This window comes from Oreochromis aureus, linkage group 7 (assembly GCF_013358895.1).
Source record: "Oreochromis aureus strain Israel breed Guangdong linkage group 7, ZZ_aureus, whole genome shotgun sequence".
In the NCBI taxonomy this organism is placed as follows: domain Eukaryota; kingdom Metazoa; phylum Chordata; class Actinopteri; order Cichliformes; family Cichlidae; genus Oreochromis; species Oreochromis aureus.
This window is the reverse complement of record NC_052948.1, coordinates 2,767,855-2,910,354: the sequence shown is the minus strand read 5'-3', so window position 1 is coordinate 2,910,354 and position 142,500 is coordinate 2,767,855. Positions and strand designations below refer to the sequence as shown.

Genomic DNA, 142,500 nt, shown 5'->3' with positions numbered 1-142,500 from the left:
AGATCTCTGCAACTCTGAGGGCATTTCTCTTCATGACAGGTCTCAGGTCAGGCATGTAGGGCTTGTGGGCCCTCTCGATGTGGGCGATCTTGGAACATGGAACAACTTCAATGCTGCCTCCACATGTCCATACCTACATGAAAAAAGTGCATTGTAAAATTTAGATAATTGATCACTCATGACAGTGCAAGGGTAACAAAGGCATTTTAAATCACCTGTGGTGATTTAAAATGCTATAATAAAATCCAGCAGGTCCAGCTCCACAACTATTCTTTAAAATCATTGTTATGAAAGAGAACTTTATAACTCAATGTGGTCTTTACTCACACGAATTCCCAGCTCAACATTTTCTCCACCATACACTTTCATTCCTTCATCAAGGCCTCCAATTTCCCCCAGAAACTTTCTATCAGCAACCATGATCCCCATGACAGATGGACTCCTAAAGTCAAAGAAGAGAACTCTTTTTACAATTACTGTATATTATTACTATAATTAAAAATAAATTGTAATATCATAATAATAGAGATAATAATGCTGTTATGTTGGTTAAACAGTGATTTCACTTGAACTTACTTGCCAGGCAGAGAACCATCATTAAGTTTGTAATACTCGGGTGTAAAACTCTCATACATGCACCACAGAGCCCAGTCGAAGGCGTGTGCAGAAGCAAAATATTTAGTAACCTTGAGATCATCAAAGCTGATTTTATCAAACACCGGGGAAACCACCACAGTTCTGTCAGCTTTAATCTGTGTCAGCAGAGGTTCAGCCCTGTATGAAGGAGGGGAAAAAAGATGAATGGTGGTTCAAAAAATGTTACATAATAAGTGGAAGTCACACCCAGCTGTCGCATTTAATGTTCACTGCACTTGATCTTGATCTTTTTTATATTTCTAATGCTACACCAACCATTCACCTTTTAACTAATGCACAGGGTTAGGATACGATGACACTGCTGTTTTAAAATTAAGTCTTTGACTAAAAGATTGTCTAAGCAGCATCTGTGTCATCACCACCAGCACCATTACACACGTTGATTACTGTCTCAGTAAATCTGCTCAATGGTTGTTGTGTAGTTATACAGAGATCACTGGGCAGTGGGTTACTGGGAAGTTGCAACTGTGTGTAAAATTTGTGTGTTTTTAAAAAGGTAAACATATTAATCTCAGCAAGTTTATTCTGAAACTGTGACACCAGCCAGCTATGGCCTCAAATCAGTGGAACGAACAAGTTCAATTCAATTCATTTCAATTTTATTTATATAGCGCCAAATCACAACAACAGTCGCCTCAAGGCGCTCTTTATTGTCAGTGAATGAAAACATGTATTTTTGCCATGTTCCTACCACATCTCATGGACTTCGATGTGTGCGTCCAGGATGGCCACCACGTCAGCAGTAGCAGCCCTCCACCCAGATGCTCTGGCATAAGCGAGACCTCTCTGCTCGCTGTGCCTCACTCTCACAATACGGAGATTAGGGTTCTCCTGCTCAAGCGACTTCACATACATGTCAAGGTCACCCTTCAGATTTTCTGAATTGAAAAAAAAAAAACTTTAAATAATTATTTGGAGAAGTTTTTTTGTTTGGTCTTTCCCTGCGTTTTCGGCTGGATCAGTCATACTGTCGTCAGCAATTTAACCCTCTGACTTGTAACAAACAGGCGACATATTCAGGGTGTAAACTGTCTCTTGCTGCATAACAGTTGGGAAAGGCTTCAAGCAAGCAAGAAAACTGGTTTGATGACAAACATGCATGACATGTTTGTCATCAAACCAGTGCACTTCTCTGCAGGAGGAGTGCATTTGCAAAACCACTGTTTTAAAGGTTAAGTGATCAGAGTGGTCAACTATAATGTAATTCAGTGCTTTGTAATGATCTATTTGTAAATGTCTTGTGATTGACTAGAAGTGTTTTGTTCATCTGTAGGTAATCTGTACTTTTTCTAAATATTCTTAATTATTTAAACATCTTCCAGTACCCATCTCTGTTTGCACACTACAACCTGGGTTTGTCATTTGTATCTGTACTTTAATCTTAATAACTGTACAGTACTCTGTTTTTGTAACTATTGTTCATGATGTAAATATTTTTTCTGTTCTGTGTCCTGTTCTCTTTGTATATGCGTTTTTTTGCTGCTGTTGTTTGTTTGTATATGCATTGTTTTTCTTTTCTTGCTGCTGTTACAACCAAATTTCCCCTTGTGGGACAATTAAAGGACTATTCTATTCTATCGAACAGTGGCAGTTGTCTATCTAATCTTCACTTAGGTTTTAATGATTAGCTTGAATTGGTAGACATAAAGAGGAAAGGAATGTGAGAGGCATGTTCATAAGACAACAGGTACATTATCAGTCTGCACTCATTGGCAGTAATTTGCATGGCCTATAATTAGAGTTGTTTGTTAAAATAACCAACTTACCATTAGAACTATTGTCATCCACCATTATTATCTCCTTCAGCAGGTTTTTAGGAGTGCGGTCGATGATGCTGCGCAGGGCTCTTTTGAGAACAGACAGGGCTTCATCCAGGTAGATGAGCACCACACTGAGACTTGGCAGGTCCTTGGGGTAACTCTTTTTCAAACACCTATTTATTAAAATGAATGATATGAAATATCACTCTATTTGATCAGAAATATGAAATATTTTAGCAAGAAAAGAACTGGATGGAGTTAATTGTCTGTGTTTTTTTTCTTTTCATGTTCATGAGAGGTAATGAAAGATTAAAATTATAAAAAGTTGTACCGAGGATCTCTGGTATCTGGGAGAGGTCGATCCAGAGGGAGGCGATCGCTCAGAAAAACATTGTACCCATACTTCTCATACAGGCTCTGAGCCTCTCTTTGGTCATCTTCAGAGAGATTTTCTCCCCATTTCTTAAACAAGTATGAGTTAGGGAAGAGTTTTTCAGACTTTTTCATTGGGGCTGCCTCATTTTGGGGTTGGATATTTGCATCACCTTCCTTCTGCTTCTCTGCTTGCTTTTGGACCTCTGCTGATTTTCTGTGTCTGTCGCTGTCTGCTTCTAACATCTTCTGCATGGCATCCTGCTTTTTCTCAAAACGTCTGAGTGCATCGTCTTCAGCAGAAAACAACATGAGCAAAAACATGATCAAGGAAATGGAACAGTTAATTCCTACAAAACAGAACAAACACACTGCACAAGATAATGTTAAAATTACAGCATAAAACACATTTATAGTAAGGTACAAACACCTGTGTTATAATTTGACCTCATCTGTCATTAATAACAAAAGCTCAGTTAAAAGCCATTTATCTTTTTTTATAACCCCACATACTCTTGTTCCATGACTGTCTTTTGTATTTTTTTCCCTTCTTTTTAATTATAAATATTCTTACAACTTGATTACAGCTCTATTTACTACTGGATCTCTCCTTATTTGTGGTGCAAATACTAAGGGTACCATGAAATCATAATTAATATTAATATGTGACTGAACTCACTTAGATTGCTGATGCTTGCCTCCAGGTTGGAAAAACTCCTGATCATACGCGGTGTGTCCAAATCTTTATCGGTATCCACACCAGGTTGGTATCCGTTCTTCAGAAACATGCCCAAAAAGAAGAGGCCCACTATGGTCCCCAGTAAAAAGAATGTCCGCTTTTTCCACGTTCCCCTCATAGTGACACACTGACCTCCTAGTCAGATAATAAAACTTCAGATACACTCAGCAACTGAACTGACGAGATCGAGCAGTTTGTACCGACTGTGGTGAACAATAACTGGTTTGTCCTCACTACCCTCATAGTGATAACTCATAGAATAGAATGAGATTATAACACCTCAGAGAACCTCATGGCAAGCTCAGCTACTGACCTGACGGGATCGACTAGTTTGTACCTACTTTGCATAGTATAAAACGGTTGGGTTAACTCTACATGGGCAGAGTCTTTGGCATCCCTGTCCGCCCATTCGAGGCACAGGTGATCCTGCTGTGCACTGATGTCACAGCTACTTTAATAAAACACTTGAAGTTCGATGTCACACCCAAAATAAGCTCACCATAGTTTCATGACACGTGAATCTTGCTTCATTAAAAATAGTTCTAAAATAATTCTTCCTGCAACTGCAGCACAGTCTATGATGCGGTGAACCTATACTCAGATTAAAAACAAACATTAGCCACTTTCATAAGTTCTTTTTATTTACAAGTATTCCAGTATTTTAAGAAAAATGTAAATATATCAGATCACTAAACGCTCAACTGATAACAAACATAAGATCTATAAAAATTACATTTCAAAGACCCACTAGCCCCAAAAGGATAAATGTCAATCATAAATGTTGCATCAGTAATAGCTGTTGAAATACTGGAAACTCAAGTTCTTCAAACTTGTACCAGACAGAGCAAATGTGTAATTAAACTAAAGAAAAATAAAAAAAAATATTGTCTTATGATCTCCATTGGTTATCATATGTTACCTTATATATGTAATCAAAGTAGTTGAATTATGATACTGCTGTAGATCATATTATACCCCTTAATATAGAGTGTGTGATCAGTATGTAGTTTTAGTTTGCATTATACTTCTGACTTAAAAGAGTGTGAAAATCATTAGATCTATTGGATTGACCTGCATTATTCGACACTGTTGAATGTGTTACACTGTTTCTTGACATTGCATACTGCTGAATCATGAAGAGAATGTTGGGTGCAGAGGGCCTTGTACTGATAATGGGAGAAACAGACTACATTCTATACCCCCACCTTTACAGAGAGCAGAAAGACAGGGAGCCGAGGTCATAACTTAGGCGCCGTAAGAGAGAAAGAATGTGAATGTTTAGGCTTTTACGACTAGGTGGGGGCTACTAGAGGCTATAAAAGGCTGAGTAACCCGTCACCATTTTGAGACTTGCTGTGACCCTCTGCAGGCAGGTCTCCCCATCATGATGGTTCTTATGCTCTTAAGTGTTGAATTATATGGAAATAAAATATTGTTGATTGAGCATTTATACACCGAGTATTGTCCTTCCTTCAGCCCAAAGATTAAAAGAACTGGGAGATTTTAACAACTGCAAAATTAAAGATCACTCTCTGGAGGCCCCATGTGTATGGACATGTGCAGGTATATATGTATGTATATGTATACATATGTATATTTAGTGTGTACATGTGTGTGTGTACGTGTGTACATGTCTATACATAGGAATAGTAGTGGTACAATAGTTATGTTAAGCTATATAGTTTATGTCTTGCATATTTCCACAACCATATCCATAATCACATACTGTGCTACTGTTGTATATAGTGTATTATCTTACTTTTTTTCATTGGTTGTACTTATTTGTATTCTTGTATTTCCTTCTGATATCTGTACCTGAGCTGAGGTAACGTAAAAAATTCCCCGTCGTGGGATCAATGAATTCTTGTCTTATCTTATTCATTTGTCTTGCATTTGTACCTTTGTGATGCTTCTTAATCTCAACCAGTGTGTTGAGAATTTGCATAATTAAGATTAAGAAACTGACCTCCCAGCCCATTGTTCCTTCAGTGGGCTGGTTTCAGTCATTATGCAAATGTACTGTTTATAAGGTTTGGGGAAACCTGCAGTCAGCTGAGACTGAAGAAGTCACTTGGATGAGTTACGAAACGTTTCTCCCACAAAACGCTACGTCCAGATGAACAGATTCAACTTTTGGAGATGTGTGGACAAAATAATTCTCTTCAAGCCAGTTTGATGGAGCTGATGTTTCAGCTGTTGTCCATGGTGAAACTGCACATACACAAATACATGTGCTTAGAATTGGACATTCTGTGTGTGATCTAAAAGCACCAGCCGCAGTGGAAACAGTCTGGAGTTGAACAGAGAGATTTAAAAATGGTTGACTTTTGTTGGTGTTTTTTTTTTTCCTTGATTTTATTTGAACTTTCCTGATTCTGAACAAAGAAAAAGATGTGAAACAATTCATAGATTGTGACTGAAGAAGAATCTAAAGAAATATTTTCCTTAAATGTTGATGTTAAAAACACAAAAACATCATGTGATCTTCAATTTACTGGCTGCTGTTTGGGTAACTTGTAACTTCTGTTGTCTCGTTACTTGATGTCTGACCATCTTAGTTGTAGATTAGAAATGCTGAGCTGCTAATACATTTATGTTAAACTTATCCTGTATCATAGTTCACGTACAGGAGGTGTATGCAACAAAGGTATGCACTGACATTTCACATGACTCTTCTCACACACCCTACATAATCTGTCATCAGTTGACATCCTGCAGGACAGCCATTCCCAAAGTCAAGAATGCTGCTGCCCACAGATCCTCCAAATAAAAGTAAAACAAATGTTTATAAAGAGCAGGTGTATTCAGGCATCGGTTTGTCACAGTTTATTTGTGGTGAAGTCACATCTGAAACACATCTGAGAATGTTATTACCCCATCCACACCACAGTGCATGTTAAGCCATCTGAGTTCACCCAACATAAGGAAAAAGAAATGAGCAGTTCTATTACATAGGGTAGTGAAAGAAAACTGAATGAATTTTGCTAATGAACTTAATCAGCCTTCACTGCATGTACAACGGTTGTTTGACACACCCCTGGCAGTGTCACCAAAAATCCTGTAAATTCAAGAGTTAATATACAACTTGTTGCTATCTATCCCAACATGTGTGATGTGACTGGGCTCTGTCTCCTGGCGAGGGACTGGACACTGTTCCAGTCTGGAGTTTCCCACAGTGATAAAATGCATGGGTGGGTATCCTTGTATCCCCTCGACTTGCTGCCTGAACTTGATGATCAATCAGAAGCGACTGAAGAAGATGAGTGAAGAAACGTTTCTCTCACTGAAAGCACTACATCCAAATGAAAAGAATCGACCTTCTGGGATTACCTTACCTAGATGATGAATCTTGCTTCTAGTACAACCCTTTAATTAAAATAAATAAATGAATGAATGAATTCTGTAACTGCAGCACAGTCTATGCTGGGGTGAAGCTATGCTGAGCTCAAAGTTAAACATTAGCAACTTCTATAAGTTAATTTTATTTCCAAGTATTCCAGCATTTGAAGAAAAATGTAAACACATTAGTTTCAATGATGGGAATTGTGCCAACCCAACTGAAACAAAGGCCCGAACATGGGTCTATTTTTTTCTTGACAGAAAAAAGCCCTGAGAGAGCAAGAGTACAAACCAGAGAATAAGCCAGGCACTAATAACACCATAAGCAATTCAATAAACTGAGGTATTACACACAAATCTTAATCAGGTGTATTTCAACATACTAACCCCAACCACCAGACATTACAAAGGTGAAGATGTATTTTGTTTTAAGATTCATTCATTATTAAAGCTGAACCTTGCAAAGCTTCAGATGACCACAAAAGCAAAAGCTGTTTAAACAGTAGCAAAAAAATGTAATTCAGGCAAACAGTCATCAAGTTTCCATTTGTAGGGAAAATGTTTGTATCACAGTTTTTCATTATGGTGTACTACATTCCAGAGAACTTTATACCACAAAATAGTAAGCCCTCTGTTCCCTTTTAGGCATGCATCCTGATGTTTTCTCTCCAGGTGTTGCAATGATAATGTGTTGAACTACTGGAAACTCAAGTTCTTCAAACTTTTAACAGACAGAGAAAATGTCTAATTAAACTTAAAAATAATATTTTATGGTTTCAAATGTAGCTGAAACTTAATAACTAAAGCAAAACTTTATAACCTTAATTTCCAAGCATGAGTTTTACTGGGACAGAAAGTGTGAAGATGGATTTGCTGTACAGTGTGTACTAACATTAAAAATGTTGGAAGCAAAAGTAAATGTATTGTCTTCAATAGAGCATCCAGGTGTAATTTATCCACGGCCCTATGAGCAGAGCTCAAACACACTTTAAAAGGGTTTGATTATGTGTTTACTTTGCCATCTTTGACCTGTACATTCCTGTATTAGAAGTTTTTGGTTTATAATTTCCAGGCATCTCTTTGTTTGTCTGTTCTTCAGTTCATTGCCCTGGAAAAGAAAGCAAAGTGTTTAAAAATTCTGCCAGTTTGTTTAGTTATAAGACAAACAGTGCTCATTCAATCTGTTCTGAGATCGAGCAAACAATGATTTTGTTCCACAAAACCTGGATTAAAACAACTTTGCTTTGTAGTACCTGAGTGAAGTCCCAGTATATCCCCATTCCTTTCTGCACAGCCTCTTTACAGCTGTACAGGCCAGGCTCAGTTTCATTTGTGCCTATGTCAGCTAAACATCGGTTGTCGTCGTACGTATGTGACTTGATGCTGCCAATGTAGAGCTCACCCGTTCCACGATAATATGTGTACTTAGAAAGAAAGAAGGTGAGAGAGAGACACAGAGGTCAAATGAGATTAGCATGTTAAAAAGACTAACAAATGACAACAGGGTTGCCGAGTACTGGATACAACAAAGACATTCATCATAACTGAGGTCATAAGTGCTGAATGTTGTACCTCGGACACCTCAGGATGTTACACTAGAACTTCATATCAGTTTCATCTGGATCATGAATTGATCCAAATGAATTGTTGTAATAAATAAATATCTTGCATGCTATAGTTGTCATGCTCTGTTAGTCCTCGCAGGTTGAGCTGCTTTTTTGTTATGTTTTTGTCATGTTCCCCTTCTTCCCTCTATATGTGTGTTTGTGTGTGTATGGCCTGGTGTGCTGGTTTACAGGCAATGTCAGGCCTGAGACATTCCACTGAAGCGCTAAAGCCAGTCACGCCTGTCGTCATTCAAGATTCATCTGCTGCTACTGACGATCCTTGTCAGCAGCTCGCTACTCAGCAGAGCGGCTGGACTTCAGTCTACGCTTCAGTTAATGTCATGTCAGGTTTTGCCAGGAACAAGGAGAGGAGAGGTTTGGCAGGAGCTGAGCACGGCTGTAAATATTGTGTTTGGATTTCACCTCGAAGCACGAAATAAAAAGGGAACACTGCATGGGAGTCAGGAGTTTGCAATGGAGGGAATCGCATTTTAAGACCCGTCTGCAGGTCAGTGTTTATTTTTCACTGTAAACAGGAAGTCTTTCAATTGGGTGCCTGAAACCTGACAATAGTGACACCCTGAGCTGATGCACCACCATCAGACTTGGAGGCTGTAAAGCCAGTTTGACACAGTCGATGTTTGCTTTGAGATCCATGGTGAAACTGTAGATCCACAAATGCTTGTGCTTAGAAAGAGACATCCTGGGTGTGATCTGCAAATACCAGCTGCACTGGAAACAATCCTAAGCTTAACAAAGAGACAAGCTTTGAGATGAAAATACTCAAATGTAACTCTTTAAAGCTTGAACCATGAAATAATTGCCAGAAAATTGTTTGTTTGTTTGTTTTTACTTTACGACTGCACTGCAGTGCAACAATCATGATTCTTAAGATGATTATAAAGTGCTTCACGTACTTGAGGTCCATAGTAATAGCAGTGGAAAGCAATCGGTGTGTGGCCTGGTACTGGACCTTGGTCTATGCACATCTCAGCATCAAGGTTCTTCATCTGTCATCGGGAGAACATTATGACGGATGCAGGCAAATCATTAAAACACAAAGGTTCCCACACATCCTGCAAGATTTCTCTTTACCACACATACTAAGCAACAGAGAAAAGTAAACTTACTCCTCCATATGCGAGTAGGTCGTCCCAGGGATCCAGCTTAGGATAAACATTATCCAGGTACCATTTGAAAGGTTTACAGTTCAGCCTTTCTCTGAGTTTCTTCCTCTCTGAAATGTCACCTATGTCAATTCCATGATTCTGCAAAAAACAATCAACTTAAAGTTTCATTTGACTGAGGAAGAAACCAAAGAGAGGTTTACCTTGAATATCAATGCTAAAAAAGCTAAGAGCACTCAAAGCCTCATGAAACTATTAATTAACCAATGATTTTTGCGTCATGTACATATCTCTTAAGAGAAAACATAATTTGCTGTTTGTGTCAGTGCCTCAAAACACCTCAAATGGCAATCTCCAAGCCAAGTTAACGTTGTGTTTAAGGAACTTTGTGTTTCTGTGGACAAAATAATTCTCTTCAAGCCAGTTTGATGGAGCTGATGTTTCAGCTGTGGTCCATGGTGAAACCGCACATACACAAATACATGTGCTTAGAATTGGACATTCTGTGTGTGATCTAAAAATACCAGCCGCAGTGGAAACAGTCTGGAGTTGAACAGAGAGATTTAAAAATGGTTGACTTTTGTTGGTGTTTTTTTTTCCTTGATTTTATTTGAACTTTCCTGATTCTGAACAAAGAAAAAGATGTGAATCGATTCATAGATTGTGACTGAGGAAGAATCTAAAGAAATATTTTCCTTAAATGTTGATGTTAAAAACACAAAGTGCATTCTAAGCCTAATATCTCCTCATGACTTTGTGACTCTGTGAACAGGAGAATGAAATATCCTTTAGAGAAAACATAATTTGCTGTTTGTGTCTGTGCCTCAAAACACCTCAAATGGCAAACTCCAAGCCAAGTTAACGTTGTGCTTATATTCATCCATCCAGATCTCTGCAACTCTGAGGGCATTTCTCTTCATGGGAGAACTCAGGTCAAGCATGTAGGGCTTGTGGGCCCTTGCGATGTGGGCGATCTTGGAACATGGAACAACTTCAATACTGCCTCCACATGTCCATACCTACATGGAAGTACACCTTAATGATCAGTGATTATTCGTTTGCATTACATTATGCAATTCATTTACTTGCTACCTGCACCTTTAGTTTCTATGTTATAGTTGTTTACAGTCATTTTAAATGACCTGTGGATTAGGACACCTGTGGTGATTATAACAAAATCCAGGAGGACCATCTGCACAAATATTTTATATAATCCGATGGCAAACACAACATTCATGTTTGCTTTACTATGAAAGAGAAATTTGTAACTCTATGTGGTCTTTACTCACACGAATTCCCAGCTCAACATTTTCTCCACCATACACTTTCATTCCTTCATCAAGGACTCCAATTTCCCCAGAAACTTTCTATCAGCAACCATGATCCCCATGACAGATGGACTCCTAAAGTCAAAGAAGAGAACTCTTTGTTAACTATTGTACATTGATATTAGATCATAATGATAGAGTTAATATGGCTGTTATGTTGGTTAAACACTGATTTCACTTGAACTTACTTGCCAGGCAGTGAACCGTCATTAAGTTTGTAATACTCAGGTGTAAAACTCTCATACATGCACCACAGAGCCCAGTCGAGGCGTGTGCATTTGGATGATATGTAGTAACACCTTGAGATCATTGAAGTTGACTCTATCAAACACCGGGAAACCACCACAGTTCTGTCAGCTTTAATCTGTGTCAGCAGAGGTTCAGCCCTGTATGAAGGAGGGGAAAAGAAAAGGTGGAAAAGTTAGTCAACTAATATGTAAATTTCATTAACTGCTGAGATGTCTGGGTCAATACTCTTCAATCACGCTATGCAGTATGACTATGAGAGCCGGTATAAGCTGGAATTATGAGGTCACACCCTTCTTGAGTGCAATGGAAGCACACACCCAGCTGTTGCATCTAATGTTGAATGCACTTGATGTCTTTTACAATTTAAATGCTACACCCACCTATTCACCTTTTAACTCGTGCAAAAGCTTGGAACAGTCTGTCACTTTGTTGTTTTAGAACTAAGACTTTGACATAAAAGATTGTCTAAGGAGCATCTTCATTATTACCACCAACACAGTGCCAACAAGTTGTTTATTGTCCCAGTAAAGCTGATCTGTGGCTTGTAGATCAGACAGTAGTTGAAATCACTGGACAGTTGCCACTTTTAGACATGTAAAGTGTGTGTATGTCAGAAAGAAAAACGTATTACTCTCAGCAAATCTGTCGTGAAACTGTGACACATCTATGGCCTCAAATCACTGATGGTAGTTTAAATTTGGTAAACTTGTAACTAATGTCATGAAGACAGCATTTATATGTCCTATAACACAATGTGGTAATGTCATTATAGAAGAAAACATAAAATATAACACCTAAACCAGTGAAATGAAAAATGAATTTTTGCCATGTTCCTACCACATCTGATTGACTTCAATGTGTGCGTCCAAGATGGCCACCACGTCAGCAGTAGCAGCCCTCCACCCGGATACTCTGGCAGAAGAAAGACCCCTTTGCTCGCTGTGCCTCACTCTCACAATACGGAGATTAGGGTTCTCCTGCTCAAGCGACTTCACATACATGTCAAGGTCACCCTTCAGATTTTCTGAATGGAAAAAAAAGTTATGGTTTTCTCTGCATGAAGAGTGGGTAAGACAGAGATACCAGTTTTTTACAGATATGGATTCAAAACATCCAAACAAGAATACCCTTCCCAAACATGTGACATGATGATCTTCACTCAGCTTTTGATGATTTATTTAAATTGGCAGGCATGAACAGAAAATGAAAATGAGATGCGTACACATAACACAACAGGTACCTTAGAAACCTGTACTGACTTGCAATAATCTGCATGACTAATAAGTTGAGACTGAGATACGAGGTGTTTTTTTTCTTTATAAAATAAACAACTTACCGTTAGAACTATTGTCATCCACCATTATTATCTCCTTCAGCAGGTTTTTAGGAGTGCGGTCGATGATGCTGCGCAGGGCTCTTTTGATAACAGACAGGGCTTCATCCAGGTAGATGAGCACTACTCCGAGACTTGGCAGGTCCTTGGGGTAACTCTTTTTCAAACATCTATTTATTAAAATGAATAATATGAAATACCACTGTATTTGATCAGAAATATGAAATATTTTAGCAAGAACCGGATGGAGTTAATTGTCTGCATTTTTTTTCTTTGCATGTTCAAAAGGGAAAATGAAAAATGAAATTTGTACCGAGGATCTCTGGTATCTGGAAGAGGTCGATCCAGAGGGAGGCGATCGCTCAGAAAAACATTGTACCCATACTTCTCATACAGGCTCTGAGCCTCTCTTTGGTCATCTTCAGAGAGATCTCCTCCCCACTGAGCGAACAAGTATGACTTTGGGAACAGTTTCTTAGGCTTTTTCATTTTTGTTGCTTCTGTTTGGGGTTGATTATTATGTGTGCCTATGCCAAGAGGCACACATATTACTATTCGTCGGATTTATTATTCTTATTATTATTATTATGTGTGCCTATGCCAAGAGGCACACATATTACTATTCGTCGGATTTATTATTCTTATTGTGTGGATGCTTTTTGCATCCACACTATTGAGTTCCTGTTTCTCTTTATTCTTTATACTTTATTCTTCAAGTTGCTTTTTTTCTTACGTTTTTTGGACTTTAACTACTTCCACAATTTTTGTGCTATTTTCGCCATTCAAATTTTAAAATATTCTGCTATTTCAGGAGATGGGTGCTATGACTTTTGGTATTTTATGCCATTATACTTTTTAAAATATTAAGCTTTTTATGCAATTTTTTGTCCCATTGAAATGAATGGAAATCTTCAGAAATTCTTCTAAATTTTGCTTGTTTTTGAAACTTAACTACTTTTTCCTACTTTCACGTAGAACAACCATTCAAACTTTAAAATGTCCTCAAATTATTGGGCTATTCTGGTCTAAATCAGCTTTTTCAAATCTTTTACCGTTTTATTTTTTATCCCTCTTAAAGTTTTGAGTTGCAAAATTGTGATTTTTCAGAAAATACATGCGTTGTTATGGTTGCTATGCACTTGGCTTTCAGTGTGCCACTGTAGGTTTCGTAGTCTTCTCTTCATGTCCGAACAACTTCTTGCTACTTGCTCAATTTTCACTCAACTTCCACAAATTATACATCAAAACGTAGGTATTTTTGCTGGCTTTCAGAAAATGTCACCATCATTGTTGTGAGATTCATAGAATTTTGGCAAATCTCCTCAGACCAACACAAAGTCTGAAAACTCTCCATAGAAAGTCAATGGAGAGTTTGTTCAAAATCACCGCTTGATTTCTGTAATGAGAGGCATATTCGAATCGTCATATCTCCTTAACGAAGTGAAGTTAAAACATGAGGCTTGTCCCAGTATATCTTCAGACACTCCTGACGCTCACAATTCAAGAATTTTTTTCTCACCTATTACCGTTCTGAGATGAGTTACACTTGTTTGAGGGTAGGAAATCCGTCCTTCGCTCAGATTTCTTCAGATTTCAAACTCTGGAAATGAGGCACTTTTTTCTCTCGTCATATCTTTTTTTTGGATTTCCACAGAGACCTGAAAATTTCCATGACTGTTCACCAAAGCCTGCTGTCTCTTACGGTGAAAGAATGATATCGATACTCCAAATAGATTTAGAGTTAGAAAGCGTTGTTTGAGGGCAGGTCAAGGCAGTTTTTGCTTCGCCTCTACTCAGTTATGGTGCATTACAAGTCAAATATCTTTAATAATTCATATTTTAATGATAAATTGTCAACATTTGAAGATTCCCCATCTCTCTTCTGAACAAAACGGTGTAAGAATGACCGTTCTAGCCCCTACGGTTAGGAAATTATGGCCATTTGTTTGAGAGGAATCCTCACTATGAAAAATACACTGCAGAAATCCTGTCTCTCTCTGTGCTGAGTGTGTGTAAAAACGGCTGCACCTGTTTTGGCGGGAAAAAGTACACAGCCTCTCTGATTGGTGGATTCAAATTCAGCAGCTCCCAGGCTGCTTGACTGACCTAGACAGTTGCTCCTTTCTCCCTGTGTGTGTGTGTGTGTGTGTGTGTGTGTGTGTGACAGAGAGAGAGAGAGAGAGGGAGAGAGAGCCTTTTTATGGGAGCATCTTATTGTATGATTTAAATTCAATATATTTAGACTGGTTGACTGAATTTGATCCTGTGTGTCTCTCTGTGCATGTGCGTTTCCATGTGTCCATATTTGTGATTGTGTGACTGTTATACTTCTTTTTGCTGAGTTTTTTTTCCATTTAACAAGTACATTTGAAGGATCCTCAGCATGTTCAGCATTTTTTCAACTATCCATTTTGCTCTTCCAATTTTTCTGTTTAAGTTATTACTATTGTGCTGAATCATACTATTTCTGCTATTTTATAAGATTTGTGCTAAATATAGTATTTCTGATTAATTATAGTTTTTCTACCAAATCATAGTACAGTATTTTTGCTTTTTATAGGATTTTTATAGGATATTTATATTGCTTAATATAGTATTTCTGCTTTTTATAGGATTTGTGCTTAATATAGTATTTTTGCTTTTTATAGGATTTGTGCTTGATACAGTATTTCTGCTAAATGTAGTATTTATGCTTAATCATACTATTACTATATATTTCTGCCAGGTCGGCAGGCAGCCAATCCTCTGAGGACTGAGACATTCAAATTTACATATCAGGGCCTGCATGGCTTCCCAGCCAGCCAATTATATCTGAGGTCTGCCGTTTCTTCTCTCGTCATATCTCAGCGACGGATGTACAAAGAGCAATGAAAATCGCAGTCAAAGTACACCAAAGTCCGCTGATTCACCCAGTACAAGAATTATGCTTCTAGTCCACCTAGTTTTTGAGTTACACAACGTTTTGTAACTCCAAAAAACGGCGCTCTTTGCCTCTCACTGCGATCTAATTCTGACTGCTCATCACCCTGTTTTCCAGGTGCTCGTTCTCTTTCCCAGTGGCACAGTTTGTAATGACACAGGTCTGCAACCCAAAGGTTGTGGGTTCAATTCCACCTTGGTCAACATGTTTTTTTACCTACAATTTACTATACTATCACAGACCACTAATTCATATTGATCATTTATTACAATTCTGCAAACTTTTATGATTTTAGCAGCTTTTCCAAATCATGGTTTTTGTGCCAAATCATAATATTTGTGTTATGTTATAGTATTACTACTAAGTGGAGGAAATTCTGTCATGTTACAGTATATGTGCTGATTACAGTATTTCTGTATAATAGAATTTTGGCAAATCTCCTCAGACCAACACAAAGTCGCAAAACTCTCCATAGAAAGTAGAGATGGCACGATACCACTTTTTTATGTCCGATACCGATACCGATATCATAAATTTGGATATCTGCCGATACCGATATGAATCCGATATAGTGTTTTTAATCAATAAAACTGTTTTTTAATATCTTGCTGCATTTTGTATAAGTTCATACTCAAGTTTAAATAAACAACAACACTAAAGCTATTCTGTTATACCTGTATGTAAAAAATACACTGCACCCAAAATATTTCATAGTTCAGCAACACCGATCAATCTAATAAACTTAAACCTACTCCATCCTCCCTATTCTGGTATTTTAAAGAGTACTTAGCAGAAATATTAAGCAACCTAACCAACAGGGTTGCAAACTCCCAGCAAAAAAAAATAGGGAACCACCCCCCACCCTCCACCTCATGATGCTTAATCGACGTAATCAACTTTAATTTGATGCAGGGTGAAAAAAAAATGCACAGAAATAAATTATTTTTCAAGAATAATTAAATAGATTCAACATCTTTCTTCTACAGAATTGCAGAATTCACAGATGGTACTTTCCCAAAGGAAAAAGTACTATAGCTTACTAGGGTATATTAGACTTAACAGTTACTATATACAGTAATGGACTTCTATATATTTTACATCAGATTAAAACTTTGGGTGTAATATTCAGATAATTATTTATTAAAAGCTAGACATTTTAAATGAGAATAAGAAAGAAAAGTATGTCTTTGTGCCCCTTTTCCCTGCTCATGCCCTATCGGCCCCCTGGCTAAACTTTGCTAGATCCGCCCCTGCACAGTTACCAGCCGTCAGCTACGTGAAAATGATCCTGGTGTAGAAAGTAATATTAAATAAATTCTAACAACAGCTTATCAAGCTTAAACGTGCTGCTGTTGTTCCGCCGCTGGTTTCCTCTTTCTGGTGCAAAGTGGGCCAAAAACAAAGAAGAGAGACGGACTCGCGACAGAAAAGCCGATCAGCTGATCATTAAGCAGTTTCACGATTGAAGTAGCAGCAGGAAGGTGAGGGAGAGAGAGAGGCAGTCGCTCCATATATCGGTTGTTAAGCTTAACGTGGGAATGCTTTACAAACATTCAGAGATGAACTTACACACTTGCTTTACTTCTCTCTGGGATAACTTCTTCGGAGATGAAATGCTGGGTTGCTAGCAAGGCTACAAATACACACAGCCGCTCTATCATGTGACGCATACTGCTCCGACTGCTACGGTTATGAGCCGAGTTACGCCATGTCGCAAGTTTTGTGAGGTGTTTTTTTGATATTTAATGGATCGGATTATATTTTTTATTTCTCGCCGATATCCGATCCAGTAATTTAGGTCAGTATCGGACCGATACCGATACGTAATATCGGATCGGTCCATCTCTAATAGAAAGTCAATGGAGAGCTTGTTCAAAATCACCGCTTGATTTCTGTAATGAGAGGCATATTCGAATCATCATATCTCCTTAACGAAGCAAAGTTAAGACATAAGGCTTGTCCCAGTATATCTTCAGACACTCCTGACGCTCACAATTCAAGAATTTTTTTCTCACCTATTACCGTTCTGAAATGAGTTAGACTTGTTTGAGGGTAGGAAATTCATCCTTCGCTCAGATTTCTTCAGATTTCAAACTCTGGAAATGAACCACTTTTTTCTCTCGTCATGTCTTTTTAATGGATTTCCACAGAGACCTGAAAATTTCCATGATTGTTCACCAAAGCCTGCTGTCTCTTACGGTGAAAGAATGATATTGATACTCCAAATACATTTAGAGTTAGAAAGTGTTGTTTGAGGGCAAGTCAAGGCAGTTTTTGCTTTGCTCTACTCAGTTATGGTGCATTAGAAGTCAAATATCTTTAATAATTCATATTTTAATGATAAATTGTCAACACTTGAAGATTCCCCCATCTCTTCTGAACAAAACAGTGTAAGAATGACTGTTCTAGCCCCTACGGTTAGGAAATTATGGTCATTTGTTTGAGGGGAGTTGTCATTATGAGAAATAGACTGCAAAAATCCTGTGTCTCTCTGTGCTGCGTGCACCTGTTTTGGTGGGAAAAAGTGCACAGGCTCTCTGATTGGTGGATTCAAATTCAGCAGCTCCCAGGCTGCTTGACTGAGCTAGAAACTTACTTCTCTCTCCCTGTGTGTGTGTGTGTGTGTGATAGAGAGAGTGAGAGAGAGAGAGAGAGAGAGAGAAAGCCTTTTTATGGGATGATCTCATTGTAAGATTCAAATTCAATATATTTAGACTGGTTGACTGAATTGGATCTTGTGTGTGTGTCTCTCTGTGCATGGTTGTTTCCATATGTGTCCATATTTGTGATTGTGTGGCTGTTATATATTTTTTTGCCGATTTTTTTTCGTTTCACAATTACATTTGAGGGACCCTTAGCATGTTCAGGATTTTTTCAGCTGTCCATTTTGCTTTTCCAATTTTTCTATTTAAGTTATTACTATTGTGCTAAGTCATAGCATTTCTGCTGCTTTTCAGTATTTATTTTTATTTCAGTAATCATACTATTTCTGCCATTTTATAGGATTTGTACTTAATATAGTATTTCTGCTTAATTATAGTATTTCTGCCACTTTATAAGATTTGTGCTAAATATAGTTTTTCTGCTAAAAAAATAGTATTTCTGCCAAATATAGTATTTTTGATTAATTATAGTTTTTCTACCAAATCATAGTAAAGTTTTACTGCTTTTTATATGGCTTCTAAGTAGGGTGCAACGGATCAAAATTTCACGGTTCGGATCGGATCACGGTTTTAAGTCACGGATCGGATAAATTTTCGGATCAGCAAAAATAGAAAAAAAGACAAAAATTCTACTCGCCATTTATTTATTTAAGTATTTTTGCCTATTAAAAACATTCAACTGAAGACTCATTCCACGCACTTATATAAAAACAAATTAAGGTGCAATATGGACATTATGGACCATGCTGGGCAGCCTCTGCATCCTCTGCACACGGCCATAAACAACCAGAGGTCTGTTCAGTGACAGGTTGCTTCTCCCAAAGTCAAGGACCAGCAGACTTAAAAGTCCTTTGTCCCACAAACTGTTTAACTCCTCGCTGGAGGGGAAACGGGGGGACAGAGGAGGGGGAACAAGTAGCTGTAGTGCCTTTTCACTGTGCAATAGTTTTTGTTAATATCCAGCGGTGTAATAGACTTACAATACTTAAAATGTGGCGCCCTTTGTATTCTTATTCCTATTTATTCTATTTATCCCTTTTGTATTCTCTGTATTTATAAATGTGTATATATGGTATATTTCTGCTCACATTCTGCAACTTCTGTCGGTGCTGTGCTACTGGAAACTGAATTTCAGTTTGAACCCACCCGAGGATAAATAAAGTTTCATCTAATCTAATGTAATCTATAGGGCAGTGCAGGGCTTTGTAGCTACCACTCCGCTGTGATATAACGAGGGGTCACGGTCACGTGGCTTTCCGTTGCCCTGGAGCTCCACCCATTTGTAGTTAGAGCAACAGAAGATGCCTGGGACAGTTCAGCCATAACTTTAAACTCCTCCTGCTCATACATGCTTGGAACGATCTTGTCACTGAAGTGGACGCGCAGCGAGATATCATAAGCGTGGCTCAAGCACGTTCATCACAGTTTAAACCCTTGTTTTGCACAACGGAGTACGGCCTCCGTCTGCAGCTAAACACCCCATTAGCTTTAGTAATAGCTTTAGCCCGGTCGGACTGGGCAGCAAAGGGCTGCTTAAGTGCCGCAAACTCCTCTGCTCCGCTACTCCGATCTTGTGTGTGTGTGTGTGTGTGTGTGTGTGTTTCCATATGTGTCCATATTTGTGATTGTGTGGCTGTTATATATTTTTTGCTGATTTTTTTCATTTAACAAGTATATTTGAAGGACCCTTAGCATGTTCAGCATTTTTTCAGGTGTCCATTTTGCTTTTCCAATTTTTCTGTTTAAGTTATTACTATTGTGCTAAATCATAGCATTTCTGCTGTTATATAAGATTTTTGCTAAATATAGTATTTCTGATTAATTATAGTTTTTCTACCAAATCATAGTACAGTATTTTTGCTTTTTATAGGATTTTTATAGGATATTTATATTGCTTAATATAGTATTTCTGCTTATTATAGGATTTGTGCTTAATATAGTATTTCTGCTAAATGTAGTATTTATGCTTAATCATAGTATTTCTATATATTTCTGCCAGGTCCCCAGGCAGCCAATCCTCTGTGAGGACTGAGGCATTCAAATTTACATATCAGGGCCTGCACGGCTTCTCAGCCAGCCAATCATATCTTAGGGATGCGACATTCAAATTTACAAATCAGGGCCTGGACGGCTTCCCAGCCAGCCAATCATATCTTAGGGATGCGACATTGAAATTTACAAATCAGGGCCTGGACGGCTTCCCAGCCAGCCAATCATATATGTGGGCTGAGGCATTCAAATTTGCATATTAGGGGCCTTCGTGGCTTCTAAGCCAACAAGTCATCGATGTCATACATCTCTAAAAATTCATATTTTAATGATAGATTGTCAACACTTGGCGATTCCCCCATCTCTTCTGAACAAAACGTTGTAAGAATGACTGTTCTGGCCAATACAGTTAGGGAATTATGGTCATTTGTTTGAGGGGAATCCTCACTATGAGAAATAGACTGCAAAAATCCTGTCTCTGTGCTGCGTGTGTGCACCTGGTTTGGCGGGAAAAAGTACACAGCCTCTGTGGATTCAAATTTAGCAGCTCCCAGGCTGCTTGACTGGCTGTGCTTCTCTCTCCGTGTGTGTGTGTGTGTGTGTGTGTGTGTGTGTGCATGAGAGAGAGAGAGAGAGAAAGAGAGACCCTCTTTAGGGTAGCATCTCATTGTTGGAAAAAAAATATAATATATTCAGACTGGTTGACTGGCATAGACCCTCCGTGTGTCTCTCTCTCTGTGCATTTGTGTATACATATTTGATTTTGTGTGTATCTGTTGGCTGTTCCGTCTTGTTTTTTAAATGTATTTTTATTTCTTTATTTTTTTTCACAGGTGAACAACAATTAGTTTTGAGGAACTTCACCATGTTCCGTTTTTTTCAGCTTGTCATCTTACTTTTCCAGTATTTTCACTTAAGTTATTACTATTCTGCTCAATCATAGTATTTGTTCTAAATCATTGTTATTATGCTATATTGTAGTATTTCTGCTAAATCATACTATTTCTACTATATTATATTTTTCTTTCTAAATATAGCACTTCTGCTACATAATTGTATTTCTGCTGTTATAATATTTGTGCTAGACCAGAGTATTTGTGCTAAAACATAGTATTGATTTAAAATTACAATATTCATAGTTCATCACAGTGTCTCTGGTAAATCACAGTATTTCTACTCTGTTGTACTATTTTTCTAAATCATAGTGTTTCTGTAATGCTTAAGTATTTTTGGCTAAATATATTCTTTTTGTTATCTTATACTATTTCTCCTAAATTCTTGTATTTTTGAGAAGATATCATGTTTCTGGTAAGTTACAATATTTCTGCTAAGTTCTGCTATGCTATTGTATTTCTGCCAAGTATTATGTTTCCTCTAAGATATTGCAGTTCTGCTAAGTTATTCCATTTTAGCAAAGTTCCTTTGCTTCTGCAAAGTTTTTACAATTTCTGCAACTTTTCAGCTTTTTCAGCTAGTTTTTGCATACAGCTTCAGCTTTAAAGCATCCACACTGCATTTTCGCAGGAAATGCAAATTTTTCTAGTTATTATGTGTGCCTATGCCAAGAGGCACACATATTACTATTCGTCGGATTTATTATTATGTGCCTATGCCAAGAGGCACACATATTACTATTCGTCGGATTTATTATGTGTGCCTATGCCAAGAGGCACACATATTACTATTCGTCGGTTTATTATGTGTGCCTATGCCAAGAGGCACACATATTACTATTCGTCGGATTTATTATTCTTATTATGTGTGCCTATGCCAAGAGGCACACATATTACTATTCGTCGGATTTATTATTATGTGTGCCTATGCCAAGAGGCACACATATTACTATTCGTCGGATTTATTATTCTTCTTCTTCTTATTATTATTATTATTCTCCATCTTCCGCCTAAATTTCGCACGTATCACGCCCGCAGTTTTGAGAAAAGCTTCATATATGTTACCTCATTTTGTGCGGCGGATCTGGAATGGTGTGCTATGACTTTTGGTGTTTATGAATTTTATAGTTTTTAAATATTAATATTTTAGTGAAAATTTTCCAGCGCTCCTCTGCCGAACAGTTTTGACATTAGGGTTACATATGTTAGATCATTTTGTGCGGCTGGAGCTGGACTATTATGTCATGACTTTTGGTGTTTATGACTTTTATAGGTTTTAAATATTAATATTTTAGTGCAAATTTAGGCCAATTCATCTTTTGGCGCCAAATAAACAGACTTCATTTGTGGTGTGTTGGCGCCATCTTTTGGTCCCATTGAAACAAATTTCAAACTTCATTTGTGGTGTGTTGGCTCTCTCTAGTGGTATGCCGGGAGTGGTACAGCCTGTCGACCCTTATTTGGATACCGTAATGATGACAATATCAATGGCGCGCACAGCCTCGCTGCTTTCAGGAACCATTGGAGGTTTTAAGGTTGCGCGAACCATTGAATAGTTACGGTAAACACAATGGCTTCTATGCTTGGTGGAAAACTCCATATCCCACAATTCATAGCACACCTCTGCCGAGTTAAACAATGGCGGCCACCACTTCGTTTTATATGTCTTTTATTAGTGTTTCTAGGTCACAAAATCAACTTTTAAGATATTTTCAGGCGAGAATGTAGGTGTTTAAACTTCAAATATCTGCTTGTTTTATCATATTAGCGACAGTGCTCTGACGATCTCGGTCCTGCCTGACAGCTAGCCGGCTACCTAGCTAGCTGCCGCGCTTGGCTGCAAATGCACAGCGAGGGACTTTCTCTCCTTTCACCTCCCGGTCTCTCGCAAATGCTCGCACAGAATCGGAGTTACAGCTGGATGTGGAAAAAATAACTGAGTTGTTTGGTGGTGCTATAATGCGGAGCTACAACAGTGGGCAGCTATCCACGGTGTGTATGACAGAAAGGACATGCCGCGACCGCCGATCGACCGGTGTTTGCTAACGCGGAGGTCAATCGTGGATCAGGGAAAGCGAAGGCAGGAGCGTGAGGTGAACTGAATTTCAGGTAAGTTTATGACCTGCACTCTATTTGGGTCAGATATAAACCGAGTTTAGGTGTAGTTTGTTTTCATTGTGCTGACTTTTTACAATCGTACTGCGTGCTAGCTAGCACGACGGGAGTTTGTATACAGCTGTGTCTGCGGCGCTAAGTTACTGACGTTGGACTTTATTTTATTCATAAGGGTTCGTTCGTAGAGTTGCCGTACAAACGGAATCGTGCCACATTCAGAGAAAATATTACGATTTATTCTGTCGTTCTGAAGCCTCCCTGTCATTCTCTGCCTGTTGCAACTTCAATCATGAAACTGATCAATGATCGACTTTTTCGCTCTTGTTTGTTTATCGCCTAAACAACAGCTGCACGTTTAAAAGCTTGATCAGCTGTTGTTAGAATTCATTTGCTTCTAATTTCTAGTATCAGCTGATGTCGATGTGGAAAAATAACTGAGTTGTTTGGTGGTGGAGCTACAACAGAGGGCAGCTATCCACCGGTGTGTGACAGAAAGGACATGCCGACGAGCGAGACATAAAAGGCGGTGAGGCTACCGCCCGATCGACGGTGTTTGCTAACGCGGAGGTCAATCGTGGATCAGGGAAAGCGAAGGCAGGGCGTGAGGTGAACTGAATTTCAGGTAAGAAGTTATGACCTGCACTCTATTTGGGTCAGATATAAACCGAGTTTAGGTGTAGTTTATTTTCGTTGTGCTGACTTTTCAGTCACTTACAATAACTCGTACTGCGTGCTAGCTAGCACGACAGAGTTTGTATACAGCTGTGTGCGCGGCTAAGTTACCGATGTTGAACTTTATGAGAGCCTCCCTGTCATTCTCTCGCCTGTTGAAACTTCAGTCATGAAACTGATCAATGATCGGCTTTTCTCTCTTGTTTGTTTATCGCGCTAAACAACAGCAGCATGTTTAAGCTTGATCAGCTGTTGTTAGAATTCATTTGCTTTTAATTTCTAGTATCAGCTGATGTTTGCTGCAGCCACAGCTGTAAAACGGCAGATGTCCTTACTGAATCATCAGAGCTGAACTGCTGATGGAGAAACAGGTTTACCCTTAGGTGACATGAATGAGTTGAAGGAAGTTATGAACCGTTTCTGAGAGACAAATACAGGGAGTGCAGAATTATTAGGCAAGTTGTATTTTGAGGAATAATTTTATTATTGAACAACAACCATGTTCTCAATGAACCCAAAAACTCATTAATATCAAAGCTGAATGTTTTTGGAAGTAGTTTTTAGTTTGAGCTATTTTAGGGGGGATATCTGTGTGTGCAGGTGACTATTACTGTGCATAATTATTAGGCAACTTAACAAAAAACATATACCCATTTTAATTATTTATTTTACCAGTGAAACCAATATAACATCTCCACATTCACAAATATACATTTCTGACATTCAAAAACAAAACAAAAACAAATCAGCCACCAATATAGCCACCTTTCTTTGCAAGGACACTCAAAAGTCTGCCATCCATGGATTCTGTCAGTGTTTTGATCTGTTCACCATCAACATTGCGTGCAGCAGCAACCACAGCCTCCCAGACACTGTTCAGAGGGTGTACTGTTTTCCCTCCTTGTAAATCTCACATTTGATGATGGACCACAGGTTCTCAATGGGGTTCAGATCAGGTGAACAAGGAGGCCATGTCATTAGTTTTTCTTCTTTTATACCCTTTCTTGCCAGCCACGCTGTGGAGTACTTGGACGCGTGTGATGGAGCATTGTCCTGCATGAAAATCATGTTTTCTTGAAGGATGCAGACTTCTTCCTGTACCACTGCTTGAAGAAGGTGTCTTCCAGAAACTGGCAGCAGGACTGGGAGTTGAGCTTGACTCCATCCTCAACCCGAAAAGGCCCCACAAGCTCATCTTTGATGATACCAGCCCAAACCAGTACTCCACCTCCACCTTGCTGGCGTCTGAGTCGGACTGGAGCTCTCTGCCCTTTACCAATCCAGCCACGGGCCCATCCATCTGGCCCATCAAGACTCACTCTCATTTCATCAGTCCATAAAACCTTAGAAAAATCAGTCTTGAGATATTTCTTGGCCCAGTCTTGACGTTTCAGCTTGTGTGTCTTGTTCAGTGGTGGTCGTCTTTCAGCCTTTCTTACCTTGGCCATGTCTCTGAGTATTGCACACCTTGTGCTTTTGGGCACTCAGTGATGTTGCAGCTCTGAAATATGGCCAAACTGGTGGCAAGTGGCATCTTGGCAGCTGCACGCTTGACTTTTCTCAGTTCATGGGCAGTTATTTTGCGCCTTGGTTTTCCACACGCTTCTTGCGACCCTGTTGACTATTTTGAATGAAGCGCTTGATTGTTCGATGATCACGCTTCAGAAGCTTTGCAATTTTAAGACTGCTGCATCCCTCTGCAAGATATCTCACTATTTTTGACTTTTCTGAGCCTGTCAAGTCCTTCTTTTGACCCATTTTGCCAAAGGAAAGGAAGTTGCCTAATAATTATGCACACCTGATATAGGGCTTTGGAGTTGACGTCACTGGAGGTGGGCCACGCCCCTTTCCGCCATGACAGTAGGCTAGACACAGGATACAGCTTCAGCTATGGTTCGTGCGTGTTGTGTTATCAGTTGCAACGTTTGATCACACGATCGTGAAAACAAAGCTGGATAATGGGCTCTCTTTTCATCGTTTTTTTCAACCTGGAGGCAACGTGAGGGATCCCATGTATCCGATATTACTAAACAAAGACGTCAGGCTTGCATTGCAGCGGTGAGACGAGCGGATCGAGTTCTGTGCAATCCCCAGCTTTTTGTTGGTTTGGTCTCCGCATCTTCTTTCGGTGAGTTCTAAATTAATTCATATCACTATTAAAATGCTTTTAGTGTTATTTTCAATGTGCTGAGGTCATAGATAATGAGATAAAACATCCTAATGTGTGATGCTGCAGAACCACGTCATGTCATCATGTCGACTGAGTAGCTTATGATTTAGCATTATTGCAGGCAAACCAGCATATGAAATGGATGTAACAAATCCAGACTGGGCACCAACACTGCTCATGGGCCTCTAAAAACATACTAAATTGCTCTCATTGTACACTAATCCGCACATAACTTCCAGATGAATCACACACCTGTCATGTGCACTAATTTTATCTTACAGGCTTTTATTATGCAGCTGCAGAGTCTGAAGGTTCTTATTAATAATAATAAGCATAATTTTTAAACTGGTTTGCTGTGTATGCGCTGACTCCACAGACAAAGGGCTGTATCGCGACCGATTGCGCCCAGACGCCAAGAGACGGTACTTTCAAAAATTGTGTGCATCGGTAATGTGGACCCGTATGAAATAAGGAAGCGGAGTGGAAACCCAGACGACCTACCGCCTTTGTCCTATCCCGATCTTTGCATACCTTGTCTGTGGAGTCAGCGCATACACAGCAAACCAGTTTAAAATTATAAATCCTGAGGCCCACATCCAATTCACAAACGGCTGGGTGCAAGATTTGTCCATCTTTATGCCTCACGCTTTCGACAACTGTACGTTGTCGTTAAGACAAAAGGTAAGTCGGTTTGAACATGATAACTTTCTAAACAACTTCCTTGTTACAGTTTTTGATTTGCACGTACAGCCAAACCATCTATATTAGCCTTGGTTCATTACAGACCTTTTATTAAAAGTGGTTTTGTGTGTTTCAGGTACTGCACTCACAACGACTGAATGAAACTGCACTGTGACCTCGTTGTGTGGACACAGAGAGACCTTCTGTCATACGCATCTTCCTGATGTGGATTTCTGGGAACCACGTTTAAAGCAAGCACAAGACTTCTTTCTTAAAGTGTGTCTTCCTGAACTTGTTGGAAATACTTCTCCAAACAACGTGCTGCTCTAAATAGCCTGTAATGTTTCATTTTGTGGTTCAAGATTGATGCCAGCTGTGTGTTGCCATGTAAATAGTTTGCATTTCATTTCTATGTACTTGCTAAGTACATGTGAACAGATCAAGAATAAAAAAAAAAAAAAATGTATACTATTCTTTTCTGTTTTATTGAAACTACTTCACACAAAGTACAATTATTTGTACTTTGTGTTTTACCTTTTAGGTGACATGAATGAGTTGAAGGGAAGTTATGAACTGTTTCTGACAGACAAATAAACACCAAGCTCCTGTTTTTGTGTAGCTGACAGCTGGTAACTGTACAGGGGCGGATCTAGCAAAGCTTTTGCCAGGGGGCCAGGTAGGGCATTAACAGGGAAAGGTGGACACAAAGTTATACTTTGATTTCTTACTCTCATATAAAATACTTAGCTTTTATTAAATAGTTATCTGAATCTTACAACCAAAGTTTGTATAATAATACACAAGATTGGCTGTAGACCATTGTTCATCATTTAGAACACTGTGTAAAATAACAAAAACAAAAAGTGAATGCGAAAGTGCATAAATATTTATTTTACGTGTTTGATGTGTGTGGCAGGCGTGGTCTGCAGTGCCGCTGCAGGGAGGTGGACCCACCTGAGCGGCACCTACAATCATGCCTCTCGGGCGTTGTCTGTGCTCTCTCGGCTGTTTTTTTGGTGTGTGTCGGGCTGTGAGTTGAAAAGCTACAGCCGGCTGTTTGGGTAAACCAACCATGTGTGAAAAGTGGTCCATAACGTAATGCTTCAAAGCATATTCATGCAAACATTGTCGGATCTGCCGTGGTACAATGGGACTTCTGCTCATGAACCTGTGTGCAGCGTCTGCAAATCGGCGCTGTCTGAAGTCACTTCATCTTTACCCAAAACTGTAAGCTGTTATCTGTGAGCGTGAGCGGTGTTTGTTTTTACCATAGTTCATGGTGGAGAATGGCTGCTCTTCTGAGTTTTGCTCTCTGTAGCTGTATGAATGGCAAACTACAGTGATTAGCAGCGGCATAGGCACACTTAAAATTTCTTCTGAAATTTTCGCTTTCTAGTTGGATTTATTTTCTTTCTGCTTCTCTGGTTGCTTTTGGACCTCTGTAGATTTTCTTTGTTTTTCTCTGTCCTCTTCGAACATTTTCTGCATGGCATCCTGCTTTTTCTCAAAACTTCTGAGTATGTTTTCTTTAGTACAAAAGAACGTAACCAAAAACATGATCAAGGAACGGGAATAGATTAATCTCTTTAGATACATGCATTCATTTTCTCATATCTCCTACAGTGGTTTACATGCATATAGAAGGATAAAAAGAAAAGCATAAATAAAAACACACTCCATAATAAAGCACACACTTGTGTTATAAGTTGATCTCATTTGTCAATAATAAACTGCAAAATAAGCCATTCATTATTTTTTCATAGCCACACGAAGGGTTCTTTCATAAATGTCTTTTTTAAATTAATTAATTAATTTTACTAATAAATAAATACATTATTGATTTAATTTCATATCTTCAACACGTGCAGGTAATACTACCTTTCAACTTAATAGATATTTCACTTAATTTTATTACTATATTATCTTTATTTGTGATATAAAGCATATGGGTAACTTTTCATAATAATAATAATAACTAGAAAGCGAAAATTTCAGAAGAAATTTTATGTGTGCCTATGCCGCTGCTAATCACTGTAGTTGCCATTCATACGGCTACAGAGAGCAAAACTCAGAAGAGCAGCCATTCTCCACCATGAACTATGGTAAAAACAAACACCGCTCACGCTTCACAGATGACAGCTTACAGTTTTGTGTAAAGATGAAGTTACTTTGTACAGCGCCGATTTGCAGGCGCTGTGCACACAGGTTCATGAGCAGAAGTCCCATTGTACCACGGCAGACCCGACAATGTTTGCATGAACACGCTTTGAAGCATTACATTATGGACCACTTTTCACACATGCATTCACTTTTTGTTTTTGTTATTTTACACAGTGTTCTGAATTATGAACAATGGTCTACAGCCAATCTTGTGTATTATTATACAAACTTTGGTTGTGAGATTCAGATAACTATTTAATAAAAGCTAAATATTTTATATGAGAGTAAGAAAGAAAAGTATATCTTTGTGTCCACCTTTCTCTGTTAATGCCCTAGCTGCCCCCCCGGCAAAAGCTTTGCTAGATCCGCCCCTGCACAGTTACCAGCTGTCAGCTACACAAAAACAACTCATAACTTCCCTTCAACTCATTCATGTCACCTAAAGTGTAAACCTGTTTCTCCATCACCAGTTCAGCTCTGATGATTCAGTAAGGACATCTCCTGATTTCATCTTCATGCTCCAGCAAACATCAGCTGATACTAGAAATTAAAATCAAAAATTCTAACAACAGCTGATCAAGCTTAAACGTGCTGCTGTTGTTTAGCGCGATAAATAAGAGCGAACAGCCGATCATTGATCAGTTTCATGATTGACGTTTCAACACGCGAGAGAATGACAGGGGAGGCTTCTTAACGACAGAATAAATCATAATGTTTTCTCTGAATGTGGGGCGATTCCGTTTGTACAGCACGGCAACTCTATGAACTAACCCTAATGAATAAAATAAAGTCCAACGTCAGTAACTTAGTGCGCACACAGCTGTATATAAACTCCCGTGGCAGTACGATTGTAAAAGGTCAACGAAAATAAATTACACCTAAACTCGGTTTATATCTGACCCAAATAGAGTGCAGTTCATAACTTCTTACCTGAAATTCAGTTCACCTCACGCTCCTGCCTTCGGTTTCCAGCATCATCAGCCCATATAAACGAAAAATAAGTCCAGCTAAAACACATACTGTAGGCGGCGACCGGGTGCTGACACGAGTTTCACCCGCCTCAATATAAGCCAAGCCTGGGTGCTTTTTCACGAAGGGTCGCTAGCGGCACTAGCTAACTATGCTAGCGGCGCTAACTAGCTAGTCGGCTATCAGCAACACATAAGAGAACTGCTGCTAAATAAACTACACCTAAACTCGGTTTATATCTGACCCAAATAGAGTGCAGGTCATAACTTCTTACCTGAAATTCAGTTCACCTCACGCTCCTGCCTTCGCTTTCCCTGATCCACGATTGACCTCCGCGTTAGCAAACACCGGTCGATCGGCGGTCGCGGCATGTCCTTTCTGTCATACACGGTGGATAGCTGCCCACTGTTGTAGCTCCGCATTATAGCACCACCAAACAACTCAGTTATTTTTTCCACATCCAGCTGTAACTCCGATTCTGTGCGAGCATTTGCGAGAGACCGGGGAGGTGAAAGGAGAGAGTCCCCTCGCTGTGCATTTGCAGCCAAGTGCGGCAGCTAGCTAGGTAGCCGGCTAGCTGTCAGGCAGGACCGAGGTCGTCAGAGCACTGTCGCTAATATGATAAAACAAGCAGATATTTGAAGTTTACACACCTACATTCTCGCCTGAAAATATCTTAAAAGTTGATTTTGTGACCTAGAAACACTAATAAAAGACATATAAAACGAAGTGGTGGCCGCCATTGTTTAACTCGGCAGAGGTGTGCTATGAATTGTGGGATATGGAGTTTTCCACCAAGCATAAAGCCATTGTGTTTACGGTAACTATTCAATGGTTCGCGCAACCTTAAAACCTCAATGGTTCCTGAAAGCAGCGAGGCTGTGCGCGCCATTGATATTGTCATCATTACGGTATCCAAATAAGGGTAGACAGGCTGTACCACTCCCGGCATACCACTAGAGAGAGCCAACACACCACAAATGAAGTTTGAAATTTGTTTCAATGGGACCAAAAGATGGCGCCCACACCACAAATGAAGTCTGTTTATTTGGCGCCAAAAGATGAATTGGCCTAAATTTGCACTAAAATCTAAATATTTCAAAAACTATAAAAAGTCATAAACACCAAAAGTCACACCATACTAGCCCAGCTCCAGCCGCACAAAATGATGTAACATATGTAACCCTATTTTCAAAACTGTTTGGCAGAGGAGCGCGGGAAAATTTTCACTAAAATATTAATATTTAAAAAACTATAATAGTCATAAACACCAAAAGTCATAGCACACCATTCCAGATCCAGCCGCACAAAATGAGGTAACATATATGAAGCTTGTCTGAAAACTGCGGGGCGAGATTAAGCTGCAAAATTTCAGGCGGAAACTGAAGAATAACTAGAAAATTTGCATTTCCTGCGAAAATGCTGTGTGGATGCTATACGCTGAAGCTGTCTGCTGAAAAGCTGAAAAAGCTGAAAAGTTGCAAAAAGTTGTATGGTGGTGAAAAAAAACATGTCGGCCTGAGCAGGATTTGAACCTGGCCCTCCTGGTCTCAAGGCAGCTACTCATCTAACTGAGCTAAACTCATTCTCTCAAAAAACAGGAGGAGAGACCGACAATTCTGCTAAAATGAGCAGAAGCTGCTGAGAATTGTGCTGAGAAGAGGTGAAAAGGCTGAAAATTTTGCAGAAAACAGGTAAATCAGCAGAATTTCTGCAGAAAAGAGGTAAAGAAGCAATAAGTTGCGCTGAAAAGAGATGAATCAGCAGAATTTCTGCTCAAAGGTGGCTATTCATTTCCCTGAGCCAAAGTCACTCTTACAAAGAAGAGGTGGAGAGACGGACAATTCTGCTGAAATGAGCAGAAGCTGATAAGAGGTGAAAAGGCTGAAAATTTTGCAGAAAAGAGGTGAATCAGCAGAATTTCTGCAGAAAAGAGGCAAAGAAGCAGAAACTTGCGCTGAAAAGAGATGAATCAGCAGAGTTTCTGCTCAAAAGAGTTGTCTTTTTTCTGAATACAGCCAAAAAGCTAGAATTTGTGCTGAAAAGGGTGGAAAAAATGAAAATTTTGCTGAAAAGGGGTGAAGAAGCTGAAGAAGCTAAAGTATACTAAATCAAAGTATTTGTGCCAAAACATAGTGTTTCTGCCATATTGTGGTACTACTACATTACAACATGAATACGGATTACAGATGAAAGAAACTGGCAACAGATTCCTCCACTACAAACCAGTCTGATACCACTTCTTTGCAGTGTTCACGTTTACTAAGGCACTACCCAAAAGGCGCCACAAGAGGGCACTCCAACACAAGAGATGAGGTGAATGAGCAGAATTTCTGCAGAAAAGAGGCAGAACAAAAGAAAAACTGAAAACAGGTTTTGCCATGACCGGGATTTGAACTTGGTCCTTCTGGTCTCAAGGTAGCTGCTCATCTCACTGAACCAAACTCATTCTCACAAAAACAAGAGATGGAGCAACTGACAATTTTGCTAAATGAGCAGAAGCTGCTGAGAACTGTGCTGAGAAGAAGTGAAAAGGCTGAAAATTTTGTAGAAAAGAGGTGAATCAACAGAATTTCTGCAGAAAAGAGGTAAAGAAGCAATAAGTTGCGCCTAAAGAGATGAATCAGCAGAATTTCTGCTCAAAAGAGTTTTTTTCTGAAAACAGCTGAGATTTGTGCTGATAAGAGGTGAAAAGGCTGAACATTTTGCAGAAAAGAGGTGAATCAGCAGAATTTCTGCAGAAAAGAGGTAAAGAAGCAATAAGTTGCGCTGAAAGAGATGAATCAGCAGAGTTTCTGCTGAAAAGAGTTTTGTTTTTCTGAAAACAGCCAAAAAAGCTGGAATTTGTGCTGAAAAGGGGTGAAAAAAATGAAAATTTTGCCTACAGGGGTGAAGAAGCTAAAGTATACCAAATCAAAGTATTTGTGCCAAAACATAGTGTTTCTGCCATATTGTGGTACTACTACATTACAACATGAATACGGATTAAAGATGAAAGAAACTGGCAACAAATTCCTCCACTACAAACCAGTCTGATACCACTTCTTTGCAGTGTTCACGTTTACGAAGGCACTACCCAAAAGGCGCCACAAGAGGGCACTCCAACACAAGAGATGACCTATGTACACTGATGCACTTAGTAACAGTCAGCCTCCTTGAATTGGCAGAAATACTGTGATTTAGTAGTAATACTATAACATAACAGATATACTGCCAGGCTCAAAGCAGCTACTCATCTCACTGACCCAAACACATTCTCACAGAGAAGAGGTGGACAGACTGACAATTCTGCTGAAATTAGCAGAAGCTGCTGAGAATTGTGCTGATAAGAGGTGAAAGGGCTGAAAATTTTGCAGAAAAGAGGTGAATCAGCAGAATTTCTGCAGAAAAAAGGCAAAGGAGCAGAAACTTGCGCTGAAAAGAGATGAATCAGCAGAGTTTCTGAAAAGAAAAATTTTTTCTGAAAACAGCCCAAATAAATGGAATTTGTGCTGAAAAGGGGTGAAAAAAATGAAAATTTTGCTGAAAAGGGTGAAGAAGCTAAAGTATACCAAATCAAAGTATTTGTGCCAAAACATAGTGTTTCTGCCATATGGTGTTATTTGTGCCACAAAAGTTACTACATTAAAACATGAATACGGATTAAAGATGAAAGAAACTGGCAACAAATTCCTCCACTACAAAGCAGTCTGATACCACTTCTTTGCAGTGTTCACGTTTACTAAGGCACTACCAAAAGGCGCCACAAGAGGCACTCCAACACAAGAGATGAGGTGAATGAGCAGAATTTCTGCTGAAAAGAGGCACATGGTTCTGTATGTAGAAAAAGAAACACTGTTGAACCATGTGTGAAATAAATAAAGAAATGAAATGAAAGAACAACCTGGTTCTGCTCAAATTCACCAATCAGAGGTACTGCCTCAGTCTGCTTCATCAGGCCGTGTACTTGTTTCTGCCATGGAGCGTTAACAAGAATCTGAGGTCCATATTAGAAAAGCTGCTAAAATCATAAAACTTTGCAGAATTGTAATAAATTAGCAATATAAATTACAGGTCTGTGATAGTGTATAAATTTGTAGTGAAAAAAAAAAACCTGGACCAAGGTGGGATTGAACCCACGACCTTTGAGCTGCAGAGCCGTGTCATTACTGATTGCGCCACCTGGAAAGGGGGCGGCGGTCTGAAAGACAGATACTTGGGCAGTCAGAAAATAGATCGCGGTGAGAGGCGAAAAACGCCGTTTTGGAGTTACAAAACGTCGTGTAACTCAAAAACTAGGAGGGCTAGAAGCATAATTCTTGTACTGGGTGAATCAGCGGACTTTGGTGTATTTTGACTGCGATTTTCATAGCTCGTTCTACCTCCGTCGCGGAGATATGACGAGAGAAGAAACGGCTTCATTTCCAGAGTTTGAAGACTGAGAAAAGGACAGATTTCCACCCTCAAACAAACGTAATTCATTGCTCAACGGTAAGATAATTGTAAAAACTGCTTCCACTGTGAGTGTCAGCAGTGTCTGAAGATATATTGGCACAAGCCTCATGTCCTAACTTTGCTTTGTTAAAGAGATATGGCGATTTGAAAATGCCTCCCGTTTCAAATTTCAGCTCTGAATTTCAAAACCTCCCATAGACTTTGAATGGGGAGTATTGAGACCTTGTGTCACTCCGAGGCAAATTGCGAAAAAACGGTAAATCTCACAATAAACATAGTGACATTGTCTGAAAGCCAGCAAAAATACCTACGTTTTGATGTATAATTTGTGGGGTTGAGTGGAAATTGAGTGAGTAGCAAGAAGTTGTTTAGACATGAAGAGAAAATTCAGAACGGACCAGCACTCACTCTGACTTAATTGCATAGCAACCATAGCAACGCATGTATTTTCTGAAAAATCACAATTTTGCAACTGAAAACTTAAAGAGAGATAAGATTAAAACGGTAGAAGATCTGAAAAAGCTGAATCAGACAGGAATAGCCCAATAATCTGAGAACATTTTAAAGTTTGAATGGAGTTTCTAGGTGAAAGTATGACAAAGTAGTTAAGTTTCAAAGACAAGCAAGTTTTAGCAGAATTGTGGAAGTTTCCCATTCATTTCAATGGGACAAATTAAAGGAAAAAAGTGTAATATTTTAAAAAGTATAACAGTAATAAACACCAAAAGTCATAGCCATCATTAGCAGAAAGAGCAGAACAGTATAGAGTTTGAACTGAGAAAATCGGCTGAAAACTGAGAAAGTAGTTAAGTGCCAAAAGTGTACGGAAGCAACTAGGGAATAATAAAGAATAAAGAGAAACAGGAACTCAATAGTGTGGAAGCCCTTTTAGGGCATCCACACAATAATAACTAGAAAAATTTGCATTTCCTCTGCGAAAATGCTGTGTGGATGCCTATAACGCTGAAGTTGGCTGCTGAAAAAGCTGAAAATTTGCAAAAGTTATATGGCGGTTGCAAAAACTGGAAATTCTGCAGAAAACAGGTGAAGAAGCAGAATTTTTTGCTGAAAAGTGGTGAAAAGCCAAAATTCTACTGAAAGGGGTAAAGACGGAGAAATCTTTGCTGAAAAGTAGTGGAAAAAAAATGTTACCCTGAGCAGGATTCGAAACTGGCCCTTCTGGTCTAGAGGCAGCTATTCATCTCACTGAGCCAGACTCATTCTGACCAAGAATAGGTGGAGAGACTGCCAATGAGAAAGGGACAATTTTGCTAAATGAGCAGAAGCTGCTGAGAATTGTGCTGAGAAGAAGTGAAAAGGCAGAAAATTTTGCAGAAAAGAGGTGAATCAGCAGAATTTCTGCAGAAAAGAGGTAAAGAAGCAATAAGTTGCGCTGAAAAGAGATGAATCAGCAGAATTTCTGCTCAAAAGAGTTTTTTTCTGAAAACAGCTGAGATTTGTGCTGATAAGAGGTGAAAAGGCTGAAAACTTTGCAGAAGAGGTGAATAAGCAGAATTTGGGCTGAAAAGAGGTGAAAATTCTGAAATTTCTGCTGAAAAGAGTTTTTTTTGCTGAAAACAGCTGAAAAAGCTGGGATTTGTGCTGAAAAGTGGTGAAAAAACTGAAAATTTTGCTGAAAAGGGGTGGAAAAGCTGAAATTTGTGTTGAAAAGAGTTAAAAAAGTTTAACTGTTAACTGAAAGAAATGTTGCCATAAGCGGGATTTGAACCCGGGCCTCCCAGTCTGAGAACGGCTGCTCATCTCACTGAGCTAAAACACGGCTCAACCGGGCAAGGAAAACTAGTGAGGCCACTGATAATGTGCAAAATGGGCAAAAAATATTGCAAAAAAAAATTCAATATCTCAAAAAGTATAGAAGTTATGAGCACCAAAAGTCATAGCAAACATTAGCAGAAAGAGCAGAATTTTTTAAAGTTTGAACTGAGAAAATCGGCTGAAAACTGAGGCAGTAGTTAAGCGGCAAAAAACGTACGGAAGCAACTTGAAGAATAACTAGAAAAAGTTTGCATTTCCTGCGAAAATGCTGTGTGGATGCCTTAACGCTGAAGCTGTCTGCTGAAAAGCTGAAAAAGATGAAAAGTTGCAAAAAGTTGTATGGTGGTGAAAAAAAAGTTTTGCGCTGAGCAGGATTCGAACCTGGCCCTCCTGGACTCAAGGCAGCTACTCATCTCACTGAGCTAAACTCCTTCTCTCAAAAAAGAGGAGGAGAGACTGACAATTCTGCTAAAATGAGCAGAAGCTGCTCATTTTTTGTGCTGAGAAGAGGCGAAAAGGCTGAAAATTTGGCAGAAAAGAGATAAATCAGCAGAATTTCTGCTGAAAAGAGGTAAAGAAGCAGAAAGTTACACTGAAAAGAGATGAATCAGCAAAAGGTGTGTCTGTGAAGGTTCTCAGTCATCCAATGAATGAATCAGCAAAATTTCTGCTGAAAAGTGTTTTTTCTCAAAACAGCTGAGATTTGTGCTAATAAGAGGTGAAAAGGCTGAAAATTTTGCAGAAGAGGTGAATAAGCAGAATTTTCAGCAGAATTCTGCTGAAAAGATGTTTTTGCTGAAAATAGCTGAAAAAGCTGGGATTTGTGCTGAAAAAAAAATGTTGCCATGAGCAGGATTCGAACCTGGCCCTCCTGGTCTAAGGGCGGCTACTTAGCTCACTGAGCCAAACTCACTCTTGCAAAGAATAGGTGGAGAGACTCACAATTCTGCTGAAATGAGCAGAAGCTGCTCAAACTTCTGCAGAAAAGAGGTGAATCAGCAGAATTTCTGCTGAAAAGAGGTAAAGAAGCAGAAAGTTGCCCTGAAAAGACATGAATCAGCAGAATTTCTGCTCAAAAGAGGTTTTTTCTGAAAACACCTGAGATTTGTGCTGATAAGAGGTGAAAAGGCTGAAAATTTTGCAGAAGAGGTGAATAAGCAGAATTTTCAGCAGAATTCTGCTGAAAAGATGTTTTTGCTGAAAATAGCTGAAAAAGCTGGGATTTGTGCTGAAAAAAAAAATGTTGCCGTGAGCAGGATTCGAACCTAGCCCTCCAGGTCTCAAGGCAGCCACTCATCTCACTGAGCTAAACTCACTCTGACAAAGAAGAGGTGGAGAGACAGACAATTCTGCTGAAATGAGCAGAAGCTGCTGAGAATTGTGCTGAGAAGAGGAGAAAAGGCTGAAAATTTTGCAGAAAAGAGGTGAATCAGCAGAATTTCTGCTGAAAAGAGGTAAAGAAGCAGAAAGTTGCGCTGAAAAGACATGAATCAGCAGAATTTTTTGCTCAAAAGTGTTTTTTCTGAAAACAGCTGAGATTTGTGCTAATATGAGGTGAAAAGGCTGAAAATTTTGCAGAAGAGGTGAATAAGCAGAATTTGGCCTTAAAAGAGGTGAAAATTCTGCTGAAAAGAGTTCAATCAGCAGAATTTCTGCTGAAAAGAGTTCTGCAGAACTCTTTTCAGAATTCTGCTGAAAAGAGTTTTTTGCTGAAAACAGCAGAAGAAGCTGGGATTTGTGCTGAAAAGTGGTGAAAAAACTGAAAATTTTGCTGAAAAGGGGTGAAAAAGCTGAAATTGAGTTAAAAAAGTTTAATTGTTAACTGACAGAAATGTTGCCATAAGCGGGATTTGAACCCGGGTCTCCCAGTCTGAGAACGGCTGCTTATCTCACTGAGCTAAAACACGGCTCAACCGGGCAAGGAAAACTAGTGAGGCCACTGATAATTTGCAAAATGGGCAAAAAAATATTGCAAAAAAAATTCAATATCTCAAAAGTATAGAAGTTATGAGCACCAAAAGTCATAGCAAACATTAGCAGAAAGAGCAGAATTTTTAAAGTTTGAACTGAGAAAATCGGCTGAAAACTGAGGCAGTAGTTAAGCGGCAAAAAAAAGCGTCTGGAAGCAACTTGAAGAATAATAAAGAATAAAGAGAAACAGGAACTCAATAGTGTGGAAGCCCTTTAGGGCATCCACACAATAAAGAACTAGAAAAATTTGCATTTCCTGCGAAAATGCTGTGTGGATGCCGTAACGCTGAAGCTGTCTGCTGAAAATAGCTGAAAAAGATGAAAAGTTGCAAAAAGTGTATGGCGGTATAGAAACTGAAAAATCTGCTGAAAACAGTTGAAGAAGCAGAAATTTTTGCTGAATGTGCTGAAAAGCCAAAAGTTCTACTGAAAAGGGATAAAGAAGCTGAAATTTGTACTGAAAAGAGGTAAAAAAGAAAAAGGTATTGAAAAGAAATTTTCTCATGAGCAGGAAGTGAACTTGGCCTTCTTGGTCTCAAGGCGGCTACGCAACTCACTAAGACAAACTCATTCTCGAAAACAAAGGGATGGAGGGACTCACAGTTGTGCTAAAATGAGCAGAAGATGCTGAGAATCGCACTGATAAGAGGTGAAAAGAATTAAAATTCTGCTTAAGAGAGGTGAATCAGCAGAATTTATGCTGAAAAGAGGTAAAGTTGCAGAACGTTGTGCTGAAAAGAGGTGAATCAGCAGAATTTATGCTGAAAAGAATTTTTTTTCTGAAAACAGCAAAAAAAGCTGGAATTTGTGCTGAAAAGGGGTGAAAAAACTGAAAATTTTGCTGAAAAGGGGTGACGAATCATAACAATCAAAATATTTTAACCAATTGATATTATTTCTGCCAAATCACAGTATTTCTGGTAAATCACAGTGTTTGTGCCAAATCACAGTATTTGTGACAAATCATAGTATTTAGCTAAATCTGTGCTAAAACATAGTATTTCTGCTAAAACGTAGTATTTATACTAAATAATATTTTTTCTGCAAATCAGAACATTTGTGCTGAAACATAGAAAATTCTGCCAAATCATAGTATTTGAGCCAAATCATACAATTTGTGCTAAAACATTATTTATGATTTAACAGAAACACTGGGACTTGGTAGAAATACTATGATTTACATGAAATACTTTGACTTAGCAGAAATACTATAATCAAGCAAAAAGTACTACATTGAGCAAAATTACTAGGATTTGGCAGATACTATGATTTAGCAGAGATAATATGATTTGGCAGAAATACTTAACTTTGGAACAAATACTATAATTGATTAGAAGTACTATAAGATATCAGAAATACGATGTTTTTGCAGAAACGCTAATCTCACTCAAATACTATGAAATAGCAGCAATATTATAATTTGGCAGAAATGTTACGTTTTAGCACAAATACTATGACAAAGCAGAAATACTATGACTTAGTAGTAATACTATAACATAACTGTTATACTTCGATTTTGCAGACATACTATGATTTGGCACAAATGCTATGATTTAGCAGAAATACTATGATTGAGTACAAATACTGTGATTTGGCAATAATACTGCTTTTTAGCACAACTACTGAGATTTGACTGAAATACTATGATTTAGCAAAATGCTATTACTTTGCAAAAATACGATGCTTTGTCACAAATACCATGATTTGGTTCGAATACTATGATGTGAAACAAATACTATGATTTGGCAAAAAAATACTATGATTTCGTTACAAATACTATGATTTACCAGAAACTTGACTAAAAGGTACTATTTCTGCTTTTTAGTAGAAATACTGTAATTTAACAAAAATATTACTATTTAGCAGAAGTACTTTGATTTTGCAGAAATACTATGCCTTAGTAGTACTACTATAACATACCAGATATCGATGGTTGTGGAAACATTCTATGTTTTTAAGCAAATACTATAATATGGCAGAAATACTATGTTTTAGCACAAATACTATGATTTGGTATAAATACTATGATTTGGCAGATATACTATATTCAGCACATATACTTCAACATAACAGAAATTCTACGACTTAGTAGTAATACTATAACATAACAGAAATATTATGATTTGGCACAAGTACTATGATTTAGTACAAATACTACGAATTGGCAGAAATACTGTGACTTAGTAGTAATACTATAACATAAAAGATATAATATGATTATGCAGACATTCTATGTTTTTGCACAAATACCACAATATAGCAGAAATACTATGTATTAGCACAAATACTATGATTTGGTATAAATCCTATGATTTGGCACATATACTATGTTCAGCAGATACACTATAACATAACAGAAATTCTACGACTCAGTAATAATACTATAACATAACAGAAATATTAATTGGGCACAAATACTATAATTTGGCACAAATACCATCATTTGGCAAAAATACCATCATTTGGCACAAATACGATGATATGGCAGAAATACTATGATTGGGTACAAATACTATGATTTGTCAGAAATAGTGCGTTTTACCACAACTTCTGAGATTTGACTGAAATACTATGATTTAGAAGAAATACTATGACTCCATACAAATCGATGCCTTGGCACAAATACTATGATTTGGCACAAGTACTATGATTTAGTACAAATACTATGATTGGGCAGAAATACTATGTTGCAGTACAAATACTATGATTTGGTAGAAATACTATGCCTTAGTAGTAATACTATAACATAACAGATATACTGTGATTTTGCAGACATAGTATGTTTTTGCACAAATATTATGATTTCGCTCAAATACTATGAAATTGCAGTAATACTATGATTTTGAAGGAATACTGTGATTTGGTAGAAATACTATGCCTTAGTAGTAATACTATAACATAACAGATATACTATGATTTTGCAGACATTCTATGTTTTGCACAAATACTACGATTGGGCAGAAATACTATGTTTCAGTACAAATACTATGATTTGGCGGAAATACTATGATTTAGTACAAATACTATGATTTACCAGAAATACTATGTTTCTGCAAAATACTATGATTTTGCAGACATACTATATTTTGCACATATCACATCATTTTGCTCGAATACTATGAAATTGAAATAAAACCATGTTTTTGCAGCAATACTGTTTCTGCAAAAATACCATGATTGGGTACAAATACTATGTTTGGCAATAATACTGCGTTTTAGCGCAACTACTGAGATTTGACTGAAATACTATGATTTAGAAGACATACTATGACTTCGTACAAATACGATGCTTTCGTACAAATACTATGTTTTGGTTAGAATACTATGATTTGCAACAAATGCTATGATTTGACACAAGTACTATGATTTAGTACAAATACTACGAATTGCCAGAAATACTGTGACTTAGTAGTAATACTATAACATAATAAATATAATATGATTTTGCAGACATTCTATGTTTTGCACAAATACCACAATATAGCAGAAATACTATGTTTTAGCACAAATACTATGATTTGGCACATATACTATATTCAGCAGATATACTATAACATAACAGAAATTCTATGACTCAGTAATAATACTATAACATATCAGAAATATTAATTGGGCACAAATATTAAAATTTGTCACTAATACCATGATTTGGCAAAAACACCATGATTTGGTAAAAATACCATGATTGGGCACAAATACAATGATATGGCAGAAATACTATGATTGGGTACAAATACTATGATTTGTCAGAAATACTGCGTTTACCACAACTTCTGAGATTTGACTGAAATAATTTGAATTAGAAGAAATACTATGACTCCATACAAATACGATGCCTTGGCACAAATACTATGATTTGGCACAAGTACTATGATTTAGTACAAATACTACGAATGGTCAGAAATACTATGTTTTAGTACAAATACTATGATTTGGCAGGAATACTATGATTTAGCAGAAATACTATGTTTTAACATAAATACTATCTTTTGGCGTAAATTTCTGCTAAAAGATACTATTTCTGCTTTTTAGCAGAAATACTGTAATTTTGCATAAATACCATGATTTGGTATAAAAACTATGATTTGGCAGATATACTGTAATCAGTACATACACTATAATATGACAGAAATTCCTCCACTTAGTAGTAATACTATAACATAACATAAATGTTATGATTTGGCACAAAAACCATGATTTGGCAAAAATACTATGATTTAGCAGAAATACCATGATTGAGCAGAAGTACTAAGATGTAGTAGAAGTACTTTGATTTAACAGAAATACTATTATGGAGGAGTAATACTTTAACATGGGAGAAATATTGATACAGACACACAAACATACACATACACAGAGCCTAAAGGGAACAGTGGCTGTTAAGAGTCTGGGCTTGGTATATCTAGGTCAGTTAAATTAGCTGCACCTGATGTAATCAGCCCTTACACACACAGACACAGAGAGAGGTAAAGTTTTCTGCAGTGTATTTCTCACATTCAGGATTCCCCTCGAACAAATGGCCATAATTTCCTAACCGTAGGGGCTAGAACGCTCATTCTGACACGGTTTTGTTCAGAAGAGATGGAGGAATCTGCAGGTCTTCATAATTCAGAGATAAAATATAAATTATTGAAGATATATGACTTGTAATACACTGTAACTGAGTAGAGGCAAAGCAAAACTGCCTTGACTTGCCCTCAAACAACGTTTTGTAACTCTAAATCTATATGGAGCATCAAAATCATTCTTGCACCGTAAGAAACAGCAGGCTTTGGTGAACAGTCATGGGAATTTTCAGGTCTCTGTGGAAATCCATCAAAAAGATATGGCGAGAGAAAAAATTGCCTCATTTCCAGAGTTTGAAATCTGAAGAGATCGGAGCAAGGCACGAATTTCCTACCCTCAAACAAATGTAATTCATGGCCAAACGGTAATAGGTGAGAAAAAATTTTTGAATTGTTAGCATCAGGGGTGTCTGAAGATATATTGGCACAAGCGTCATGTCTCAACTTTGTTTCGTTAAGGAGATATGACGATTCAAAATGCCTCTCATTAGAGAATTCCAGTGCTGAGTTTGAACAAACTCTCCATTGACTCTCTATGGAGAGTTTTCAGACTTTGTGTTGGTCTGAGGAGATTTGCCAAAATTCTGTAACGCCCACAACAATGATAGTGACATTTTCTGAAAGCCAGCAAAAATACCTACATTTTGATGTATAATTTGTGGGGGTTGAGTGGAAATTGAGCGAGTTGCAAGAAGTTGTTCAGACATGAAGAGAAAATTCTGAACAGAGCAGCCCTCACTCTGAGTTAATTGCATAGCAACCATAGCAACACATGTATTTTCTGAAAATCACAATTTTGCAACTGAAAACTTAAAGAGGTATAAAATTAAAACGGTAGAAGATCTGAAAAAGCTGAATCACTCAGGAATAGCCCAATAATCTGAGAACATTTTAAAGTTTGAATGGAGTTTCTAGGTGAAAGTATGAGGACGTAGTTAAGTTTCAAAAACAAGCAAGTTTTAGCAGAACTGTGGAAGTTTCCCATTAATTTCAATAGGACAAATTAAAGGAAAAAAGTGTAATATTTTAATAAGTATAACAGTAATAAACACCAAAAGTCATAGCAGGAATTAGCAGAAAGAGCAGAACAGTTTAGAGTTTGAACGGAGAAAATCGGGCTGAAAACTGAGGCAGTAGTTAAGTGCCAAAAAACGTCTGGGAAGCAACTAGTAAATAGTGGAATAAAGAATAAAGAGAAACAGGAACTCAATAGTGTGGAAGCCCTTTTAGGGCATCCACACAATAAAGAGAAACAGGAACTCAATAGTGTGGAAGCCCTTTAGGGCATCCACACAAAAACTGCTTCCACTGTGAGTGTCAGCAGTGTCTGAAGATATATTGGCACAAGCCTCATGTCCTAACTTTGCTTTGTTAAAGAGATATGGCGATTTTAAAATGCCTCCCGTTACAGAATTTCAGCTCTGAATTTCAAAACCTCCCATAGACTTTGAATGGGGAGTATTGAGACCTTGTGTCACTCCGAGGCAAATTATGAAAAAACGGTAAACCTCACAATAAAGATAGTGACATTGTCTGAAAGCCAGCAAAAATGCCTACGTTTTGATGTATAATTTGTGGGGATTGAGTGGAAATTGAGTGAGCAGCAAGAAGTTGTTTAGACATGAAGAGAAAATTCAGAACGGACCAGCACTCACTCTGAGTTAATTGCACAGAATTGTGGAAGTTCCCCATTCATTTCAATGGGACAAATTAAAGGAAAAAAAGTGTAATATTTTAAAAAGTATAACAGTAATAAACACCAAAAGTCATAGCAGGAATTAGCAGAAAGAGCAGAACAGTTTAGAGTTTGAATGGAGAAAATCGGCTGAAAACTGAAAAAGTAGTTAAGCGGCAAAGAACGGAGCAACTTGAAGAATAAAGTATAAAGAATAAAGAGAAACAGGAACTCAATAGTGTGGAAGCCCTTTAGGGCATCCACACAATAACTAGAAAGGGAAAATTTCAGAAGAAATTTTATGTGTGCCTATGCCGCTGGTAATCAGTGTAGTTTGCCATTCTTACAGCTACAGAGAGCAAAACTCAGCAGAGCAGCCATTCTCCACCATGAACTATGGTAAAAACAAACACCGCTCACGCCTCACAGATGACAGCTTACAGTTTTGGGTAAAGATGAAGTTACTTCGTACAGCGCCGATTTGCAGACGCTGTGCACACAGGTTCATGAGCAGAAGTCCCATTGTACCACAGCAGATCCGACAATGTTTGCATGAACACGCTTTGAAGCATTACGTTATGGACCACTTTTCACACATGGTTGGTGTACCCAAACAGCCGGCTGTAGCTTTTCAACTCACAGCCCGACACACACCCAAAAAACAGCCGAGACAGCACAGACTACGCCCGAGAGGCGTGATTGCAGGTGCCGCTCAGGTGGGTCCACCTCCCCTGCAGCGGCACTGCAGACCACGCCCCGCCACACACATCAAACACGTAAAATAAATATTTATGCACTTTTGCATTCACTTTTTGTTTTTGTTATTTTTACACAGTGTTCTGAATGATGAACAATGGTCTACAGCCAATCTTGTGTATTATTATACAAACTTTGGTTGTAAGATTCAGATAACTATTTAATAAAAGCTAAATATTTTATATGAGAGTAAGAAAGAAAAGTATATCTTTGTGTCCACCTTTCTCTGTTAATGCCCTACCTGGCCCCTGGCAAAAGCTTTGCTAGATCTGCCCCTGCACAGTTACCAGCTGTCAGCTACACAAAAAAAGGAGCTTGGTGTATATTTGTCTGTCAGAAACAGTTCATAACTTCCTTCAACTCATTCATGTCACCTAAGGGTAAACCTGTTTCTCCATCACCAGTTCAGCTCTGATGATTCAGTAAGGACATCTGGTTTGGAACAGCCTTTTTACAGCTGTGGCTGCAGCAAACATCAGCTGATACTAGAAATTAAAAGCAAATGAATTCTAACAACAGCTGATCAAGCTTAAACATGCTGCTGTTGTTTAGCGCGATAAACAAACAAGAGAGAAAAGCGATCATTGATCAGTTTCATGACTGAAGTTTCAACAGGCGAGAGAATGACAGGGAGGCTGTCATAAAGTTCAACATCGGTAACATCGGTAACTTAGCGTGCACACAGCTGTATAGAAACTCCCTCGTGCTAGCTAGCATGCAGTACAAGTTATTGTAAGTGATTGAAAAAGTCAGCACAACGAAAATAAACTACACCTAAACTCGGTTTATATCTGACCCAAATAGAGTGCAGGTCATAACTTCTTACCTGAAATTCAGTTCACCTCACGCTCCTGCCTTCGCTTTCCCTGATCCACGATTGACCTCCGCCTTAGCAAACACCGGTCGATCGGCGGTAGCCTCACCGCCTTTTATGTCTCGTTCATGGCATGTCCTTTCTGTCACACACGGGTGGATAGCTGCCCTCTGTTGTAGCTCCACCACCAAACAACTCAGTTATTTTTTCCACATCGACATCAGCTGATACTAGAAATTAGAAGCAAATGAATTCTAACAACAGCTGATCAAGCTTAAACGTGCAGCTGTTGTTTAGGCGATAAACAAACAAGAGCGAAAAGCCGATCATTGATCAGTTTCATGATTGAAGTTGCAACAGGCAGAGAATGACAGGGGAGGCTTCATAACGACAGAATAAATCGTAATATTTTCTCTGAATGTGGCACGATTCCGTTTGTGCGGCAACTCTGAACGAACCCTTATGAATAAAATAAAGTCCAACGTCAGTAACTTAGCGTGCACACAGCTGTATACAAACTCCGTTGTGCTAGCTAGCACGCAGTACGATTGTAAAAAGTCAGCACAATGAAAACAAACTACACCTAAACTCGGTTTATATCTGACCCAAATAGAGTGCAGTTCATAACTTCTTACCTGAAATTCAGTTCACCTCAAGCTCCTGCCTTTGGTTTCCAGCATCATCGGCCCATATAAATGAAAAATAAGTCCAGCTAAAACACATACTGTCGGCGACGACGGGTGCTGACACGAGTTTCACCCGCCTCAATATAAGCCAAGCCTGGGTGCTTTCTCACGAAGGGTCGCTAGCAGCGCTAGCTAACTATGCTAAGCGGCGCTAGCTAGCTAGCCGACTATCAGCAACACATAAGAGAACTGCTGCTAAATAAACTACACCTAAACTCGGTTTATATCTGACCCAAATAGAGTGCAGGTCATAACTTCTTACCTGAAATTCAGTTCACCTCACGCTCCTGCCTTCGCTTTCCCTGATCCACGATTGACCTCCGCGTTAGCAAACACCGGTCGATCTGCGGTCGCGGCATGTCCTTTCTGTCATACACCGGTGGATAGCTGCCCACTGTTGTAGCTCCGCATTATAGCACCACCAAACAACTCAGTTATTTTTTCCACATCCAGCTGTAACTCCGATTCTGTGCGAGCATTTGCGAGAGACCGGGAGGTGAAAGGAGAGAGAGTCCCTCGCTGTGCATTTGCAGCCAAGTGCGGCAGCTAGCTAGGTAGCCGGCTAGCTGTCAGGCAGGACCGAGGTCGTCAGAGCACTGTCGCTAATATGATAAAACAAGCAGATATTTGAAGTTTACACACCTACATTCTCGCCTGAAAATATCTTAAAAGTTGATTTTGTGACCTAGAAACACTAATAAAAGACATATAAAACGAAGTGGTGGCCCATTGTTTAACTTCGGCAGAGGTGTGCTATGAATTGTGGGATATGGAGTTTTCCACCAAGCATAGAAGCCATTGTGTTTACGGTAACTATTCAATGGTTCGCGCAACCTTAAAACCTCAATGGTTCCTGAAAGCAGCGAGGCTGTGCGCGCCATTGATATTGTCATCATTACGGTATCCAAATAAGGGTCGACAGGCTGTACCACTCGACATACCACTAGAGAGAGCCAACACACCACAAATGAAGTTTGAAATTTGTTTCAATGGGACCAAAAGATGGCGCCAACACACCACAAATGAAGTCTGTTTATTTGGCGCCAAAAGATGAATTGGCCTAAATTTGCACTAAAATATTAATATTTAAAAACTATAAAAGTCATAAACACCAAAAGTCATGACATAATAGTCCAGCTCCAGCCGCACAAAAATGATCTAACATATGTAACCCTAATGTCAAAACTGTTCGGCAGAGGAGCGGCTGGAAAATTTTCACTAAAATATTAATATTTAAAAACTATAAAATTCATAAACACCAAAAGTCATAGCACACCATTCCAGATCCGGCCGCACAAAATGAGGTAACATATATGAAGAATAATAATAATAATAATAATAAATCCGAGGAATAGTAATATGTGTGCCTCCTGGCATAGGCACACATAATAATAAATCCGACGAATAGTAATATGTGTGCCTCTTGGCATAGGCACACATAATAATAAGAATAATAAATCCGAGGAATAGTAATATGTGTGCCTCTTGGCATAGGCACACATAATAATAAGAATAATAAATCCGAGGAATAGTAATATGTGTGCCTCCTGGCATAGGCACACATAATAATAAATCCGACGAATAGTAATATGTGTGCCTCTTGGCATAGGCACACATAATAAGAATAATAAATCCGACGAATAGTAATATGTGTGCCTCTTGGCATAGGCACACATAATAATAATAATGATAATAATCGAAAAGAGAATCTTAAATCTGACTGAACTCACTTAGATCGCTGATGCTTTCCTCCAGGTCGGACGAGGTCTTCATACGCGGTGTGTCCATCTCTTTATCAGTCTCCACGCTATGTTGGTGTCCATTCTTCAGAGAGATGCCGAAGTACAGCATGACCCCCATAGCTCCCACTAAGAACAATAACCGCTTCATCCACGACTCCCTCATTCTGACAACACACCGACCTTCAAGCCAGATAATCTCACGTGAGAGGACACACCGAAGCACACTCTCACACACACGGTAAGCTCATCTACTGACTCGACGGGATCAGCTAGCTGATAAGTCCTGATGTAAATGCCGCTCACTGCGGCAGGTATGCCCGATGTGACGTAATAACAGCACCTGCAACAAGCAGCGCGAATCTAAGCGACAATAAAAGAGATCCCGTGTTTTTAGGAATTCTTTTCTGGCTCAACAAATATCGATGTGTGTTAAAAAACGTGGTCCAGCCTAAGCTGTATAAACAAAATTTAATTGATTTGAACGGAATTGAAAAACAACTGTCATCTCCCCACTGAATAGCCAACCAGTATATTAGCCTTTAATCCAGAAGTCCCTCACTTTTCTTCGGGACTAAAACGGAGTCATTCACAGTATTATAACAGAAAGTGGCTTGAAGGAGAAGGAGTCAGCACAGAGACTACAAACCCATTTTCATCAATGGAGCTCCAGTGGAGAGGGTGCAGTCCTTCAAATATCTTGGTGTCCACATCTCCTCAGACCTGACATGGGCTGCCCACATTCAGGTCCAGACCAAGAAGGCTAGGCAGCGCCTGTACCACCTACGACAACTAAGGAAGTTCAGGGTCTCTCCAAAGATCCTCAGGATCTTCTATACAGGCGCTGTGGAGAGCATCCTCACACAGAACATGACAGCGTGGTTCGGGAACAGCTGTGTGAAGGACCAAAAAGCTCTCCAGAGAGTGATCCGTACAGCAGAACGCTGCTGCAGGATTGCTCTCCCCACTTCAGGACACCTACACCAGGAGATGTCGGACTAGAGCAACGCAGATACTGAAGGACCCGTCCCATCCTGGCAACAAACTGTTCCAACTTCTACAATCTGGTAGAAGGTTCCGCATCATCCGGCAAGGACAGAGAGACTCAAGAAGAGCTTCTATCCTCAAGCCATCCGGACCCTAAACCAACCCCCCACACACACACACACACACACACACACACACACACACACACACCATCTCACATCATCTATAACTGACTGAGACTCTCCTCCAGACACTCAATTCCTTTAACTTCCTTTAACTTTAAACATGTTTATATTGTCCATTCTGTAAAATAGTCAGATGTCTATTCATATTAATGTACAGAATTCACCTGCTGCTGCTTCTCTACTGCACATTCACCCAATGTATATACTATATATATATATATATTCATAATGTTATTCCTCTACCCCCCCATGTTTTTGCACATGTCGAGGAGCGTGTCAGGATACATTTCACTGTGTGTTATACTTGTATAACTATGCATGTGACAAATAAAGAACCTTGAACCTTGAACCTTGAACCTTGAATATTCCATTAAACTGGATGCTGTGTTCTGTTACTCCTGTAGAAAACGTCATTCTTTTCAGTCCAAATATCCGTTTTGTGAAGGCAAGTAGAGAATTCAACATAAGATCATAAGATCTAAGATCTCTTAAACTAATTAATCTGCTTAATCTAGTAGAAAGACAGAGATCAGTGTACAGAGAAAAGGGAGGAAGACGAATGCAGATGGAGAAAAAGTAGATACTATATTTCTACCTCATTGATTTTTATTGAAAATTCACTGCTCATACATAGAATAATTCATAATAATTATCACTTGTTCAAATTCACGGTTTAAAAGGGCATTAGGGGCTGTTGTGTCATGCTTAGTTCATTAGAAGACGTCACATCAGCCCGGGTGTATGTTAAAGCTACAACAAAGCTAGATATGGAGCAGTTTACGCATGGAAGCTGTTGACTGTTATGTTACTGATGTGATAAAAGGGTGGGGACAAAACTGAGCTACAGAGGTTGAATTTCAGTGCCTTGGATCACCTGGTCGGCGAGATTTTAATGAGCTTTAATAAGCACAGAGGGAGAGATCCCTTTGGATGTAACAACAATAAAGCCCATCATGAACTGATATCGACGTGTTGGTGCCGCTCCTGCATCATAACAATGTTTGTCTAGGATCAACATCAGCCTGTAGGCGCACACGCTCAGAGCAAATCAGTGTATAGAAATGCCACTTGTTTTGCACATTTCCAACTGCCGACCTCTGTATATTTTATTTTTATTTAATCTTTTATATATACACACACACACACACACACACACACACTCTTATATTTGTACATATATTTTTTGTTATAATCCTCAGATTTACCCATTCTTATATTTTCCTAGTGCTTACAATACATGTTATTGTATTGTATTTTGCACACCTTTGTTGCTTGTGAAGCTTGTACACAAGAATTTCAGTCGCATGTGCTGTACCAGTGTACCTGCACATGTGATGTGACAATAAAAGTGATTTGATTTGAATCAGGATAATTTGCATCGGTAGGTGACACTGCACTAGAAGAAGTGTAAGTCAGTAGTGAAGAGGCAGTGTATGGCCCGAGCGCCGAAAAGAACTGATTAACCCGTTCTCACTCCCGAGGCGTAACATCCCGACGTTTTGTCACGTCCCGCAGCGTTCCTGAGGAACGCGAAAGGTGACCTTCCACGTTGTTATGGTATGCGGCGGGTTCCAGCCCTGTATTGCAGCCCTAAACCTAACCTTATCCCTAAACCTAACCATGACCTTATTCCTAACCTTAACCAGCACTTTAATGACATGAAATAGTGTTTTCCCAAGCGATTTTAAGGGAAAAAACGAAGATGTGTAGATTGAGTCCAGACGGTTCTCATGTGTCCGCAGTTTTCCGATGTCCTCACGTAGGAACGTGTTGGGTGCCCGGAAACGTAATATGTTGACGATTTGTCAACTAGCGTAAAATGTTAGGCTTTGGGAGTGAGAACGTGTTCGATTAACCTGCTGTTTTTCTGTTCTGTGAAAAATAAATATGTAGCACGGAGATGAGTTGGCCCATCATTTTAGTCAGTCAACACCGTCACTTCTTTCTCAAGAGAGGAACCTTCAGTCAAATGAAATGGGGGGGCTAGTATTTTCATGTCTTTATCTTAATTATAGTGCAGGCAAGCAACTGCAAAAAGAACTTGGACAAAGCCACTGACCACATACCAGCGTCTGTTACCAGGGCATGCTATACGCTGTATATATGAATTCCAAAGATCCACAAAATTCCCACTCATATTGATTGTTAGCAGTACAAACTCAGCCACCTACAAGATTTCCAAGCACCTCACCGCCATTCAAGCTGCCCTTGTGGAGAACACATTCCATCACATCAAAAACTCCACTGACTTCACCAACATGGCCGATAAACTTACCCTGGATACAGATGAAACCATAGTATCCTTTGATGTGGTTTCACTCTTCATCACACCTCAGCGCATACAAAAAGCACATATCAATACACCATAGAAACACAAGACAAGCAACAGGGGCAGGTAAAGGGTAATAGAGAGCCGGTGTAGACAGCGCATCCGGTCCTGCAGCATGTCTGCGCTGGTCCAGTCGACCGCCATCTTCTCCGGGAGGGGACAAGCATCGAAGGCGTTTGGAAAGGGAGGGGGAATGAGTGTGTATCAGTATATGTGTATGTGTGTGTATGTGTTCAGAGTTCAGCTGAGAAAGTGTCCTTCACCCTGCCAGGCTAAGTAAACAGTCTTCCAGCCAACCCAGGTGGCCTTGTGTAGGATAGGAAGAACAGTCTAAGCACAGTCCGTTATCAGGGTATTGTTGTTCATCTCCAGCCTTGAGACCGCAGCTGGCGCTGAAGGGATAGCCGCATAAAGTGATGGTGGTTTTTACTTTAGTGCGAACAACTCATATGAATTTCAAAAAGCTGTTCTAACAGTCCGACACTGGTCTCTCAATCTCCCGTTGGAGAGCCGTGAGCTTCTCCATGATGTTATCAAACGTACGCTCTCTGATGTTGTCATTCTTGTGCTCAAAGAGCCGATTCTGAGAACTCATGACCGCAGTGAGCTTCTCCAAGATGTGATCCAATTTGCGCTCAGAGGTCTTATTCTGAGTATTCACAGCAGCTGTAAGCTTCTCCAAGATCTTATCTGTGCTGCACTCAATGAGCCCATTTTGAGAACTCACGCCTCGTCCCATCGTTTCAATCCCAGCGGGCGGCCTTGTGGGGGTTTGAACAGCCAGTTCCGCTTTCTTAATTCTTTGTAAGCCAGGGCCAAGCCAGCTCCGATCAGCAAGAACCCTGTTATCATGGTTCCGAATAGGTAGATATCTTCAGCGTCTTCGATCGACAGTCCCGCCAGGCACACGACCCTCCGGTTATGCCACCTGTCCATCGTGTATCCGGCAGGGAAAGTACCTCCAGGACACTCAGGCTCACCCGAGCCCAGACTTCTCGTTGAGAAAAGGGTGTCAATTGCATTCAGGGACCAGTTAATCAAATCCATAATTCCTCTTTTAGGTTTTAGAGAACAGACTGTGAGAGAGTGTTCCAGGGAAAAAGTGCAAAAAAACCCCCCCACGAGACTAGACAAGGACACAAGAGGCTAAGCAGGGAAGCTAAGGGAGAGGAGGAGGAGGAGAGGAGAAAAGTGCGACCGCCTTCGTCAAGAGCAAGAAAATATTTATTGAGGAGAATGGAAACCTCAACAATGAAGTTTACTGGAAGCTCACACATCAGTACCTCCTCTTTGACTCCCACCACTCTCTGGAACACAAACTTGGAGTAATCAGGACCCAACAACACCGGGCAAAAAACTTTTCCTCTAAGCCAGAAGGGGAAGAAAAAGGAACACACACACTTCTCTTGATCCCCTAAGACTTAAGTGTATATTTATTTCCTTACTCCTTTTATATTTATTCACAGTGTTGGGAAGGTTACTTTTAAAATGCATTCCATTACAGAATACTGAATACATGCCCCAAAATGTATTCTGTAACGTATTCCGTTACGTTACTCAATGAGAGTAACGTATTCTGAATACTTTGGATTACTTAATATATTATCGTGCTGTTTACAACTACGTGAATGTACTATTGTATACTACTGCTGTGATTTATTACTGATACTGAAGGTCCGCGGCTCCGAACCGTAGTAAAGGGACCTCTGGCTAATACGGTGGGTTCCGGGCTGGTAGCCGAAAACTAGCTTTACTTTGTTGTCTGTGTCAACTTTGCTTGCCAGAGACAGAGAGAGGCGTTGAAAGACTGCTCCAACGGAACTTATTTACACGAACACAGTGTACAGTTCAGTCTTAATAGCTCACTTACAAATGGGCTCGTCAGGCACTCTTCTTGGCTGTAGTGGTTATTATTATATTTACATGCTTCCAGCTCCCGTTTTTGCTCCGTGATAGCTCAGACTTTTCCTTTCTCTCCCTCCCTCGCTCACAGACACATAACGTGTATGGCAGTCCATTCTCCCTGCAGCACGGACTACACTGCCCATGATGCTACATTCTTTAGGGCCATGCCTGTAGCATTCTGCCTTTTAGCTTAGCACAACAACAACAACAAAAAAGCGTTCTCTCACCCAGGAAACACAGAGAGAGAGCGCGCGTCACCCTGTAACCATGGCAACCGTAACGCTGCCGCCTGGAACAACATTAGGTAGCTGTCAAACAAACCCAAACAGTCCTGACCCGCGACAATATGAAACAGGGAAGTACCGCCGTGTAATCCATTTATTTCAACAAAGTAACTGTATTCTGAATACCACCTTTTTAAACGGTAACTGTAACGGAATACAGTTACTCATATTTTGTATTCTGAATACGTAACGGCGGTACATATATTCCGTTACTCCCCAACACTGTTTATTCATTAGCTTTTTTGCACTGATGTTACTGGAGCCTTGTTGTCTATTCTCTCTGTATGCTGCTGCTGTTTTTAGTTTCTTTGAGCACTGCACAGTTGGACCTTGGGGGTAAAATTGCTGAGATGGCCTCCAGACCTGCAAACTACCAAAACTTTTTTTTGGTATTTAGTTTTTCCACACATTTCTTCTGTATCTTGCTTATTTTATACCAAATAAATATTGATACGTCTTAGCAGTGGCGGTCCTAGCCTATTTGGCGCCCTGGTGAACACTCCTCTGCCCCCACACACACACACACACACACACACGTATGAAGACAGAGAAAATATAGTATGCAAACGGCTACTAAACAGACATCATAATTCATATTAATATTAGATTATTGTATATATTGTTTGGAGTTTAGTCTGTTACTGTAACTATTTTTACCATTTCTTCTTGGAGGAGCTTTAACCCACATAATTAAGAAAGTATTCTGAAAGTTTTAGGATACATGACCTGCCATTATCCAATGACACATCTGCTTACCTGTATCTTTTGCTCGTTTCTCCTTGTAGGAGGCATAATTAAATGTATTGAATTTTAATGATCACTGGGTTTTCATTTGTTTGGTTGCTATGGTGATGTTTAACTGGAGTCACGTGGGTGCTAGCGGTGACATTAAGAGTCAGTCTGTCTTTCACTGGTTTAATTTTGACAGAGAGGAGGGCTGGGTAGCTGTATTTTTTGTTGACCGCAGCACAACGAGTTTCCCCTTGTTGCATTAGAGCCTGTGATGTTTTAAGAGTTTGAGTCGCGAGCCGATCACATTGCTCTGTAAACTTTTCAAGCACTTTAATAAACAAGCAAGAAATTCCACCTCTGGCATTATTGCGTAAAGTTGACAGCACGTCAGGCAAATAGGCAGGCTCAGTCCCCAGCCTCTAGAGATTGTGGAAGTCGCTACACTCCTCCTCTTCTTTTCTCTTTTTTTAAACTTTAAAAACGGGTCGTGTGTGAGACTTTGAATCAACAAAATATAAAATATACATTTTAAATTGTTATTGATCCCTTTACCCCGAGTCCAAAAGTGTATATTTATTTTTTTACTCTTAAATATTTATTGTTTGTTTACTTGCACTGCTGTAACTGGAGCCTCGTCGTCTCGTCTCTCTATATACTGGACTGTATGTAGCGGAGATGACAATAAAGTTTACTTTGACTTCAGCAGCGAGCAGGCGCACCGAGGGCTCTCGCGCTCACTTTTCTTGTATCGATTGATTGATTATGCTTTATTCATCCCGAGGGAAAACTGCGGTCAAGTGATCCCTCACTTGCGAAGTCACAGTCAAGCTAGCCGCCCCGTCAGCCGCACCTAAAATGTGGTTGCACTACTCTTACGCATATTACGGTATGGATGCCGACTGGCTTAGAAACGCAGTCTTTTGTGTCCTGACACTATTTAACTTCACTCCGTTTTGGTTCATCTCCACTTTTCCCCCTGTGATCCACAGTCAAGATTACTGTACGAATCAGATAAAATTAACAATAAAATTTGCCCAATATACAGTACTGTACTTTTAATATCTTCATCTTTGACCTCAGATTACAGGAAAACTGTAAGAGGTGCCGCAGATATCTCACTGGATTCTGACTCTGGGTGACCCCCACTCTTCACCCTGTGATCCACAGACAAATTTACTGTACAGTTTTTGAGAAAATTAATAGTGAAATTTTTGCTTGACTGTACTCTATATATTCCCAACTTTGACCTTGAATTACAGGAAAACTGTAAGAGGTGCCGCAGATATCTCACTGGATTCTGACTCTAGGCCATCTCCACTCTTCACCCTGTGATCCACAGACAAATTTACTGTACGGTTTTTGAGAAAATTGATATTAAATTTTGCTCTATTTACTCTACTGTACTATATAGATTCCCAACTTTGACCTCAGATTACAGGAAAACTGTAAGAGGTGCCGCAGATATCTCACTGGATTCTGAATCTAGGCCATCTCCACTCTTCACCCTGTGATCCACAGACAAATTTACTGTATGGTTTTTGAGAAAATTGATATTAAATTTTGCTCTATTTACTCTACTGTACTATATAGATTCCCAACTTTGACCTCAGATTACAGGAAAACTGTAAGAGGTGCCGCAGATATTTCACTGGATTCTGACTCTAGGCCTTCTCCACTCTTCACCCTGTGATCCACAGACAAATTTACTGTACGGTTTTTGAGAAAATTGATATTAAATTTTGCTCTATTTACTCTACTGTACTATATAGATTCCCAACTTTGACCTCAGATTACAGGAAAACTATACGAGGTGCCGCAGATATCTCACTGGATTCTGAATCTAGGCCATCTCCACTCTTCACCCTGTGATCCACAGACAAATTTACTGTATGGTTTTTGAGAAAATTAATAGTGAAATTTTTACATTTTGCTTGACTGTACTATACAGATTCCCAAATTTGACCTCAGATTACAGGAAAACTGTAAGAGGTGCCGCAGATATCTCACTGGATTCTGACTCTAGGCCTTCTCCACTCTTCACCCTGTGATCCACAAACAAATTTACTGTACGGTTTTTGAGAAAATTGATATTAAACTTTGCTCTATATACTCTACTGTACTCTACATATTCCCAACTTTGACCTCAGATTACAGGAAAACTGTAAGAGGTGCCGCAGATATCTCACTGGATTCTGACTCTAGGCCTTCTCCACTCTTCACCCTGTGATCCACAGACAAATTTACTGTACGGTTTTTGAGAAATTTAAATCCTAATCCATTACTGAACAAAATGAGATCCCTGCAGTATTTGCTAACTTCAAGAAATTTCTTTCCACACATAATTTAAATTTTTAAAACCGTAGTTCACACACCACCTCAAGTAGCAACTTTAGTTTTAGACATTATTTATTAAGTGCTTAATCACAACAATATTCACCTTAAGGCACTTTACATAATAAGGTAAACCTTACAATAATACATTCAGAGAAAAACCCAACAATCATACGACCCCCTATGAGCAGCACTTTGGCGACAGTGGGAAGGAAAAACTCCCTTTTAACAGGAAGAAACCTCCGACAGAACCAGGCTCAGGGAGGGGCGGCCATCTGCCTCGACCGGTCAGGGTGAGAAATTACATTTCTGAGATTACTGATTTCTCATATTACTACTACACAGTTTAGATATATTGTTATTCATTATCTGTCATCACACAAACCAACCCAAAAAATCAAAAAGGAAATACTTAAAGTAAGTGCACAAAGCAAGAATGTTATACACATTGTGTTTTACACATGTGTTCCTCAAAACACCAATAACAACTATAACCAGATTATTAAAGTAGCTTTCACTACATGTGGAATTAGGTTACACAAAGAACACACTTCCACTCTGTCTTCTGAGCACTGCTGAGCTGTTCATTTGTCATGTCCAGGAATTCAGAATGGAACCAGCGGTTGCAGTTATCACACTGGATCTGTAAACAAAAAATATATGAACTTTTATAAACACATTAATGAAATAATTCTATGTTTTAATCAATTACAATCCTAAAGACACAGACTCAAATACTTTGTTGTAGATAACAAAACTATTTTAAAAAATACTATACCCAGTCAGTGATGGAGGGTCCTGGATTAGGTGGTTTCGCCGTTGCACACATTGCACAGTTGTTGTCACTGTCAAATACTAAAACATACCATATTTATTTTTATATATATATATATATATATATATATAAAAATATATATGTTCATCAGTTTGACACAAAGAAATATGTCCTTTTGAAGAAGATATTACACACGGAGGCCTCAAGCATTGTCTGTGCAAATGTCCTTCGTGCCTGGGCCATCTCTTTTTGTCGTCAAAAATGTCATTTCGGGTTTATTTGGGAATGCTTCCATTACTTCTTTGGCCATCTGAAATCAAAACAAAACTAAAATTTAATTGAAAACATCTGCAAATGTTACACTTCCTGTTTACACAATTTAACCTTTTCAGATTATTTTAACTTCCCCACCCCCAACCACATCTTCTTATCTAATTTTACAGAAAAATATTATTGCGTTAATGTGGTACCATACCATGATGACCATTACCCCGCAGCTAGAACCATCACGTTGAAATGGATGTGTCAGTACTCCTCCTCGAAGTCTCACATTCACCCAGTCTGTTTTGTTGTAGCATGTCCTCCTCATTTTGAAGTATTCACTTTGTGAACAAAACGTACATCACATTTATATACAAATGAAAGATAATAGTGACACAGAAAAAGAACATTCTCTACTTTTTCATTAATCACATAGACACATATAATACTTATTAATGTGTTTTAATGATGTGTCAGAAAGCCCTGTGCTCTAGATGATGTTGCATGAAGTATTAAAATTCATAACATGTTCTTTTAAATCTACAAATGTTAACTGTCTCAAATGTCTCACTGCTTAAACACTATCAGTGTTTTCTTTATTATTTAAAATTACATATGTGTGTAATTTTGAAGTATTTTTTAAAATTCTTTAAAGAACTGATAACCACAGATTTTATTAAACTTCCATCTTCAACTATATCTTTACCTTTAGAAAAATACCTCCTAAGTCCTCCTGTCACTTTTCTAATATTTTATGTTATTATATACATGTAATAACGCATAATTACCGAAATCTTTTGGCTGCACGGTCAGACTCTTCCTGCTCCAAAGAGTTTCTCGAAGGATCGACCAAATACAGACAGCTGTCATCTGCATTTATGTACTGCGATAGATATATAAATTTTAAAAGTACATAAATTATGAAGAATGTGTTATTGAGACAAACTTTTTCCCCAGAAATGCTGCTTGTACTAACCAGAAACTTCCAGTGTACATTTCCAATGTTCACAAAGGATAAAATGGCTGTGTAGTTGTCAAAGTTTACCTGTGACATATTAGAAATTAATTACAAATTTGCAAAAATACTTTTTCCATTTATTTCAAGACATTAATAAAATTTAAAAAAAAAAAAATTCTCGAATATATTTAAAAAATTTACCTTGAACAAGCTTTGTCTCCTGATTAGTTCTCTCTCTCCATAGAGGATCACACCGCTCGTGTAGTGGTTCATAATGTAGATATTATTTCCCAGATTTAGCTGAATGGCCCAGTGGTGCAGGAGACTTTCAATGACCTGAGGAGTATAATAAATAACATTTTATTACTTTGTAAACATGATAAAGTTTTGGAATATAAAGGTTAATAAATAGTTTTTTACTTACGTATACTCAGTATTAAGTCATGAGGATATGCCTGGAATGTTGATCTAAAGCAGTACTTACTGAATGTGTAGGGAAAAACCAATGTTCTGCCCCAGCTTTAACGTTAACCTTATGCAGTCCTTTTTATTTATTTATTTTTATGTTTTGTTTTTAAAAAAAACTGGATTACATACCTCTCCAACAAGCCAGCTGTGTGGTCTAAGTGTCAGGAACTCACTGTGACATATGACAAAGTTGTTACCTCTAATCTGAGATGGGACCACCGAAACAACAACTTCCGTTTCCTGTTGTTTCCACAGATATGCGACCTGTGTTTCAACAAGACAATAGTAACTAAATTCAAATAATTATTCTTAAGAGAACATTCATTGCAATCGATTACAACGGTTTTAAATATAATTTTTTAAAGTATTTTATGTACCTGATGCAACAACACGAAAACATCTCCAAATTTGAGAGAGACTTTAATGTAATTTATTTGAGATTTTAAACTACATTAAGAAATCAAAAATTGAGTCAGTTACTGTTGTTTTTGTAATATTAAGGCCAGTAACATGTAAAAGTTACATTTATTGTTGGACTGACATTTGTCATTTTTCTGTGGTCTGTACTTTTCATTCATCAACACATACATATAATATATACATATAATAAAATGTAATATAGAATTACAAAAAAAATGTACAAACAAACTCAGTTTTCCAAACACATAACATAGTTATTGAATTGTTTGTGAATGAGTTTGTTTGTGAAACATCACCTGTGATTAGGGATGGGTATCGTTTAGGTTTTATCCGATACTGGTGCCAAACCGGTACTTTTGAAACGGTGCCGGTGCTTAACCGGTGCTTAAAGAATGGAGAACACAAAATTGGTCCAAAAACCTCTCATGTTCAGCTGTTTTTTTGTAAAAAGATAACAATGTTAGCCTTTTCTGCAGCTATAGGGCATATATGGTCTCACTCTTGGCTGGAAGCAGTGCTTAAACAATGGAAAAAACACAAACTTTGTCCAAAAACCTCTCATGTTTAACTGTTTTCCACTTTTTCTTTGGTCATTTTAGCCTTTTTGGCCAGGGTGAAGGGAGTATCTGCCATCAAACAAGAAGACAGCCGCATGTAACTACCACGGTGTTTGCTAGTTCACCTTACGTGCATTAATGTAATAATGTGGTTAGCCTACTCAACGTTAATTACACACGAACAACATGAAGCTACTCACGCAGAGAAGAACGGCTGCTGCTGCCATCATCATCCGTCATCATTTCTGCTACACTGGCAGGGCTAGGGGCCAGGACTCTACTCTTCGGGTTCTTGGGGGATGTTGCTAACTCCGGGTCCGATAACAGGCACCACACCCGCAGTAGATGTGCTCGGTGTGAGGTCTCGCAGCAAGCTATCAAACACGGCGCATTTCTCGGCTTTAAAAAAAAAAGGCTATGCGTAGCCAGATGTTTCATCAGATTTGAGGAGTTACCTCCTTTGACAGTATCACAGTATCAGTTTAAAGCACTTGTTGCAGGCTGCTGAGTTTGCATCTTTTGCTGTGAAGTACAGCCAGACTTTTGATCGCTTTGCCTTGGGCATTTTTAATCTGTAGCTCTGCTCTAAAAGAACGTATGTACCTGGGCCCGCCTACTATCCTCGGAAACGTAAAATGATTGGCTAGAATTGGCTCAGGAAAAAAAAAGCACCGAAATAAAGCACCGAAATGTGCGCTGCTTTTCGGTCTGGTTACTACCGTTTATGTCAGAACCGGTACCATCATGGCACCGGACACCGGTACCCATCCCTACCTGTGATGCAGTGTCCTTTGTCAGACCGGTTGATTTTCTCACAAGGTGCTCTGTCCTTTCCAGTGTAGATGGAGAATCCCCTGGCCCCTTGATTTGTGGGTTGAATTTAAACAAAAATATTATTTACTGCTGTGATCATTTTAAGTTATTTTTTATCAAGGAAAACATTGCATTACCTTTTGCATGAATTACACGTTATTAATGCTAATATATTTCACATAATACTCACTAAGTGTGGTCATAACAAATGATCATAACAAATGAAGAAGAACAACATAACTTGAATGTATTTAATGACTGCTACTTTTTGTGGCCTAATTTTTATTACACAATTTGAAAAGGGTTATTCTATGCATCACAGATGCTGTAATTCATAAATTTCACTTGTTATTTCATAATAATTTTTTATTCATGCTTATTGTTATAATTGTTTTTCTAACACTAAAGATGACAATTGTATTTTAAAAATGGGTGTACTCACTGTCCTCCTGACATCAGAGAGTGGCTCCAAAAGGATCTCTTTGAAGGCCCTTTCCATTTCCTTCACGGTTGGATCATCGTTGTTTACCAGGTGTATTTCAAATGGAGGACTTGTGGGGTTCTTATGTTCGATGTATTTTTTGATTGTGGTGACTACAACATCAGCACAGATTGAGACTGGAAAGTTGAATATTCCAGAGCTCACTGCTGGAATGGCAACAGAGGAAAATTTGTGCTCTTCTGCACATGTCATGATGTTCAAAATACCTTTAGATAAAATTTTCTTTGCATGGGATATCATGTGCAATGTTGGTTCATTCTGCAGACACGGGCCTACCAAATGAATCAGCTTCATGCACGGTAGTTTGCCTGCTGTGGTCACTGCAAGTTGTCCAGCCTTTAACTTGCCATTTTTAGCAATGAAGAGATCACTTTCTGTTTGGATAGTATGTCCTCCAGTAGCAGACAGTGCCCCTGCAAGTCCACCCACGTGAGAGAGACTTTCATTTGCTGCATTAACGATTGCATCCACTTTGAAGGCACATAAATCTCCTTTCCATACTGTGACCGACACTTTATTAGCCATGTATGTTGCTTTTTTTTGGCAAACGGCTATTTGTTCCTGGCTCTCATCCTACAAAGATAGACACATTTTAATTTTCAGAGTCATTTATGACAATAACACACAAAACATAAATGTAGACATTAAAAAAAATTCTAAAAATACCTGGTTTTGAGGAGCATCATATTGTTTGTGCTGTTCCTGTTTAAAGGTTTGAACAGTGGTCTTCCCTTTTACCTGTTAACAGATAACATTTTTGAATGACTTTATATAATAGAATATAATATACAATAGAATATGGTCATGAATGAGACAAACTTGTTCTGAATTGAGATGTATGTAATGAGTGAGCATCTGTCCTGCTGTTGGTGTACCATACAGGAACTGATATGACTGTATACGAGTACCTAGTCCCCTTAAAGGACTCTGTCCAACATTATGTCCCAAGTAAACAGAGGAACTATGAGATAAAAACATCGTCAGTATGTGATGCCCGGGCCAGCTGTACAGGGAACATGCTAGTGTACGATTGCAAACTTGCCTGCCTGCAGTCAGGGCACGTCAGCTGAGCTTAATACAGTAGGTCTCCAAAAGACAATGATCAACCTTGAAAGCTTGTTTAATTCATATGCCCTTGGCCTACAACTGCTGAAAACAAAGCTTTACATGGTGTGACCATCAAAAAGCAAAGAACCTGAGCTTACTCCTGCACTTATGTCACCTATGGACCTGCATTTTTTGTCATTAAAGTGGTGGTTCACTAAGGCCCATGCCCTGGTGCAATACAACCTCAAAACACATTAAAGATTTCAGGTAATCAGTTGGATTCAAGTTTGATAAAACATTGAAACATGGAGACGGATGTTATTTTATAATTCATGCTTTGTAAATAGTCAAAGCAGACACTTTACCACAGAGGACAAAAGGAGTATGGCAATCGAGAGGACATCACAAGGTTTAATTATTGAAAACAATGGGAACATGATGACTTACCTCAGTTTTCTTCTTCTTCAGTGGAATTTCTGTCACTAACGGTGACACGTACACACCTTTTCGTTTAATGCGTTTGTCTTTCCATTTCTCCATTTCCACGCGAAAAGACTGTTGATTACACATACATACTTTTAATGCTTACTTATTTTATCATCTGTTAATTCTACAGTCATAGCCAAATGTTTTCACTTTTTCTTAGTTTCTTGTTCTATTTGTATAAAACATCATTTTCATTATTAGGAAGTTATTCATACCTTTTGTCTTGATTTTTTCATGTCTGCATATTCAAGCAGGAGGGCATCGTGCATTTTTTGATAAATTTCCACAAAGTCATCAAGCCTTGTCAGTCTCCTTCTCTGGATACGGATTTTTTTCAAATCCCACTGGCTTTTCTCCATGATTCCTTGGGTTCTGTTGTCTTGTGTAAAATTCTTAAATGCAATAGTACAGTTTTTAAGTCAATATCTATGTATTTGAAATTTCTATACAATTTATGCTTCTTTTTCACTTATTCTTCTCCCTATGATACCTGGTTCTTGGATTGCTGAATGTCACTATAGAGTTTACTGAGCTGCTGGTAAGCAGGACCAGTACCATGACGTCCAAGATCCCCTAAGGAGAATAGAAGTAAATGAAAACAAACTTAAAATATATAATTCAACATTTAGCACATTTACATTAATAAAAAACTGACAATTTAAGATAGTAATAAAACAAATAAAAAAATGTACCGAGCATCATTGATGACCACAAAGTTGCATGTGGTAGAAGGTGATTTACCAGACCGGCAATAAATTTGGGTGCATAAAAGATGTTTCTTTCGCCCTCACAGTCCAGTGTTGCATTGTCAACAATTGCCTGGAAATGGGTCTTCAAGGGGGCATTCTTAACATCAGTCTGTAAAACAGATATATATCTGTATTCATCAAGTTCTCAAACCAAAGAAAAAATAATTATATAAAATGTTATTGTGGTTTAAAATATATATTCTTTAAATAATGTAAATTCATTTATTCATTTGTGACAGACACAAGTAAAAAAGTTCTTAATATGGTTAAAAATAAATCTTAGCTAACCTTGTAATCTTCAGCATTCACAGTCTTTTCATCAAAATCCAGGGTCCCCCGTTTTTTCATAAGGATTTTCAAATTGTTGTAGTGTTTTCTTACATTCCTTCCACTGCAAGGACTGCAAAACAGTATTGCTGCACTATGGACAACATCATCCATGTCTTTTAAGTTATCAGAGCATGCAAGGAGCCCAAACACATGCAGTCCAAGCCGGTAGTTCTCTGGAATACTGGGAAAATGAACGAATGAAATCTCTGTTAGTAGGACATTACAAATCTTGTATTCTTTTTTAATTATTAAAATAAATGTACTCACTGTTTTTTACAAAGGTCCTTGGCATTTTTAATGACATGGCTCAAACATCGATGAAGAATGGGAATGTTGAATTCCTGTGCTGAATGCTGGCCAGTGAGTAAGACATAGTACTTCTGCAGCAGATCCTCTAGACTTGTTCTGCAGAATGTCATGGAAATGGATCGGAGGAGTACCAGGGATCCATCACACATGAACATTACAGGCCTTTTGTAGGCCCGATTACCAAATGCTCTTACAAGATCAGTCTGAAAGGCCTGCAAGAAGTACTGTAAGTCAAGAAATAGAGTTTGTTCTCATAACACAACCAATTGTTATCTTAATGAAAAATCACATGTTGTCTAAACTTTCGTCTTAGTTTAGTTGACTGAGATTTGTTAGTCAGTTCAACTCCTTTAATTGTCATTTTTACTTGGGAAAACCCTTTCAGCTAAATTAAAATAATCTATTGTTTAAACTCTTGTCCTAGTTCAGTTGACTTGGGTTTTTAGTTAATTCAAATACTTTAGTAGTTCTTTTAACTTGGGAATCTATTTTAGCTTAACTAACATAATCTGTTAGCTAAGTTGATTTAAGTTTATTAATTACCTGAGCTCCTTAAGGTAGCTGAGTGAACTTGTAAATCAGTTTCATTTTAATTATCAGAGTTGATTGACTGGATGTAAAGAAAATGTGTATTAAACATCTTAAGTTTTGTTTTTTAGCTTTCTAACATCCATTTCAGCAAAACTACCTGTTAGGTTTATCTTAGATCTCAGGTTTAAATATCTACATTCCTTTAAATTAATTTTCTGTTGTTTACAGAAAAAAAAATAAAACCCACAGATTCCATTAAAGTGTATCTGATCATTTCATACAGAAAGTTTGTTTTAAGAACATGACAAGACAATTACTAATGAGCACCCAACATTCACCATTTATTGTGCCATCTTAGTCATCTGAGAAACAGAAAAATCAGTGACGTAGCTCATCAGGCTCACAATCCATCAAAACTCAAAGGTTGCTCCTGTGAAACAATAAATTTGAACTTGGTCTTGAGCCCAGTTTGGGTGAAGATTAAATTCTGACCAATACTCTAGGAGCAGTAGTGATTCTTGTGAAGTAACAACATAAAGTCTGCATTAATGTAATGTATCAACGGGACACTTGCTATTTTAGAAAAGTTATTCTTTACATTTGCAAAATTTTTAAACTTCATTGTGCTCAGTCACACCTGTTAGCATAAAACTTGAAATATTAAAATAGTACAAAACATTTGATAAGTGACAGTAAAGATCAGTTTATAACAACTAAGACATCAAACTCTTGTATTTGTCTTCGTTTACAATTGCAACAAATTCCACAGAACCAATATCTCTGAAAATGAGTGCATGCTTCTGAAACATTTGATAATATGAATATTTCAGAAACATCAGTTTGAGTCTGCTCAATTGCAAAACAAAGGAAAAACTACTGACTTGCATGAGATAAGCATCTGCAAAGTCCACCATTATATTGTTGTTCACATAAGTTTCTTAAACCATGAACAAATGAGTAATTGTCTAATCTGGAATGTAAAGTGTAGTCATTTAGTGACATACAAAAGTGAGAATGAGAACTTGCAAGAGTAAAAAACAAACAGTAAAATAAAACTGTCCTTAACACTAAGGCAATTGTATGCTGTGAGCATACAATTACAGTTCTGCATGGCTTTCTGCAAGAGTCTGTTTCTTACACTGTAAAAAGAAAATAGGTGAACCAACTTAATTGAATTATTTCAATTGGTAACACCTAATTCAATTAAGTTGGTTCTTTTTTCAGTGTAGACCATGCACTAGTGAGACGCACTGCCTTCCACCAATGTTCATTAGGACGTTCTGAATGACTTCAAAGATGTCCTTAAGTTCCTTTGGATAGTCTATGTTGAGGGCAAAAAGAAGGCCCATCAGCATGGAAATGGCACTTGAGACATCCCTTAGATTAGACAGGATTACTGCCGCCTCAAGGACAACCAACACATCGATGATGTCTTCTTCTTTCACCATCACAATGCCAACTTTCATCCTCTTAGAAAACGTGTCTTCAGTACCTGTCGGCTATAAAAGGGTTCAAAGACAAAAAAAAAAAAAAAAAAAAAATACACAATTACAATTACACAATATCCCTTGTGCTTAAGAATTCATGTCTTTCCAAAGAAGAGCCATACTGATGCTTTGGATGATGGTGATTGGCTTTGGGTAACACTTATTAGCTGTTAAAGTTTTTCAGAATGAGATATGCACCCCATGTTACAAATCCATTTCTTGCTTTAAACAAAGATCATGTTCATAAATAACTGAGCATGTCTTCAATTGCAGAATTCAAACAAAATTTTCAATTTAAATGGTAAATGGCCTGTATTTGTATAGCGCTTTACTAGTCCCCTAAGGACTCCAAAGTGCTTTACACATTCAGTCATTCACACACATGGGTGGATGACTGAATCGTGACTCAAGAGTTGACAGTTCGTCTTATAATTGGAAGGTTGTCGGTTCGAGCCCCGGCTCCGACAGTTTCAGTCGTTGTGTCCTTGGGCAAGACACTTCACCCGTTGCCTACTGGTGGTGGTCAGAGGGCCCGGTGGTGCCAGTGTCCGCACCCTCGCCTCTGTCAGTGCGCCCAGGGCGGCTGTGGCTACAATGTAGCTTGCCATCACCAGTGTGTGAATTTAAATCTACTTATGCTAAATATTGGCTGTGCTCTAAACCAAATCTGGCTGAGAATACATGAAATGTGCAAACTGCAGCTACACTACAGGATCAGATTGTGGCTCCATAGACAATGCTTCTTTAATCAGTTTAGTGATTAAAGTTTATTTTTCCCCTATATTAACAGCATGAAAAAGAGCATATAGACATGGCTGAACAGGCTGCATAATTGGCACTGAATATCAACATCCACCTTTACCCAGCTGCCCAATGACTCTGGGCCAGTAACCTTTAATTGCTTACCCAGTCTACACAGTCTCTTTTCCAGGGTCCAGGACATTTCACCAAAGTATTGCCCCCACAGCTGTAGCAGCCACTGCAGCCCCTTAAATATCCTAATATCTCTGCCATTACAATATACAATGTGAGAAATCAAACGTAAAGCTGAAGTGAACAGTACAGCAGCGAAATGTCAAAGACCCTGGTGAAAACATGAATAAACACAAGACACTAATAATATCAATGCTAGCTTGCCAGTTAGTTTCTCTGAAACCCAGACCAACTCCAGTGTCAAAGATCTTGTAATAATACATTTGGTGAGGAAAAAGTACATGTTATCATGTGGCATCTATTGTTTCATAGATGCCACATGTTTCATTTAAAATCCACTGTGGTGCTGTCATTATTAAATTTACTAAAAGAAACAATGCTAACCTTCACAGTCTTGAAAGTGTGTGAGGGATCTTCCTTTAGAAAATGAGGTCCTCTGTCCTCTTCCTTTGTGTAGGGCTCTGGTCAAAGAAGTCAAAAACAAAACCAAAACATTTTTTTAAACAGTGTTTATAAAGCATGTAGACAGCTCCAAATTCACAGCTTTTTGATACATAATTCCATCAATATATGATTATCATTGGAGATTTTGAATCAGGCTTATCAGGACATTCAAGTAGAATATGATATCCAACCTACCACCAATATACACAGATTCTGTAAAAGTTACCACACTAAATGTCCAGTTGTGAAATATGATGACAGACTTTACTTATCAGCTTTCTTTCAATGAGTTCATCAGTTGAACTGGATAACCTAAAACTTAAACAAAGGATTAGATTTCGCAGTTGAACACTTACATCATCACCGAAGCATCTTATGAGCCTGGTTAGCCCTCCTATGCCGCTCTTGATTTTGTACAGCTCCACGAACCTCTCCATAATGGTCAAGCACAGCAAAAGGAACCCTTTCAGGTCAACAGATGTAAGACGGGCAAATTCTGCTTCAACCTGAGCAATAGAAGAAGAGGGTGGAGAGTACAGGCAGAATAAAAAAAAAGATTCTTTGAGACCCGAATTTAAGCAAACCGTCATCTGAGGCCCATTAGAGAAAACACAAACACACAAAAGCAAACAAACAAAAGATGCACTTTACCTGCCGCTTCAGCAAACAAGGAAGTTCAGAGAACAATAAGCTCTGTCTCGAAATCTTTTAAAGTAGAATGATTGTGAAAATGACTTATGTGATGTAAAACTTTAGTAAACGCATGCGATTAAAAGAACACTGAGTAAAAGGACAAGTAACAATTTCCTTATTCCTCAGATGTTTACCTTGATGAGCAATACTGTTTTAGTCCAACTGCCTCATTAAAGTTACACAACAGGCTTTTTACATTAAAGCCAGCAAGTCCATTACATACTCCCTTTTTAGATCTGAAATACTGTGCACATTCTGTGTATATGTAGTGGACAGCAATTTACTTAGTTTATGCCACCTGCATGTGATCATCAATAGTGCCATATTACTTCTTAAGAAGTACCCTGACACTACAATCTTTATATCATTTGTTCTACAGAGCTATTAAGTTACAATATAATCTGTGGTGTTTCCAGTATGACAAAATGCACAAATTGTAACTTACCATTTGACTCCACTGACAAAAATAAATCCCCAGCATCAAGTTTGGCTTCACAGACCTAAAATAAGTAAAATGAAAATATATGTTATAATTATATTGTTTTCGCCATTTATTCATGTTTGCTAATTTTCTGACATATAAACAATGTTAGTTTTGTTACAATACAGAGAATGCAGTTTAATTAAAAGGTAAATTATGCAAAAAAAAAAAAAAAAACCTTCTGCAGTATACCATGCCAAAATCAGTGTCTCTGATGCCAATTATTTTATCACTACAGCTCTTTTAGTATGGAAACTCACACAATCTAGTCATACTGATCACAAGAGTTCGAAAATAAGTCAAAATAGTGAGCTGTTGTTAAGCATAAAGCATTTCAGGATAACAAATAACTGCACAATAGAATTAAAGCAAAAAATAAACACACTGGAGGACTATCTGATAAAAACTAATATAATGCTGGTTTGTAGACCATATTTTGTCTCAGTCCTCAGTGCACTCTTGCAGCTTAGCATGCAGCAGTTAATAACAACTTAAGTGATTACATAGGAGTAAACAGATGACAACAAGCATCGAGTCCTGCCAAAAGTTCTTTTTGAACCCAGCCAGTTATTGGAAATATTGCCAAAATGAACTTCCACCAAAATACAACAGCCTGTGAACTTGAAAGAAATTTACAAGCACAGAGACAATATGAAATAAGCTTTATTAATTAGCTGAGTTAGCTTGCTAATATCGCAACAGTGGTTGAGTGCACAACCTTAAAGCTAGCGGCACAATACTTGTGATTTGGTCAGTGCCACATTAAACCCATAAAAAGGCCATGTGTCAGTTTATTAGGTCAAGTTTGGTCATGACACACAAGCTGGACCTTGTTGGCTAAAGTTACATTAGCTAAAGCAAACATTTCGGTAAAAGAGAAAACACACACATCATGCCATAAATTCAAAACATGTTCCAGCTTTTGTAGCTCTCTTTCCTTATAGTTATAACCAATGTTACTCACCTTGAAAGCATATTCCAAAGAAGACGATTAGAAAACGTCCAAGTAAAGTGAGCATGTCATTAACCGCCAATTCCCCATGATGCACCTCGGTAGCAGTCACGTGAGGCAGTTTTGAATCCTGCTGTGCTCAACTTACCCACATTGTCAAGTTCACATAAGTTGCTGATTTAGCTGGACATGAGTTTTCAAGTTAGCTTTTTTTTGGTGTAATTGGGACGTTTTTAACTTGTAATTCTATGTTATAACAACAACTTCAGTCATCTATCGTCAAACTGATATAGAATAATATGTTGAAATAACAAACATCTAGAATTACATTTTACAGTGTAGCTAAGCTGTCATCCCTGTTGGACAACATCTCCCACTGCATGCAGGAGACTCTGACAGCACTGAGCAGCTCCTTCAGTGGCAGGCTGCAATACCCACAATGTGGGCCGGAGAAATTCTGCAGGTCTTTCCTTCCATCTGCTGTCAGACTCCACAACAACGACTTTGCAGACGCACATCCACACACATGCAATACCACTAAGTGTAATTTTTCTGACAAAACATAATATTTTATTCTATTTTATATATATTTATTATATTTTATAGTATATTATTCTTTTTATCTTATTCCATTCCATTGTTTTTCTTCATTCTTGCTACTTGTAACTTTGCACTGTCCACTTTCTGCTGTGACCCAACAAATTTCCCATGTGTGGGACTAATAAATGTTTATCCTCTTATCTCTTATCTTAACGTGGCAGTGTTACCTTGAAAAGCCTTTTCCCCCCAACAAGATGTTATTTTGGCTAAAATAATCAAATATGAAAAAATATGATATAGATTTATATAGTGAACATTTTAAATAGAATGAAAAATTTAGGGATAAAAAAGCCAACCACCAACAGGAAGCATCTCTACTGCAAAAATGGGAGAGATGGTTTGCCAGGTACAAAAAAAGCTGAAGAAAGACATTCCTCCATTTATGCATGTAACTGGTAGTGTAAGGTAATTTTCATTATAATTTTATACATATTGTTCATTGCCCCTTGGGGATAAATAAAGTCTTCTGATTCTGATTCTGATGAAGTAGTTTATAATATAGGCTTTACATACTGAGGCTGTGGGATCAATTTACACTCCTTATTGTCCATATAGAAATAAACTTTAATGGATATCTATTCTTGTGTTCAGGTCTGTCAATAGAAAATTGTACTGGTAGTCAGTATAAGCTTTTAATGATATAAGTTTGCATATGATAGAATACTGTATGTTGACCTTTTGATGACTTAGACAGTTGTCCACTACAAGACTGTTTTATTAATTCTTTCTCACAGCGATAATAGCTGAACAAGCAGGAAGAGGAGAGCTGGACACTTTTATCTGCGCTCTCTAACAAGAAGAGGGGCCGCGTCCTTCTTCTGAATCTCACAATACACACGCCTGTGTAACATGTTCTGATAAAAAGAGGAACGGAATGTTCCAGTAAGATAGCCACATACTGTTGTATAGTCATTTTTCTGAGAAGAGCGAAAATACGCCGCCCTGTTGTGTGGGCACCAGTGACTATAAATGCACGAATAAAGAGGTACACTGTGTGACTGTCACTTGAGACTTCACCCGTGTACATGTGATTCATTACGCTGTCTCATTGTGTTTCTGTTTATATTTGCAGTTTGCCATTTGGGGTTTTTCCCTTAACAAGGTCCATATTTATATCCTCGGACTCTGTTAGAGTAGTCTTCCAAGTTTTGTGCCATTTCAACCATCTGTGTCCTTCTGAACAGACTTTAAACCTCAAGCTGTTTGTTTACAGTGACTATTTGAACAAACTCCCCCTGCTGGTCAAAAGCTTTATTGTCATTTAACAGTTTGTGACGGCCACTTGACTCCCTCGCAACAGTGTCGGCATTGAAATAGTCTATGCCAGGAAAATAAATAAAAGCACAGCAATCTGATTTTTTTTTGTGTGTCATTCATTCATCTAATCTGTTTCTGATTAATGTGTAGTTATGTAATAGAAGTCTAACAGTGCCAAAATAACTTGTCAGTATGATTTCAGTCAGTGCTTGAATAAATCTAATAGGACATGAGATTCTTATGTTAAAAACTGTTGCAGTGTTTTCAAAAGATGGGGCTGTGATTCTGTGTATGAATGTTGTGCTGACTTTTCATTCTTTATTAAGAAATATTTTTTTTTTCAGGCAGTTTCTCTTTATGGAAATAACCTGTGTAGCTTTGGCAAAAACCCCTTAAACCCTTTCACATGAGGAGGCAGGTGTGCACAAGTATTCTAAAGCCAGCCTGTATAGATTTGGATATATGTCTAGTGAGCAGTAGTTATTTTGATGAAATGTTAATGTTATGTTAATATGGAGCAAAAGGCACCAGCCAGTTTGAGTGCTGTTAGTGTGTCACTGGCCGTACACTTTCATGCATTATTTGAAAAAAGCTCTAAGTAATTTGATTGAAAACGCTCTGGAAAGTGAGAGATCTGTAAGTAGTTAGTATGTAAGTATAATTTATTTATATGATTGAAAATCCTATGTCACCTTATTCTGAAGTTATCAAATTCAGAATCAAGGAACTGAAATGATCAAGGATCTGACCTCACAGCCCATTGTTCATTCAGTGGGCTAGTTCCAGTCATTATGCAAAGGTACTGTTTATATGGTTGGGGAAATGTGCGTCACTTGGATCAGTGACGAAACGTTTCTCCCACTGAAAAGATGACGTCAGATGAACAGTTGGGATTTACTTACCTGGATGATTGAGCATGCATCAAGATACATTCAGAAGATTTTTAGAAAACTCAACCTCTCACCTTGATCTTAAGACTGAGGTCACTGAGATTCCAACTCCTTCAAGACTTTCAGTAGATGCATTTTTGAAGTTTGTTCTCGAGTTATCGCATTTACAAACTTTGTTCTATCTATTTCTTCCCTATTAGTGTTGTAGTTTTTCCTCTTGAAACATAAAATTTACCTGTTTTTGTTGCGTTGGCTGTGAGTACTGCTCAATTTCTTAGTTGCATTTATATTGAGATCCACTGCTTTTAGTCCCCTGTTATCTGGATTGATAATAAATCTTGTCAGGTGTAAGTACTGTCGCTAAAACACTCCACCTTAATCATGGTCATACTTTTTATAGTTTAATACTAGTGCTGTCAGCATTAATCTTGTTCAAATGACGTTAACGCCATAACCACATTAACGAGGTAAATCTCCGTTAGCGAGTTAGCGCAGATCGCTGCGTGCGTGGGGCTGCACGGCATCAAAGCGTTAGCTCGGTTAGCTCGTCTAGCTTGTCTAGCTCGCTTAGCTCTTTAACACGTTAGTGCCGTGCAGCTCCATGCACAGTTGTTGTATTAAATACAACAAAGGTTGTATTTAATATAACAACCAAAACATGAGCACGGTAAAGCAATGTCTATGAAAATGAAAAATGGGTGAATATCTGTCAAGGTCTGCACAGGCAGATCATGTGGAGTGGAGAGAGAGTGGACCCAAATGCAGACTCTGGAGATGGAATGGAACTGAAACTGAAAGTGAGCCTTTATTTCAATTCAATTCAATTCAATTTTATTTTATTTATATAGCGTCAAATCACAACAAAAGTCGCCTCAAGGTGCTTTATATTGTACAGTATACCCTATAATAATAAATACAGAGAAAAACCCAACAATCATATTTGTCGCTGAACAAAACATAAACTAAAAGCAAAGGGAGACAAAGACTAAACTAACAAAACCAAAACTGGGTAGCAACTAAACACAAGTACATAAAACATAAAGACCAGAAACCTGGAACATGAAAAACATGAGACTTGAAAACACAAAAGGCGATGAGCAGACAAACCAGCAACAGTCAAAGGAAGACAGAGGGCTATATACACAGAGGGGTAACAAGCTCGAAACACATGGGGAACACAACCGGGAGAGATAAAACATAACGAGATGGGAACAAGGAAATCTGAACACACAGGATGCAAGACTGTTAAAATAAAACAGGAAACATGAGACACAATAAGACACAGATTGGCACAGAGACAGAAACCTAAAGGCTAGAAACTATAAACATAACATAAGCAGAAAACTATAAAGAGAACTAAAACCATGAATAACAATAAATCAGAGAATATTAATTTAAACCAGAATTTACACGTATTCGTATCCTCGAAAAGCTGGCCATATAAGACAGAAATAAACTGATTAAATACAACAACCAAAACATGAGCACGGTAATGCAACGTCATGTCAGACAGGGAATGCTGTGTTTAATGATAATATTCACCAAGAAATCTACACATGAAACACATTAGGGGATAATTCTTTATTTGTGTACAGAATAGAGTTAAAGACAAAGCATTGAAAGGAGATTTCTCATCGGCTGCCTTAATGTCTTGGCCGGCTTCGTCTCATCCAGTTCTGCTTCCAGGTAACAGAAGCAGCAGAGGGGACACAAAATCTCAATAGCCTTTTGCTCTACACTGGAAGCAGTGATGCCGAGATCCTCCAGACCCAGGAGTCCCGGGTACTTCATGTCTGTTGTGTGAAACTAGAAAATGGGAGCACATTAAAGGATTTTCTTATCGATTATCTTGAAAAAGCTCCTTGGTACAATGCTGAGGGGGGAATTCACAGCAGCTTTTAGGCTATACTAGGTATTTGACGATATCAGGCCAACTGAGTAAATTGTCATTTATAACAATTCACACAAGTTTTGACAACTAGTACATCAACACAACATGAGTCATTCCACGAGAATGGTTAAAATTGGACTTGGATGTTTTCACATTTTTTACCAAAATGTATTATTTATATGTATATCCCACATCATTAAGGATATATTTAACTATCAGAAAAATGCATTTTCCCATCTCAGGCATTAGTTTTTTTTTATTATTGATCATATTTTTAAGATGTAGTGACTGTAATTCTTCAACCCTGTTATGGACACTTTGGAGGCTCTCTGAATATTATCATAAAATGTATTTCTAAAGAAATCAATATGTTTGCATTAGTTAGATGTCACCCATACTAATTCAATAATTTTACATAGAAAAATGACATAAAATCACACATTTTTACTCTCTTAAATCCTGAAATGTATTAATGAGTGAAAGCAATCTTGTCATTTTTCATCAAAAATTTAGTTTAACTAAGAATTATAATCTAAATCAATGATCATATGATAGCGCTCAATATTTTAGACAGAAATCAGCAAAGATTAAATTATTTTTTTCAACATTTTAAGAAAATTATCTATAAAAATGTAGGTGTGACGGGGTTGAGACTAGCATAACAGGGTTGAAGATGGTAACAGGGTTGAAGAGACAAATACAGCTTTACATATAAACAGTTGTTTACTCTTAAATTCAATGTATAGGGCTTTCCATTAGCATTATATCTCACCATGTAACCACAGGAAGGACACCAGATACAAATTGCAGTAGAATTAAGTTTTATTAATCTCAAGTAAAAACAACCACAACAGCATATTAACAACTAACAAACATTGTAAAGTGAATTGCTCAAATGTAACATAATGCGTGTGTGTGTGTGTTTGTGTATGTGAGAGTGTGTGTGTGTGTGTGTGTGTCTATGCATAAGAGAGCCTCATGAGGTGTGCTAAAAGTCACCTCATCCTTGCTCCGATAACGTACAATTGAACTTGATGAACTGGTTGAAGTAATAACAATAATAATCAGTTAACGATTTCAATGTGTCTGTCTGTATCAGTGCCTGTGTCTGTGTCAGAGTGTTTTTGCATGTGTGTGCTTGCATAGGTTTGTGTGTCTGTATATATGCATGAATCTGCTGGTTGTTTCATGAATTCATCTTGTGAGTCGGTTCCACACCTCTTTCAAGACTTCCACATGGCGCCTTGTCACAGCCTGTGGGGGTGGAATGAGTTCAAGGACATCATCAAACAGGTACCAGAGGATATCATCCTGATGCGGCCAGAAGAATCGGTTTGACCCAACACGATGCATGCATTTGACCTGGACTTGTGTTGTTTGTATGTTTAGAATGATGCCTGGATACAAATCATCATCATATCTGAGAATACACCATTTACCAATCAGCTCTGGACTTTCCCACTGGATTTCTTTTTCTGGATTTCCCCCACTGCCTGTCTGTGATACAGATTTCGTCTGGCCAAAAGTGAAACACTGGGTGTTGAAGCACTTGCAGTTTAAACTGCTTCCGTGTTGTGCACATGCAGCTTACATCACGAACCATCAGTTCTCTTGGAGCTACAGTAACGACCTGGTGAATTCTCATGGTTCCAGGAACAGCTGGTATCTGCTTCGGCATTTTCTCCATAGCTTCCTCAACATCTTCACGTTTCACAAAGAACAGTTTCACACTTGTGTTTGTTTCAGACAAGGCCCTGAATAACTCTTCTGCATCTGGGATGTCATGTCCCTTTGCTACCATCATGTCAGCTGCTCTTTTTAAGGCTCCCCGACACCATCTGGTGCTCCTTTTCCATGACTAGCCTCGAAAACTTCCAAGAACCAGCCTTGAATCCTCTTCTGTCCAGTTCTGTAGTGAAAAGGTAGAAGTTTCCTCGTTGTTTGTATTATGTACAGGGTCCGTCGCTTAAAAAGTGCAGCACAGACACTTCTGGATGTTGGCCTTGAAGGTAATCTAACACAGGATTTAGGTGCTGCCATATTGCTGGAGGGCCTTTATGTCTACTGGGGGAGATGGTGCTAAAGCACACAGGCTCTGAGAGTCCACCAACATACAACACACCAGTATGAAGGGTGGCTTGCTGATGTGAAGCCCCAAAGTGGACCGCCTGAACTTGAGAACTGTATTTACAACTGTAGTTTTCTGAGAAGTCAACATGTATCAAAGCCTCCTCCCCTGACATGTTGTTCTTCAGCTCACGGCAGAAGGCATACTGCTGCTTGATATTAAAGTGATGCATTTTAAATTTCTTTACAAAGCTCTGGAAGAGCTCAATGAGGTCCTCTTGTGTGCCCTCCACAGGTTTTTTGACTGTCACCTTGACAGTTGCCTTTTCTCCCTTTTTGTCTATCTCCTTCTCCTCTGTTACCCACTGGGTAAATGATGTGGTTGCGGTGCTGTTGTATGCACTTGTGATGTGGACGGTTTTGTCCTTGCAATGGACACACTCTCCATACATGCAACTCTTGCTGGATGAGTTGCAGCAAACCTTCTATCAACTCTTCAATGTTGGCAGTCTCAATGAGTTTCAAATGACGGAGCTTCACTGCCAGAAAGCTGAGATTTTCATGCAACTTACACATGCATGTGTCACGTTCAGAGAGTGTTGGATTCACAACCCAAAAGGGCGAAGATGACAGAAAAGGGAATAGGATATCATCTGGTCTGGGTTTTCTGCCAAAAATCTTCTGTGGATATTTTCCATTGTGTCCATCAGGAACCTCTTCTGCATTTTTAATTTGTTCTTTGTGAGTGTTTGTTTGGTTCCTGTGGTCATTCTACTCACATCATCCATGAGATAGAATGCCTTGATTCTTTTTTTGAAGTCTTCAGTGAACCTGCTGGTCCTCTTTCTTTCAAAATGAAGACTGTCATGATGTCTAAAATTCTTGTTTGAAAATCCGAGGGAGTCACTTGCAAACTTTTGCAACCTGTATTTTTTATAATTCTCCTGTCGCGACTTTGGCAATCAGCTGCCTTTCTCTGTCCTTGGTGGCTTTTTTGTATTTATTCCTAATATCTTCAATGAGTGATTCATGGAAAAGTAAGGTTTTTTTTATTTGGGGGTTAACGGGGCAATGTGAAGTGAGTCGTGTTATTTTCGACTGTGGGGAATCCGAAAATTTCTTTGAACGTTGGCACCTTTTTTGTATTTTTCTTTGCTTTTTCTTTCTTTTCAAGTTTTTCCTGGAGTTCCGCTATTTGCCTCTTGAGCTTATTTTTTTCTGTTCTGTACTTTTTCCGAGCCACCAGACGTTGCCTATAAAATAAAGCAATAAAAGTTGATTTGGGTTTGGAAAATTATGCATTTTTCCTCCTGCCCTCCCTGTTTCTAAAATGACATTGTGAAAGTGACATAAAATGACATTTTCACTATAACACTGTTAACTACCCATTGCCCTAACCTTGAAGATCTTGGCTGTGAAGGCTGCTCTGGGTGATCTCCCTGATCGGGACTCTGTGGAGGAGTGCTCAAGTTCTTGAGCACTTCTTTCCTCTCCTTGCTCCTATGGTAAGCTGCTCTCCACATTTTTCTTTTCTTACGCTGTTCTCTTTTACTCAGTTCATTAATTGCTTTCTTCTTCCCTGCCTCTACATTCTTTCTCCATCTCTCACGCTCAGTCTGCAGATATCTCTCCCTTCTTTCAGGATCAGCTTTAAGGCGTTCACGATACTTCCTTTGCCTTTCTGCTGCTGTTGTTGGTGCCATCTTACTTGCATCCTTAACATGGAACATAAATCACATTCAGCATGCATGCAGTATAAGAATGTTGACTAAATATAATAATAATTAATTTAAATAATTGGATAACTTAACAACCAAAGTATTAAAATCTCAACCCCATCACAATCTCACAACCCCATACAATCAAAAACATAACAGGGTTGAGTGTGACGGGGTTGAGATTTTTGCACAAACTGGCCGCTGCTTAATGTAGTGAATACCAGACAGAGAGCACATGGCATCCATGAAATTCAAAATCACCATATATTCATGAACTAACAAAAAACTTTTTCATAAGTAATAGTTTTCTATCTTTTTTTCATGTTACGGTGTTGAGTCATTGAGGTTGACGACCACAATATCACAAGATAAATGACTAAAATAAAGGAAAAGATGGGAGCAACTTGCCTGTCTCTGTGGTCCTGTTGTCCAAAAGACTTCAGTGATGTCACTTCCTGATGTATATGGAATTCTGGATCACACCATTGTATTTATGGGGGTGGGATCATTTGTGTAACGGGGTTGAGGGGTTAGTCAGGTACAGGAATAATTGTGATTTTAATGAATAATTAACAATTAAATTTGAAAAAAAGAAATATTAACAACAAAAGAGCACAAATAGATGTTTAGGTTGATATCAAAATTTATTGACTTTTTAAAAAGTTTTATTTGGTATTTTCAAAGTAAACTTTCATCAAGGCCATGAGGGACATGACAAAACAGGTGGTGTCAAATGAAAAAACTGTATTATTTACCATAAAAGATAAAAATTAGTTCAATTTTTTACACTGTATTAAAGGGTACATTTTAATATATATGTAAAGCTGTTTAAATTGAAAGTTTGGTGACCCAATAGATGAAATACACCATAAGAGGTGAGAGGGACTCAAATTGTGCCATTTTCGTGGAATGACTCACATACACACGAAGCATATACGTGGGACAGGTTTCCTTCATTTCCACAATCTTCCACAATTCTTCTAGGCTCGACTACAAATCCTTGAATAATCAAGCTCTATCATATTATGATATATAAATATCATATTATCCTAAAATTTTGTCAGACTCCTAGCTTACTTGTGATTAGAATTTTTTTAAATAAAATTGAAACTTTCTACTTTCAAAACGTTGCTTTTTGATAATGCTTACAGTTGCAGCTACATCAGGTGAGCCTTAACCATCCCTTAGTTATACTGCTAAGCACTTCCCATGATGCACTGAGCATTTCTTCTTCACTCACCTCACTTCACACCCTAAATGTTTAAATACCATACCATATTTAGGGTGTTTACTCATTAGGGTAGGGCACAAAAGGTTTGTGTGTCACTGCATAAATGTACTCTAGGTGCCCCCCTCCATTCTGTAATGTGTATTGTGCACACCCACAGCAACAAAGGCAGAACACAAATATGTTGCAACAGACAGACTTGTCTGTCATTTGTACACACATCGCATTCATGATGCGATAACTCATGATGATTCAAAATGACAAGCTAACAACCTCATTCATCTTTCTTCAGTATGCCTTTCATTATAACACTGCTTGTAAATAATTTATGAATAATTAGATCATTTTTACCATTATTAGTTTTTAAACTTCCGGCTTCCCCCGTGTGCGGCAGCCTGTTACAGCACCTCTGCTCATTCTCAGTTTCTTTCTTTCTTATCTTTTTCTTCTCGTAATTTTTTATAACTAACGTATTAGTAATTAGTCTCTGCAACCATGTTCTACCGTTTTGTGCTAGTTCTGGTCGTTTTTCTTAGTTTTTTAATACTTTTTTCACCCGTGTCTGGGGATCCAGAGCAGGGATCCTCTGTTTACAGTAAGGATCAGCTGTTAGCGCTGCGTCCCACAGCGGTGATGCCGGCGGACAGACCCGACATTCCCAGCGAGCTGAGGAGGAAAAGACGGGGGTGTCGTGCTGGGAAGGAGCGCCGTCGCCCGAGAAGGAGACGTTATCGACCATCTCTTCCTTCTGTAATTATTGGAAATGTACGATCTTTGCCCAATAAGATGGATGAGCTCACGTCGCTAACCTGGTCACAGAGGGAGTCCCGGTGTTCTGACAAAACGTCCTACCTATCAAGCTGTCCTACTTGTTGTTACTGCGCATGCGCACAATTCAAAACGGCCATATTTCCGGTTTAAATAGTACACGCCTATTATTTCATCCTACCCCGATCTTGTGCCGATCTCGTTGCTTTTGTGCCGATCTCGTTGCTTCGAAAAAAGGTTTGTATTAAAAGTTTTACTTCTTTATTACAGATGATAATTGTTTACCTTAAGCTGCTCAATCGAAGTCATATTCCAAGTGTTTATTTGGTGCTTTTAAAATTTATTTTAGTCCTCCTGCAGTTACTGGACACCACTCGCCATTGTTATGTTGAATAAACGCTCCGTTGTTATGTCGAAGAAAGTACTTTTGCACCACATACTTGTTAATTGTGTGATAACGTTGTGTAGTCGTTTTATTTACTGTATGGATTCCGAAGCCATGTTGAAATTGTCCGATTTTCTCCTTAGTTATGGAGAACAAATACGAGGAACTGCTCATGTTTCTGTCTGTTGGGTCCTACCCATCTGAATACGATAAGTCCCAGAGGCAAACCCTTAGGAGATACGCCGCAAAATTCAGGCTGAAGGGTCAGTATTGTAATGTAAATAACTAAATGTAATTATTGGTTAAATACATGTTATAATTATTTTACATTTTTAAATATAGGCGGAGTGCTCTTGTTTGGAAACAGGAGAGTGATAAAAAAAAGAAGAAGCCATGGGACTATTTCAAGAGTTTCATTCAAGTCCCATTGGTGGACACACTGGTGTACTCAAGACTCGAACTGCAATGTGTTCCAGATTTTACTGGTATGGAATGTCGGTTGACATTGTTAATTGGGTATGTATTTTTAAAGTTGTCATTCATATATAGTATGTTAATAGTGCACCAATAGAATGCATAGTTATCCTGAAGACCCGTACCAGATTGATGTACAGTAATTAACACTGTATCGCCACTTGATCAAGTATTTTTATAGAACATTAGCAATTTTGTTGTTTAATTAATTGCGATTGTTGGATAATATAAAGATCATTCAATATGTTTAAGGTCCTGGCTTGTGACCAGTGTCAAAAAATGGGAAAACCATTGGCTGCTGTGCAACCACTGCAGTGTATAAAGGTAAATATCAGTAGCATTTTAGTAGAAAATAGTAATGTTATCATGTACATTATATATTAATGTGATTCTTTTATCACTGACAGGTGTCACATGTCTGGGAGCTAATCGGAATAGATCTAACTGGACCTCTTCCAAAAACGTCTAGTGGCTTCCAGTACATTATGACTGCAACAGACTATTTTTCAAAATGGGTTGAGGCTTTTCCATTAAAAAGCAAAAGTGCTGCTGAGGTAGCTCATCAGTTGTGCTCAATCGAAGTCATATTCCAAGTGTTTATTTGGTGCTTTTAAAATTTATTTTAGTCCTCCTGCAGTTACTGGACACCACTCGCCATTGTTATGTTGAATAAAGACATGGCTGCCCAAAACGAATTTTATCCGACCAAGGAAGAGAATTTGTTAACGAGGTAAGTGTTAGGTTTACTTTTCCATACCTCTTTAGGTAAATACTTGGCCACAGTGTGCCAAGTAGCTGCCAGGCCAAAGGTTTTGTGTGATTGTTTTTAAAAAACAATTTTCTTTTTTCTTTGAAGCTCAACTCAAGACTTTGCAGCTTAATGAAAATAGATAGAAGTGTCACAGCAGCGTATCACCTTCAGACAAATGGCCTCGACGAAAAGACAAATGACAACATAAAAAGGTATGTTTTATTTGTATGTAAGATTTCATTTGCTTTTAAGACACTGTCACTATTGTGGTTTTTTTATGTCCACATGTAGAGCCCTGAGAAAATTAGTCAACAGTCAACAGAATGACTGGGATGTGTATCTGGATGCTACACTGTTTTCTTTGAGGTCCAAGGTCCACACCACAACCAAATACACACCATTCCGTTTAATGTATGGGAGAGAAGCTACGTATCCTTCTGAAGTTCCTGTCGAAGTCCCAGTAAGTGTTATTAAGGAATTTTATTTATGCAACAACTATGATAATGCATAAATTAAATGTAATCTTAATTGGAAATTGTGCATATTGATATTGGCTGCAGCTTTAATCTTCTCTGCTTAACTTATATATGCAAGATACATTTAAAAGATAAAGTAAGTGACTAGTTACTTCTTTATGTTTGTATCTTTTTGCATTTTGCAGTCTTCAACTCATATTGGATGTAAAGAAACATGCAACATGCACTGAGCTTGTGGAAGTCTGGAAATGGATCTGCCTGTCAGTAATTTTCTCTTTTGCCCACCCGCTGCACCTTTCCTATTTCTCTGCGTGAAAATGCATGTTTATTGTGTTGACTTTTTTCCTGTTGTGGCCCGTTGGCCTTTACCCGGCTTTTCCACTAAAAATCTCATGCATGCCTGAGCTAACTTATCATATTTTTCTTTCAGTAAAGAGGCTATGGGCTGCAAAGGATACTGGGCGCTTGGAATCAGTTGTTGGACCATACAAGTTATTTGATTCCTCTTTTCGAACACTGCAGGGGTCACGGTGGCTTTCTGATGAGGTAAGATAACTTATCATTACTGACTCTGATTTTGAAGTGCTGCTCCTTCTGAAGCATTTGCAGTGCAGAGACCATTAATAGTTTAAACTGTGCGGGTAGGTGGGGGTTTATATAGCAAAACTCTGATAAGGTTTCACCCATTCACTTCCATAGAAAAGATTGTTATCAACCACAACACAGATGTTGTGACATCTGTGACATCATAATACCCAGTTCCAGTATATGCAGAAAGAACCTTTATCAGCAATTATATTTCTTTCCAAGTTTTTGTGTGTACAGCACTCAAGCAGTTACTTCAAAAATTGTTGCTGCTGGTGTATAAACTCTGATTTTTCAAAACAGGTCATTGATGCATACCTGCACCGTGTTATTGAGAGACGAAAGGTAAGTAAGAAATGTCCTTTGCCCAGTTATTTTGAAATACAAAAAAATGTATTTACTGTTCTGTAACATTTTTGTATACTTATACAGAATGCTGTACACCTGCTCTGTTCAGTAGTTGCAAGCTCGTTGTTTTCTGGGCAGTTCAGATGCCTCACCAAGGTAAGTTGAAAGTTCAGAAGTGGTCCAAAAGTTGAGTCATTTCTATTTCTGAGGACAGAGTTCGGTTCCTTTAAACAAGACTATATTTGAAAACACCCTGAGACGCATGGTACCTAAGTAAATCGAAATTACTCTGCACTTCCAATCCCACAGATGAAGTTCCCAGTTGAAGACATGTGGCTGTGCCCTGTGAACTTTGGTACACACTGGATTCTTGTGGTATGTGTTCATTTAGTTATTAATTTGCGTAATTTGTTGTGAAGCAGTTTCTTGCTCAAAGTGTTATTCTTAAATAGGTTTTCAGTGGCAAAACTATTGTAATTTTTAATTTATTAACTTTTTCTTTAGATTGTCAACATTTCTGCACAGAAAATACTGCTCATAGACCCCATGGGGAATGAAGGTGTTTATGACAGGAAAATTCTGCGCAACTGGAGGTATGTATGATACTGAGGTATTATTCTTGTATGTTTTATGTTCAGGTATTAAACATAAAACATTTCTTGTTTCATTACAAACATTTTTGTTCAACTAGGAATTTTCTGAGGATGAGAGGGCATGAAGACACCATGGAGTGGCAGTTACACACTATGCAACACAACAAGCAACAGGATTCCAGCAGTTGCGGAGTTTTGCTGTTAAAGGTAACCCTTATTCAAATGATTCCATTTATTGTTAGCTACAATTAGGACTTTACATTATAATAATAATGAGAAATCTCACAGTTTGCAGAACAGTACCTTGCTTTTGGAGAGGTCAGTGAGGTGTTAACCACTACAGAAGCAGTTGTGCTGGAGCGAATGCAGATAGCTTGCACCCTACTTGAACATCGAGGTAAGTCCAGTAAAGTCCTTATCACATTAGAGTGTGTACTTCCAATTTAAATAGTGCTTTTCAAACAGCACAGTACCAAATAGTGCTTTTCAAACATTTTCAGATAAGACCCTTCTTAAAGTCTAATTAAAAAAAAAATTCAGGGGACTAATTTGCCATGAAGTATTTGTGGAAAAAATGTACTATTATTTTTTTTTTTAATTAATCAATAAATAATGTTTGATTAAAACCTAACCATGAATGTGTTTCAGGGAACGCTGAGGACTACTGCATTGTTTGCTCTATGTTAGATGCTGATGCTGACCGCAGCATGATTGAAATGGTAAAACAAAACAAAAGAAACACATAAGTCTTAGTATCATTACTTGCTAATCATGTTTAAAATGTTGACTAATAGTATTCACCAAACATAATATGAGCTATTTATTTTTCCTTTCCAGGTGCAGTGTGAATCTTGCCAAAGATGGGCACATTTTGCATGTGCAAAATATAAAGAGAACAACCAAGAATATAAATGCAAAAAATGTAAGGAAAACACATAACAACTTCAAATAAAAACAGCTGTCTTTTCCTCCATGTCTCTTTGTATTCTTTGTCAACATTAGATGATTGTGTGCTGGAGGCACGTTTTGATAGTGTGATTTGGCCATCTGAACATCCTACCTAAATAAATCCAAGCAGGAAGCATGTTTTGATAGTGTGATTTGGCCACCTAAACGTCCTACCTAAATAAATCCAAGCAGGAAGCATGTTTTGATAGTGTGATTTGGCCATCTGAACATCCTACCTACCTAAATAAATCCAAGCAGGAAGCATGTTCTGAACGTCCTAGCGAAATAAATCCAAGTTTTTAAGTGATTTGGCCATCTGAACATCCTACCTAAATAAATCCAAGCAGGAAGCATGTTTTGATAGTGTGATTTGGCCATCTGAACATCCTACCTAAATAAATCCAAGCAGGAAGCATGTTTTAATAGTGTGATTTGGCCACCTAAACGTCCTACCTAAATAAATCCAAGCAGGAAGCATGTTTTGATAGTGTGATTTGGCCACCTAAACGTCCTACCTAAATAAATCCAAGCAGGAAGCATGTTTTGATAGAGTGATTTGGCCATCTGAACATCCTACCTAAATAAATCCAAGCAGGAAGCATGTTTTGATAGTGTGATTTGGCCATCTGAACATCCTACCTACCTAAATAAATCCAAGCAGGAAGCATGTTCTGAACGTCCTAGCGAAATAAATCCAAGTTTTTAAGTGTGATTTGGCCATCTGAACGTCCTACCTATAGATATGTACGATGGAGCCATTAACCACGTAAGGTAGCATATTCTGATAAGGTAGCACAGATTGATAGACAAGACCATAAATTTACGCTACGGTAGCGCTACGGTAGGATGTTTTGACAAGGTAGGACGTTTTGTCAGAACACCGGCAATGTAGCATCATGATGCTAACGGAGTCGTGGCTAACACCGCTAACTCCGGACAGGAGCGTGACACTACCGGGATTCCAGCTGCTGCGAGCGGACAGGACGAGAGACAGCGGTAAGAGGAAAGGAGGGGGACTGACAGTGTTTGTGAATGACAGATGGTGTAACCCCGGGCACATCACTGTGAAAGAACAACTCTGCAGCAGAGACATTGAGCTGTTAGCCGTTAGCATGCGTCCGTACTACCTGCCCCGGGAATTCTCGCATGTTATCGCGATAACAGCGTATGTCCCCCCCTCGGCCAACGCGGATGCAGCCTGTGACACTCTCCACTCAGTGGTCAGCAGACTGCAAACACAATCTCCGAGAGCCCTCCTCATAATATCAGGGGACTTCAATCATGCCTCACTGGACTCCACACTGCCCACCTTCACCTAGTATGTGACCTGCCCAACCAGAGACAATAAAACACTGGACTTACTGTATGCCAATGCTGAAGAGGCATACAGCTCATCACCTCTCCTCCCTGGGCAGATCTGATCATAACCTGGTGCACCTTGTCCCTGTGTATGAGCCCTTAGTGCGCAGGGAGCCACCAGCCACCCGCACAGTGCAGAGATGGTCGGAGGAGAGCGAGGAGGCTCTTAAGGATTGTTTTGAGTCCACTGTGTGGGAGGTGATCTGTGACGACCACGGAGAGGACATCGACAGCCTTACTGCATGCATTACTGACTATATTAATTTCTGTGTGGATAACACCGTACCTACCAGGACTGTACGGTGTTTCTCCAACAACAAACCTTGGATTACCACAGAAATTAAAGCTGTCCTCAGGCAGAAGAGGAGGGCCTTCAAATTCAAAGACAAAGAGGAGTTGAAAAGGGTGCAGAGAGAGTTGAGGAGATTGATAAGGAATGGGAAGGACAGCTACAGGCAGAAGATGGAGAACCAGCTTCAGCAAAACAACGTTGGTGAAGTCTGGAGAGGCCTCAGAACCATCTCAGGCCACAAACATCAGAACTCTCTGCCTGGGAGGGATGTGAGGTGGGCAAATGAACTGAATCATTTCTTCAACAGATTTGATTCAGCCATTAGGCAGTCTCCAACATCGGCTGCAGACTCACCCACCCCCACTGCTGCTGTTCCACCTCTGACACCTCAGACACTTCACACCTCCTCTATTCACCCTGCTCACTCCTCCCACCCCCAACAACAGCATCCAATACACAATCAACACAAGGCTCCTGCCTGTCTCTCTCAACCACCCAGGTTAGGAGGGAACTGAGGAGGATTAAAGCCAAGAAGGCAGCGGGTCCAGATGGCATCAGCTCGAGGGTCGTCAGGTCCTGCGCGGACCAACTGTGTGGGGTGATGGAGCACCTCTTCAACCTGAGCCTGAGGCTGGGAAGAGTCCCACAGCTCTGGAAAACCTCCTGTGTTGTACCAGTGCCAAAGACTTCACGCCCAAGGACCTCAACAGCTACAGGCCGGTGGCTCTGACATCACACCTGATGAAGACCCTGGAGCGGTTGGTCCTGGCTCAGCTTCGCGCCTTGTGAGCTCATCACTGGACCCACTTCAGTTTGCCTACCAACCTGGCATTGGAGCGGATGATGCCGTCATTCACCTCCTACATCGCTCCCTCGCTCACCTGGAGACCGCTGGGAGCACTGTGAGAATCATGTTCTTTGATTTCTCCAGTGCCTTCAACACTATTCTTCCCTTGGTTCTGAAGGACAAGCTGGAGAACTCAGGAGTGGACCATCACCTCACTACCTGGATTTTGGACTACCTCACCGACCGACCACAGTATGTGAGGACTCAGGGCTGTGTGTCGGACAGGGTCGCCTGCAGCACGGGGGCCCCACAGGGAACGGTTCTGGCTCCGTTCCTCTTCACCATCTACACTGCAGACTTCTCCCACAACTCCACCCAGTGCTTCCTGCAGAAGTTCTCTGATGACTCTGCAATAGTCGGCCTCATCACTGATGTGGACGACAAGGAGTACAGAGGACTGACTCAGGACTTTGTGGACTGGTGCCAGCTGAACTACCTCCAGATCAATGCCAGTAAAACCAAGGAGCTGGTGGTAGACTTCCGCAGGCACAAGCATCCTCCACTGCAACCACTGAACATCCAAGGTATGGACATCGAGGCTGTGGACAGCTACAGGTACCTTGGTATTCATCTGAACTGCAAACTGGACTGGACTCATAACTCAGACGCCCTCTACAGGAAAGGGCAGAGCAGGCTGTACCTGCTGCGGAGACTCAGGTCGTTTGGAGTAGAGGGCCCACTCCTGAAGACCTTCTATGACTCTGTGGTGGCCTCAGCCATCTTTTATGGTGTGGTCTGCTGGGCGGCAGCATCTCTGCCGGGACAGGAAGAGACTGAACAGGCTGATCCGCAGGGCCAGCTCTGTTCTAGGATGCCCTCTGGACCCAGTGGATGTGGTGAGTGACAGGAGAATGGTGGCTAAGCTGTCATCCCTGTTGGACAACATCTCCCACCCCATGCATGAGACTGTGACAGCACTGAGCAGCTCCTTCAGTGGGAGACTGCGACACCCACGGTGTGGGACGGAGAGATTTCGCAGGTCTTTCCTCCCCACTGCTGTCAGACTCCACAACAAAGACTTTAACTGATCAAACACACACATCCACACATGTGCAATAATACTAATGTGCAATAATCTTTTCTGGCATCGTTGTATTTTTTACTCAGTTGTATAAAGCATTTGTATTCTATTTTTATCTTATTGTATATTTTATTCTATTTTATTCTACTGTATATAGTATTTTATTTTATTCTATTCTGTACAGTTGTGTACTGTATTTATTCTTATTTTATTTTATTCTAATTTTTGCTTCATAACTTTTGCACTGTCCACTTCCTGCTGTGACAAAACAAATTTCCCACGTGTGGGACTAATAAAGGTTATCTTATCTTATCTTATTATCTTAAACTGAATTTAACATCACCTACAACACTGATTAGATGCAAACTGTTTTTTGTTCCCCTGTATTTATACATGTGTAATGACCATAGTTGACTCCTAATCCTAACACATCATATTACATTATAAATCTGTTTTATGTCTTTTTAGGCCACTGTTTAGGCACTTTTAATCCCTCATGTTTTCATATGTTGGTGTATCGCCTCTGGCAATTATCATGGTCCACTAAAAACTAAATGAATAAAAAAGAGACTGAAGAAACACTCTTCAACTATGTTATGATTATTAATGTTGCACAATCTGTCCACCAGAGGGCAGGAGGCCTGTTGGCAACACGTTTCCAGAAAGTTACAAGCAACAACTATCTTCTCTGAACAATCAGGAAGGGTCTAAATGAGTAATCCATAACTTCCTGGGAAAATTTAAAAACAGGATTGTTTATTAAATTCATTTTTTTTAATTATCTTAATAAGGCCTAATTAAATTAAAAGAAACACACACAGAGACTTTCACGTCTCTCAATTTATTCATCTCTTACTCTCAATCACACACATACATCAGATATTCAAAGCCTGGATATTTTGGTTTCAGATTTCTTTTTATTTCAGATGATCTTTTGTTTTTATATTTTGTTTATAATGTTTTCAGTTTTGTTGCAGATTGCATAACAAATATAGATTTGGAAATTGTTTTACACATCCATACAAATCACATTTGGGCTCCCTGGTGGTCACATGGCTCCATAAAATAACTGGCAAAAATGCAAGAATACTGGCCTACAATGGGAAAATGGTTGAATCTGGTGTAATACAGTAAAAATGTCAAATATCACTTCTTTTCTTCAAAATGAAATGCTGACATTAAATACACGGTTTTATACTGCAGTGGCAGAGAGATTAAAAATGTGATTTCTGTGAAAGTGAATAAGGCATTTTTGTCCACAAAGATGTCGAGAAGGAGTAATAGGGACTGAACAAAAAATAATAAAGTAATCAGATAAATTTGGTTGCTGATTTTTGACATGTCGACGACCACCAATGCCCCATCCCCATATGATATATTATATGGAAAATATTTAGTTTTTTGTGAGTTTTTCAATAAATACTTAATAATCCAAATGTTGAAACTGGCATTTAAGGGGTTAAAATCCAGAAAATAATTTAATATTTGATCATTTTGAAAAGGGCTCACGTTGAGTAAGTGATTTATGAAAAAAGGAGGAAAAAAATATTACTGTATGAGGATTTTATGGCAAATTTTGTGCGTGTACATTTTTGTACACAAAGGTGTTGAAAGGGTTCAAAATGGATGAACAGAGTAGATGACATGTAAGAGTAAAAGATACAAAATTTCAAAAATTTGACTTAAAAGAAGACTTCCTGCAAAAATGCATGTCACAAGCTATAACACAGCCAAAATGATCGCCAAATTATTTTTTTTTTTTTTAAAGTAAAAAAATGCCCAAGAAGGGCATATAGATTCTTAGGAGCTTGGAAAGAAAAGCGTCTGGACTTCTTTAAGTTGCTTGAAGATGTTTCACCTCTCATCCGAGAAGCTTCTTCCTCAGACTACAATGACCTGGATGACTGAGAACCTTCACAGACATATAGGTTCTTATTCCTACAAAACAAAACAAACGCTCGGCACTACAAAGTGCTCGACACTACAGCATAAAAGACATTAATAGAAATGGACAAACACCTATGTTATAATTTGACCTCATTAACAAACCGTAAAAGTCCAGTTAAAAGCCATTCATCTTCATATCATAAGTACACAAACTGTTTTTCCATGACTTTTTTTGGTGTCACGTTTTCAAGACCTTTACGGCCTCTCAACTTATTTCCGATTTCAGTTCATCCATAATACCCTCATAGTGATAACTCACAGAATGTCTAACGAGATGATAACACCTTAGAAGTCACACACGGGTTGGTCAGCTGCTGACCTGACGGGATTGACGATTTTGTACTGATTATACATTACAGGCGCACGTGATGGTGTGCATTCATGTTATACAGCTCTTTTAACAAAACACCCGAAGTTCAATGTAACAGGAACAGGTGACACGTAGTGTGCAACAAAGGCAAGCACTGACATCTCACATCGCTCTTCTCACACACCCTACTACACGATCTGTTTGCTGCAGGACAGCAGCAAAGTCAAGTCAATTGTTAATCGTGTGGGTAACATGTAACTTCTGTTGTCCCATAAATTCATGTCTGAGCATCTTTCAGTTCAATTCGATTCGATTCAGTTCAATTCAATTTTATTGAATTGAACAAATCACAAAAACAGTCGCCTCAAGGCCTTATATTGTAAGGTAGACCCTATACATACAGAGATGAACCCAACAATCATATGACCGCCTATGAGCAAGCATTTTGGCGACAGTGGGAAGGAAAAACTCCCTTTTAACAGGAAGAAACCTCCGGCAGAACCAGGCTCAGGGAGGGGCGGGGCCATCTGCAGCGACTGGCTGGGGTGAGAGAAGGAAGACAGGATAAAGACATGCTGTGGAAGAGAGCCAGAGATTAATAACAAGCTGCAGATTAGAAATGCAGAGCTAACCATAGCTGTCTAATACATTTATGTTAAACTCATTCACTATCATAGTTCACAGACAGGAGGCGTATGCAACACAGGTATGCACTGACATTTCACATGACTCTTCTGACACACTCTACATGATCTGTCATGAGTTGACATCCTGCAGGACAGCCATTCCCAACAATGCTGCAGGCCACACGTCTTCAGAATAAAAGTCAAAGAAAGGTTTATTAAAGGGCTGAAGGATTCAGGCATTGGTTTGTCACAGTTTATTTGGGGTAAAGTCACATCAGAAATACATGTGAGAATGTTATTACCCCATCCATAGTGCATGATAAGCTACCTGAGGTCACCCAACTTTAATAATTTGTAAAAACCTACCTACTTACCTACCCACCCACGCTAACCTGGCAAGATGAAGAGTCTCAAGACCCGACATGTGTGATGTGATCTCTCATCTTTAACACAGCTTGGGCTCTGTCTCCTGGAGATGGACTGGACTCTGTTCCAGTCTGAAGTTGGCCAAGGCGATAAAATGCATGGCTGGGTATCCTTGTATCCCCACGACTTGCTGCCTTGATCAGTCTGAAGTGACTGAAGAAGATGAGTGACGAAACATTTCTTGCACTAAAATCATTACGTTCAGATGAACAGAATTAACCTTCTGGGATTTAACCTGGATGATTGAGGATACATCAAGATAAGATCACCATAGTTTCATGACCAATGAATCCTGCTTCTAATGCAACACATAAAAAAAATAAAAATAATTGTTTCTGCAACTGCAGCACACTCTATAATGTGTTGAACCTATACTGAGTTTAAAAACAAACATTAGCCTTTTCTTAAGTTCCTTTTATTTCCAAGTATTCCAGTATTTGAAAACAATGTAAACATATCAGTTTTAATCCTCAGATCAATAATCTGATAACAGACATAAGATCTATAAAAATTACATTTCAAAGACCCACTAGCCCCAAAAGGATAAATGTCTAAAGAAAAAAAAAAAAAAATATTGTCTTATGATCTCCATTGTAAATGAAATTTAATAAGTAAAACAACATTTTAAAACTGCAATTTCCAAGCATGAGTTTTACTATGATTTGTACTGGGACAGAATATGTGAAGATGTACTTATGGAAAACAGATTTGTTGTACAGTGTGCGGCTGCATGAGGTATGGTTTTATATGGAAAGGCAATGTCATTCATGCCACTTCTAGTAAGGGCATAGATAACTGGAAACATCATCCGAAGATTTCACAACTGTGTCAGTCTCAAAGTTTACTGTTCTATTATAGAGTAAAAAACTTCAGTACAAAATCAAATGACATTTTTTGGATTTTTCTTTAAAGTAACAACTTTGAAAATATTTTAAACAAATTACACCTGGATGCCCTCTTGTCCACAAGAGGGCATCCAGGTGTAATTTATCCACTGCTGTATGAGCAGAGCTCAAACACACTTTAAAAGGGTTTGATTATGTGTTGAATTGTCCATCTTTGACCTGTACATTCCTGTATTATAAGTTTCTGGTTTATAATTTCCAGGCATCTCTTTGTTTGTCTGTTCTTCAGTTCGTTGCCCTGGTAAAGAAAACAAAGTGTTAAATATATTGCCTGTTTTTTTTAGCTATGAGTCACACTAAAGTCATTCAACCTCTTCTGAGACGTAGTAAACCATAATTGTGTTTCACATATCATGACTTTTAAAAACCTGGCTTAAAAAAAAACTTCATTATGTAGTACCTGAGTGAAGTCCCAGTATATCCCCATGCCTTTCTGAATAGCCTCCTTACAGTTGTACAGGCCAGGCTCAGTTTCTTCTGTGCCTGTGTCAGCTAAACATCGGTTGTCATTGTACTCATGTGACTTGATGCCGCCAATGTAGAGCTCACCCGTTCCACGATAATATGTGAACTTAAAAGATAAAAGAGACAAAGGTCAAAATGTGATTAGGATGTAAAAAAGTCAAACAAATGACACAGACAACGGGGTTTCAGACCACATAAGCATCTGTACCTTTGTCTGTTAACATGCATAATAAATAGAATTTGGCTCTTTCCCTATTCAACTTTGGACTGCTTCTATGAAAACTGCTTTTGTTTTCATTTGAACTTTACGAACGCACCTCTTACAATCATGATTCTTGACAAACATGTAGCTACTTCACTTACTTGAGAAACATGATGATTATCAACATGATTATAAGGTGCTTCACTTACCTGAGGTCCATAGTAGTAGCAATTGTAGGCAATCGGTGTGTGACCTGGTACTGGACCTTGGTCTAGGCACATGTCAGCATCAAGGTTCTTCATCTGTCATCAGGAGAACATTATGATAGATACAAGCAAATCATGGAAACAGATTCCCACACATCCCGCAGGACTCGACTGTTCCACACATACTAAGCAACAGAGAAAAGTAAACTCACTCCTCCATATCCGAGTAGGTCGTCCCAGGGGTCCAGCTTTGGATACACATTATCCAGGTACCATTTGAAAGGTTTACAGTTCAGCCTTTCTCTGAGTTTCTTCCTCTCTGAAATGTCACCTATGTCAATTCCATGATTCTGCAGGAACAAAGAAGAAGATGTGAATAGATTCAGAGATTGTGACTGAGGAAGAATCTAAAGAAAGATTTTCTTTAAACGTCGATGTTAAAAACACAAAGAGCACACAAAGCCTAATATCTCCTCATGACTCTGTGAACAGGAGAATGAAATATCCCTTAGAGAAAAAATAATTTGTTGTTTGTGTCAGTGCTTCAAAACACCTCAAATGGGATGTTCCAAGCCAAGTTAACATTGTGCTTGTATTCATCCATCCAGATCTCTGCAACTCTGAGGGCATTTCTCTTCATGGGAGAACTCAGGTCAGGCATGTAGGGCTTGTGGGCCCTCTCGATGTGGGCGATCTTGGAACATGGAACAACTTCAATGCTGCCTCCACATGTCCATACCTACATGAACAACGTCAAATTAAAAATTATATGACTGATCACTCATAACTGTGCAAGGTTAAAAAGCGAGCATTTTAAATGACCTATTCACTTTAACAAAATCCAGCAGGTCCAGCTCCACAACTATTCTTTAAAATCATTGTTATGAAAGAGAACTTCATGACTCTATGTGGTCTTTACTCACACGAATTCCCAGCTCAACATTTTCTCCACCATACACTTTCATTCCTTCATCAAGGCCTCCAATTTCCCCCAGAAACTTTCTATCAGCAACCATGATCCCCATGACAGATGGACTCCTAAAGTCAAAGAAGACAAATGTATTTCACAACTACTTCATATTGTTGTTACAGAAAAATAAATCTGATCTAGCACTGATTTCACTTGAACTTACTTGCCAGGCAGTGAACCGTCATTAAGTTTGTAATACTCGGGTGTAAAACTCTCATACATGCACCACAGAGCCCAGTCGAAGGCGTGTGCAGAAGCAAAATATTTAGTAACCTTGAGATCATCAAAGCTGATTTTATCAAACACCGGGGAAACCACCACAGTTCTGTCAGCTTTAATCTGTGTCAGCAGAGGTTCAGCCCTGTATGAAGGAGGGGAAAAAAAGAAATGGTGGTTCAAAAAATGTTACATATAATAAGTGGAAGTCACACCCTTAAAGACTTCAGTGGAAGCACACACCCAGCGGTTGCTCACAATTAGTAATCAGTGCACTTGATGTCTTTTATCATTCAAATGCAACACCCACCTTTTCACCTTTTATTTAATGCACAGGGTTGGGATACGTTGACACTGCTGTTTTAAAATTAAGTCTTTGACTAAAAGATTGTCTAAGCAGCATCTGTGTCATCACCACCAGCACCATTACACAAGTTGATTACTGTCTCAGTAAATCTGCTCAATGGTTGTTGTGTAGTTATACAGAGATCACTGGGCAGTGGGTTACTGGGAAGTTGCAACTGTGTGTAAAGCTTGTGTGTGTTTATGAAGGTAAACATATTAATCTCAGCAAGTTTATTCTGAAACTGTGACACCAGCCAGCTATGGCCTCAAATCAGTGGAACGAACAAATGAATGAAAACATGTACTTTTGCCATGTTCCTACCACATCTCATGGACTTCGATGTGTGCGTCCAGGATGGCCACCACGTCAGCAGCAGCAGCCCTCCACCCGGATACTCTGGCATAAGCGAGACCTCTCTGCTCGCTGTGCCTCACTCTCACAATACGGAGATTAGGGTTCTCCTGCTCAAGCAACTTCACATACATGTCAAGGTCACCCTTCAGATTTTCTGAATTGTAGAAAGAAAAAGATCCTTTGCAGAATTTCTTGTTTGTGTTTTTCTTTTGTTTTGTTTTTTGCTTTTCCCTGGGTTTTTGGGTGGGTCAGTGATTTAAACTTTGGCACTGCAACAGACTGGTGACCCATTCAGTGTGTAGACTCTGTCTTGCTGTATGACAGGTGGGAGAGGCTTCAGCAATCTCATGAACCTCAACTGGATAAGCAAAAGAAACTGAATGTCTGACTAGCTGGACTGATGGATGAATTTAAATTAACCAAGCAAGAAAACTGGTTTGACCACAAACATATGTGACATGTCACAGCCTCTGCAGGAAAAGTACATTTACAAAACCACTGTTTTAAAGGTTAATTGATCAGAGTGATCAACTATGATGTAATTCAGAGTTTTTAAATTAGCTGTTTGTAAATAGCTTTTGATTGATTAGAAGTGTTTTGTACATCTAACAGATAATCTTCACTTAGGTTTTCATGATTAGCTTGAACTGGTAGACATAAACAGGGAAGGAATGTGAGAGGAATGTACAACAGGTACATTATCAGTCTGCACTCACTGGCAGTAATTTGCATGGCCTATATTTGGATTTTTTTTTCTAAATAACCAACTTACCATTAGAACTATTGTCATCCACCATTATTATCTCCTTCAGCAGGTTTTTAGGAGTGCGGTCGATGATGCTGCGCAGGGCTCTTTTGAGAACAGACAGGGCTTCATCCAGGTAGATGAGCACCACACTGAGACTTGGCAGGTCCTTGGGGTAACTCTTTTTCAAACATCTATTTATTAAAATGAATGATATGAAACACCACAGTATTTGATCAGAAATGTAAAATATTTTAGCAAGAAATGAACTGGATGGAGTTAATTGTCTGGATTTTTTTTCTTTGCATGTACATGAGAGGTAATGAAAGATTAAAATCATAAAAAATAAAAGTACCGAGGATCTCTGGTATCTGGAAGAGGTCGATCCAGAGGGAGGCGATCGCTCAGAAAAACATTGTACCCATACTTCTCATACAGGCTCTGAGCCTCTCTTTGGTCATCCTCAGAGAGATTTGCTCCCCACTTCTTGAACAAGTATGAATTAGGGAACAGTTTTTCAGACTTTTTCATTGGGGCTGCCTCATTTTGGGGTTGGATATTTGCATCACCTTCCTTCTGCTTCTCTGCTTGCTTTTGGACCTCTGCTGATTTTCTGTGTCTGTCGCTGTCTTCTTCTAACATCTTCTGCATGACATCCTGCTTTTTCTCAAAACGTCTGAGTGCATCGTCTTCAGCAGAAAACAACATGAGCAAAAACATGATCAAGGAAATGGAACAGTTAATATTCCTACTAAACAGAACGAACACACTGCACAAGATAATGTTAAAATTACAGCATAAAACACATTTATAGTAAGGTACAAACACCTGTGTTATAATTTGACCTCATCTGTCATTAATAACAAAAGCTCAGTTAAAAGCCATTTATCTTTTTTTATAACTACACATATGATTATTCCATGACTGTCTTTTGTATTTTTTTCCTTCTTTTTAATAATAAATTTTCTTACAACTTGTTGTCACATCTTCAGTACGTGTGCAGCCAATACCCTTTGCTGCCTCTCAATTTATTTCTTATTTCAGCTCCTTTTATTACTGGATCTCTCCTCATTTGTGGTGCAAATACTATGCAAAATCATAATTAATATTAATATGTGACTGAACTCACTTAGATTGCTGATGCTTGCCTCCAGTTTGGAAAAACTCCTGATCATACGTGGTGTGTCCAAATCTTTATCGGTATCCACACCAGATTGGTATCCGTTCTTCAGAAACATGCCCAAAAAGAAGAGGCCCACTATGGTCCCCAGTAAAAAGAATGTCCGCTTTTTCCACGTTCCCCTCATAGTGACACACTGACCTCCTAGTCAGCAAAATAAAACTTCAAACACAGCCACTGAACTGACGAGATCGAGTTGTTTGTACCGCCTGCACTGAAAAAAAGGGATTGGCCAGCTCTTGGATTTATGTAATCATCTTGGGTGTATTTAACACAACTGCCTCATGTTTTAAAGTTAGGTGTAACTAAATAGTGTAGAAACTACATGATCTGCAGGGAGGGTACATTAATTTGTTCATATCACGTTCAATTGAAGTAAGTCAATAATGAAGCAGTGCCAAATCTCACAATATTGCACGTGATTTCATCTAGCGTCGTTTTGATCGTGGGTGAGGAATGTTGCCATTTCAGTCAAGTTATGAAAGTGAAGTTGGACTTGTTTGATTTATTTCGCATGAGCTCTATAAGTGAAAGTTATCAGGCCGTATTTTGGTTTTTAAGGCAGACCCATTTGTTCGGGAGAATTTGAATATTTTATTTTATTTTATTTTATTTTATTATTTTATTTATTTTTGTCATTTCGGTCCACACTCCACACCAGTTAGTGACGGTAATGCACCATTTTGCTGTTTGCCAACCGCCAATAAACCCTATACAGAAGAAGAAGAAGATTCCAGTCAAGTCGAGCTGCCCAGCTCTACTTTTTTCGGTAAGTTGCTGCCTGTCACTACTTTTTGTCGGTGTAGGTTGATTTTCTGAACGAATATTTTCCATATCACAGCCAAATGTAGTTTAATGTCTAGTGTGTCACGATGTAATGTTTGCATTAAATAAAGAATTGGTCACAATTAACTCAGAGGCACTGCAAACATATTTTGGTCTTGTGTTTGAATTAGTTTGCAAACTGACTGTTCAGTTACGTTATTCAACAGTGTTAACTGCACCGTGGTGAGATTTTCTTATCATTGTCTTAAATGTATTAAGGGTTGTAACGGTAAAAGATAAGGTTTGTTGTAAAACTGATTCTAATGACATTTTCCTATTCTTTCGCAACAGAGAGTGAAGTAGGACCATGACAGCTCAAGCTATTCTCAGAGTTATCCTTGGACCAGACAGTAGTCAGAGGGTGATGGTTTCTCCTGGTCTGCCTTCAACTGTCACTGAACTGGAGGCTGAAATGAAGACTCAGTGCAAAATAATAGAACCCTTCCGACTACAGTTCATGGACACACTTTTTGGCAATGAGTTTGTGAACTTAACTTCAATGGCAGAAATACAAAACAAAGCAACAATCAAAATTGTATACACATCCTGCCAACCTCAAGACCGAGGTGAAGACAGGTTTTCTTTTCCATCAACCAGTGCTCCTGATGACACATCTACTTGTGGTGACAGCACTGTGAGTCTTTCATCTCCAGAGTCTACATCATCACGGTCTTCATGGCCAGATTTGTTTTGCATTCCCCATTTCATATATGATGCGGAAATTAAGCTTGCGAAGGCCCATGTAGCATTTAAAGAAAATGGTATGCTGCTGATCCCTGATCCAAAGCTAAAGTCCGACATTTGCAGGGTCTAATCCAGGAGGTAGTCAAGCACACAGTCTACCCCACAGACAGTAAGTTTGATCAAGTTGCAGAGGCCCTTATCCTGAAGCATCCATGTTTGAAAGAAAAAGGCTCACCCAGTGGCTATGCGGGATGGAAGATGAGCCTCAAATACAAGTTAGCAAACTACCGCACACATCTCCGGAAAGTAGGATGTCCTGAAGTATGTGTGAAGTCCTTGAAAAATAAGCCACCAGAGAAATGTTCCCCTGCCTTTGATGTTAAGCGACCAAAGAGGGGTGAAGTGGATTACTGCCCCTCTCTTCCACTCGGAGAAAGTGAACAGTCCCTTGAGAAGATGAGGGTTGAACTCCTTTCAGATGTGAAGAAGTGCAACAACAGAGAGACAGTTATGGGTAAAATGAACAGAACATTTCCACTTGTTCTCCTTAGCCCCCTATTATGAAAGTTGAAAAACATCCATATGACACCTCTCCCGCAAAGTGAAAAAAGTATTGTTCCTCTCACAATTGGGGTCACATTAATGTGATACACCTCAAACCTGTGATTCTAGTGAAAGAAGGAAGATTCTGGTGGGAAGGGTACACACCCTTAGAGCGGGTGTCACAAGTTTGATTCCCACCCGGTATCCCGTAAGGGTTGTGGCTAGACCCCCCCATGCTGAAACCAAGCCGTGGAATGGCATGGCCACGTCTGCAGCCTGTCCGCAGCTTGGACACAAGCAGTTCACTATATATTGCACAGTGTATGTTACAAATAGAATTTGAATTCATTCATTTGTTCTGTCTGAAAAGGCCAGAATTGGGACTGGGATGCAGCCCTGGAGTGTAACAAGTCCAGGTTTATCATGAAAATCATCCAGGAATATACCAACAACTTCCAGAAAAATGAGGAGAAATGAATCTGTACATCAGCTTTTGTCTGAGGAAAAAAAGGCTGATAGAACATCTAAAATCTTCTGAGTGACGTAACCTGGCTTGCTGGTGGGCCAGTGTCTGTCTAACAAAAAAACTAATGCAGAGCTTGAATGCCCTTCAGGGCTCGCAAAATCGCTAGCCCGACGTCCCGGGGCTAGCGATTTTTCCAGTCGGGCTACCAAAATCTATCTCAGCCCTGCCCGTCGGGCTATCATAGGAAGGAAAATATATGTCAATGCTTTGCATTCTTTCGCAAATGTAGCTGAGTAATTATGTCTTTGGCATCGATGAGCCACTGTCAATATGTGACATATTGAAATCGCGTTTGAATTTGCGCTTGTTTTTTGCTTTCACTTTCACTTTGCGATCGCGCAAACTGTGTATAGAGAGCGGCAGAGGGTGACAGATTAATTGCGCACCAATTCCTGACATCGTCTTATCACTCATTAGCTTACTATTCAAACGTGACAAGTGAAATCTCTGGCAACAAGCTTAAACATGTGAGAGGTTGATTGCGCAGAGAATCGCTGACCGTTATGTAAGTACGTGTGTAAAAGCAGATGAATTTACGCAGGTATTTTAGTTCTGCAGAGCGAAATAATAAAGGTCAGGGTGAAGAAGGGACAGCCAAAGAAAAGCCGACCACAAAACGGAAAAGTTATGACAAATCAGACTGAGGCAAAAAGAAAGCTCAGCTTTTTTGGTTTCATGGACAAAGGAATTTCTGTGGCTGGAATATGATATATATTATATCATAATAATATAATAATATAATATAAATAACAATGTTCTGCCAGGTGTGTTGTGAGTTTCCTTGGATATCTGAGTCACAGAGGTTACTGGGACCAGTAATTTTAAGAAAGACCCCATCAGAACCCATGACAAATGCAAGAAATGCATTATTGCTCAGTCTGCAGTATCTTTCCCAGAACAAACACCAATTGCAAAAAACGTACTAAAAATAAACCAAGCACAACAAGAACTCCTGAAAAAGCTGTTTAGAACAGCGTACTATGTTGCAAAGAGTGAACTACCATTTGCAAAATTTAGCAGTCTTTGCAAATTTCAAAAAGCAAATGGCCTAGCTCTTAGTTCCACTTGCCTCTTACCCATGACTTCAGTGGAAATTTCAGATTCAGGATCTGACACAGACTGATTCATGTTCTACACAGTTCTTACAAGTTCATAGAAATTTCTGTTCAATTTGAACCAAGTATTTGAGTTGATGGTTGTAATTTTTGTTTTAACAATTTTTTGATTGATGTTTTGTTTCCTTTACAATATTATACTTAAATGTATAATATTGTAAAAGAAACAAAACATCAATCAAAAAATTGTTCTCTTTTTTTATTTGGGCTACTTAAATTTATTTTGGGCTACCAAAAACTGAAGAGTGCCTGCCCGAAGGGCAACCAGGGATTTTGAAATTTTGCGAGCCCTGCCCTTCATGTGAAATACAAGTTGTGCTTAAAGAAATGTTTTATCTTTAACCAGGACATGACTGAGGCCACTGCACTGAGTGCCATAGAGAAAACTAGAGTACTGCTCATCGGAGGAGGAGTGGACGCTTGCGCGTTTGGCTGCCACTGCTCCCCTCTGTATACATCTATACTTACTGTTTAGTATAGTTACAAAAGTTTGTTTGTTTTGTTCTCTGAATCTACTGTCTCCCAGGTAAAGTGCTTCCCTGCCTGACCTGTTTGGCCGTGTGCTTTGGACACATTTACTGTCAGCTGTTAGCATCAGCTGTTAGCATCAGCTGTTAGCACCAACTGTCAGCATCAGCTGCTAGCCGCTGCGCTGTCTTCGGATAGCCGGTATTACATCATGACTACTGCTGAGTTGCTGCTCTTCCGGGCTCTTCTCGGTGGGTTTGTTCTGCAGTCCATACTCCGGCCCGTCTCCTCCACGCTGAGGTACTCGACATCAGAGCTACTCTTTCTGCGCTTCCAGCACCTCTCGACCTTTCCTTTCCGCCGGCTTCACTGCTACACCCTGCGATCGCCTGGCGCCCGCGTCGAAAGTATGTCCACCGCGGATCCAGACGGAATTACAGGATTGACAGCAGGAATCCGATACCATCCCTGTGGTCATCTCACCGCCGCTCCGCTAGGAAGCCTGGTGGACGGACTGCTGACCCTACACTGTAAAAACTCATCTATAGAATTTACCCAATAAATCTGAGGTAACAATTTGCATAGCCTTTTTTGTGGTTTATTTAGTTCAATATATTGTGTATAAAATAGCTTCAATAAAAACCTAAGAAATACTTAATTAAATTGGGTAAAATTTACCCCATATTTATGTATACATTCAACAGCTACTTACTCATTGAAATTAGGTAAAATTCTCTCTTGTTTGCTAGTTGGTAATACCTGATAATTACTAATGAAATTTAATTATTATCAGTTAATAAACATTACCTATTCATATAAGGTAAAATGTACCCCCCCAAAAAAGATATTCAAATGGTTCATTATCTCAATGTTTTTATTCCATAAAAACACAGAATAAAGTGCAACACAACAGGTAATGCAGACAACACTTTCCAAGGCGACTTAGTTCATTTTAAAAGCCAAAAGCACAGAAACTCTACAAGGTTGTTTCTGTGCATGTACGTTATCAAACATCTGGGAACAAGAGGGGAAATGTGTGTGCATTGCATAAGCTTATTTTTTTGAGGCCGTGGACCTTGTTCAGTAGTTTCGCCCGTCAAGTTCCAAAAACAGTTTTTGAAAAGTGTCAAATGTGTTCTTCAGCTCCTTCGGATATTCGAGGTTGAGGGCATATATCAGTCCCATCAGCAGTACACATGCCTTTGTTCGACTTCCACATCCCTCCATCACTTGGTTTCCCTCAATCACAATGGACACATCTGATGGATCCTCCTCAGCCATGATGTTGTGGATCACGATCACCTTCATCATATTGTCTGTGTAATCCTCACATTCCTACGTGTTGAAAAGAAAGAAACAAAAAGCATACACATGTTTTATTTTATTTAAGATGCTTTTTCAATATATTTCAGTTGATCTAAAGAGGGAAGCGGAAAGAAGATGAATGGAGAAGGGGAGAACAGGGGATAGGAGAGGACAGGAGAGAAGAACATTAGGATCCCTTGAGTTAATAAGTAATCTGTTATCAATATGACATACCTGGCAGTCATGAAAAAGATCTTCTTGTCTTTCCCCGAGGTAGCTAATGAGGCAGCAGATAACAACATCCCTTTTCTTCTCAATGCTCTGTGTCTGTAGGGAGATACAATTTAGTGAAAATACTAAGTGGAGTGATTTACATACATTAAGACTGAATTACTTAAAAACATGGCTGATGCCTCTCTCCAGCTTTCAACAGGTGAGAGGTGGGTACACCCTGGACAGTCAATCACAAGGAAACATAGAGACAGACAGGATAAACAACCATGCACGCACACACAAACCCTAAGGACAATTTAGAGAGACCAATTAACCTAACAGTCATGTTTTCTGACTGTGGGAGGAAGCCGGAGTACCCAGGGGGAACCCACACATGCACAGGGAGAACATGCAAACTCCATGCATAAAGACCCTGGACCAGGATTTGAACCCAGGACCTCCTTGCTACCCACTGCAGCCCTCCATAATTACATATTTGTGAAAAAAGTCAAATAACATACGTCATTCAAAGTGTCCAGCCAAGGTCTCATCTTGGAACCAGCAGCTCCTCCTTTGGCACGCATAAGCTGCAAAAGATAATCACAATCCTCAAAAACACATGGCACAGTTTCAAACTTTTTTAGATGGCCACCAAGATGTTCAAAAAACTGCCTCTCATTGTCAAAAGAGCATGAATTACAGACAATGCATGTGAACGAAAGGATGTTGCCTGGCTTGGATGACTGTGAATGATGCCTTGACAAATGTGTCCTTAATGCACCCCATGTCTTGATAGTGCAAGGGCAATCTGCATGAAGGCAGGGTATGGAGTGAACTCGACCAAAATGCCCATATATTAGCCTGATGTGTTTCAGCAGGTCTAATCTTTTTGTGGTTGTGAAGTTGGACAACTTGCATTTCCAGTTCATTTTCCCATAACTGAGGACTTTGGTTAAGATTAACCAAATTTTGAAGGTCAATGTGATTTATTTCTTTAGAAACTTGCATACCTGTAAAGGATACACCGGGGGTGGGGACGTGGGTGGGTGTGTCAGCCCTAGAACTGGTAACAGAGTTGCCTATCAGTGAGCCTCTGCTTGTAAAGGACACACGTGAGGACCTGAAAAAGAGGGCAAATAGTGAGTGTCCACATACACAGATTCTTCATGCAACAAAAATAAGAAAATACATTACACAAAAGAAATTTTCAGACATGTACCTGGTTACAAGTTATTTATCAACCTGAGTCTCTTTAATGAAGGTAGAAATTAAACATAAGGTGAATATTCTTCTTCAGTTTTTCTTTGCTCCTCTTATCTGAGAAGTCTGTCTGTCTGTTATACTTAGCAAGGGTCTGTTATGCAGAAATTACAGATTGTGTACTTACCTCACTAAAATAAAGGCATTGCAATTGCATAGATTAATATTCATGCTTCATGGAATTAGCTTCATAGATCATATTCATAGATGTAATATGCTTCATAGAACATGCCGTATTTCTCCAAATTATAGCCCAGATATATAATATTCAAAATTAATTTGGACCCCAGGTGTTTAAAAGAACCAGGTTTCTACATGTGGCCCGCTGAATAATTGGGGAAGTATGATTATGAAAACAATTATTAAGCACTAACGTTCTAACACTACCCAATATCATATAAAATCAATTCAAAAATATTTTATTTGATCCCACAATTAAAAAAAAAAATTAGGTGCAGCAACAGTGGGTATTTTCACACATACTAGTGGGATACAGTAGTACTTTGTTTTATTTTTTAACATGTGCCATTTCAATATTTTAGAAAAAGCTAGCATTGACTAATTTTTAAACTTAAAACAAGCAGTCAGACAGTCATGCACAGGCCTGGACTGGGACAACATTTCAGGCTGAGAGCTTTACTCCACCTGCTTTTATTTTGGTGTGACACCCTGGGGAACTTCAGCTACTTTCTGTCAGAGACCGTTGGCAACACTGATGGTCTCATGAGACACCCTCCCTCCCATCAGTAAGTAGGAGAGACTTTCTATCCAATCAGAGGTGAGGAAGGCGGGACCTGCCCCTACTTACTGATACGTAAGATGCTCTTTAACCACACCATACAGTTAATAATTCAAACTCTCAGAGCAGTCTTTGTTTTTTACTGATCGTTTCACGTTGGCTTTATTTGTTTTGCTGCTGAAAAATCTCCCTATAGCTGGAGTTCATGATGCTGTTCTGTCCCAGTGTTTCCCCGCAGTGCGAACAGCTGAGCGGATTATGAAGCAGAGCAAAGCGGTATCTGCATGCCAGAACAAGCGACTACTGCCGCGCACATTTTTAAATACAAGCAAGCATGCTTCAGAGCTTTTTCAGAAAGTTCTGGTGCTGCTAAAACAAAGCCGCCAGTTACAGCTGGGAGAAAGCTTTCAGTGAGCTCTCCGGGATGATGAGCTACAGTGAAGATCAATGGGAAGACGCAGACGGATGCAACAGCTGTTTTTTAAGAGTTTTAAAACACGGCTGTTGGGAATGATCTGCCCAGTGTTCATAGAATCTCAAAGACATACAGGATTTAAGTTTGTTTACCTGTTTTATGTGTTGACCCAGAAGCAGAGCCACCACAACTTAAGGATTTCCGCTCTCATTTCTCAAAATAATAATAATAATAATGATAATAAAAAATCGTCTGACGTCCATTTTCTTTTCCATCAAGGAAGGAAAGTAGTTTGCAAAGACCGCGATTATAATTATTGGGGGTGTCCAAATTCATGGGCTGCATCCTCCAGGGGACGTATTTGTAGACCGATTACGTCACAACGACGCTCCGAAGGCTGACCAATGCGTCCTCCTTTTCCCCGAATTTGAAGGATGGGTCGGGTGTGTCCTTTGTGGCCCACCATATCCCAGAATTCATAGCGCTGCCCAGCCAAACTCCAGTTTCCGGCAATGGCGGCCGCTACTAAGTTTTAAAATTACTCTTAGTATTCTTTCTGGGTCACATAATAAACTTTTAACATATTTTTAGGCGAGAATGTGGGTGTGTAAATGTAACCAATACGTCTACTCATAAAAAGAATGAGTGAAGCAATATGGATAACAACAGAGGACCATTTATTCAGGGTTTGATGGCAATTTACCATCTATGTCCAGCACTTTTTAAAATATTGATGGACTGGAGCACATCTGTCCTTAACATACACTCTTAAACATCAGCTTGATACTGATACATCAAAGGAAACTTAACCGACTCTAAGTGCAAATGTTTCAACCTGAACAACTTAGAACTTCCCTGGGATACAATACAAACAAAGACAAGAGGAAGTAAAATATATTTTCATCAATGGCCACTTCTAACCAGGTGGCAAGTGAATATATTGTGTAAAGAGTCTTTTTTTTCTCAGTCCTGGGGTTGTGACACCACAACCTCCTCAGCCTGTAATCAGGGAGTGTCTATTTGACAATAACCAAAATGTCTTTGGGTAGTCTTTGTGAATGCAACAAGAAAATAAAACAATGGTGTTAGCTGGCCAGCAAAATAAAGAGAGTGTATGGCACTGAGTGCGGGCGTGTGTGTGAGTACTTCGGTCCAAATAATCGAGGTCCGGATGGATGAATGAATGGCAGCCGCCGATCCTTAATGGCACCCGCGAGACAGCCCAACAACGAGGCAGCACAGCAGCACAGCAGTAAGGCAGCACAGCAGCGAGGCGTCTGGCAGGAGATCGAACAAAAGTCTTTTTAAGGCTACTGCAGAAGGAGATAATTCCCCGCTAGCTCACCCAAGCTTGCTCTCAGGCACAGCTACAAGCCATGTGAGCTCATAACCCCACAGTGACATACGAACTTGGCTACCAAAGTCCGCTTAGCATGGCGGCTAATTGTCGAGCTTGCTAGCTTGTCCCCAATTAGCGATTAGCACCTTAATAACCATTACTACACATCACATCATAACAAACACATGATAACACATGGAATAGTACAATATACATATGAAACAGATGTTTTACCTGGCAGGAGATCGAACAAAAGTCTTTTTAAGGCTACTGCAGAAGGAGATAATTCCCCGCTAGCTCACCCAAGCTTGCTCTCAGGCACAGCTACAAGCCATGTGAGCTCATAGCCCCTCCCGCTAGGATGTACTACCACAGTCGACTGTCGTAAAGCAGCCGCAAACCAATAGCAATAGAAAAACTCAAAATCATTAAAGAACATTTTATAACTGAACACCCAATACAGATATATACATATATACTGAATATCACACAATCTCAGATAAGTAAATTAACACTGGGTTACATAAACTTCAAATATCTGCTCGGTTTATCAAAATATCGCATATTTGCACAAGTGCTTCGACGTTTTCGGAGAGGTCTGTTACCCACCAGCTCGATAGCTAGCTGAAAGCTCGAGGGTCACTAGAGCCGCCGAGAGCGGCACAACTCCCGGCACATCATTTTCAGATCACCACTGTCTTTCGCTACTCAGGTTAAATGTAGGTTTACATCCGGCCTACCCGACCTTCTGAGGACCCGGCCCACATAGCCCGCGAAGGCCGGGCCCTCAGGAGGATTCAGCCCATGAGTTTGGACACGACTTCAGTGTTCCGATTACCAGTCCGGGACTGGTCATGCATGCTGACTGATAAAAAGCGTACCACGAACACATTTCATTGCAACTTACCGACAGTTGTCTAGACGGTTAACAGACAGCAACAGATTCAAAGTTTCATTTCAAGTAATGGTACACAGACCTAAGCAATACAAGTAAAGTGTAACAGCTCATTACTTCAAAAATTACCATTTGCATGCGCTATTATATATTATTCACCCTATGTAAATAGCTTACCTTCACTTCTGTGGTTCGATCGGGTTCGATGGAAGCTGAAGAAAGGACCCAGAATTTGCTTGCTGTCCCGCTCAGTCAAAAAGCGCGGTCTGGCGCATGCGCAAATAGGAACATAAGACTCACGGTTTGGGGGTATATTTTACTGCATTTTTTAATGTAATGTTGTTACTCTTAAGAAAAGGGTATAATTAACCCATTACTTTATAATTCCTTGGCTGAGTGCAATAATAGAGTAAATTTTATATGATTTGCATAGATTATATATACCTCTCTCCAAAATAGCTTTTATCAGTGTAGTGTGCTTGCTAGCCCTGCCCGGTCGGTTTGCAAAGCTTGCGGCGACTATCCCGTTTCCGTCGGATTGCTTAATGTCCGATCCCTCTCCAACAAGGGACCTCTTGTTTATGATCTTCTTAATGATCATAACCTGGACTTTCTATGTCTGACGGAGACCTGGCAGCGTCCAAATGATTTCGCCGATCTCAACCTGACTACTCCGCCTGGATTTGTTTACACCTGCCAGCCCCGTGTGTCGGGACGTGGGGGTGGCCTTGCGATCCTGTACAACAGCAAGTACAAGGTAACCTCTCTTTCTGCTCCTGCCTACTCCTCGTTTGAATCCATGCTGATTCAAATTAATGGACCAACCCCACAGTATTAGTTGCTGTTTACATCCACCTAAAATCAACTCTGACTTTTAACTGATTTTTCTAACTTTCTCGCTGAAACCTACTCTTATCTCCAAATATACTACTGCTGGGCGATTTTAACATCCACATGGACAACACATCAAATTCAGCCACAAGAGATTTTATATCTTGTCTGGACAATTTTGGCTTACACCAATATATGGACGTTCCCACACACTCCAAAGGACACATTTTGGATCTTGTTTGCTGTATCGGTGTCACCCCTAAAAATTGTGCTGTATTGGACATGCCTTTTTCAGACCATAAATTAGTTTTATTCAATGCTAGTCTCCCACTACACAAAAATAAACAAAACCGCTCAATTACTTTTAGAACTATTAGGGGCATCGATCTATCAGCTCTTTCCCATGGCATTAATAACTTACCTACCATTAATGCCTCAGCTTCCATAGACGACCTGGTATCTCACTATAACAATGAACTTATCAACCTCTTAGATACCTTGGCTTCCCAAAAAACTCGAACTGTTTCTTTCTCTTGCTCTGCGCCATGGTATTCATTTGAACTTCGCCAACTTAAAGCTATTGGACGCCGCCTAGAACGTCTCTCCAGGAAAACAGGACTTACTATTCACAAGGACATGTATCTCAGCCATATACAACACTATAAAGAAGCTATTCATCATGCTAAATCTGCTTACTACACCTCTGTTATTGAATCTGCTGAAGGAAACACTCGCACTTTGTTTTCTACATTGCACAATATTGTTAAACCCCCAGATACCTTTGCCATACATACACACTCTGCCACAGTTTGCAACAAATTTATGGACTTTTTTTACATCAAGATTGAGAATCTCCATCAACAACTGCCCTCGTCCTGTGAAATGGTCAATTGTTCTATCTGCATTTTCTGCCCTTCTCAGCTGTCATCCTCTCTATCCAATTTTGAACTTCCCACAATAACTCAGCTATCTTCCATAATTACTAACTTAAAGTCATCATCATGTAAACTTGATCCACTGCCGACAAATCTTGTTAAACTCTCATTCCCGTCTCTTGCCCCACTGATTGCTAATATCGTACACTCCTCTCTTATATCTGGTTCTGTTCCTTCTTCTCTTAAAACTGCAATAATAACTCCAATACTGAAAAAGAATGGTTCAGATCCCTCCAATCTAAATAATTTCAGGCCAATTTCAAATCTCCCTTTCCTAGGAAAAATTCTTGAAAAGATAGTGGCTGCACAGGTTCATCATCATCTCACTGGAAATAACTTGTACGAACAGTTTCAGTCCGGCTTCCGTTCATATCACAGTACAGAAACAGCCCTAGTAAAAATCACCAATGATCTTCTGCTTGCAGCTGATTCTGGACTTATATCCATCCTCATTGTCCTTGACCTTACAGCAGCTTTCGATACTATCTCCCACCGCATCCTCCTTCACAGATTAGCATCTATTGGCATCAATGGTACAGTACTCCCCTGGTTTACTTCTTATCTCTCTGGCCGCTCACAGTTTGTTCAATTACTCCCTCACAGATCAGTATCTACTCCAGTTAATTCCCGTGTACCCCAAGGCTCTGTCCTGGGTCCTTTACTTTTTATCATCTATCTCCTACCCCTAGGTAATATTTTTAGGAAGCATAACGTTCAGTTTCACTGCTACGCAGATGACACCCAGCTCTACCTATCCTCCAAACCCACAGCTACTCTCCCACCTACTTCCATTTCTGACTGTTTAAGTGAAATCAAGGTCTGGTTTACGCACAACTTTCTTAAACTTAATGGCAATAAAACAGAATTCATTTTAATAGGCACCAGATCAAAACTGACTACAGTTCCAACCAGTCCTTCATTATCCATTGATAACTCTGTTGTCACATCCTCCCCTCAGGTTAAGAGTCTTGGTGTCATTCTCGATAGCACTCTGTCCTTCACAGCACATATAAATAATATCACTCGGTCTTCCTACTTTCATCTCCGTAATATTAACCATCTTCGTCCCTCACTCACACCACACAGTACCGCCATACTTGTCAATGCTCTTGTCACATCTCGTCTGGATTACTGTAACTCTCTTCTCTATGGTCTACCTCATAAATCCCTCCATAAACTGCAGTTGGTTCAAAATACAGCTGCTCGTATTATTTCCAGAACTAGATCCACTGAACATATAACACCTGTTCTTAAACAGCTCCGTTGGCTCCCAATTCACCTCCGTGTCAATTTCAAGATCCTGCTTCTCACTTTCAAAGCACTTCATAACCTCGTTCCTCCATATCTATCCGATCTTCTCCATACATACTCACCCCTTCGTACACTCCGCTCTTCTTCAGCTTCCCTTCTGTCAGTTCCACCTGCTCGCCTGACTACCGTGGGACTCGGAGCCTTTAGTTGTTCTGCCCCGAGACTTTGGATGCACTTCCACTTGCTCTACGGACCACACACTGTCTCACCTCTTTTAAATCACTACTCAAAACCCATCTGTTCAGAATTGCATACACCTGATCTGTCTTAGGCCATTTTTACCTTGCTCAGTTTTTATATTTGCTTTTATGATTGTTTATGTCTAAATTTTATCTACCATGTTTGCTATATATACATCTTTTTTTAAATGTTTTTCATGGTATTGTTTATGTGCTACTGTAAGGTGACCTTGAGGGTCTGAAAGGCGCCTATAAATAAAATGTATTATTATTATTATTATTATTATTATTGTTATTATTAAAACAACAGTGGGCATCTATGTCTCCAGAGACACACCAGGCAATTACTCTTTTGATGTTGGCATCATCATCGAGGGTGTGGTGGTTCTTAAGGATCTGAATAATGTGGCCATTGCAGTAGCCATGCTTTTCGGACTGCTTTACTCTGTCAACATGAGTTACCCATCACAGCTCTGCTACACCTTTGAGGTGATTCAGAAGGTGGTAATGGGATTGGATGCAACTGAACTCTCAAGAAAAGCGCAAAACTTTAAGACAAAACTGCTCATGTAAGCAATATTCACTGTTGCTGTGCACTCAAGGTGTTTAGCTCTCTCACTGGTTCTCCTGCATTTTGGACGTTCAATTTCCAAGACAAATCATTGTTGTGTACTTTGTAACTGCCATGTGAACAGGGCCTGTTTTGTTTTTTTCTTTTACTTTTTGCTCTCTGTACAAGTTTTCTAATTGGTAGCATTTTTACATTTTGGTTTATTTGTTTTCGAAAGTGAAGAAATGTCGTTCTCCAGCCTACGTAGTCCCATCATGGCTGTGTGAAACAGCATTTTAGGTTTAATTCAGTTGGTGTAAGATTGCTTTGATGGTTTCATGTGTTGAACCAAGATGTCGCAGTATGATCAGTGCTGGACTTTTTGACATTCACTGTATCACTGTTATTTCTGTGGCTCTTCAATAAAGGTTGTGACATGCAAGTGGCATTTTTATTTTCTTTTGTTAGTAATTGTGCTAAAATGCATAATGTTAATGATAATGTTAATAGGAAGGTGTTTGCCAATCCAGTAATTTATTTTAGAGTTGATGGTTACTAACATTATGTTAAATTTATTTACATTTATAATTGTTAATTTGATCTTGACATCTTAAGCAGAATGTTTTGTATTGTTCTCTTTCAAGATGGTAACCTGTGTGGAAAAAAAGCTATAAGGTCTCATTCCTATGCTGTCATTGAGTTGACAAAACACTGAAAAACTGACAATCCTTAACTGCTGATTTATATTTCAGTGAAGATGTAATGTCAGTTTACAAATTTACCTTCTGTCACTGCAGTGAAATTAGACATTTTGCTTTGAAAGGTTACTAGTGGATACTGGCAACCATCGTGGAAGGGAGCAATACAATTTGTTAAACAGCTTCCGTTAAAGAAATATGTATTTGATACTAGAACATAATATCAGCTGGTTATACACCCAACAAAAGGGAATTTGGGTGGTTGTTACATTTACAAAAGTCTAGATTGTCATTTGAACAAAATAATGTCATGTTTCTAGGGTGAACACAATTAAATCATGTTGGATCTGCATGAAATTCAACAACTTTGTTCTCGTTCAGATGACATGATACAATCTAGGAAGAGTGGTTAGTTGCCTGCACTCATGACATTCACAGGATCACACGAGATTCCACACCACAAAATCACTGGATTTATAAGAGGCAGACGACCATAAACACACCATGTGTATGCTGTTGCTATTTACTGTGCTTTAACCTGTCAAGGACAAAAACCTAAAGACAATTCTGCATCAAGCATTGCTTTGATTGACAGATCAGTGGCATGGTGGTCAGCGCTGTTGTCTCAGAGCAAGAAGGTCCTGGGTTCAAATCCACAATCTGGCAAAGTGTGCAATGGGTTTTCTCTGGGTTCCTCTACAGTTAAAAGTCATGCAGTGCAAGTAGTTGCTTGTCTCTATGTGATAGACTGGTGAGCTATCTAGGATGTACCCTGCCCCTATCACTTCTGGGTTATGCCCCCCCCCCCTCAGCAGCCCAAATGAGGATTGATGGATTGGAAGTTGTTGTAAATCTATTTTGGGGGGAACATTATGTAATATGAAGACAACATGTACTACAGACATTAGTTACATTTGTTTATTCAACAAGATTACCATTGGTGTAACAAACAAATATTTTGCTAGTTAATGTAACAAGACTGACTTTTGATGTGCCAAAGTGTTTAAACAATATAACATGAATTTAGATTAATTTAATTGGACTAACTTGGTACAAACATGTTGGTTGAATTAAAATTCATATTAATTGGATGTTCATGTTAATATTATGTTACGCTTACAAACATATATCGTGTTGAAACAACACAATCAAGATGGATTAATATAACATGATTTGTTTAGATGGACTATAAGTGGCAAGATAAAATTACGTTCATCCAATGTATTTGTGAGTGTACGAAGATAACATGTAGTAGTTAAGCGACCAAGTAGTGTTAGGTTTAAAGTTACTGAATGGTGTTGGATTGAGGTGTAAAAATTATGAAGGATCAAATATTCCAAGGGCTGAAATTACTTCATCCAAACATGTTTCATTCACACTGTTGCAACACATAGTGCACAGGTTGATTGAATATGGATGACTTGTGTTGATTTAACTACATTTTTTAAGTTGCTGCCGAAGCAAAACATCTGTGTGCAACCAATGTCCATTATTGAATCAAGTAAATCTAACAACCTCCTTTTTTCAGTGTGCTGTTCATGTAAATTCAGCTGAGAATGATTTCAAGTAAGAACAACAGCCGGTTTACCCATGAAACCCTCACAGTGATAGCTGATAGAATGCCTAAAAAGATTATAACACCTCAGAGGACACACAGGGTAAATTCAGCTACTGACCTGACGGGATCAACTAGTTTGTACATTCTTTGCATAGCATAAAGCCTCTGGGTTACATCTACATGGGCAGAGTCTTCGGCATCTCTGCCCGCCCATTCGAGGCACAGGTGTTCCTGGTGTGCACTGATGTCACAGCTCATTTAACAAGTTCACAGTGGACATAAATGGCTTCTTTCACTCCTCTTTCAAACCATCTGTCTTTTCTGTCCAAAATGTGAATATTGTCGTCCTCAAAAGTGTGACCTTTGATCTTTAGATGCAGATGGACAGTCTTGTCCCGTCGAAGTGGCTCTTCTATGTTGGGCCATGCGTTTATTAAGTGGCTGTTTGGTCTCTCCAATGTAGAGGTGCTTTCCCAGACACCTTAACGCCCACTCACATCCTGGGCCATTTGACCTCAGGAAATCACATGATAGGGTGGAGCTAGGTTTCACAGCAGGTTCACCTGAAACCGTGGCTGATTGTTACTTAGGTAGAGGATCAACAGGGGGTCCATGACCCCCTTGGGGGAGACTCCCCTAGGACTTAAATCTGGGACTCTCCACCAATTGCTCTTAGAACTGAAAAAACTTCTTGGATGAGAGGTGAAACGTCTTCAAGCAAGTTAAAGAAGTCCAGATGCTTTTATTTTCAAGCTCTTTAGGCTTTGCAACAAAATCCACATTTTTTTCTTTGCTATATCATGTTGTCTAATATATATATATTTAATTTATTATATATTTTTTGTATCGAATTTGATACATTGGGCATTTTTGGCAACTTTTTGTTAACAACAATGTTAATTTTAGACAAAAATAGAGTTTTGTCTATAACATTTTGAAATTATGGCAAGTATTGATCATGTTGATGAGACAGAGGTCTCTGAAACTCATGTATGAATCTGATGATACAAAAGGCATTACATGCATATAATATTGTGGCGAGCTCAGACAAGGAGGAGACAGAGGTATTGTTTGGTCTTGCTTCCCGCGAGCTAGCCAGGAGCACAGCCGTTTATTAACCTTCAACAGGCGAGCACACAACGCTGACACCACCGCTCGGCGCAGCTCTAGCGTAACGACCACAACAACACAACATGGCGCTCTCCCACCCGGAAACACACACTCGCAGAGAGAGCGTCACCTGTAACCATGGCAACATGACAACAGAACATAACTCTCAATAACAAAACCCCGAACAGCCCTGGCCCGCTACATAGCCCCCACCTAAGGGGTCAGTCGTCTCCGACAACCCCATTACCCCACACAAAGTCCTGCAAATGTCCATGTGTCTTCCTTCGGCGCGCAGGCCGATCTCGACCAGCAGGGGAAGAGTCACTCGGATGAGAACCTGGGGTGCCACCAGCATCCCCTGCCCCGGCGGCTGGTGGAGCGGGCGGGCGGTACGGTGAGAGCCTGTCCTGGTGCAACACTGCCAGGCACGAAAGCTCCCCCTCGGCACCTGGTGTCGCAGGCTCTTTTCTGTCGTACTCCGGCGCTGACCTGGGCCTGGCGGGTGTAGTCATGAACCACTCGTGGCCACTCCTCAGCCTCCTGTAGCAGTCCCTGGCCACGAACACGCCGGTTCCTGCCTCGGGACGGGAAAGGCCCTAGGACGTCTCCTCCCACTCTCTCCATCGGGGCCCCCACCCGATGCTGCTGCAGGGGGGCAGTGGGGCGTTGAGTGGGGCCCTTCCGTGCCGTACAGGTGTCACAGCAGTGCACATGAAGTTCCACATCCCGTCGACAACCAGGCCAGTAGAACTGTCCCCTAAGACGGCGGAGAGTTTTAGCATTCCCATATTGGCTGGCCCCACCGAGCCGTGGACGAGCTCGAGCACCTGTGACCGCAGCGACCGAGGCACCAACAGCTGCGGGAGATCCTTGCCCTGTTCGGGGGCCCGCCATCTCCGGTACAGGAGGCCGTCGTGGGTCTCCAGATTGTTGTACTGGGAGTAGTAGGCCTTCACTTCGGGCCCCTGTCCTGACACCCCTGTCCAGCCTGGGCGTCGTGCTGCCTCCAGCCAGGCCCCCACCTGAACCAACGTCGCATCAGCCTCCTGCTCCTGCTGCAGCTGCTGCATGGTCAACGAGCCCATCCCCCCCTCCACCGGCTGCGGCCCGAGCAGTAGCCACGCCCCGTGCCTCCTGGGCCCGCTCTCCCTGCCGTTTCGCGAGGGGCAGCTGGCGTGGGCGCAGACAGATGGGTTGAGCAGAGCCGGTGTCGATGGTGTGCTAAACCAGCCGCGTCTGCCTGCAGTCTCTGGTTCCCTGCTTTTGACCGCACTGGAGGGCCAGAGTCTCTGTACCAAGAGTGATAGCCAGCTTCGCGGTGTCAACGCAGGCCCCCCAGCGGGTCAGCAGATCAAGGACGATGATGCACTGGTCTTGGATGTCAGCAAGCCAGAAGTCGTGCGCCAGCTCCAGATCCTTCACTCGGATCCGCAACGGTTTCTTCCCCCACATGTCAGTTCTCTCCCCCCGTCACTGTCATCAGCTGGGTGTTGGTGGGCGACCAACCCATCACAAGCGGCCCGGATGTTCCAGGAAACACACCAGGTCATATTAGGGAAATGGTGGACCCCGTGTCCACCAGGGCCTGGCAGGGCTGGTCCTCAACACAGCAGCTCAGGTAGAGTCCCTTGAGGTGCCCGACTAGGCCCGCCACCGTGCATCGTTCTTGGAGGGGGGCAGGAAGCTGGAGCGGTGGTCCCCTGGTTGTACTGCTCCCCCTCTCATCCCCCTGAGTCCACATAGTTCTGGCCTTCGGGGCGGGTGCCAGGCAGTCACGCGCCACGTGGCCAGGCTCATCGCACCAGTAGCAGCGGTCGGTCGGTCGACGGGGACGCCTCCAGGGCACCGAGGGCTGCGGCTGGCATATCCCCGCGACCTCCCCCTCACTGTCGCAGTTTGTGGGGCGCAACTGCTGGTCAGGTCGCGAGGTGAGCACAAGCTCGGCCCTTTCAGCCTCAAGGAGCACCTCACGGAGAGTTTGAGGCATGGCCAGGCGGACGTGTTGGCGTAGTCGCTCTGGGAAAAGTCCTCGCAGGAAAGCATGCAGGCTAAGCTCCTCACGGGCTGCTGCTGGGAACTCTGGGTAGCCACGACGAGCATACAGCAACACATCCGCTGCAAAGGTGCCCAGGCTCTCCCCCGGCCTACGGCTCCGGTTGGTCAGCTGCTCTCTGCTCTGATCAGTGGAGTGCCGCTGCCCAAATCGCCTCTCGAGAGCTATGGTGAGGGCCTGGAGCTCATGCTGCTCTGACGGGGCTAGGTCAAGGAGTACCTGCAGTGTATCTCCTTCCAATGCTAGCGCTAGGTGTGTAGCAGCCTTTTCGTCCGCTCTAGCCATTATGCCTCGCTGCTAGCCGTGCTTGTGAGAGGTAGGGCTCTAGCGGGTTAGCCCGCTGTATTTCAGTACCTTAGCTGGGGTTGCAGGCATCACTGCTCGCTGTTGGGGGCCCGGCGTGTCGGTCGACAGAGGCAGCCCATGAAGCATTGTCCCAGCGTCGGTCGCGACAGGCCGCTGCCGCGGTGCGCTCGCGCCGTCGGGACCCGTCAGGGGACTTACATGGCCGCTCGCTTGCTCTCTCTTCAATCACCCACTTCCCAAGCAGCGAATGCTCTCCTCGACGGCTTGCTCCAGCCTCTGAGTGTCTCTCTCCATTACGGCGAGGGTGAGCTATCCCACTTCTGACACCAATGTGGCGAGCTCAGACAAGGAGGAGACAGAGGTATTTTTTGGTCTTGCTTCCCGCGAGCTAGCCAGGGAGCACAGCCGTTTATTAGCCTTCAACAGGCGACCCTGACACCACCGCTCGGCGCAGCTCTAGCGTAATGACCACAACAACACAACATGGCGCTCTCCCACCCGGAAACACATACTCGCAGAGAGAGCGTCACCTGTAACCATGGCAACATGACAACAGAACATAACTGTCAATAACAAAACCCCGAACAGCCCTGGCCCGCTATAATATTCATGTAAGTTAGTGCTGTCAAAATTAACACGTTAACGCAGATTAACCCGTCATCATGATTAACATGATTTTAAAAAATTAACGCAATTAACGCATCTGGAGTGCAGAATGACTCAAAATCCCTGAAATGTTTCTGTCAACGCATTTCGGGCAGTTTGTCCTAGTAGAGTTACGTTCCCACATGTGCAAATGGGCAGTAGATCTGATAGTGACTGGCAGCTGAACCAATCAACTCAATCTGGAAGATGATAAATGCACACTAGCCCTCTTGATGGGAAATTTGAGTATTAAAAAAATAACAAGACGGAACAGTCGACCGACATAAAGTATTATACACATTGTGCAAGAAGGAATTTTCTTTTCACCGAAGCACTTTCAGCTTAAAATATAACATTGACGTGAAGCATACGTTAGTCGGGGATGCTGCTAGCACTTTGGCTAACGCGTCACTCAGCTTGCGACAAACCACTCACGGAGCATCGGGGACTCAGTAAGTCTACCTCGGACATATTGACTGACACAACTGCCAAATGGATTGCAACAAACTGCAGACCTATTAATATCATTGAGAACACGCGCTTTAGAGAGCTTTGGTTCCTCGTTTCAAGGACTTGAAGTGCCTCCCCAAGAGTGACAGAGAGAGTGGATACATGTTTACAGAGTTTTTTGTTAACATGAATGTTCAGATGTTCAATAAACATGTTAAGACCGTATATTTTCACTTTTTTCTCGTGTCTGTTTGCTCATGCAAAATGAAATGCGATTAATATAGATTAAAAATTAATGATATTTCATCGTGATTAATCAAAATTAATCCACAGTAATCCTGTCAAATACAACCTGTGCTAAAAGATTGAAGAAAACTGTTCAAATTCTCTTTGAATTTAAGCATACGTTCTTTGTGTTTATTCTGCATTTACTTCATTATATTGCATCAATGTCTTTTACAAGCTTAAATATAAAGTTGAAAAAATAGAATTGCAGCCATGGTATTGATTAATCACAATTAATTACAGAAAATTGTGCAATTACTTAGTTAATTTTTTTAAATCTATTGACAGCAATAATGTAAATGTTTCACAGCAGAAGCTATGCGGACCAAGCTCTTGCAGCAGTTGTATAAGGATCGAATGGCCCATAGCAAAGTGCCAGACATCCCAAATGTAGACTGGATGGTCAAACTCCCACGCACCCTTAAGTATCCTCGGGAGGGTAAAGAGCTGGTCCAGTGCTCCATGACCAGTACAAAAACCTCATTGTTCCTCCTGTATCCGAAGTTCGATTAAAGTATGGACTCTCCTTTTCAGCACCCTGGCATAGACTTTCCCAGGGAGGCTGAGGCGTGTGATCCCCTGATAGTTGGAACATACCCTCCAGTCCCCCTTCATAAGGTTGGGAACTACTACACCAGTCTGCAAATCCAGAGGTACCGCTGCTGATCTCCATGCAGTATTTTAGAGGTGTGTCAACCAAGACAGCCCTACAACGTCCAAGGCCTTTAGGAACTCAGGGCGGACCTCATCCACCCCAGGGGCCCTGCCACCAAGGAGTTGTTTAACTGCCTCAATGATCTCAACCCTGGAGATAGATGAGTTATTCCCCTCGACCCACACTGTTTCCTCCACGGAAGACGTGCCAGTGGGATTAAGGAGGTCCTGAAAGTATTCCTTCCACTGCGAGACAATGTTTCTCAGTCGAAGTCAGCAGTGCTCCACTCGCAGTATATACAGTGCAGGTAGAACACCACTTTCCCTTCCTGAGTCACCTGACGGTTTGCCAGAATCTGTTCGAAGCAGTCCGAAAGTCTTTATCTATGTTGCATGTTGTTTAACTGGGGACGCATCCCCCACGACAATATCATGCTTCAGTACTGAGGTCCTAGAGGGTATATCTCTCAACATAGTAGGGTATGCTCAAATTAGGCTTTCCACATCATCCTTCTCATGACCGGGGAAGATTAGAAAGGGACGCATCTAAGGCATTAAGAATCATGGAGTTTGCAAGTATACCACTTTGTTGACCTTCACAACATTTTTTCAAACTATCATCATGGTTTATAGGTATAGACATGGGAGAGATAGAAATAGCTTTTGGAAACTCCTCACTTTGTATGTCCCTGATGATTTCCCATCGTCACCCCCTCCTCTCTATGCCATCCTAATATTTTTTGTGGTCCCCATATGGCAACCCCTATGAAAAAATTCTGGAGGTGGCCCTGCAGCCTACATGGTCTCTCATCACTGTAAAAAGCACAGCTTAAATAAAGGTAATCTGTAGACATCCTGCAGGACAGCCATTCCCAAATTCAAGAATGCTTCTGCCCACAGATCCTCCAAATGAAAGTAAAAGAAAGGTGTGTTCAGGCATCTGTCTGTCACAGGTTAATTGGAATGAAGTCACATCTAAAACACATCTGAGAATGTTATTACCCCATCCACAGTGCATGTTAAGCTATCTGAGTTCACCCAACATAAGGAAAAAGAAACAGGCAGTTTTATTCAGCACTGTGTAAATTAAGGAGAAAGCATATTGTTCTAAATTAACTTCTTTCGTGGTTTAAAAAGAAACATTCTGGGATTTCCTTACCTAGATGGTTGAGCATGGATCAAGTTAAGCTCACCTTGACCAATCAATCTTGCTTCTAGTACAACCCTTTAATTTAAATAAAAGAAGGATTTCTTTCTGCAACTGCAGCACAGTCTATGCTGGGGTGAACCTATGGTGAGCCAAACATTAGCCACTTCCATAAGTTCATTTTATTTTCAACTATTCCAGTATTTGAAGAAAAATTCTAAACACATTAGTGTCAATTCTCGGCTTACTAATCCCTATACTGATGAGAATTTTGTCAACCCAACTGAAATAGAGGCCCAAACATGGGTCTATTTTTACTTTATAGGAAAAAAAGCCCAGAGAGAGCAAGAGTACAAACCAGAGTGCAAGCCAGGCACTAATCCCACCATAAGCAATTCAGTAAACTGAATTACTTACTGTATTACAACATACTAACCCCAACACACAGTCATGTTTCAAAGAAAATATTATTCAAAATGAGTGATATTCCACCGTGCTGCCACGGTGGAATAATTCCGGCAGCATGGTGGCACGGTGGTTAGCACTGTTGCCGCACAGCAAGAAAGTCCTGAGTTCAATTCCACCATCAGGCCGGGGTCTTTCTGTGTGGAGTTTGCATGTTCTCCCCGTGTTTGCGTGGGTTCTCTCCGGGTACTCCGGCTTCCTCCCACCGTCCAAAGACATGCAGCTTGTGGGGATAGGTTAATTGGATAATCCAAATTACCACTAGGTGTAAATGTGCGAGTGAGTGCGAATGGTTGTCTGTCCCTGTGTGTTAGCCCTGCGACAGACTGGCGACCTGTCTAGGGTGTACCCCGCCTCTCGCCCTATGACAGCTGGGATAGGCTCCAGCGCCCCCCGCGACCCTGAAAAGGAGAAGCGGAAGCGAATGGATGGATGGATGGATGGAGTGATATTCCTTTATTGGTCGTTAATTTATTTGTTATTCATAACATAACAGACATAAAAAATACATTTGAAAATCTTTTAGCAACCCACTAGAACAAAAGAGCGACTGTAAATGATAAATGTTGCAATGGTAATACCTGTTTAAATACTGGAAACCAAACTCCTTCAAACTTGTAACAGACAGAGCAAATGTGTAATTAAATCAAATAATTAAAAAATATTATTTTATGGTCCCAAATGTAGCTGAAACTTAATAAGTAAAGCAACATTTTAAAACCGCAATTTCCAAGCATGAGTTTTACTGGGACAGAATATATGAAGATGGATTTGCTGTACAGTGTGTTGTAGACAAATGCAGTGCAATTCATGTCAACTCTTGTACAGGCATAGATACCTGGCAACACCCTACCAGGATTTCACAATTGTGTAACTTTGTTTCAAATGTTGAGTATTTATTCAAATATCTTGCCCTTAAAAAACTTTAATAAACACACACTCACATTAAAAATATTGGGACAAAAAGTACATGTGTAAATGTCCTCAATAGAGCACCCAGGTGTAACTTATCCACGGCCCTATGAGCAGAGCTCAAACACACTTTAAAAGGGTTTGATTATGTGTTGAATTGTCCATCTTTGACCTGTACATTCCTGTATTAGAAGTTTCTTGTTTATAATTTCCAGGCATCTCTTTGTTTGTCTGTTCTTCAGTTCTTTTCCCTGGAAAAGAAAGCAAAGTGTTTAAAAATCCAGTTTGTTTAGTTATAAGACAAACAGTGCTCATTCAACCTGTTCTGAGATGCAGCAAACAAAAACTTTTGTTCCACAAAAATTGGATTAATAAAAACTTTGTAGTACCTGAGTGAAGTCCCAGTATATCCCCATTCCTTTCTGCATAGCCTCTTTACAGTTGTACAGGCCAGGCTCAGTTTCTTTGGTGCCTGTGTCAGCTAAACATCGGTTGTCATTGTACTTATGTGACTTGATGCCACCAATGTAGAGCTCACCCGTTCCACGATAATATGTGAACTTAGAAAGAAAGCGAAAGGACAGAGAGACACAGAGGTCAAAATGAGATTAGCATGTTAAAAAGGCTAACAAATGACAACAGGGTTACAGATCGCAGGGTACAATAATTAACTTCTTCATTCTCTATGGACTGTGTCCCAGAACACAATGACATTTATTGTAGATGAAACTGCACGCACGAATGTTTGTGTTTCAAAAGAGACATCCTGGGTGTGATCTAAAATACCAGCTGCACTTGAAACAATCCTGAGCTTAACACAGAGACAAGCTTAGAGACAGAATTACTGAAATGTAACCCTTTAATGCTTGAACCATGAAATAATTGCCAAAAAATTCATTTTTTTATCAAAACAGAGTGTTTATTGAACCTTCTGAAATAGTAAAAAAAATTTGTTACATATATAAGTTTCAATTTTTTTAATCACATTTATTACATACAAATTTGTCTCTCTCTTTTTTTTTTTTATAATTTTAGTGCTTAAAAATGTATTGTGCAATTTGTTTAAGTTATTGGAGGGTGGCAGGATGGGGGGGATTCATGGTGAAACAAGTCTCAAAAACTCCCAAATATGTATCAAATATAATGCAGTGGGTGTTAACAGATCAAATCAGTTTTTGGTGTTTTTTGTTTTGATTTTAACTTTACAACTGCACTACCTTATAATGATGATTATCAACATGATTATAAGGTGCTTCACTTACCTGAGGTCCATAGTAGTAGCAATTGTAGGCAATCGGTGTGTGACCTGGTACTGGACCTTGGTCTATGCACATGTCAGCATCAAGGTTTTTCATCTGTCATCAGGAAAACATTATGAATATTACAAATGGATACAGGCAAATCATGGAAACAGATTTCCACACATCCCACAGGACTCGACTGTTCCACACATACTAAGCAACAGAGAAAAGTAAACTTACTCCTCCATATGCGAGTAGGTCGTCCCAGGGGTCCAGCTTTGGATACACATTATCCAGGTACCATTTGAAAGGTTTACAGTTCAGCCTTTCTCTGAGTTTCTTCCTCTCTGAAATGTCGCCTATGTCAATTCCATGATTCTGCAGGAACAAAGAAGAAGATGTGAATCGATTCAGAGATTGTGACTGAGGAAGAATCTGAAGAAAGATTTTCCTTAAATATCGATGTAAAAACACAAAGATCACCCAAAGCCTAATATCTCCTCATGACTCTGTGAACAGGAGAATGAAATATCCTTTAGAGAAAAAATAATTTGTTGTTTGTGTCAGTGCATCAAAACACCTCAAATGGGATGTTCCAAGCCAAGTTAACGTTGTGCTTGTATTCATCCATCCAGATCTCTGCAACTCTGAGGGCATTTCTCTTCATGGCAGAACTCAGGTCAGGCATGTAGGGCTTGTGGGCCCTCTCGATGTGGGCGATCTTGGAACATGGAACAACTTCAATGCTGCCTCCACATGTCCATACCTAAATGGAAGTACACCTTAATGATCAGTGATTATTCGTTTGCATTACATTATGCAATTCATTTACTTGCTACCTGCACCTTTAGTTTCTATGTTATAGTTGTTTACAGTCATTTTAAATGACCTGTGGATTAGGACACCTGTGGTGATTATAACAAAATCCAGGAGGACCATCTGCACAAATATTCTATATAATCCGATGGCAAACACAACATTCATGTTTGCTTTACTATGAAAGAGAAATTTGTAACTCTATGTGGTCTTTACTCACACGAATTCCCAGCTCAACATTTTCTCCACCATACACTTTCATTCCTTCATCAAGGACTCCAATTTCCCCCAGAAACTTTCTATCAGCAACCATGATCCCCATGACAGATGGACTCCTAAAGTCAAAGAAGAGAACTCTTTGTTAACTATTGCACATTGATATTAGATCATAATGATAGAGTTAATATGGCTGTTATGTTGGTTAAACACTGATTTCACTTGAACTTACTTGCCAGGCAGTGAACCGTCATTAAGTTTGTAATACTCAGGTGTAAAACTCTCATACATGCACCACAGAGCCCAGTCGAAGGCGTGTGCATTTGGATGATATGTAGTAACCTTGAGATCATTGAAGTTGACTCTATCAAACACCGGGGAAACCACCACAGTTCTGTCAGCTTTAATCTGTGTCAGCAGAGGTTCAGCCCTGTATGAAGGAGGGGAAAAAGAAAAGGTGGAAAAGTTAGTCAACTAATATGTAAATTTCATTAACTGCTGAGATGTCTGGGTCAATACTCTTCAATCATGCTATGCAGTATGACTCTGAGAGCCGGTATAAGCTGGAATTATGAGGTCACACCCTTCTTGAGTGCAATGGAAGCACACACCCAGCGGTTGCATCTAATGTTGAATGCACTTGATGTCTTTTACAATTTAAATGCTACACCCACCTATTCACCTTTTAACTCGTGCAAAAGCTTGGAACAGTCTGTCACTTTGTTGTTTTAGAACTAAGACTTTGACATAAAAGATTGTCTAAGGAGCATCTTCATTATTACCACCAACACAGTGCCAACAAGTTGTTTATTGTCCCAGTAAAGCTGATCTGTGGCTTGTAGATCAGACAGTAGTTGAAATCACTGGACAGTTGCCACTTTTAGATCACCAGACATGTAAAGTGTGTGTATGTCAGAAAGAAAAACGTATTACTCTCAGCAAATCTGTCGTGAAACTGTGACACATCTATGGCCTCAAATCACTGATGGTAGTTTAAATTTGGTAAACTTGTAACTAATGTCATGAAGACAGCATTTATATGTCCTATAACACAATGTGGTAATATAATAATAAGAGGAAACAGAAAATATAAGATGTAAATCAGCAACTGAAAACATGTATTTGCCATGTTCCTACCACATCTCATGGACTTCAATGTGTGCATCCAGGATGGCCACCACGTCAGCAGTAGCAGCCCTCCACCCGGATACTCTGGCCGAAGCAAGACCTCTCTGCTCACTGTGCCTCACTCTCACAATACGGAGATTAGGGTTCTCCTGCTCAAGCAACTTCACATACATGTCAAGGTCACCCTTCAGATTTTCTGAATGGAAAAAATATAGTTATGGTTTTCTCTGCATGAAGAGTGGGTAAGACAGAGATACCAGGTATAGATTCAAACCATCCAAAGAAATAATTAGTCCCAAACATTTGTGACGTCTTCACTCAGCTTTTGATGATTTATTTGAATCGGCTTATAACCAACTTACCATTAGAACTATTGTCATCCACCATTATTATCTCCTTCAGCAGGTTTTTAGGAGTGCGGTCGATGATGCTGCGCAGGGCTCTTTGGAGAACAGACAGGGCTTCATCCAGGTAGATGAGCACCACACTGAGACTTGGCAGGTCCTTGGGGTAACTCTTTTTCAAACACCTATTTATTAAAATGAATGATATGAAATACCACAGTATTTGATCGGAAATATATTATATTTTTGCAAGAAATGAACTGGATGGAGTTAATTGTCTGTTTTTTTTTTCTTTGTACTCGTACACGAGAGATAATGAAAGAGTAAAATCATAAAAAATGAAAGTTGTACCGAGGATCTCTGGTATCTGGAAGAGGTCGATCCAGAGGGAGGCGGTCGCTCAGAAAAACATTGTACCCATACTTCTCATACAGGCTTTGAGCCTCTCTTTGGTCATCCTCAGAGAGATTTGCTCCCCACTCCTTGAACAAGGCCGAGTTAGGGAACAGTTGTTCAGATTTTCCCATCTGAGGTGCTTCATTTTGTGGTTGGATATTTGCATTGTCTTTGTTCTGCTTCTCTGATTGCTTTTGGCCTGCTGGCTGCTGGACCTCTGCTGATTTTCTTTGGTTTTCTTTGTCCTCTACCAATATTTTCTGCATGATATCCTGCTTTTTCTCAAAACTTCTGAGTACTTTGTCTTCAGTAGGAAAGAATGTGAGCAAAAACATGATCAGAGAAATAGAATAGTGATTTTCGTAGAAACATGCACTCATTTTCTACATCTCCTGCTGCTGTTTACATGCATACAGAAGGATAAAAACAAAACCATAAATAAAAACACACACAATACAATGTAAAAATTACAGTATATGTCCCTGTTTATAGAACAGTTTATCTCATTTGTCAACAATAAACTGCAAAATAAACTTTTTTATTCTTTTTTATAACCATCCTAAAGGTCCTTTTTTTCTTTTTCTAATTTTTACTCATAAATCATTGGCGGGCATCGCCTTAATGTCATATCTTCAATACATGTGCAGGTAATACTGCATCTGAATTTAATTGATATTTCACTTAATTTTTTTTTTAGCATATTTAACTTTATTTCGGATATAAAACCTACGGGTAGCCTTTATTGTTATTATTATTATTATTAATAATAATAATAATTATTATTATTACTATAATAATGAGAAGAAGAAGAAGAAGAAGAAGAAGAAGAACCTTATATTAATCTGACTGAACTCACTTAGATCGCTGATGCTTTCCTCCAGGTCGGACGAGGTCTTCATACGCGGTGTGTCCATCTCTTTATCAGTCTCCACGCTATGTTGGTGTCCATTCTTCAGAAAGATGCCAAAGTACAGCATGACCCCCATAGCTCCCACTAAGAACAACAGCCGTTTTATCCACGCTCCTCTCATTCTGACTACACACCGGTCTCCCAGCCAGATAATCCCACCTGAGAGGACACACCGAAGCACACTCTCACACACACGGTGAGCTCATCTACTGACTAGACGAGATCAAATAGGTGATAACTCCTGAAGTAAATGCCATTAAATCGTTAGTTGAGCAGACGCATCAACATCGTTACCCCCCCATCGCGGCAGGTACGCCCGATGTGACGTAATGAAAGCACCTGCAGCAAGCAGCGTCGGCGTCATGGGCAGGCCCTGTGCGTCCAGACCCGCCCGAAAAAAGTGACTGTGCCCCGTGAATGTAACAGACAATAAAAGATATGCTGTAAATTTAGGAATTCTTTGTAATTGTCCAAGAATAGTGTGTTAATAAACATGGTCCAGCCTAGCTAATTAAAAACAACTCTCACCTCCTCACTGAATAGCTAACCCAGGGGTCGGCAACCCGCGGCTCCGGAGCCGCATGCGGCTCTTTAGTCCTTATTTTGCAGGCTGGTTTGGGAAAATAAATTAGAAGTAACTGAAGTGCATTTTATTTGTGTTTAGTTCTTCTTTTTTAAAAAAAAACAAAACCTTGTAGTTCTATATTGGAAGATTGTTGTAATTTTGAAATATAAAAATAAAATTATATCTTATTATTTTTTCATTGCTCAAAATAAGCGTCACACTCGCGGAAGCCGGTGTACCCGCCAAAACACCGTACATTTATCCAGACTTTCAACCCCAGGTAAGCCAATTATGGATCTTCGGATCCACATTATGTCGGCAGCTGTTCTCCACCATGAACTATGTTAAAAACAAACACCGCTCACGTCTCACAGATGACAGCTTACAGTCCTGCGTAAAGATAAAAGCCCCGATTTGCAGACGCTGTGGTTCGGGACCAGAAGTCTCATTGTAAACATATCACGGCGGACCCGACAATGTTTGCATGGACATGCTTTTCAGCATCTCTTTATTGAAAAAAAAAATCAAAATCTTTCTTTCTTTCTTTCTTTCTTTCTTTCTTTCTTTCTTTCTTTCTTTTCATTTATATCCAAACAAATAAAACCTTGACAGTGACCGCTGGGAGCACTGTGAGAATCATGTTCTTCGATTTCTCCAGTGCCTTCAACACTATTCTTCCCTCGGTTCTGAAGGACAAGCTGGAAAACACAGGAGTGGACCATCACCTCACTACCTGGATCTTGGACTACCTCACCGACCACAGTATGTGAGGACTCAGGGCTGTGTGTCGGACAGGGTCGCCTGCAGTACGGGGGCCCCACAGGGAACGGTTCTGGCCTGTTCCTCTTCACCATCTACACTGCAGACTTCTCCCACAACTCCACCCAGTGCTTCCTGCAGAAGTTCTCTGATGACTCTGCAATAGTCGGCCTCATCACTGATGTGGGACGACAAGGAGTACAGAGGACTGACTCAGGACTTTGTGGACTGGTGCCAGCTGAACTACCTCCAGATCAATGCCAGTAAAACCAAGGAGCTGGTGGTAGACTCCGCAGGCACAAGCATCCTCCACTGCAACCACTGAACATCCAAGGTATGGACATCGAGGCTGTGGACAGCTACAGGTACCTTGGTGTTCATCTGAACAACAAACTGGACTGGACTCATAATTCAGACGCCCTCTACAGGAAAGGGCAGAGCAGGCTGTACCTGCTGTGGAGACTCAGGTCGCTTTTGGAGTGGAGGGCCCACTCCTGAAGACCTTCTATGACTCTGTGGTGGCCTCAGCCATCTTTTATGGTGTGGTCTGCTGGGCGGCAACATCTCTGCCGGGGACAGGAAGAGACTGAACAGGCTGATCCGAAGGGCCAGCTCTGTTCTAGGATGCCCTCTGGACCCAGTGGATGTGGTGAGTGACAGGAGAATGGTGGCTAAGCTGTCATCCCTGTTGGACAACATCTCCCACCCCATGCAGGAGACTGTGACAGCACTGAGCAGCTACTTCAGTGGCTGCGGCACCCCACGTGTGGGACGGAGAGATTTCGCAGGTCTTTCCTCCCCACTGCTGTCAGACTCCACAACAAAGACTTTAACTGATCAAACACACACATCCACACATGTGCAATAATACTAAGTGCAATACTCTTTTTCTGACATAGTTGTATTTTTACTCAGTTCTATAAAGCATTTGCATTCTATTTTTATCCTATTGTATATTTTATTCTATTTTATTCTACTGTATATAGTATTTTATTTTATTCTATTCTGTACAGTTGTGTACTGTATTTATTCTTATTTTATCTTATTCTAATTTTTCCTTCATAACTTTTGCACTGTCCACTTCCTGCTGTGACAAAACAAATTTCCCACGTGTGGGACTAATAAAGGTTATCTTATCTTATCTTATCTTAAAGAGTGTAAATGTTGCATAATGTTGTTTTCAAAACTGCCTTTGTGGTCTTTCGTGCTTTGCATGTCTCAGAGCAAAACCCATAGACACACCCAAGGTTAAAAATATAATGTTGTTACAGTTCCATTATGAAACAGGTTACATTTGTCAGTAACAATTCTTAGACCACCCCCATCTTTCAACTGTGCCTTAAATTCCATGTCAGCTACACACCTGTAAAGTTTCTTAACTTCATCTGGAGTTCATGTGACATTATTGCATTTGGAAATTCTGTCCATAGCCAGACAGGCAGGCACATGCATAGGTGTGTGTAACAAGTGTAACCTGAACACAGACTCACTTTAGTGTGTTGGTAGGTTATAATTTTTTACTCCAATTGAACACATTCCTGTTTCTGGTGCGCTTTTCCAAGTATTTATTAGTCACATGCAAAAGATTTTTAAACAATGGCTTCACTTTGATGCCAACTACACACCTAGAAACCTTCTAGACTACATTTGATTTTTAGTTGTCAGTTAAGTGCATACATGTAAAGCAAATCATTGTTTTTGGTCATAGAGCCAGACGTTAATTGATTTGGTGCGGCTGCTATGACAAAGGATTCAGCGCACACAGTGGTACAAGGTAAATGAATGTTTATTCACAGTTGGTTTTTAAGCTGTTTGTTCTCTGCAGCTGGAAATCTACTAAGAACAAACACACAGTTCTGTCCTGTTCTCCGTCTCTTCTCTGGGCTCCAGCAGTTAGTCAAATAGGGAAGGCATGATAAGACAATGATAAGCCTGCCACACCCCTGGATGAACCCGGCCACCCCTCTAATGCATCTGCGCTACAACTTAGAAATATCTCAGAATGAAAAAGTAGAGTAAAGAATGAGCTCAATTAAATTTAAAATATAAAAAGGGATTTAAAAAATCAAAATCTAAACACGATACAAAAGGAGCTTAAATCTTAAATGGATTAAAGTATTTTGGCATCAGGTGAAAAAGATGTTGTGGCATCTGTAACATTATGTAGAATAAATGGAGTTTCACACTGTAGATCAATCAGGTGTATATAAAGTAGACCAAGAACGCTTTTATTCACTCACAGGCGAGGGCCAAGCTATGCAGTCATCGTGCATTCCTGTTTTTCTTGCTGCAACTGTTCTTTCTAAGAAATGTCAGTTTTGCGAAAGATAATTCTTAGAAGACGTTATTATCCGTGGATCTCTGTAATGACAAAGACTACAGGTCGTGTTACATTTATCCGGAGCAATGAAGCTATTTTTACTTGTGACTATTTGCACAATACAAAGGGTAAAAAGAGATGACACACCAGTCTAATGAACATGAATGCTTGCACCTGCACACCTGTGTATCTCAATATTTTGAGCAACACTATATCATAATTATTGTATCAAATGTTACACTATACTATATTCTCATGAATAATATAAACCTCTTTTAAAATGTTTAGTTTTTGGATTTTGCACATTATTTGTTTATTTTTATGTCAGAAAACCTGAAGTGTTTAAGCTCTAGGAAATATGCAAATGCTTCACAGGTAGAAAAATGTGTACTTATTTGTAGTGAATACTGTAGAAATGCAAACATTTTCAGTGGTAGTCAGCGATAGCAATGCAAAAACAAGCTTAAATATTTTTTGATCCTTTTTTTTTAATTTAAATGTGATTCAGTTCGAGCACACCTGAATATAACAGACGTTCATGTTAAGGACTGCACTAAAAACTTGTGACGAGATGCTCGATCCTCCAGCTCTGTCCACTGCACTGCTGAATGATGAGCTCATAGTAAAAGTTTGCTCCTTGGGCGATTTCAAGGCATCTGTTTGTTGCTTTGTTTATGATCGCTTGGCCCTGCCAACGTTTGAGAGAAATTATGAAGCAACAGTGCACAGCAAGTGTTTCTAAAAAACATTGACAGTATGACAGTAGCAGTATCTGAACATTTCTGACTTACTCCTACCAGTGGCATCTGAAAAGACACTATACCGGGGCATCATTTCTTACTTGTTTGAAGTCCCAGTGCATGTGCAGTTCATTTTTCTTTGCCAGTGAACACTCCTGCAGGGTGGGAGAACTTCCAGAGCCTGGATCAACCAGGCAGCGATTACTGTTATAATTGTGAGATGCAATCCCCCCTATGATTATTTCACCATCTGTGTTGTAGTAGCAGTGCTGGTAAAAGGAAAAGTAATAATTTCAGATTATATTCGGTTATATTTATTATCCTGGTAGTTTGGTTCTCTACATTACCTGTGGTTGTTGGAAGTGGCATCCATGCAGGATGGGGATATTTCCTGGAACAGGTCCTTGGTCCACACAGTCGCTCTTAAGAAGGTCATTCCACAACTGGAGTGTCAAAGTTGTTTATTTGTGTTGTACTGAGTCATATGCTTATTGTGAGTTTCTACAAAAGAATATTTTAAATCTCCTGGGCTTTGCAACCGAATACTTTTTATTCAGTATCTTATCTTGAACTTGCTCTAATAGATATTTTTGTCCCCGTGATAAAGTGCTCAAAAAGCAAATTAAAAAGCCACTTACCACACCATAACCCAGCATGTTATCCCATGTTGAGAGACTGGGGTAGACATTATCCAAGTACCATTTGAAAGGTTTACATTTAAGCTTTTTTCTGAGCTCCTTCCTCTGAGATACATCACCAATATCGACTCCGTGATCCTGTGTGTCAAATGTCACACCAGAAAGCATGATTTCCACAGTAACATTCTTATTCCTGAAAGAAATGTCATGAAATGAATGCAGACTAAAACGGCTGTGTTTACTGTAGTTTTTGTCAAAAATTGTCAGGTATGAGGTTAGAATGTGGCAGTGTTACCTTGGAAAGATTTTTTCGTCTGTACAAAATTGTTACTTTGGCTAAAATAATGAATAAGAACAAAATATTGTATAGATTCATATAGATTCATATATGGACGGTCAGCAAGGTATCTATCTTAATTGCCCCTTCGGGATAAGTCTCTCTGACTCTGACTGATCTGGTAAACATTTTAATACAATGATAAATTTACGGATGAAACAGCCAACTGCCAAAAGGAAGCATGTTTCCTGAAAAAAAAATGGTTTGCCTGAGGAATGTCTTTGAGGAAAGATATTCCTCAGTTTATGCATGTAACTGATAGTGTAAGCTAATTTGCATTATTCATATTCATATTCAAGTATTTATTGTCATTGTCGGAACAATGAAATTGTGTTTGGAGCTTCTACAACACTACAACAAATAATAAATACTAAATTCCCCTTAGTCCCAAGTGTGACTATTTAACCCAGTGTGACTTCAGTGCAATGAGACGGTCCTTAGCAAAAACAAAGTATAAAGTTATAAAGTTATAAAGTAGTTTATAATATAGGCTATACATGTGAGCTGTGTGGACTCAATTAATGATCCAGATTTGTTCAAATAGAAATAAACTTTAATGGGTACCTACTATTCTTGTGTAGCCCTGGCTGCAATTATTCGGGCTTGCAGTATAAAGAAAAGAAAAGTTTACGGTTATAAAAAAATGGTTAAAATATAAATAGTTGATAAAAGGTTTAAAAAACATATGCTTGGGTACCAATGTATTTCATTTACAGTTAGTCCAATAAATAAAAGGGTTTCATGATTTAGAGTTCATTTACTGTGCAGAAGCAATATGTTGGGGTGTAACCTAAGTTTGTTTACCCATCTAATGCCAGTTATCTTAATGTTGTATTGTCATTGGTTGTTGTGCTGACGAGCCAGTCAATGTCACTCTTCTCTGTTATGGGGGCGGGACGAGTGGTAAGGTTTGTGTGAATCTGTGGGAGCGGACACAGAAGCTAAGTCCGAAGAGAGAGATGTCGTAAGGCAGGGGTGTCGAACTCCAGGCCTTGAGGGCCGGTGTCCTGCAGGTTTTAGATAACACCCTGGGTCAACATACCTGAATCAAATGATTAGTTCATTACCAGGCTTCTGGATAACTGCAAGACACGTTGAGGAGGTAATTTAGCCATTTGAATCAGCTGTGTTGGATAAAGGACACATGTAAAACCTGCAGGACACCGGCCCTCGAGGCCTGGAGTTTGACACCTGTGTCGTAAGGCAAACGTGGTGTGGATTTTGCATCTAAGTGTATCATTGAGGTCGACTACCCGTGGTCCTGATATTACTTATTTGTGATCTGCAAAAGGTAAATGAGACTGTGTGCCCTGACATTTGTACTGTAACTATTCGTTATAGTGGTAAAATGGCGTGATATGTGATGCTAACTAGCGGCTTGCTAATTGGCGCAGCTTACCGCGTTATGTGCTGTGATGCCATGCTGCATGTTTAGCTCTGAGATTTTCAGTCAAAGCATGCTAATGCTAAATCGTTATGTGATAGCATTTGGTATTGTAGCTCAAGTGTTTTAATATGTTTAGAAGCCGAGGGACGCTGTGGAAGGAGAGGGAGAGCGAGGTTTCTGCCCAGATGGACCCTGCTGTTTTCTCACCCCTGACTGTTTTCACTACTGGTGAACTAACTGCCCGTTTCTGATTGCCCCACTAACAAACTCATTGGACTCGTGAGTACTAACTGGAACTAAAGTGCACGTATTTTGTTTATTGCTCAGTTTGAGTGAAGCGGCCATCAGTTTTAGGCCTCACCGCACCCGAACTTCGAATCAGGCCTGCAACAAGCACTGTGCTACAGGTGTAGTGTGGACAGGTTAAAGTGTGTGTGTGTGTGTGTGTGTGTGTGTGTGTGGGCCCACGGTTACAAATCTGGTTTAAATTGAGTAAGTGTGTAGTTGTAATCAAAGTTATTTACAAAGGTTGAAATTCATCCCTTTTCAAGGTGTGAGCTGTTGTAACTGAAATAACACTTGGCTCCTAAGAAAGTTATTTTGTTTTTGAAAATCTTTTATTTATAACCCATGTAGTCACATTTACCGTGGTTTTCTTTGTTTATTTGACTTCAATTCATTTCATTTTATAAAAGTAAGTGTTTATTTTATTTATTTCTATGTTGTCTAAATAAATACCCAGTGAGGGATTTAAATTTGTGTAAAATACAGTTGTGGTGGTCCTTATTAATTAATTTAGAGGGTATCGGATATCATTATTAATAGCACTACGAACCCAGGCCCAGTCTCATTGTACTATATACTCTAGCTTTACCATAGCTACGTGGGACCTGGGTTACATAAATGGAGGCACCGCTGGGATAGTTAACTAAAGTAAACTAAATTTATTTTTGGACCAAGAAAAAAAAATAGGTTGACCCCACAACTGTTAAAGAGTTAAAGTAGTCAAACGTGCAACAACAACTAAAAACAAACCAGATAGCAATGATGACACACCAAATGAGCAGACCATCACAACTTGAGTTGGTCAACTGGTGCAAAGGGGAATCAATAGATTCGAAACATGCCCTATTATTGTATGGGGTACCGGAAGGAGTTTCAAGAGATGAAATAGAAGAAACAGCAGGGACTATCAAAGCTTTGGGAAAAGTAGTAGTTAAGGGAAAAATGTTTAACTCTCAACTACAATCGTTAATGGTGTTGTGTGAGTGTCGTGAAGAGATAAACCCCATGACAATCCCCCCTGAGATAATGCCAATAAGTGGTGGAAGTGGCTGGAAAGCAGTGTACTACATTGAACCTCAGCCAGATGACTTTGAGGGAAAGTTACTCACTTTTCTGCAGAATGAAGGGAAAACCTTAGAGGATATCCAAGGGTTACGCACCCACAGAGGGGAAGTGGATGATAATTCTGAAGCCATCATCCGTGCAGTAGGTGAGTTAATGGTTAGAACAAACAAACAGCCTGAAAGCCATCCATATAGACGTCTAAGGATATTTTCCGGGGTCAGTCCCACCCCAGCTGGGGAAGAAGCCTTAGATATCTGGTTGGAGCAAGCGACACTTCTAGTAGATGAAGGTGAGTGCTCCGATAAAGAAAAACGTAGACGCATACTAGAAAGTCTCAAAGGGCCTGCCTTGGAGATCATTCAGGCCGTGCGTCTGACTCAACCTGATGCTAGTTCCCAGGACTACATAGAGGCCATAGAGACCATTTTCGGCAGAGTGGAGTCCGCAGAGGAGCTCTACCTGTCATTCAGAGCCCTTCACCAACAGCCTGGTGAGCACCTGTCTGAGTTTCTGCGACGATTGGAGAGGTCTCTTGTTAAAGTAGTCCAGGGAGGTGGCTTACCAGTTAGCGCTGCTAACAAAGCTCGGTTAGAGCAGTTAGTTAAAGGATCCACTTCTGAGCTTATGTTGCTTCAGTTGAAAATAAGGGAGCGAATGGATAGTCCTCCCTCATTCCTGAACTTGTTAAGAGAAGTGATGGAAGAGGAAGGCCGCCAAGCAGCCAAACAAAGCCAGACCCCATCTAAGTGTCACCAAAGGGTTTGCACAGTTCAGGTGGAAAAGGAGAAAGAGTCTGAAGCGGTCACTCAGAGTGAACTGCAAGCTCAGATTCGAGAGTTGAGAGCACAGTTAGAGGAAAGAAGCCACTCAGGAATTCAACCACTGGCTGATTGTACGTTCAAATCCCCCACAGAGAAACAAAAACAGAAAAGTGATTCGCAGAGTGAAATACGGTCACTCAGAAAGCAAGTGAAAGCACTAGAAAATAAAATGAGTGTGATGGCGGTGAAGTCTACAACTGACCCCCCACAAGAACACTCAACTCAGTCTCGCAGACACAAAGCAGCTTCTTGCCCTAAGCCTGCTTCTTTTAAAGCATCATCTTCTAGAGAGAGTGATGAATATTTCTGCTATAAATGTGGAGAAAATGGCCACATAGCTACAAGGTGCACTGCACCTGAGAACCCCCAGAAAGTCATAAGAAAACTTATACGATTAGTACGAGGAGTATCTGGTCCTAACAAGGAGGACCCAAATCCTACAGGAGAAGAGCAATGCGTTGCTCGAACCAACAAGGTTGAAGTCCCAGAAACTGACACAGGCCTGCCTGAGGGTCTTGTAGGCCCATCATTTATTCACACAGTCAAAGTCAATGATGTGGCCTGTGATGCTCTTATCGATAGTGGGTCTAACGTGACTATTATCTTTGAAAGCTGGTATAACCAACACTTGGCAGATGTCCCCATAAAACCTCTCTCTCGCTTGGGACTCTGGGGACTTGCTGACACAGAGTATCCCTACAAAGGCTATGTTGTTGTAGAGATGGAGTTTACCAAGGAGATCACTGGTGTCTCCGGGCGAGTAGAAGTGCTCGCATTGATTTGTCCTGACCCGAAAAACCAGCAACAAACCCCCGTGTTGGTGGGCACCAATACGTCTCTGTTCCGCCGCCTATGGGACTTGGTGCAAATGAAAGGTGACCAGAACACAGCTCATTCCATGAGAATTCAGTCTGTGTATGCCCCCATTAGGGCACAGGAGCAACTGCCAAAAACTGATGTGCTGGGACAGATAAAATGGAAAGGGCCCTGCCCTCTTTCTATCGCCCCAGGAGCAAATTGCTATGCCACCTGCAAAGTAGACAGGCACAGTGCCCCCTCCAAAGACCTTATCTTGATTGATGCACCCTCTACCCAGTTACTCCCTGCCGGCGTGCTGGTACAGCCAGGTGTGCTCTCAGATGCTGGCATAGACAGCAATAACTTGAATGTGCTCCTCCAAAATGAGTCCACCAAGACAGTCTCCATACCAGTGGGATCTGTCATTGCTGAAATGTTTGCCGTGGATACAGTCACCCCAGTCCAACCCTCTGACCTTGCCACTGAGAAAATAGATCCAAACCTCTTCGATTTTGGGACTCCCCTATCCCCGAGGAGTGGAAAAGTAGACTTCGCAGAAGTTAGCTGAGAGGAGAAATGTCTTCTCAATGCATGAGTGGGACGTTGGCTTGGCTAAAGGGGTTGAACACCACATTCGTCTCACATGACCCTAGACCATTCCGGGAGAGGTCAAGGAGACTAGCCCCAGCCGACATAGATGATGTGAGGCGACACATACAGCAGCTGTTGGCTGCTGGAATTATAACAGAGTCCCGTAGCCCATATGCCTCCCCAATTGTTGTTGTGCGGAAAAAGAATGGGGCTATAAGAATCTGTATTGATTACAGAACACTGAACAACCGCACTACACCTGATCAGTATACAATGCCACGCATTGATGATGCCTTGGACTCCTTGTCAGGCAGCCGATGGTTCTCAGTCCTAGATCTGCGTGGTGGCTACTATCAGATAGAAATGGCTGAGGAGGACAAGGAAAAAGACGGCATTTATTTGCCCCTGGGCTTCTATCAATTTGAGCGCATGCCACAAGGGATCACTGGAGCACCTGCAACGTTCCAACGCTTAATGGAAAAGGCTGTTGGGGACATGCATCTTCTGGAAGCCCTGGTGTACTTGGACGACATCATTGTCTTTGGCAGAACGCTTGAAGAGCATGAGCAACGCCTCTTTAAGGTGTTGGACAGACTAGAGGAGTTTGGTTTGAAAGTCTCCATTGACAAATGCCAATTCTGTCGTCCTCAAGTTAAGTATGTGGGTCACATTGTATCCACCAATGGAATAGCCACCGATCCAGAGAAGGTTGAGGTGGTGAAACACTGGAAAGTGCCCACTCACTTGAAACCACTCAAGTCTTTCCTCGGATTTTGTAGTTACTATCGGAGGTTCATAGCTAACTACTCCGCCATTATCCGTCCTTTGTCAGAACTCACCAAGGGTTATGCACCCACTTGGAAAGACACCAAAGCCAAGAAGAGTGTAGACCCAAACCAAACCTATTTTAAAGCATCCGAGCCGTTTGCTGAACGTTGGACTCCAGCCTGCCAGGCTGCTTTTGAACAGATCCGTGAATGTCTGATCAATGCTCCAGTATTGGCATTCGCTGACCCCACCAAGACATACATCTTGCATGTGGACGCCAGCATGAATGGTTTAGGTGCTGTCTTGAACCAAGAACACCCTGAGGGCCTAAGGCCGGTAGCTTTTGCAAGTCGAAAGCTCAAAGACTCAGAACGTAACTATCCAGTTCATCAACTGGAATTCTTGGCATTAAAGTGGGCCGTCGTGGATAAATTTCACGACTACCTGTATGGTGCCAAATTCATTGTCAGGACTGATAATAACCCCTTGACGTATGTATTGACTTCGGCTAAGCTCAGTGCTGTAGGGCATCGCTGGCTCGCTGCCCTCGCCACGTATGACTTCACCATACAGTACCGCCCTGGGCGCCACAACATTGATGCCGACTTGCTGTCCCGACAGTATGCCCAAGAGGAGGTTGGAGAATGGACTTCCATCCCGCCTGCTGGCATTAAAGCTCTCTGTAAACAGGCCTGCATTAGGGAAAGAGCAGTTGTACCTGACAGATTGGTGGATCAACTTGGTTCTCCTGCCTCTGCAGTACCAGAAGCTTATGCATTTCCTGTGAATCTCAGCATAAACATTCTCGATCAGCTGAGTCCAAAAGACATTCAAACATCACAAGATATGGACCCTATAATTGGGCCATTGAAGAAAGCAATCAAGAGAAATAAAGGGTTTGCTCGCTCTAAAACTGACTCGCCAGAGACTGTGATGCTCCTCCGTGAAAGTCGCAAATTGGAGTTGAGTGATGGATTACTCTACAGAGTAAGAGAAAAAATGTGTGGAAAACAAAGCCGGCAGCTTGTCTTGCCAGCAAGATACAGGTCTATGGTGTTAAGGTCTCTGCATGATGAGTGTGGGCACATGGGAGCAGAGCGAACAACAGAACTGATTAAAGAGAGGTTTTACTGGCCTCGTATGGCAGCTGAGATTGAGCAGTACATTCGCACTTGTGGGAGGTGTATCTCCAGGAAGACGCTCCCTCAGCGTGCCTCGCCCTTGAATCAGATAACAAGCAATGGCCCTCTAGACTTGGTCTGCATTGATTTCTTACAGATAGAGCCTGATCGTAAGGGTGTTGCAAATGTGTTAGTTGTGACAGATCACTATACACGTTATGCACAGGCATTTCCTACCAAAGATCAAAGAGCCATTACCGTTGCAAGAGTCCTGTGGGAGAAGTACTTCGTGCACTACGGCCTACCTGCACGAATACACTCTGATCAGGGCAGAGACTTTGAGAGTCGACTGATCAAGGAGCTGTTGTCCATGTTGGGGATTCGGAAGTCACGAACATCTCCCTACCACCCACAAGGTGATGCACAACCGGAAAGATTCAACAGAACCCTTCTAGCAATGCTCGGTACCATGGACACTGCAAAGAAACAGTGCTGGAGCCAGCATATCACCCACCTGGTACACGCGTACAATTGTACACGGAGTGATGCCACAGGGTACTCACCTTATTATCTCATGTTCGGAAGAGAAGCTAGACTGCCCATCGATGTCTGCTTTGGAATCTCGCCAAATGGTGAAAGTGAGTCCTCCTACCAACAGTATGTTTCACGGATGAGAAAAGAGTTGCAGGACGCATACAAACTCGCATCAGATGCAGCTACAAAAAATCATCTGAAGAACAAAGCACACTATGACCAACGCGTGAGAGATCTGCCTTTGGAGAAGGGAGACAGGGTTCTCGTTCAGAATGTTGGAATAAAAGGCAAGCATAAACTGCAGGATCGTTGGAAATCTACACCGTATGTTGTAGTGGAGAAGTTACCTAACCTGCCTGTTTATAAGGTAAACCCAGAACATGGTCCAGGTATAGTCAAAACTCTCCATCGAGACCACCTGTTGCCCATTGGTTATATGGTCAGGATGCCTAATCCATTGGATGACACAGGACACATTAGGAGACCCGTAACCAGAGCACATCGTGCCCAGAAAAGTCAAGCAGTTAAACCGCCTGATCCAGTGGAAGAAAGTGACACAGCATCATCAGATGAAATGTTTGAAGCTGTCCATAATCCTCAAAGTTCTGGCGTGCAAGAGGTCAGGAGACAACTGGCAACGCCACATCAGACTTCGGAAGAGGATGACACTTCTGAGGAGGAACATTTTGAAGCAGCAGAAAGCCGACCAGTAGGGGAAAGTGAAAGTGAAAACTCATCTGGAGATGATACACCTACTATGCTGGAATATGATGCTCAAGAGACAAATGAGTCTATGGGAGAGCAAGAGGAGGAACGGGAAGCAAGTTCACCTTTTTCAAACAGAACCCGAAGTGACAGTTCTCATAGAAGTACAAGAAATGAGAGTGAACAGTTTTCCACATCCCGAAAATCCCTGAGAAAACCAAAACCCCCCATGAGAATGACCTATGAAAAGCCAGGTCACCCATCTTGTGAGCCTGTTACCATCATGCACCATGGTATGGTCATTCAACTAAAATTAAAACCTCCAGACATCAGTGAACCAAAGGGACGTTCTAGGACATCGAAGAAGTTCTTAGGAAGTGAGGAAAACCATCACCCTGTAAAGCTGAAGAGAAGCCAGAGGTGTGATGAGGACATCTACACGGTTAGAAGGGGGAGGATGTAGCCCTGGCTGCAATTATTCGGGCTTGCAGTATAAAGAAAAGAAAAGTTTACGGTTATAAAAAAATGGTTAAAATATAAATAGTTGATAAAAGGTTTAAAAAACATATGCTTGGGTACCAATGTATTTCATTTACAGTTAGTCCAATAAATAAAAGGGTTTCATGATTTAGAGTTCATTTACTGTGCAGAAGCAATATGTTGGGGTGTAACCTAAGTTTGTTTACCCATCTAATGCCAGTTATCTTAATGTTGTATTGTCATTGGTTGTTGTGCTGACGAGCCAGTCAATGTCACTCTTCTCTGTTATGGGGGCGGGACGAGTGGTAAGGTTTGTGTGAATCTGTGGGAGCGGACACATAAGCTAAGTCCGAAGAGAGAGATGTCGTAAGGCAAACGTGGTGTTGATTTTGCATCTCAGTGTATCATTGAGGTCGACTACCCGTTGACCTGATATTACTTATTTGTGATCTGCAAAAGGTAAATGAGACTGTGTGCCCTGACATTTGTACTGTAACTATTCGTTATAGTGGTAAAATGGCGTGATATGTGATGCTAACTAGCGGCTTGCTAATTGGCGCAGCTTACCGTTATGTGCTGTGATGCCATGCTGCATGTTTAGCTCTGAGATTTTCAGTCAAAGCATGCTAATGCTAAATCGTTATGTGATAGCATTTGGTGTTGTAGCTCAAGTGTTTTAATATGTTTAGAAGCCGAGGGACGCTGTGGAAGGAGAGGGAGAGCGAGGTTTCTGCCCGGATGGACCCTGCTGTTTTCTCACCCCTGACTGTTTTCACTACTGGTGAACTAACTGCCCGTTCTGATTGCCCCACTAACAAACTCATTGGACTCGTGAGTACTAACTGGAACTAAAGTGCACGTATTTTGTTTATTGCTCAGTTTGAGTGAAGCGGCCATCAGTTTTAGGCCTCACCGCACCCGAACTTCTCGAATCAGGCCTGCAACAAGCACTGTGCTACAGGTGTAGTGTGGACAGGTTAAAGTGTGTGTGTGTGTGTGTGTGTGTGTGGCCCACGTTACAAATCTGGTTTAAATTGAGTAAGTGTGTAGTTGTAATCAAAGTTATTTACAAAGGTTGAAATTCATCCCTTTTCAAGGTGTGAGCTGTTGTAACTGAAATAACACTTGGCTCCTAAGAAAGTTATTTTGTTTTTGAAAATCTTTTATTTATAACCCATGTAGTCACATTTACCGTGGTTTTCTTTGTTTATTTGACTTCAATTCATTTCATTTTATAAAAGTAAGTGTTTATTTTATTTATTTCTATGTTGTCTAAATAAATACCCAGTGAGGGATTTAAATTTGTGTAAAATACAGTTGTGGTGGTCCTTATTAATTAATTTAGAGGGTATCGGATATCATTATTAATAGCACTACGAACCCAGGCCCAGTCTCATTGTACTATATACTCTAGCTTTACCATAGCTACGTGGGACCTGGGTTACACTTGTATTCAGGTCCATATCTATGTCCTTGTAGCCTTGTAAGATTTGCAGTTAGTTTTTGTTTTTTGAACTTACTATATCAGGGGTCTCAAACTTAAATGAGCTGTGGGCCACTGCTGGCACTGTCATGTCATGTGAGGGCCACTCTAGTGTTCAAGTAGTACAAAAAA

The 142,500-nt window shown here is 40.0% G+C and overlaps 4 protein-coding genes, 1 long non-coding RNA gene and 1 pseudogene across 5 annotated transcripts in view; 1 reads left to right on the top strand and 5 right to left on the bottom strand.

The window, feature by feature from the left end:
- Positions 1 to 3,755, bottom strand: part of LOC120441047 (probable polypeptide N-acetylgalactosaminyltransferase 8) — a 6,474-nt gene extending 2,719 nt beyond the window's left edge. Inside the window, exons 1-7 of the mRNA XM_039614691.1 lie at positions 3,469 to 3,755; positions 2,749 to 3,082; positions 2,424 to 2,590; positions 1,349 to 1,535; positions 577 to 774; positions 328 to 442; positions 1 to 133 (exon numbers count right to left, since the gene is read on the bottom strand). The exon at positions 1 to 133 is cut by the window's left edge and continues 53 nt beyond it. Of these exons, the coding sequence (XP_039470625.1) occupies positions 1 to 133; positions 328 to 442; positions 577 to 774; positions 1,349 to 1,535; positions 2,424 to 2,590; positions 2,749 to 3,082; positions 3,469 to 3,646 (1,312 nt within the window). The 5' untranslated portion in view covers positions 3,647 to 3,755. The remainder of the gene's footprint in view (positions 134 to 327; positions 443 to 576; positions 775 to 1,348; positions 1,536 to 2,423; positions 2,591 to 2,748; positions 3,083 to 3,468) is intronic.
- Positions 3,756 to 6,360: 2,605 nt separating this feature from the next.
- Positions 6,361 to 13,051, bottom strand: LOC116309396 (annotated as a pseudogene).
- A 44,835-nt stretch (positions 13,052 to 57,886) lies between these two features.
- On the bottom strand, positions 57,887 to 64,280 carry LOC116325302. Its single transcript, XM_039614694.1, has 13 exons — positions 64,237 to 64,280; positions 63,892 to 64,057; positions 63,690 to 63,772; positions 63,415 to 63,591; positions 63,161 to 63,268; positions 62,333 to 62,404; positions 61,607 to 62,239; positions 61,126 to 61,212; positions 59,108 to 59,638; positions 58,925 to 58,993; positions 58,737 to 58,831; positions 58,163 to 58,289; positions 57,887 to 57,997 (listed from the first exon to the last, which is right to left on the bottom strand). Exons 2-9 carry the CDS (start codon positions 63,899 to 63,901, stop codon positions 59,468 to 59,470), a joined length of 1,341 nt encoding a protein of 446 aa, XP_039470628.1. The 5' UTR covers positions 63,902 to 64,057; positions 64,237 to 64,280; the 3' UTR covers positions 57,887 to 57,997; positions 58,163 to 58,289; positions 58,737 to 58,831; positions 58,925 to 58,993; positions 59,108 to 59,467.
- A 16,312-nt stretch (positions 64,281 to 80,592) lies between these two features.
- On the top strand, positions 80,593 to 81,293 carry LOC120441048. Its single transcript, XR_005613744.1, has 3 exons — positions 80,593 to 80,764; positions 81,056 to 81,175; positions 81,255 to 81,293. It is a non-coding gene; the product is annotated as an uncharacterized LOC120441048 (long non-coding RNA).
- An 11,645-nt stretch (positions 81,294 to 92,938) lies between these two features.
- On the bottom strand, positions 92,939 to 127,190 carry LOC116326457 (probable polypeptide N-acetylgalactosaminyltransferase 8). Its single transcript, XM_039615786.1, has 11 exons — positions 126,918 to 127,190; positions 126,017 to 126,365; positions 125,684 to 125,850; positions 125,331 to 125,517; positions 124,426 to 124,623; positions 124,198 to 124,312; positions 123,742 to 123,927; positions 123,402 to 123,539; positions 93,697 to 93,789; positions 93,221 to 93,391; positions 92,939 to 93,058 (listed from the first exon to the last, which is right to left on the bottom strand). The coding sequence occupies exons 1-11, from the start codon at positions 127,090 to 127,092 to the stop codon at positions 92,939 to 92,941; spliced, it is 1,899 nt and encodes a 632-aa protein (XP_039471720.1). The 5' UTR covers positions 127,093 to 127,190.
- Positions 127,191 to 131,168: 3,978 nt separating this feature from the next.
- The window catches only part of LOC116326468 (probable polypeptide N-acetylgalactosaminyltransferase 8), a 16,829-nt gene continuing 5,497 nt past the window's right edge, over positions 131,169 to 142,500 (bottom strand). The window contains exons 8-11 of the mRNA XM_039614693.1: positions 131,994 to 132,131; positions 131,703 to 131,798; positions 131,457 to 131,624; positions 131,169 to 131,303 (exon numbers count right to left, since the gene is read on the bottom strand). Of these exons, the coding sequence (XP_039470627.1) occupies positions 131,169 to 131,303; positions 131,457 to 131,624; positions 131,703 to 131,798; positions 131,994 to 132,131 (537 nt within the window). The remainder of the gene's footprint in view (positions 131,304 to 131,456; positions 131,625 to 131,702; positions 131,799 to 131,993; positions 132,132 to 142,500) is intronic.

What these genes read in the sequence shown, in the direction of transcription:
- LOC116325302 (XM_039614694.1), bottom strand. An exon ending in TGAAAAAATCAAGACAAAAG is followed by an intron (nt 63,269 to 63,414) that starts GTATGAATAACT and finishes TGTAATCAACAG; the next exon opens with TCTTTTCGCGTGGAAATGGA. An exon ending in TGAAGAAGAAGAAAACTGAG is followed by an intron (nt 62,405 to 63,160) that starts GTAAGTCATCAT and finishes ATCTGTTAACAG; the next exon opens with GTAAAAGGGAAGACCACTGT.
- LOC116326457 (XM_039615786.1), bottom strand. Translation starts at nt 127,092, where the DNA reads ATGAGAGGAGCGTGGATAAAACGGCTGTTGTTCTTAGTGGGAGCTATG. An exon ending in ACCTACTCGCATATGGAGGA is followed by an intron (nt 93,790 to 123,401) that starts GTAAGTTTACTT and finishes TCCTGATGACAG; the next exon opens with ATGAAGAACCTTGATGCTGA. An exon ending in GCTACTACTATGGACCTCAG is followed by an intron (nt 93,392 to 93,696) that starts GTAAGTGAAGCA and finishes TTATCTTTTAAG; the next exon opens with TTCACATATTATCGTGGAAC.